Source organism: Cenococcum geophilum (assembly GCF_001692895.1).
Source record: "Cenococcum geophilum 1.58 unplaced genomic scaffold K441scaffold_15, whole genome shotgun sequence".
In the NCBI taxonomy this organism is placed as follows: Eukaryota; Fungi; Ascomycota; class Dothideomycetes; order Gloniales; family Gloniaceae; genus Cenococcum; species Cenococcum geophilum.
In genome coordinates this window covers 1580119-1724297 of record NW_027137573.1, presented here as the reverse complement: position 1 = coordinate 1724297, position 144179 = coordinate 1580119, and the positions used below count along the sequence as shown (strand labels likewise).

At 38.6% G+C, this 144179-nt stretch overlaps 16 protein-coding genes across 16 annotated transcripts; 8 read left to right on the top strand and 8 right to left on the bottom strand.

Moving 5' to 3' along the window:
* Window positions 1-53182: 53182 nt before the first annotated feature.
* Window positions 53183-53401, top strand: K441DRAFT_554262 (uncharacterized protein; the record flags this gene model as incomplete). The annotated part of the gene is made up of 1 exon (XM_067643220.1): window positions 53183-53401. A coding segment is annotated over one exon (219 nt), but the record flags the coding sequence as incomplete, so codon positions are not given.
* A 19528-nt stretch (window positions 53402-72929) lies between these two features.
* K441DRAFT_686330 (fumarylacetoacetate hydrolase) lies at window positions 72930-74277 on the top strand (the record flags this gene model as incomplete). Its single annotated transcript, XM_067651982.1, has 3 exons — window positions 72930-73071; window positions 73169-73368; window positions 73432-74277. 3 exons carry the CDS (start codon window positions 72930-72932, stop codon window positions 74275-74277), a joined length of 1188 nt encoding a protein of 395 aa, XP_067505481.1.
* Window positions 74278-74981: 704 nt separating this feature from the next.
* Window positions 74982-77206, top strand: K441DRAFT_608593 (uncharacterized protein; the record flags this gene model as incomplete). Its single annotated transcript, XM_067645477.1, has 5 exons — window positions 74982-75008; window positions 75089-75335; window positions 75390-75769; window positions 75848-76448; window positions 76548-77206. The coding sequence occupies exons 2-5, from the start codon at window positions 75092-75094 to the stop codon at window positions 77204-77206; spliced, it is 1884 nt and encodes a 627-aa protein (XP_067505480.1). The 5' UTR covers window positions 74982-75008; window positions 75089-75091.
* A 1683-nt stretch (window positions 77207-78889) lies between these two features.
* On the bottom strand, window positions 78890-81213 carry K441DRAFT_63988 (kinase-like protein). Its single transcript, XM_067646595.1, has 2 exons — window positions 80606-81213; window positions 78890-80554 (listed from the first exon to the last, which is right to left on the bottom strand). The coding sequence occupies exons 1-2, from the start codon at window positions 80760-80762 to the stop codon at window positions 79008-79010; spliced, it is 1704 nt and encodes a 567-aa protein (XP_067505479.1). The 5' UTR covers window positions 80763-81213; the 3' UTR covers window positions 78890-79007.
* Window positions 81214-82027: 814 nt separating this feature from the next.
* Window positions 82028-85928, bottom strand: K441DRAFT_658024 (uncharacterized protein). Its single transcript, XM_067648274.1, has one exon. The coding sequence runs from the start codon at window positions 85566-85568 to the stop codon at window positions 82260-82262; it is 3309 nt and encodes a 1102-aa protein (XP_067505478.1). The 5' UTR covers window positions 85569-85928; the 3' UTR covers window positions 82028-82259.
* A 1146-nt stretch (window positions 85929-87074) lies between these two features.
* Window positions 87075-88046, bottom strand: K441DRAFT_695398 (uncharacterized protein). The gene is made up of 2 exons (XM_067652809.1): window positions 87401-88046; window positions 87075-87351 (listed from the first exon to the last, which is right to left on the bottom strand). The coding sequence occupies exon 1, from the start codon at window positions 87879-87881 to the stop codon at window positions 87447-87449; it is 435 nt and encodes a 144-aa protein (XP_067505477.1). The 5' UTR covers window positions 87882-88046; the 3' UTR covers window positions 87075-87351; window positions 87401-87446.
* Window positions 88047-89353: 1307 nt separating this feature from the next.
* On the top strand, window positions 89354-90941 carry K441DRAFT_658021 (uncharacterized protein). The gene is made up of 5 exons (XM_067648273.1): window positions 89354-89983; window positions 90039-90170; window positions 90235-90365; window positions 90436-90535; window positions 90625-90941. The coding sequence occupies exons 1-5, from the start codon at window positions 89731-89733 to the stop codon at window positions 90882-90884; spliced, it is 876 nt and encodes a 291-aa protein (XP_067505476.1). The 5' UTR covers window positions 89354-89730; the 3' UTR covers window positions 90885-90941.
* Window positions 90942-91560: 619 nt separating this feature from the next.
* Window positions 91561-92166, bottom strand: K441DRAFT_554796 (uncharacterized protein; the record flags this gene model as incomplete). Its single annotated transcript, XM_067643247.1, has 1 exon — window positions 91561-92166. One exon carries the CDS (start codon window positions 92164-92166, stop codon window positions 91561-91563), a length of 606 nt encoding a protein of 201 aa, XP_067505475.1.
* Window positions 92167-101125: 8959 nt separating this feature from the next.
* Window positions 101126-103091, top strand: K441DRAFT_633828 (uncharacterized protein). Its single transcript, XM_067646385.1, has 2 exons — window positions 101126-102043; window positions 102139-103091. Exons 1-2 carry the CDS (start codon window positions 101324-101326, stop codon window positions 102997-102999), a joined length of 1581 nt encoding a protein of 526 aa, XP_067505474.1. The 5' UTR covers window positions 101126-101323; the 3' UTR covers window positions 103000-103091.
* Window positions 103065-104066, bottom strand: K441DRAFT_695394 (uncharacterized protein; the record flags this gene model as incomplete). The annotated part of the gene is made up of 1 exon (XM_067652808.1): window positions 103065-104066. The coding sequence occupies one exon, from the start codon at window positions 104064-104066 to the stop codon at window positions 103428-103430; it is 639 nt and encodes a 212-aa protein (XP_067505473.1). The 3' UTR covers window positions 103065-103427.
* Window positions 104067-104227: 161 nt separating this feature from the next.
* On the bottom strand, window positions 104228-105372 carry K441DRAFT_704782 (class I glutamine amidotransferase-like protein; the record flags this gene model as incomplete). The annotated part of the gene is made up of 5 exons (XM_067653552.1): window positions 104228-104546; window positions 104665-104865; window positions 104898-104970; window positions 105040-105182; window positions 105297-105372. 5 exons carry the CDS (start codon window positions 105370-105372, stop codon window positions 104422-104424), a joined length of 618 nt encoding a protein of 205 aa, XP_067505472.1. The 3' UTR covers window positions 104228-104421.
* Window positions 105373-105831: 459 nt separating this feature from the next.
* Window positions 105832-107648, bottom strand: K441DRAFT_704781 (MFS monocarboxylate transporter; the record flags this gene model as incomplete). The annotated part of the gene is made up of 5 exons (XM_067653551.1): window positions 107190-107648; window positions 107034-107131; window positions 106722-106982; window positions 105910-106665; window positions 105832-105852 (listed from the first exon to the last, which is right to left on the bottom strand). Exons 1-5 carry the CDS (start codon window positions 107392-107394, stop codon window positions 105832-105834), a joined length of 1341 nt encoding a protein of 446 aa, XP_067505471.1. The 5' UTR covers window positions 107395-107648.
* A 3748-nt stretch (window positions 107649-111396) lies between these two features.
* K441DRAFT_658014 (uncharacterized protein) lies at window positions 111397-112782 on the bottom strand. The gene has a single exon (XM_067648272.1). The coding sequence runs from the start codon at window positions 112711-112713 to the stop codon at window positions 111709-111711; it is 1005 nt and encodes a 334-aa protein (XP_067505470.1). The 5' UTR covers window positions 112714-112782; the 3' UTR covers window positions 111397-111708.
* A 1473-nt stretch (window positions 112783-114255) lies between these two features.
* Window positions 114256-116848, top strand: K441DRAFT_63818 (uncharacterized protein). Its single transcript, XM_067646529.1, has 3 exons — window positions 114256-114511; window positions 114586-115001; window positions 115052-116848. The coding sequence occupies exons 1-3, from the start codon at window positions 114347-114349 to the stop codon at window positions 116721-116723; spliced, it is 2253 nt and encodes a 750-aa protein (XP_067505469.1). The 5' UTR covers window positions 114256-114346; the 3' UTR covers window positions 116724-116848.
* Window positions 116823-118398, top strand: K441DRAFT_554472 (WD40 repeat-like protein; the record flags this gene model as incomplete). Its single annotated transcript, XM_067643229.1, has 2 exons — window positions 116823-117145; window positions 117264-118398. Coding segments are annotated over 2 exons (1458 nt in total), but the record flags the coding sequence as incomplete, so codon positions are not given.
* Window positions 118399-123251: 4853 nt separating this feature from the next.
* Window positions 123252-123666, top strand: K441DRAFT_715984 (uncharacterized protein; the record flags this gene model as incomplete). Its single annotated transcript, XM_067653972.1, has 1 exon — window positions 123252-123666. A coding segment is annotated over one exon (246 nt), but the record flags the coding sequence as incomplete, so codon positions are not given.
* Between the last annotated feature and the right edge of the window lie 20513 nt (window positions 123667-144179).

The window sequence follows — 144179 nt, the reverse complement described above, 5'->3', positions numbered from 1 at the left end:
GCTTTAAGGATATTAATATAAGGAAGAGTTTATAGTTGCTGCTTAGAAGAAGGATATAAATCTTTAAAATTAAGGAACGTTTTAAGCCGTTAATAAGATAATCCACATTAAAACTGTACCTATTATCTGGGTATTTACCTATAAAACTAATATTAATAGATATTTAATAAGGTTTAAAGCTCGTCTTTATATATAAGGTAATCTATAAAAGTTAATTTATAAGGATACCTATACCGCAACTTTAGCAGCAAGATTGTTTAAAGCCTTAATAGCTATCGTTGCAATATTTAACCTAAACTGCTAGTAAGGCAACGCTATTAATATATTTATAAATAGCGTAATTAATAAGGTTGTGTATATTAAGTATTTAAATCGATTTTTAATTAAAGGCAAGTGTCTATTACTTTAAAGAGCGCTCTATAGATTAAGGCGATTACCTTTACTCTAGTATAGTAACTTAATAATAATACTAAAAAAGAAAGGCTTAAAGCTAGTAGTGGAGGAGCCTTGCCTATATTAAAACGATTAGATAATAGTTTTTTTCTACATTAATGATATTACAGCTACCTATAGAAAGAAAGACCTACTTAAGCTCTAAACCTTTAAAGAGCACCTTATAAGAAAGTATAAGATAAAGAACCTAAGTAACCTTACCTAGTTCTTAAAGTTTTAAATTATCCGTAATAGAAAGAATAGGAAGCTCTAGCTTAGCTAAGACTCCTATATTAATAAAATTGCGATAAGCCTTAAAGTTAAAGATTATCGCAAGATATATATACTAATGGGTATTAAGGAACTTAAGCCTAATTTAGAGTAAGCCTCTAAGTAGGATACCTATGCCTATTAAAGGAAAGTCGGATCTATGCTCTATATAGCTAATATTACTTATCTAGATATAGCGAAAATAGTAAGTAAGCGGTTAGAATTTTTATAAAATCCGTTGCTAATTTACAACGCAGCTGTTATAAAGGTAATTACCTACCTTAATTAAACTAAGACTCTTACAATTAAGTGCTTAAAGGAGAATATAATAAACTATATCTTTATAAGGGCAAGTAAAGTATTATTTAGAGATATTCTAGTTAGTAGAAAGAGTATAGAAGGCTATCTATTTACCTTATTTAGAGGGCTAATTAACTAGCAATTAACTAAGCAAATATTAGTAATAAAATTAAGCACTAAAGTAGAGCTCCTAGCCCTATTGCATACGGCTACTAAATTAATTTAGTGGTAGCAATTCTTTAAAAAAAGTCGTATTTAATACTAATAAGAAGTAAGTAATCTATTGCAACAATATATAGACAATTTAACGACTTACTAAAAGCAACGCTAAGCTTAACACTAAGCTCTAATACGTTAACATCTATTACCACTAGCTCCGCTAGGAAGTTTATAAAGAAAGGATTAATATTAAATGGGTCTCTACTGCGGATATAACAGTATACGGCTTAATAAAGGCTCTGCCTCGTTAAAAGTATAAGACATTTATTTAGTAATTAAACCTTATTAATATTAAGGATCTAATTAATTTAATTTAAATAATATTTAGGCAGGGTAAGTAAATAGAGGATTTCCCTTAACTTAATACCAAATTAGTATTATAACTTTTTAGTATTTCAATAGCAGCCTAAAAGGCTCTATGCAGCTAGGGAGGTATATTAACCTAAATTGGAGTTTCTTATTATTATTATATTACTGTCTAATGACCTAAATTATCTATATAAACTATATCTTAGTTATCTCTTAACTTATAACTAAATATTTTATTAAATATCTTATTACCTATTTTAACTTAGTTGTCTAGACCTACCTAATGTATATAAAGAGCTTCTAGAGCCCTCTTTAATAGATAAAGTTCTTATTCCTAATCGTTCGTTTAATAATAATATTATATTAACTAATAGATCCCTTAATAAAGACTAAAGAGGGGTATTAGAGTACTTCTAGCTCTTATAAAGAGGAAGAAAAGAAAAGAGGAAGGTATAAAGGAGGGAGTATTTATAGATGGGAGGAGGTCCTGCGAGTACGTAATTTGGTAAGTACTAATAGTATAAGATTTTTATATAAGATAGGCTTAATTACTTACTAAAATATAGGGTGTCTCTGTTATTATAGTGGCTGCTATAGTAGTAGAGACGTCTTAAATATTTAATGATTTAGACTTTATATTACCAAAATCCAAAATTTTATTATAGGGAGCGCAATTAATAACTCCTACTAATAGCTCTAACTACGTCTAATTTTTAATTTATAAATTGGTAAATTTATAGGTAATAGTTATTATAAGTAGCTCTAGGTACGGTATATATAAAATCCTAACTATAGTATAGAGAAGTTGTAGTTGCTAATATATAGTCCTAAGTAGTATTACGTAATAGAATTAGTTAGTGTAGTTACGCGGAAGAAAAATTGGTAATTAATTAGAGAAAAAGACAAAAAAAATTAGCCACCCCTTACCGATTTTATTAATATTAGAGATATAACTAAGCCTACTTATAGAGGGCTTTACTAAATGTATATAAAACGCCTTATATAGCTACTAAGGTGACTAAGTAAAGCTATAAGGCTAAAAAGAGGGTTCTTAGTTAGAAATTATTGCAATTATCTATATATTCTTAGAGGTTACGTAACTCCTTATATAAGTAACATTTCTACCCTTTAAAAAAATTTAAATTTTCTAAAAATTAATTAACGCTATAGATAGTAGCAATATTAATCTAGCAATACTGCTAATTCTCCCTATATACTATTATATATATATTTAATAGCTTTAGAAGTGGTAAGAAGGTGGGCCGAATAGGGGGGTTAAAATTTAGAAAATTAAATTTCGCGATAAAGCTGTTTAAAAATTAGGAAACTAAGATAAATACTATATTCTCTGCTTACCTCCGAGCTAGTATATAATTTCCTATTTAAAAAAAAGTCGTTTATAAGTAGTTGCTACTACCTTCGTATAAAATCTTCTTATTATTCCTCTTTAGTCTTACTTATAGATAACTAAAATCGTTTTATATTAAACCTATATTTAAATATAAGCCCTAAAAGCCTCTTAACTCGTAAGATTGCTATATAGGTTAGCCCAGTTATCTTATTCTTTTCCTTAATATCTAGAACTACCTAATTAAGTATTAGGCCCAAGCTTTTATATACAGTAAGAGTAAAAGCTAGAGTAATTAGAAATTAATGCCATAAGTAAAAGCCTTTTATACCCTCCTATTTATAAAGTACGGGAAATATAGGGATAACTTTCTTACTATCCTGCCAAGTAAATAGAGTGGGTCTATTATACCTATTTACTATAATTAGTAGTAACTAAGGCTAATCCTTTTTAATATCCGTATGTCCCTTCTATATAATATCTTTAACTATACTAGTAGTACCGTTTACTAAGCCTAGTTCAACCTAGATATTCTATATTAGTATTACTTTACGCTAATATATAGGGCTAGATTCTCTATAGTATCGCACTAATTAGGAGTAACTTTCCGCGTACCTATACTAGTATTAACTAACTTAATAGCTACTACTGGCTATAAAAGGTCGCGAAGCCGAATAGTATTATACTTACCTATAGCAGCGCGTATGCTATATAGCCAAATTACGTTATTAAAGCCCGTAACCTTATTAGTAGATAGGCCCTACTTACACTTAGTTAAAAGAAGCTTCTAGGTTAAATTACTTATAAAATTACTATGTAACTTTATAAGGGCGGTCCTAAATATAGAGCTCTTAGTATTATTATTGCCCTACTATATAACTTAATCTAAAACAGCTATTTAGTTAATCACTTTATAAGCTCCCTTTTTATAGCTAGCAAGCTCTAATAGCCTAACGAGTAGATTACTATAGGGCCGCCTAACCTATAGGGGGAAGCTAATAGAAATCGCCTACTAGTAAGATATTTAAGCCTTTAAAATGGTTGTTATTATATATAAGGTAGATTTAGCGAAGGCGGTAATTAATTTAAGCTAGATATACTTGCCTAATTATAGATTTCTTATTAAGGATAAAATAGTAAATATCCTTAAAAGCTTATTGTAAAGGTGTAAGACTAGTAGTAGGTAATTTATTAAACGGACGGTTTACTAGTAACCTTAATAGATTATATATAGTCCTGCCGTTAATATTAAAGGCAGCTATCCTAATAGGGGCGGCTTAAGCTAATGGCAACGGCTTATTATTAGCCCTTGCTATATTATAGAGTGTAGTAGAGAGGATAGTAATAAGATGCAATTTACCGGTTCCTGCCTCTCTATTAACGTTAATCCGTAGTAGGGGGGGCTTAAGGCCCACTTAGATCTGCCTGTAGTAATTATCTATAATATTATAGATATAATGCTAACCTAGTTATAAGGAGGACGGAGTTGCTATTTAGGATAGACAACTTTACGGTAAAGGCTATAGTTATACTTCCTACTAATAAGTCCTCTTATTAAGCTATAGGTATATACCCTAATACGTACTCTAGTTATAGTTATAATTAAGCTCCCTATTACTAAGCCTGTTAAAATCCTTAATTTCAACTTTATTAGTATTTTAAACGTAGGTATATAGGGCCTTAAAGGACTAGATTAGCTCTAAGTTGTCTACGAAATCGCCCTTAAACTTATTAATATTATTAGTAGTTTTATAACCTTTCTCTAGTTTCTAATTATAGAAGTAGTTAGTTAAGTATTAATAAGAGTAAATATAAGCCTAATAGGAAGCCATATAATTAGGGGCCCTAAATCTATTAATATAAGTAACTACTTCTTTATACTCCCTTTGCGGGTAATAAAGAATAAGCTTTATATAGTAAAACTTAAAATACTATGGATAGGAATGATTGCTATTATATTACGGAAAGCATAATATAACTTAAGCCCTTAATCTAAGCCAAAGTTTATAAGTAAAGTAATTAAAATAGAGTAGAAAATTAAGGAAAGTAATATCCTCTACCCTATCTAGGCGGCGCTTATATTTCTTATAATTAGATAGTCCGCACCCTCTTAGTTGCCTATTATTAAGCTTATATATAGCGCTTTAATTATCCTCCTAGTAGTAGTTTAAAGTTACTATATTTCTAGAGCCTATGTAAAGGGGAATGTTAAGAAGTAAATAGTATACCTCCTACGCTAACTAATCGCGTTTAGTAATAAGCTTATTTATAAACCTAGCTATAACCAAACTAAAGGTATAAAGGCTATTAGCATATAGCTATACTAATTAGAGTAACTCCTAGTAGGAAGTTAACTTCTTCTCTTCCTTACTGCAATATTTCCCTATATAGTTAACTATTACTAATATAATTACAGCAGGTAACGTATTAATATTCGCCATCTACGCTAATATTATAGCTATATTATAACTATTAAGAAGCTTATTATTACGCTATAGATAGAACGTCTAGTGGTATAGATTTTAATCCTTTAATATAGCGGCCTTATTATAAAGAGAGCGTGGAAAGTAAAAGCGATACTCCTTTACTCTAGCGGAGCCTTTCTTTAATCTTAAGCAGTAAGATTTAGTATAATTATAGTGCCGTTAAAATCGATTAAGGTAGGTAGTAAAAGGCTTACTAGTATTAAGCTATTCTTTATAGATAAGAGTAGAAGGATATTAAAGATTAGGAGGTATTACGGACGCTTTAAGTACGATGTTACGACTACTTAGAGAAGAGTCGGAAGAAGCTAGTTGGTTAATTTAGGTACGGTCTAGGATAGAGCCGATAGAACTATATGACGAGGAATGGTAACTAAGGTTATATAACGTTATACGCAGTATACGTAGTGTATAAAGGGAATGTACGTATAACACGTATAACACGTACATTATATATAAGAAGGATTTTATAGGAGTACGGTTGTGTATTTAAGGACCCTTAGTCCCTACCTAGATAGTTCCTTTCTTATAGTAATTCTTAGAATATAATTAGAGTTAATCTATTAGGCAACTACTCTACCAGTTATTATTACGTTATTAACTTTAATTTACATCACCTATACACCTAGCCTATTAATGAGCCTATTATAGTACTTGCTACAAGGTTCCGTTATATAATTACTACCTAGTTATAGTATTAAATACAGAAAGTTGAATAACATGCCACCAAAAGCAGCCACTATAACGCCATTGACGGCAGTAACTACTTTAAGGTCAGGTAACACCAGTATAGCAGATACTAACTTATAGCAACCTATAACGGTTAGACAGTTATAAGAGATAGTTAACCAGTTAATAATAAACAATGCAGTATTAGAAGAGAGGATTAATAGAGTTAGTGCGGCAAGGATCAAGTTACTATCTATTAAGAGATTCTTAGGAAAGAGGTTAAAGCTTAAAGAATTCCTTACGTAAATGCACTTTAAAGTTACACAAGAAGGGGTAAAACTGCTAACACTTATGGATTAAATAGCCTATGCGGGACTATTCCTATTAGGAAGAGTACTTAAGTAGTTTAAACCTTATCTTATAGAAATATAGGTAAACGGAATAACAACCACTAATTAGGAGGTGCGATTTATATTCTTAAGCTAAAAAGGGTTTACGGAGCGACTTACGCAAATATTTAGAGACCTAGAGGCAGTAACTACAGCGAAAAGAAAACTCTAAAACATTACGTAACAAACCTTAGTAATTAAGTATATAACGCAGTTCCAGACGTTAGCAATATAAGTTAAGTAAAATAATAAGGCGCTTATAGCATAGTATAAGTAAGGACTTAAGGCTAAAGTCTAGGACGTAATTATTCTAATAGAAGATACGGAAACCCTATGGGATCTAATAGATTAAGCAATTAAGATTAACAATTGGACCTACTAAAGGGAATAGGCTAAGAGAAGTTAGAATAGAGTTTTATAGTTATATAAGACGCAAAGTATATAGCAACTAAAGCTAAGTTAAAAACTATAGTATAGCGCAGAGCTAATAGACCTAAGTAGTACTAAAGAATCTAGGAAATAGAATAAGAAATTATAGAAACCTAAAGGACAAAGATTAAGTAATTAAAGGTCTAAGGAGTAAAGGCCGAACTAAGGATCTTAGCAGTAAAAGACATTCAGGCGGACTCTATAGTAAAAAAAATAGTTTAAAAAGGGAGCTTATATAAATTGCGGGAAATAAGGTTATTACATTAAAGACTATAAAAGTAGTTAGAGTTACTACGCAGTAAAAGGAATAAGACTAGTAGACGATATATATATATAGAGGGACAATAATATACTGCGAGGGATAAAAGAATGTTTAATTAAAAGTTTCGCGTTTTGTTATAATAACGTATACTAAATTTATAAAGACGCTAAGTATAGCGCAAGCTATTAGCTATAAGAGCCATATTTAGCGGAATATAAAGGAACTAATGAACTAGTTTGTAGATCGGATATTAAGGACAATAAATTTAATATAGGCGAAATATTTTATAACGATAAGGTAATAAAGGCGGTTTACTAAAAACATATAGACCTTAGAGATATTATATAAGAGGTAGAGGATAATTCTACTACCAAATAGGGAATATTAATAGGGATTGAAACCCTACTCGACATAATATCTATCGCTTCATAAGATGTAAGAGAAGTAGGATAGCGAACTACTTTAGTACTTAATAAAGGCAAAAGGCCAAAGGCTTAAGATTCTTAAGACGAGATAAGGTAAGCTTAAGGACCTATAATAAACGATAACCGATGAAGCAGAGCAATAGCTTAGTTTAGTAATATATAAATGAGCTTAGGACGAAGTTTCCTAAGGGCATAAAATTCTTAAGACGAGATAAGTAAGATTTAAGACTTTTAAAACGAGATAAGAACACTAATAAAGCCTAGTTGGACTAAGGCTGGGGCTAAGCTTAAGATAAAAGCAAGCTTAGGATTAAGAATCTTATAGGACCAAGATTTTAGCAATAGGATAAAAACTATTAAAGAAATTGTAAGCAAAGCGCAGTAATAGGATTAAAATGTTAATACCAAGATTAAGAAGTAAGAGGACTTTAAGGATCTATCTATAAGACGCAAACCAAAAGAAACTATAGAGGAGTTTAGGTAAAGAATTATCGCATAGTAAGAACAGAAACTAGATAAGAGATCTAGTATATTAGGTTATATAAGGGATAGAGCACTAGTATAAAGAATTACTAAGAGGTTTAGGGCAGGTATACTAAGAGCTAAGTAGCTTACTAAACTGGAATAAGAAGAGGATCTAGGGATCCTAACTAGGTTTAAGGAACAACATATAAAGGGCTGTTACAATATAGTAATAAGAAGATACTTCCTTACGGATAAGCCGTATATACTTTAATAGCTGTACTAAAAGTGATATAGATAGCGACATAATAATAAGTAGGAAGATTTCTATATATGGATAAATAAATAAGTTATCCAGGACCACCTAATTATAGAGAAGGCCATAACTTATATTAAAGGAGCCTTAATTATAACATTAAAGGATCTAAAGGAACGATTAGAGGACTAAAGGAGCAAAAAGCGTATCTTAGTACCTATAAATAAAGTTATAATATTTAGATTAATATGATAGAGGTTTAAACTTAAAGATAAAGATAAGTTAAGAGTTAACCTAAAGCACCTAGCATACTATACGCTATCGTGGATTGTATATATAGATAATATATATAAAATGCACAAGAATCCAAAGGAAAAGAATTGGAAATATTTTATAAGGATATATTAGGCGCCAGATAAGTAATAGTATAGGAATGCTAAGTATATGCACGGCTAGTATTTAATAGAAGTTTAAGAGTTAGGGGACTTAATACTTTAACTAGGAAGATTCTTTACGGAAGAATGCTTAGACGGATAATAGTAGTAGGAATACCTAAAGAATACGTGTCTATGGTATATAGAGGACAAAAAGTAAACTAGGCACTAGCTAAAAAATAAGCCGAGTATAACAGAATTAAGCAGCTAATAGTTAGGAAAAGTGGAGGCCTATAGGACTAAAGGGAGCCAGTAGTAGAGCCTTAGACCCTTAAAGGAATTTAAGGATAACACCTAAATTTATAAGTTAAATGGTAAGATTAGTAGTTTAAAGCGCTAATAAATAATAAAGTAATATAAAACTATATCTTACTAGCAGTAGTTAAGAGAATGGGATTACCTTATAGATAGAAGGAGTAACCCTATCTATTAGTTATAATTTTAGAAGATCTAATAGCCTACGGAGGAGGTATTATTAATCTTAAAACAGGACCTATTTAGATAACTATTAAAGGAAGGCAAATTAAGATGTCTTTTAATATCCTACCATTAGGACGGGATAAGGCAGTATTAAGTATACCTTAGTTATAGGAATACAATCTAAGGATTAATTAGATTATAGGTTAGGTTAATATTAGAGAAACTTAACGCCGTAAAATATAATAACAAACTAAGTTAATATAGTACTAAGTTAGAGTAATATATAATGCCCGCGAAGCCCTATTGCACGCGTCTATGTCGCCGTGGGTGGAAACATTATCAGGAATCAATTCCTTTTGATGGCTAAGTGTAGAGGCGATGGTAGAGAGCCGCCGTAGCGCGTGCAGCGCGCTGTCGTCGCGGTTCTGTGGTATTGAGCTCGCGACGCGTACGATGTATTATATAAAGCTTCGCATAAAGCATCGCCCTTAATAACACTAGGAGCCTTACTACCTCCGCTTAAGGCTCCTGCTCTACTACCTAGGGAGGCCTATTAAGGGAAACTGGGATATAAAAACTACCCAATATATAACTACTTAGCTTATAGCTAGGCCCGAAACTGGCCTTATTAGCCAGTTAACGTAAACGCGTCCTAGGCATACAACAGGACACCCTTGGGCTTATACTAGCTCTAAGACCGTAGGGATATAGCGAGGGCGTAGGGAACCTCTTTTTATAAGAACTTATTAAGGTTAACGCGTCGCAGATACCTTATATAAAACTTATTAAGGCCCTAAGGCTACCGTAAAGAACTTGTTAAGGCCCCTGCCTAGAGAACTTGTTAAGGCCCCTCTACGAGGGCCTATCTGGTATCTGGTACTCCTAGGTAACTTAAAAGAGGGTCTTAATAGGCGTAGTGCGCGCGACCTAGACGCGACAGCGACGTAATAGTGACGCGACGGCGACTAGACGGTTTAACGAGGTAGAAACACGGGTAAAGCTCTAGGTAGCGGAAATACAGGCCAGCTTTAATGGCCCTATGGCGACTAGGTGACTTATAGGAGGGTCTTAATAGGTGTGGTGTATGTAACCTGCGTATATATATATGGGGGAGGCTCTAAGGAAACACAGGCCAGTTGTATAAGGTCTTGATAGTTAGAGATATAGGCCAGCTTATAAAAAGGGGGGATATAAGCTTAGTTAGTAGGAGAGGGCAGAGTAGGTTACCTGGCGCGGGACTGAGTATCTACGACCCCTCCTGTAAGACACGGTCGGCCTATTATAAAGAGACTCTTATAGGTAACGCGAAACGGAGACTAGTAGTATATAGGGTGTTGCGCCCCTATACTACTACTAGCCCCTATAGGGCGTAGTGCGTAGTAGCCACTGCTAGCTCTAGAGACTTTACCCTTTAGCTAGGCTCTAACCCCTAGTATACCTAGTAGGCAGGTAGGATTACGTCCTAGCTGAAGAGACTACTACGTGGCTCGAGAGAACGGATGCGCGTGTTGGTATACTAATAGATAGGACTGCTCGCTAGGGCAGTATGCTAGTGAGGTACGCTTAAGGAGTAAATAGGAGTTACTTAGGTGGGAGAGGTTTAGTAGGCCTTAACTGTAAAAGGTGCACCTACTCCATACTGCAGGATGCAGCTATAACGCCCTTATAGGATTACGCTAGTAGGCGCGTAAGACGGGAGTTATAACCCCTGTAAATGGCAGCTTATGCCTATGCCGGCGGAAATAATAAAGAGAGGCGTGAAACTAGAGGCTATAGAAGGCTCCTAAGCCGTGCAAAAGCGTACTAACTTTAAGAGGAAACTCTTATACAGACTGCTAGGGGGCAGACTGGTACTTAGGCTAACCCTATTATAAGATATCCGTAAGAACTGGTGAGAATCCCTATGTAATTGGTGGTGGTAGCTAACTGCTTATAGCTGGGATAAAGCACTAGAAAACTGAGGTAGAGGCCTAGATAAGCAGGCATAGTAAACTCTACTATATTATTAGTACTACTAGTATATATAACTACCTGCCCTTAGCTATATAGACGATTTTGCAATTATAGTTACGTTAAACTCTGCTAAATCTAACTGTAAAAAGCTAGAGAGGATTACGCGAGAGCTAATGTCTAAAGCTAAGGAAGCCGCTATTAGCTTTAATATTGGCAAAATAGAGCTTATACACTTCTATAATAAGCGTACTACTATAGAGGAAGGGCTAAAGCTAGGAGACGTGGAAATATCCCCTAAGCCCCTAGTTAGGTGGTTAGGAGTATTCCTAGACTCTAAGCTTACTTTTAAACAATATATGGAAATAAAAATCTCTAAAGCAAAAGCAGCCTTNTATTTAATTAGAAGACTAGGCAATATATAAAGAGGTCTATCCCTATAAGCCCTTCGACAGCTCTATATAGCCTGCGTTACTACTATAGCAGACTACGGAGTACAATGCTGGTGGAAAAGCAAATCTAGAGACTACCTACTAGCTAGGTACCAGTCTCTANAAAATNAGGCCCTAAAACTAGTTCTAGGAGCGTTTAGAGGATCTCCAAGCCAAGCTATAGAGATCNAAGCTTCTACTCCTCCCCCTAGAATTAGATTTNAAAAGCTTTGCAATAACTACGCATTAAGAATCCTAAAATTTAAGGAAAATCACGCAATCAAAAAGGCCTATATAGAAGAGGTTAATAAAGATAGGGACGAACTAGCAGCTAGTTCTAGCTCTAATTCTAGCCCTAAAAACTCTACTATAAAGCACCTCTTACAGCTAAAAACATAGCTACTATCTCTAACTACTAGAGTTCAGAAGCTAATCCAAAATTGGAATATAGAGAGAGTCTCTCTAAACTGGCAAAAACCGTGGTCTCCTCCTATTCCCGCTTTCTTTTCTATCTCTAAGGGTAGTAAAGAAGAAGCTGCACAAGAACATNTAAGACTAGTAGAAAATCTANAAGAATCCCTAAAGTGGGACCTAGTAGATATATACTATACAGATGGCTCTAAAGACAATAAATTAAATGTAGCAGCCGTATGCAAAATAGGAGAGAGAAATAGGATTAAATATGCAATAAACTGGAATCTAGGGCCCTATATAGAAATTATGGACGCAGAGCTTTATGNAGTCTATAGGGCCCTAGAACACCTAAAACAATAAAGACTAGAAGAGAAACAGGTTTATATCTTTATAGATAGCTAAGCGGCTATTAAGAGATTACAGCTTAATTCTCTTATAGGAGGGCAAGAACTAGTCTTTAAAATTACGCAAAGCTGTTCCTATCTAGCTAGTAGGAGTATCTCTATTAACTTCTATTAGGTTCCCTGCCCACCTAGGAATCTACGGAAATGAAATAGCAGATAAACTAGCTAAAAGGGCCTCTCTAGGAAAAAAATAAATCTTTTTATTCTTTTTAAGCCTACCTAGGGAAACGAGCAAGAGAAAAGATACTAGAACAGTGGAAAAACAATTGGCAACACAGAACAAAAGCAAAGGAAAACACTATACTAGAATCTATAAAGGAAACTACCCTTTCTCTTTAAAGCTACTAAGGATAAATATCCTAAAAAGCTACAATCAGCTTTCTTTCAACTAAAACTAGGAAAAGGCTTCTTTAAATCCTTCTCTAAAACAATAGGGAAGGATAAAGAAGGTAGATGCTTTAAGGACTATACCGCGGTACAAACCCCTACGCACCTCTTACTAGAATGCAGACTACATTGGGAAGATAGAAAGGAAATGCAAAGACAAATAGGCTCTTCTCTCTCCTTAGAGAAGCTTTTTTGTACAAAGAAAGGAAGAAGGGCGCTTTTTCTATTCTTAAGTAGGACAAAAATAGCTACTGGGAAGTGGCTAAGAGCAAAAAGGATCTCTAGAAGGAGGCAACTCCTACTAAAAGTCCTAGTAGATAGACTATAGAAAGCAAAAGGACAGAAATAAACTATAAAAAGGACAGGGACAGGCGTTAGGATTATTTAGGATTTTATTCCAATTTTTTCTATTATTTTCCTATTGTTTTCTTACTACCTAATAGTTATTAGCAACCTAGTATCTTACGAGGAAGCGGTAAATCCCTAGTTTAGGGATTTATAAACTACTAGGACATAGCTACTAGTACATGTTAAGCTGCCTAGAAAGGATTCATGTATATAGAACTATAGCGCCATAGCCTAAAGGCTGCATGCGCAGTATTGTACGTAGTATAATACAACGGATATAAAAAAAAAAAAAAAAAAGTAATATATAAAGAGATTAAGTAAGGCTTAAGTTACGTACTAAAAAGATACTATAAGTATAGTAAGAAACTATAGAGCCTAGAAAGTAAAAAGCTATTAGATTATATAGTATAGGACTATAAGATAGAGTTAGAACTAGAAATAAGTTTAAGGTTCTTCCCAACCTATAAACTTACTAAAGAAGAGTCTAGAGCACTTAAAGAGTTTGTCTAAGAAAATTTATAAAAGGGATATATTAGACTATCGCAATTATTAGCGGGTTATCCAGTACTATTTATACTAAAGAAAAATAGCAAACTAAGGCTATGCATTAACTATAGGTAGTTAAATAGCATTACTTAGAAGAATAGGTATCCTCTACCCTTAATTAGCGAAATTTAAGACTGGATAGGTAACGCGCAAATCTTTATGAAGATAGATCTGAGATAGGCGTACCATTAGATTAGAATTAAGGAAGGTAATAAATAGAAGGCAGCCTTTAGGTCAAAGGAAGGACTATATAAGCTATTAGTTATACAATTCGGGCTTATAAACGCACTAGCAACGTTCTAAAAGCGTATTAACAATATATTAGAAGAACACTTAGATGAATTTATTATAGTATACCTTAATAATATTATTATCTACTTAATATCTAAGGAAGAATACGGAGAATATATTAAATGGGTTTTAAAGAGACTATAAGAGGAACAGATACTAGTAGTAATTAAGAAATGCAAGTTCTTTATAAGGAAGATAGATTTTGTTAGATTTATTATTAAACTAGGCTAACTTAGTATAGATCTAAAGAAGATCGAGGCTATAGTAAATTAGTAAGAACTAGAGAACATTATATAGTTAAGATTGTTCCTAAGATTTTGCAATTACTATAAAAGGTTTATAGCGCAATAGTTAAAGGATATTAAACCATTTACGTAATTAACAAAGAAAGAAGAACTATAGGCATAGGGAAAGAAACAGCGAGAATTATTTAAAAAGGTTAAAGAGTTGTTTACCTAGGAGCCAGTTCTTAAGATCTACTAACTAGGTCTAGAAACAGTTATAGAAACGGATATATTAGACTTTGTATTAAGGGTATACTTTATATAAAAACATTAAAATAGATAGCACCTAGTAGCGTATTATAGTTAGAAAATAACACCACTAGAGTTAAACTATAATATCTATAACAAGGAGTTATTAGGTATAGTTACAGTATTAAAGGAATAAAGAGTATTCTTATAAGGTATAGAGAAACTATTTATAGTTAAAACGGATTATAAGAACCTAACGGGATTCCTAATAATAAAGGAACTTAACTAAAGATAGGTTAGATAGGCAGAGATACTTACAGAATACTATTTTAAGATTTAATATACTAAGGGCACAGACAATATATAAGCAGACGCTCTAAGTTAGAAAGCTAAACTATAAAATAACGAAAAGCTATTAGAAGCTTTACTACAAAAAGACACAGACGGATTAATTAGGTACAATTATCTAAAAATTATAGTAACTTAAGAGAATAACGAACCAGAAAGAGTCTATAAGACACTAGAAAGCTTTTAGGTATAAAGAATCTTTAAAGTATAGCTAGAGGAACAGTTAGAACATTTAGAAGAAGAAATACTATATAAGCACAGAGAGGTAAAGTATATCCTAAGAAGTATAGCAGAGCACTTTATAGAAGACTTCTATAAGGGAATGACTTAAGGATATAACGGAGCTATAGGCTTAGTGTTAAGACTCTAAGAGGAGTATATTATTAATAGAATCTAGGGCTTAGCACGGAAAATTATAAAAGAGTATTTAGATTGCTAAAGGAATAAACTAATAAGGTATAAGCTGTATGGAGGGCTATAACCTATTAAAATACTAGAAAGACCGTAGGAGGTTATATTATAGGACTTTATTATAAAGCTACTAAAGTTAAGAGATCCTATTATAAGATAAGATTATAACATAATCTTAGTAATAGTAGACAAGCTTACGAAGTAGGGATACTTTATAGCATATATAAAAGAAATATCAGTAGAAGATGTCGCTAGAATCTATATTAAAGAAGTATTTATAAGATACGGAGTACTAAGTAAGATTATATCGGATAGAAATCTAAGATTTATAGCAATATTCTAGGAAGTATTCTTAGCGGAGTAAGGAGTTAGAGTAGTAACTTTTACCCCATATTATCCGTAGACAGACGGTTAAATAAAAAGACTAAATTAGATACTAGAACAGTATCTAAGATATTATATTAATTATATACAGAATAATTAGGTACTTTTATTACTAGTTATATAGTTCGTATATAATGCAACACTATAAAAAGAAATAGGCATATTACTATTTAAGGCAAATTAGGGATATAAGCTAAAAATATCGTTATCACTATAATAAGTAAAGAAAATAAGTAGTATAGCTAAAGAAAGAATAAAGACGTTAATAAATCTTTATATAGACCTTATAGAATTAGTAAAGAGAGTATAAGAGAGAATAAAAAAGTACTATAATGCTAAAAGATCTAAAGGACCAGATCTTAAGGAGGGAGATAAAGTATGGCTACTATATAAAAATTTTAAGAGTTGACGACTAAGTAAGAAGTTAGACTATGTTAGACTAGGACCTTTTAAAATTATATAGAGGATTTCACCGGTTATGTTTAAGTTAAACCTACTAGCTAAGATAAAGATTTACCCTATATAGTATATTATAATGCTAGAGCTAGCATACGGGAATATTAAGCTACTAATTTACGAAGTAGATACGTATAAAGGATAAGAGGAAGATAAATAGCAAGTTTTAAAGATCGTTAGTTATAAGGACGTTAATAATAAAACCTAGTACGAGGTTAAGTAAATAGGCTATACTAAGACTACCTAGGAGCTACTATAGAATTTAAAGAATGCTATAAGAAAGGTATAGGAGTATCGGAAGAAATTAGGTTAGGTAGTATTAATAAAGAAGGATTACTAAAAAATGAATTACCTAAGGGGGACCTAAGAAGAGTAGTTGCTAAACTACTTAGACCTATTTCCTTCCCTATTAGAAGAGAATCCGTTCTTTTATTGCTAAGTTCCTATAAACCTTATTCTATAAGTTTCTACTCCTTAAAACAAACCTTTTTATAAACCTTTTTAAGACGGAGTAACTAAGCGGACGCCGCGATATAGGCCTTAAGAGCCTTCTACTCCATATTATAAGAACGTTTTAGTTTAGCAAGGGCTTAAGACAGTTTACTATCTAGCTATATAGTAATAGATTAAATATAAAACCCTAAGATAAATCAGTTAAGGAACTAAACGACTATTAAGAGTAATAGGTCGCGTATATTTAGCATTAAAAACGGAGCGAACGTTATAGGACGAACAAATATTTACTTTAGTGCACTTTAAATAAGAGGCCAGTTATTATAAAGACGGGCTTACTAACGTAATATAGACTAACCCCTCTTTTAAATAGCGAGAATACGGAAACGGTATAATCTCACTAAGAGATAATATTGCAGTAATAGTATAAGCACGACGTTGCGCTTGCGAAGAAGAAGAAGCTTTAGGTATAATAAGTAANGATATTAACCAAATTAATTAGACGGATATTACACCTCTAGAGAATAACTTAGAGATATTTAGAATCTTTAAGGACAAAGATAAAAAGGAGGGAGATGGTATTACAGACGCTTTAAGTACAATGTTATAACTACTTAGAGAAAAGTCAGAAGAAGTTAGTTAGTTAATTTAGGCACGGTTTAGGATAGAGCCGATAGAACTATATAATAAGGAATAGTAACCGAGGTTATATAACGTTGTACGCAGTATACGCAGTATATAAAGGGAATATACGTATAATATGTATAACACGTATATTACGTATAAAAAGGATTTTATAGGAGTACGGTTATATATTTAGGGACCCTTAATCCCTACCTAGATAGTTCCTTCCTTATAGTAATTCTTAGAATATAATTAGAGTTAATCTATTGGGCAACCACTTTACCAGTTGTTATTACGTTGTTAACTTTAATTTGCATCACCTATACATCTAGCCTATTAACGAGCCTATTGTAGTACTTGCTACAAGGTTCCGTTATAGGAGGTCTAGATTAATTAGAATTTATTACGGATATAAAAGTGGCCTAGTACTTAGCAAAAGCCGCCCTTGATTTACTAGTTAACAGATCTAGCCTTAGGGCTATTAAACTCTATAAGAAGCTATATATATAGCCACTACCTCGCACCTACTACTTATATCAAGACTAAAAGTTAGTGCTATTAAATAGACCTATAAGCACGTGCTTCCTAAACAATTTAAAGCGGCGATATAGCTAATAAGTAGTAATATGCGGATTATCGTTAAGATTTTAAGAAGTAATCTAGTAGCGCTAAGCCTTATTAGTAGCCTTATATTCGTTAAATAGAGGTATATAAGAATGTAGATTATACTAATATAGATTAATAGCGCTAAGTGTAAAGAATAGAGACCCGCTCTTAATATTTTTAGTATAAGCCGTAAGCTTATTTCTCTTCTGCTTCTAGTAATGCCTAATACCTTTAAGCTTCCGTGTATACTATATAATTTTACTTAGAATCTAGTTACCCCTACTACTATTTATAAGATTACTAAGCTTATCTAAAGATAGACTATTTTTATTTAATCGGCTGTAAAAGAAGCGGGTGGCGTTAAGGGCTTGCTCTTTTATAATCTAATTAAATACGTAGTAGTAAAATAAGGGGTAGCGGCTAAACTGGCCGTTCTAATACTTAAGCATATGCTTAACGTACGTAGCTAGGGTAACTATACGGCTTTATAGCATGTTAAAACCGGCTTTACTATAAGGAAATAGAGTAGGAAAGGCGCCGCGTATAATAAAGCTAGCTAATCGCTTAGAGAGAGGTGTCTGTTACACAGTAGGAACTTTTAGGCCCATTTATAGGTCTTATTAGTGTTAAACCTTACAACTTAAAAGCTCTAATTTATTAAGGTTAGGTACTAGATTAGGAACTAAAATATCTAGTATATTGTTATTAAATTTGCTATTTAGTACATTACTACCAAGCTTAGTAGATAGAGGATTAATAGTAGAAAGACGTTATATAGGAGTAGTAAGGTAAGCTATTGGGCCACTAGAATCTAACTCCAACTTATTAATATAAGGTAGCTAATTTAACCTTCAGAAAGTAAAGCTATAGTACTATAGTAAAGCGCCTTACGGTATACCGTTTGGCGAACCGCCAACTTAGGTATTTACCACCCCCTATTACTATAGGCCTTATAATTAGTATATTAAGTTTAGTAAGTAGTTATAGTAGCTACCTTTAGGTCTTTAGTATATTCTGGCCAAAGCAGTAAACGTAGCCAGTATAGCAATATTACTGGCTACGTATACGCACGACTTGCAGATAAATATATACGCGCGTAATTAAAAGCTCCTCTATTGCGGTAAGTATAGGTAAAAAGCTAGGAATAGGCCCCGGGTTAAGCCTACTGCTTTTACTAAATAGGGGAGGAAGGGTTAGATTTTTAAGGCTATTGGCGTCCTTAATATAGGCTTTATATATATCTATATTGTTACCCTCCATAGCTAGGCCTATTTAGAACTACCGCTCCTTATAATAACTGCACGTCTCTATATATTTAGCCTATAGTATACTCCTAAACTTCTTAATTTGCTTCTAATTAATAGCTAAAACAGGTAGTAATATAGCCGTAGTTAGAGCTTGCCACGAGGAAGGTGGTATTAGTAGTAGAGTAGGTATTAGCGGTAGAGTAGGTATAGGAGCTAGTTCTAGTAAGGACGTATTTAGGCTATCTAGGGTATATCTTCTACTATATAGAGCTTTATCTATAGTATATAGCGGAGGAGTAGGCGAGTAAGCTTTACCCCACCAATTAAGAATGTGGTACTCCCATTATATTGCCCTAATTATCTTCCGCCGTTAAGCTATTTTAGGGGTATCTTAGCTATTCTAGCCGCGAGGCAGGAAGGCATTCTTGGTATTATTCTTAGGCAGAGTAGTCCGCTAGCGCCTTATAGGGTAAGTCTTAGTAGTAGAACCTAACTCTATGAGAGCTCTCTGTTTATTTAAATTATATTTAGAGATCTAAAAAAGTAATATATAGGGAAGACGCGCCTTTAACCAATACAACTAGTATAGCCTTTAAAGCCTATTTAAAGGGCCGTCTTTAATAAAGCTAAGGCGGGGCTTATGGATATAGCACTTGCTATACTAAATTATAGTAGTATTAATAAAGGTGTTAACAAAAAGGAAGGTGTAATACTAAGATATTTTCAAGTTTGTTACGTAGAGTGTGCCACAACTTACTACGCGGGCTTTTTTATCTAACCAATTAGAAGTTGGCTTGGCGGGAGTTTAAATCCTAGGACCCAAAAGTATAGACCATTTATACCTCGGGTTAATAAAATTAATAACGAGCTTATATATATTTCAAATAGGCCAAATTAAAGCCTTTATATTTCTATTTCGATCGCGATATTACTTGAATTAATTTAACTATATTATGGTAGTGATATAGACCTACGCGCCGACCAATTGCATAGGCGACTACTATATTCCTACAATGTCCCCCTCTATATTAACGACTTGTTAATCCACCCATCTATAGGCTATAGGTTGTATCTAAATATATAAGAGAGGTAAGCCTGATCTTAATTATACCTACTAGGGCTTAGAATAGCTCTACTTAATATTAGTAACGCTAAGCTCCAGTAAAGTAGTTTCTTCCTTATACTCCCTCTAAGTTAACTATATTTAATTCCTTTATATTCTAGCCTTTAGAAAGCTCTATATAGGTAAGAGTCTTTAAGATAGCAGTAAGATTATAATGTAGAAGGCCTATAGCTTTCTAGGCGCTGCAGATCGTATTAGGGGTAAATGCCTATATGCGCGCCTTGGGTAGAGCTTTAGAAGGAATCTTATTAATGCCTAAGTGGCTATATTAATAGAAGCCACCCACTTACTTCCTATAGTAGTAAGAGAGTAGCCTAAAACAACCTATATCTAGTGGTTAAAGCTTATAAGTTAAATAAGGTGGTAGAGCTACTAGGACGATCTTACGCATAAGCGCATACTTAACAAATTGCCAGGCAGGGTGGCTTAAGTAATTATCCATTAAAAGCATGCGATATTACTATATTCTACCATTAGAATCTTTTATAAGGTGTCTTATATGCTTATTATAATATTTAATGTAATATAGGCCTAGGGAGTTGTCTATCTACCTACTAGGGGAAGTAGTATGCATATATCTGCAAAGGCTCTTATTTTGCTTACTAATATAATACTATCCTTTTTAGTAGTATTACGCCTTCTAAATTAAGAAGGTGGGGAGTAGAGAACCGATACTGCTAATTGTTTTAATTATAGATACTAACTTATAAGTGCCTAGCTGTATAACTATAAGGGATATTATTGCAGTTACCTTAGGTTGCCCTTAGTATAACTCCCAGACGCCCCTTAGATGGTCACTAGTTACGTACTAAAGGCATATATCCGTAGTATATAGAGTCTCTACAATCCCAGATGCCTTACTTCCTTAAGAATTCGTCTCTTCTATAATCTATCTATAAAGTTCCCTTATATTTAAATCCTTCCTACTCTATGTTTTCCTAATATAGGTTAACATAAGAATTTTTATACTCTATTTCTAAGTTTTTATACTAGTCTATAATTAATTGCAAATATTATAAGCAATTTAATGTTCCAGTATAATTCTATAAAAGCTTTTAGTATAGGATTTAACGTATAGAGCCTTATCTTACCGTTGTCTTTAACTATTAAAATATAGTCTATAATCCTTTCTTATAATCCTTTTCTTATAATCCCCTACGTTGCTAATATATTACTCCTATATTTGCCCTTAGGCTATTAAATACGGTTAAGGTGTTAATTAATTAGTTAAAGAGACTTGCCTCTTAAGATTTAGTGTATATACTTTTAAATCTGGTAGTTCTATACTATATAGTTAGTATAGCTCTACTACCTAGCAAACAGGAACACTTTGTAACAGCATCTATAGCTATTATACAATTGTTAAGAACCTCTATAACGTTGTTCTTTAATATTATAGTATTATTTAGGTATAATTTAACTTATATACGTCTTTAATTAACGTCTTATTTACCTACCCTGGCTGCGTAATTAGTTTTTATAAGTAATAGCTAGATAGCTTATACGCGTATTTCCTTTTTTTTTAAATTGCGCTATTTTAACGGAGTTATATTAGTAAGGTTATAGCTATTTACTAGAAGGGTATTAAAAGGTAAAGTATAAAGATACCCTACTTATTAAGCTTAATCCTTTTCCTTAACACCTTACATCCTATTATTAACCTTTATTTAATCTTGGGCGTATTTTTAATATATTATTAAGATTTTCTTTTTTTCCATTATTATTTTAATATACCTCTTTAATCTCCTACTAACTGCTCTTCTAAGTAAATTCCATAGCGTATTTTAGCCCTACCTTTATATATAGAACCCTAACCTCCACTAACCCGTAACTAGTATTAGTCCTACTTAAATAATTTTACCTCTATATATTTAAAAGACTAGAAATCTAATAATAAAATTCTAGAGGCTTATAATAAGACGTACTGCGTTAGATTTAATACCTTTAGTCCTTATAATTAATGTATAACGTATTTCATAAGCGAGCTGCCACCCCAAGCGAGCCGCCACCTTTAAAACCTCACCAAAAAGTGGAAAATCCACACCTTAATATCTTAACAACCACTTAATAATAAATTTTAAAAATTTGGATTTAGACATTTATATATACTTTATAGCTTTTATTAAAGTTATATAGTATATAGTTNAGTAGTTTTTAAGATATAGCAATTTAGCCNTATTTNGNNNNCNAAATANGGCTAAATTGCTATATCTTAAAAANTACTAAACTATATACTATATAACTTTAATAAAAGCTATAAAGTATATATAAATGTCTAAATCCAAATTTTTAAAATTTATTATTAAGTGGTTGTTAAGATATTAAGGTGTGGATTTTCCACTTTTTGGTGAGGTTTTGAAGGTGGCGGCTCGCTTGGGGTGGCAGCTCGCTTGTGAAATACGTTATATATTAAGAGCGGCGGTTACGTTAAGGTAAGCTTTTCTATTTTTAATAGATTTCCTTTACTAACTTTAAGCTTTAATAGCCTGGGCCTAAGTAGCAACGTTTCTTTAATATCCTTAACTACTATATCGCCTAGGCTCTCTCTTACTTTAGCGCAAATGCTAAATAACTTAGTTAAATTAAGACTATGCCACGGCTATCTATACTGCCTATAATTCTTAGTAAGCTAGCTAGTAACGCCTAATATAAGAGTAAGGCTGGTATACTAAGGATAGGGTAAAAGATGGAGGTAATAAGAAGAAGGTCGCCGCTTATTATAAGAAGGAGTTTGTATATACGCGTTAAGTTTTAAAAGAGTATAATATAATACGTTATTAGGTAGGTTACCCTTTGGGTACCTAGTAAATAGGTAACTAATAGTTGCTATAGTAAGGTCTTAGTGGTTCTAGACTTAAGCGTATTTTTATTAACTATAAGCTTATACCATAAGAGCTTTATTAATATTAGTTTGGACTTAATATTAATATTAAGCATTTAAGAATCTCTACCTTAGCTATACCTCATTATCCTACTCCTGCTTTTATGCCCACTTATACCCCTACTAAAGGGTTTAGATCTTATTCTCGTTAGCTATCACTTAGTAGCCTAATAGATACTAATCCTACTCCTAAGGATAAGGCATAGTAGCTTTTTAGATTAGGTATTTAAGATTTATTTTTATATATAGTAGTAATTAAGGACCTTAATTAGGTGCTTAGGAAGGCCTTAAAAGGCTTTTTAAAAGGGCTTAGGAGCTCTAAAAACAATATTTTTGGTATAGATTAATTAATAGGAATGCGATTCTAGTAAAATGTCCTATTAATTCTATACTATATATATAAAAAGGCTAAGGACCTATTCTACCTTAGGCCGTAGCCCTAATCCTTATAGTTTCCGGAGCCTATTTATTCTATATCCGATTTAACCTATTTACTCTTTAGGGCCTCTTATAGTCTACTATAAGCTTTCTTTATAGATTGCAATAACACCATAATATTAGAGCGGTTTTTATAATTTATAGATTACGAATCTTAGTCCTAATATTCTTTTAAAATATCTTTATAATAATTAAAGTAATCCTCTAGTTCCTATATAAAGTCCTTAGCGGGCTAGCCTAACTATTTAACTTTATATTAAAGCTTGTTTTTAATAAACTTATAGCATAATATAGCTTTAACCTTATACCGCTTACCTACTACCTTAAGGTATTTAATTAGGCCTAGACGGAAGTTATTTTTTAGCGGTAGTCTATACTATAGCTCTAGTAAGTTTATATTAAATATTAAATATATATAGGCTATAAATGGGAGTAGCTAGAAATAGTAGGCTAGCTTACTAATTTGTTTCTTAACTTAAAAGGGACGTAGATATCTTATATTAAGCTTCTTTAATAGTTAATAGGTTTTAATATTTGCTAAATATAATAGAACCTTATCGCCTACTCTAAAATACTTATTCTAGTATTTGCGGTTATACTAGAGTCTTTACTGCTCTTAGGTATTTTATAGGCTCTACTTTATATATTTTTATTACTCTTTTCATTCCTAGAGGTATTCTTATACTCTTTAGTAGATATCCTTAAACTTTTTAGTAAGATCCTATAATTAATTATACGGCCTTAGCTAGTAATTACTAAGTATATTATTAAACCTAAATAGTTGGACGCTATAGGCAATCTAAATTAGTATATACTTCTGCGATATATATTACTTTAAATTATAAGCATACTCCGCGTATAGAAGTAGCTTATACTAGTTATCATACTCGTAGTTTAAATATATTTATAGGTAAGACTCTAGTTCCTAGTTCTAGCATTTTATTTACCCGTCCGTTTATAAATAGAAAGCCATACTATAATAGTAGTCTATCTTTAAATAAAAGTATAGATCTAACTAGCACTGGCTTATAAAGACTCTGCCCTTATTAGTAATAATAAAGTATAGCTAGTCTACTTTATAAAAGTATTTTCCCTTAATTAGGCTGGTAAGCGCTTATATATTAATCGTCTTATTAATAAAAAGGTATTAGACGTACTTTAAAAACGTATTAATAAGTATAAGAACTAAATTATATGTTTATCCTCAGCTATCTTTAGATAGTGGGGGATCTGTAATAAAGTCTATGGCGTAATATTACTATAGCTTACTAGTAGGGGGAACTAATTTAAGTAAACCCTATAGCTTATGCCTTTAGATTTTATATACTTAATACTTCTTATAGCAGCTAATACTCCTTTGCTTCCTAATTAAGCTTTAGCTAATAATATTTATGCTAAAGTAATTCTACTATCTTAGCTTAACTATAGTGGCCGCCTAAAGGATTATTATAATTCTTTATAAGAATCTTCTATTATAGATTTACTTTTTATAGTACCTAAACCTTACTAGATCTATATAGTAGGCCTATTAGGTCTAGTTCCTAATAGTAGCGCCTAGCAGCTTCCTTTCCGTTATATTTCTAGTTTACTTCCGCATTAAAGATAGTATAGAAAGCATCCCTTTATTATATAAGATTCAATTTACCGTCCGACCTGGTCCCCCTAATGGGTCCACACAGACTAATTCCTATGGGAAAAACCTCTTTACTGAGAAAACCCCATTTTTAAGTGTACAAAAAACCCCCAGGGGAGACGTGAGAGGTAATATTCCAGATAACATCCATACTACATTAACGGGAGGAAAAACACTGTTAGGTTGCTGCTTTGAGACTCCCTTTACACAGGAGTGTCTAAATACCTATCTTGCCCCATCTGCCATTTGAACCATCTTTGCTATATTTATATCTTGCTTGTCTAAGTCGTGTGCCTATCCCTAGCTCCTTTTCCAAGTCTCCTATAAATATCTCCTGATGAATAACACTTGCGTTCCGCCCGGGCCTGCATGCTAAGGTCTCTTATCCACTCCTCCATTAAAGGGTTTCTACAACAGGGTGTATATAACTTGGTATCGCTTTTGCCCTAGGGCCTAAACCTAGGCCCTTACACCTATTTGTGAGGTGTAGGAGGATAATCTAGTATTTAATAGGGGGCCTAATCCCTATAACTAGATACCTAGGTTGCCGGATAATATTAAAATAGGGGGCCTCTGCTACGCTTAGGGCGCGGATTGCTTGTGTATGTATATAGATGCTATGCGGTATATGTAGTATTCGTAGGAGGGAGGGGGTACGCCGAAGGGATAATACTTGTCGATTTAATGTCCAAATATATATATTAGAGACGTAGTAGCGGTGTTTAACCTTTTTACTGAGGCTCACCCCTCAGTAAAAAAACCTTTGCACCACCACTACGTCGCTGCGCAGGCGCTGCGCAGCCGTATACACGTCTCTGCGTTCGCTCTGGTAGTCTATTAACACGATCCAAATGGAACATTAATAGTAGCTGCTAGGTTCCCGGGCTCCACCGCATGGGGGTGCAGAAGTCGCTTTTCTGGAGTCGTCTTTTTAACTGGTCTGGCGCCAAGGCCTATGAAAACTCTGCTGTTCTGACGGCGTTAAGGGTTGAGTATTCGAAGGCCCCCTCTAGCCACAACGTAACGCTGCTGCATCAGTAACAGACGAGATCCTCACTCTCAGCTTGGCCATGCGGACAAGATGAGACGGAAAGGAACCCCCATAGGACCGTATGGGTCGGATCTCGATTTTGGTGTTCCTAACAGCATCCCTTTATTATACCTTATAGATAAAAATCCGTTAACCTTTTAGATAGTTTTTAAGTAAAAGCTATTTTATTCTATACTACTTTAAGTATAAGACTAAATAGTACTATAGATCTTGTAACTTTTTAATATATATATATATATATATATATATATTAGGAAGGCCGCTATAAGATTAAAGTCCTTTAATTATTATAGGGCTCTAAGTTCTAAATACTCTATAGCTTTACTATTAGTTTAAGGGGATAGCTTAGTAATTAGGGGTAATATATTACTAGGTTCCAAGAATGTATTAAAGGCGTCCTATTTAGGTATATTTAAACCCTTATTAGCTCTAAACTAGGTACTAGCTAAAATGTTAATAAAAGTTTATAGGGTTTATACTGCCTAAGACTTAGTATATAGAGCTATAAGTACTTAAGTATTCTATATCCGGAGCTTGTTCTATAATATAGGGAGTAAGATATCTATTATCTATTTTTCTTCTTCTGTTTTAAAGCCTTTAGTATAATCTAGCCGTTGTAACAGTCTATTAGTAGGGTTATTCTCCTATAGCTTATATTTAATCTTAAAATTAAATCGCGTAAGCTTCTTTACCTATTTAGCCTATTAAAGTATAAGCTCCTTTGTAGTTATAAAGTAGTATAAATTATAATAATCTAAAAGTATACAGGTGGTATAGCTTATGTGCTTATGGTAATATCGCTACTATTTAAAGCAGTTAACTATAACTAGTAGTTTCTTATTATGGGTATATTACCTAACTTTAGGCCCCTAGAATTTTCTATTATAGAATACTACTAGTTTTTAATAGAGCTGGGTAGTATCTAGATACCTATTAGGTTATAATAGAATACTAATAAAAGCAAATTTTAATATATTAGTAATTATTATTAATAGCTAATTTAGGTTAAAATGCTGTAGTAATAAAGCTTCTATAAACTTTATATATAGTTTTTAAAAGGCCTCCTAAACCTTTCTAGGCTATAACTATAGTTTATACTATTTAGTTAGTCCCTTTTTAGTTTTCTTCTTTTTTACTTTTAAACTCTTTACTTCTTAAACTAGGTTTTAAAAAGCTTCCATAATATAGTTAGATAGATATTAGGTAATGTCTAAGTAGTTATAGATAAAGCGCCTATAGAAATTAGTAAAGCCTAAAAATACTTAAATATCCTAGTAGCTCTCTAGCTCCGGCCACTTTTAGATTATTTATACCTATGCTAGGTTTATAATTACGCTTATAGGCTTTATAATATAACCTAGGAACATAACCTACTTAGTATTAAAGATATACTCTAACGCCTTAGCGTAGAGGCCCTAATTATCTAAACATTCTAGTACTTCGCGGATGTATTACTTATGCTAATCCTTATCTTCTAAATAGATTAGGATATTATTTAGATAGATAATATATATATAGTTAACTTGTCCCCCTAAGGCCCTATAAATATATAATTAGAATATTATAGGCGTATTAGCTAGCCTAAAAGACATTACTAGATACTTAAAGTGGCCGTATTAGGTTTTAAAAGCTGTCTTTTACTTATCTCCTTTTTTAACATAGAGCTTATAATAAGCGTCTTATAAATCTAGCTTTATAAAAACCTTCGCCCTAAATAGTTAATTTAGTATTTTACTAACTAGTAGTAATAGGTAACGGTTCTTAATTATAATCTTATTAAGGCCGTAATAGTTTATATATAGCCTTATAGTTCTATTTAGTTTTAAGATAAAAAGAATTAGTACGCCTACCAGTAACTTACTAGGCTAAATTTATCCCTTTTCTAATAAGCTATTAAGGTATTTTTATAGAATCTTAAGCTCTTTATAAAAGAGGTTATAGATAAAAAGGTTTAGCGACTACTTACCTTCTTTTAAATTAATTATATAATTATATCCTAAGTTCTGCGTAAGGAGTTTAGCCTACTTACCTAAAAATACCCTTAGTAAGTCCCTTAGGCCTAACGGAATATTTAATAGATTAGGGTTATGTTTATCCTTTATATTATAGTTAGGTAGGTTCTAGGGCTCCCTCAAAATACTTCTAGCTAGTATCGCGCGCTATAGTAGTTAGTAAAGGGTAGGGAATTCTTTAACACAACGTTTAAGGTATTATAGCATACTCTCTACGTATTGCTTAAGCTAGAGTAGCCTATAACGGTTAAAGTATCTTATAAGATCCTTAAGATCGCCACCTTTTTATAATATCTCCGTAACCTATCTAGTAGTTCCCTATAGAGTATCTATTTTAGAAGGGCTATTACCTATACTAGGCTCTATACCTATCTTATTATAAAATAGGGGTTAAATCTATTTATTTATTTATTTTTGTCCATTATATTATACTACGTATAATACTACACATGCAGCCTTAGGCTATGGCGCTATAGTTCTATATATATAAATCCTTTCTAGGCAGCTTAATATATACTAGTGGCTATGTCCTAGTAGTTTATAAACCCCTAAACTAGGAGTTTATAGTTTCCTAGTAAAATACTAAGATACTATAACTACTAGGGAATGAGAAAATAGTAGGAAAAACTATAAGAAATCCTAACCCCTGTCCCTGTCCCTGTCCCTGTCCTTTTGCAATTTATTTCTATCCTTTTACTTTCTAATATCTTTTACCTAGAAGCCTAGTAGGAGGTACCTCCTTCTAGAATTTTATTAATTTTTATTCTTCTATAGAATCTTCTACACTAGTACTATGTACTAGTTTAGCTGCTTTAAGAACTTCGCAGTCTTTACTATTAGTAAAGTGTTTTTCTTTACAATTGATGTAAAGAGGGGTAGTATGCTTGCAAGGCCTGCCCCCTACTATATAGGTAGGACAGACGTGGTCTTTAGATAGATGTGCAGCCGTACAATATCTATCACATATTGGGGGGGCTGATTTGGCGCGGTTACGACCCGGGTTAATACGAGGTTAGGGCCACCCCTGCTGATAACGCGCCCGAACCCCGCACGAGGTCGCGCAGCGACCGCCCCCGAGTACTTTCGCACGCGATTTTGGGCGAAAAGGTACATAATTTGTGTTAGATCGGTACTTCTGGACGGTCGCGTAATATTGCTCTGAATTTACAACACCTAAACGGGCTCTATTCCTATATTAAGGCGTCTTAGTTGCTATAATGCAGTCCTATATTAAGACGTCTCGGTTACTATAGTATAGTCCTACATTAAGGCGTCTCAGTTAATGCAGTGCAGTCGTATATTAAGGCGTTTTGGTTACTGTAGTGTAGTTCTGCATTAAGGCGTCTTGGTTACTGCAGTGCAGTTATATATTAAGGCGTCTCAGTTACTACAGTGCAGTCCTATATTAAGACGTCTCGGTTACTAGTATAGTCCTATATTAAGGCGTCTTGGTTACTGTAGTAAAATAGGTATTATCTACTACTTAAGAGGGAGCCTTTCTTACCCTAGATATTCTTATAAAGCCAATCTAAAGAATGCCGGCCTCGTAGCTGTTCTAGCTAGTCAATAGCCTATCTCTTGTCTTTTGCCGTACCGTCTTCTACGCGCCGTCTTATATCCTTAATAATCCTACGGCGACGGCTATAGAATATAGCCTCGCCGTTAACCCGCCAGCGTACCCCCTAGCAGCAATTAAGAGCTTTAATTAACGGCCTACCCGCTAGCCCTAAAGTCCACTCAGTCCAGAGCTAGAAAACCAAATTACCGCCTTAAAGCATTTTATATTTCCTTAGCAGCGCCTACAGGTCAAGAATAAATGGGAGAGATAGTTAAGTATTAGCTTATACCTGCGCCAGTAGGGGCAATGCGGATATAGTAGATGGCTAAGCGGGCGGTGCGGATATTGTAGACAGCTAAGCGGACAGTGCGGATATTATAGACGGCTGAGCAAACAGTGCGGATATTATAGACGGCGGCTAAGCGGGTAGTACGGATATTATAGACGGCTAAGCAGGCGGCGCGGATATAGTAGACGTTATAGTAGACGGCGCGGGCTCGCCTAAAGGTAGACGTACGGACTCCGTAGGCCCTATCTAGATACCTGTCTTCCCTTGCTAGATCTATATAGGTGCGAATAATACTAATAACCTTTCCATTTCGCTAAGGCGTTCTAAGATCGTCTATATATATAATTAAACCCCCTTTACCTTAGAGATCGCGGCCTTATATCTTAGCTTAGCTACGGCCTTATAGGCGGGCCAGTATTTCCGCATTATTAGCTTATCTAGCGTAACTACGTCAGCCAGTGAACTTTCTACCCGCGCGGCAAACCTCCGGTATTCCTCGCAGCCGAAAAGGGGGTCCTTCTATAGGGGGTAGAGCGGGAACTGCTTATATAGGATTACTAAGTCCTATAATAGGATTACCCTAAGCGCGCGGAGGAGGCGTAGAAATCCTAAGCCCGTAAGGTTAAGCCGTACAACCTCATTATCGGCCCTACCTAGGTAGTAGGCCTTTATGCGTTTTAGCTAGACGTTAGTCTCGGGCCATATCTTTAAATAGAGGGCCTCCTCCGGCACCTCCCGTGCGCGGGGGAGAAAGTAGCCCTTTCCTTCCTTTAGGAAGCCGGCGATCGACCATATAAACGCATAGGGTAGGTAGCTAAGGTAGGCTCCTATTATCATATCCGTATTCCAGCATCCGGCCTATTTAATTTAGGTCTCCTTAACACTGCTAAGCTTGGTATGTTAGACGCTCTACTTATAGGCGCTATAGGTCTTCTCCTTTAAGTAAATTCCTACCCCCTAGAATATCTTTTTATTCCATTCAAACTGCGTATAATAGCTTAGTAGCCGTTACGGTACTTTAATACTACCAGGGAAGACGTATAGGTTATAGTAGTCCTCCAACTACCAAAAGAATAGGAAGCTCTTAGCGCCGTCTTTACCCTAGCGGTTAAAGAAGTAGAAGGCTACTATAGAGAGGGGGTAGAGGATAGGGTCAGCGTTCCGCATATAGCCCATATACTTAACCTTACCGTGCTAATTCTACTTCCCTTATATTATTAACATAATTATATACGGCGCTAACTTGTCCAGTTTAGGCCCTTCGTTCTTTAGTTTAATAAGGATAAGGTTAGCAAGCTAAACGTCTCATCTACTTTTACTATAGGTAACAGTAGTATGGCCTAAGGAACGGGTTAGAAAACGATAGCTATATAGACTAAATAGGGTATATATAAACCTAATAAATGCTCAGCTATAGTTTAAAGGTAAGACTCAACTAAACCTAGCATCTTAGAGCCCGTCTCCCAGTACCAAGTAATCGCCTTTTTAAGCCCTTTAACGTTATAGCCGCTAGTAATTATAAATAGGCCTCAATTAATAAAGTTAACGCGTCGAATCCGGTCCTCGTCGCGGCGGACGCTATTTAGTACTGCCGAGAGCTTTGCCCCCCGTAGCGGCTGCGAGGTCTTACCTTCTAACTGCTATGCATAAAGCTCGGTAATAGCGGAGATATAGCTATTCACAACTAAGTATCGGACTGTCTCGTTAAATAGGGCGTCTAAGGCCTCCTCGTCCCATATCTCCCCTTCCTCCTTTACAGCTTCCTCCCCTATGCTTACGGCTGCCCCTATAGCTGCCCCTGCGGCTGCCTTCCCCCCTAGCTACCCTACCCGCTTAACTGTCTTCTACCTCTTCTTTACCCGCTCGCCATCTTTCCACATCTCTTTCCGTTTTAACTTCCGTTTTTAATAGCCAGCAGCCTATAATTCTTAGTTAACAACTTACTGCTCTAAAAATAGGCAAAGCTTATCTTCTATTACCTAGGCGCCGTCCGTATTGCCTTCTAGTCTCGCGCACCAGTCTTCCCACTCTTTCTACTTTGGCTTATACGCCCTTATAGTATTCTTTAAGCGCTAGGCCTTATAAATATTGTATAGCCGTGCTGTCTAGGCCTTAAATTCGCTCTAGAGGCTATAGGGGGAGGAGGCTAGGGGGGCTTCCGTCGACCGTAAAGTGGACCGTAGGGTAAGGAGATTCTTAAAAGACTCCATATCCGCAAGAGGTAAGGGGGAGACGCGTAAGCGCGGCGCGGGTAAATAAAGCCACCAAACGCGTAAATATTAAAGGAGAAGAAGGAGAAGAGGGCTTTATATTATACAATTATAATTACGGTAGGCCTTTCTATATAAAATCAGAAGCCCCACGCGAGCCAGCGCGGGCACAAGGACAGGAGAGGGTTGGAAAATAGATCGTCGAGGCGACGGTGAGGTCGAAGGCGCGCTGAGGCCCTCCATACTAACCCAGTACTAACCTAGGCCTCAAAAACGCGTCCGAAAAGTAGGGGCCACCACCAAAGGGGGGGGGTGATATTTAGACGATATGTCGCGGACCTTAGGGGGTCGTGCGTAACCCGAGGTTATGCCAAGCCTAACCCGGACCTCCGATACCTCTTTTTATTTAAGGATTTCTTGTCTTTTTTCTTCGTTCTCTATAGTAAAAACTATAGAGCTAAATCTGGTCTGTGGATTGTGTTTTTTTATACTAGATAAGATCTATTTAGGTAGTCCTTATATTCTTATAGGATTAAAAGTCTTAATTTCTTCTTTTAGAAGCTTAGAGCCTTCTTCTCCTAGGAAAGGTAAGGTAGGAACCCTATAGGCTATAATTTAAACCTATAGTTCTAGTTTTTGTTCTCTTTAAAAGGTAAAGCAGTTATGCCAGATTTCCTTTTATTTAACTAGGAAATCCACATTATACTCTTCCATAGTCGTAAGGAGAATATTTTGTTTTCCTTTAGTTCTAGCTATGGATGCTAAAATAGGTTTTTCTACTTGCAGTTTTGATGCAAATAGTTAATTGACTTTGTTTTGTATAGAGAAGGTATCTAAAGGTTAGTCCTTTTGGTTTGTAATTAGGACTAGCTTTTTTTCTTATAGCTGCTTTTTCTTACTTCTAGTAGAAGTAGAAGGAGTAGGAGGTGGTAGTAACAAGGAGGGTAGAGAGGACGAAGTAGGGAGGTCCTTCTTTAGCCTCTTTGCGTAGGTTTCTTTAGTAGGGGCTACCTCCTTATAGAGAGCTCTTACTTCTTTAACTAGTCCTTTTAGGACATCTTTTGTCTTTTTTTTTCCTTTTATAAAGGGATTTTCTCCTGCTAGGATACTACGTATATAGTCCTCTAGCTGTTTAACTTATTCTTTTTTATCTTCTTCTTTTTCTCCTTCTAGCCCTTTATAGGCCTGGGTTAGTATAATGGGACTAGCCTAGTTATAGTAGGAATGTCTTGGTAAAACACTTAATAGATAAATTCTAACGCTTTGATTAAAATCTGCCAGATCAATTAAATTACTAAAGTCCGTCGAAGACCGCGTGCGTATGTGCGCATATATCGACCACTAAGCCCCTAACTATTTAATTATATAATTCTCTTGTTATTTTTTTTCTCTTCTTTATATAACGTCTTGTTCTTAGCGAGAGCTATATACCCTTAGATTTAGATAGAATTTATATTATTCCTTTAAATCTTCCCCAAAGTCTCTTCGCGCCCTTATATTATGTTGCGTTAATACTAATACCTTTAAAATAGTAAACGAACTTAAATCCGCTATATTAACTATTATAGCCCTAGTTAGGGAATAAATGACTATAATATAATAGTCCTTTATAGATGCCTTAGCCTAGTAATAAACTATACTAGAAGCTTAGTATTAGTAATTAATTAAAGCAATATATAAAGAACTCTACAACGCTAAAGTACTCGCGTTGGAAACCCTAACAATAACACCTATAAATAAAATTAAAATAACTATATATAAACCCGACCTATTAAATATAAACCCTAAACTAGTAATGGTAGTTTAACCCATACCTATAATAAACCCAGTACCTACTATAAAATTTAAAAAGCTTCCTAACCCTCTAATGTTTAATAGAAATTAAAATAACTTATGTCCCTTTATAACTAAGCTCCGTCTTAAACTTTTAATAAACTATAACTAATACCCTACTAAAGCTAGTAAGATTAGCTATAGAATATCTTATTTAAATAAAAACGCTATATAAACTATGGACCTATTCTTCCGTAATAGCACCTTTATTAATTTTAAAATCTTTATCTCTCTATTAGAACGAATATATAATAACGCTAGCCGCGAAGATACAGCTATTACTAAATTTAAAACCCTATAATAACGGAACTAAGACTTTACCAGCTTTTTTTCGGAATTTTTAGGTTTTATTAATAAACTAGATTAAAATAAAGCCGCTAGAGTTACTGCTCTCCGTTAAGCTATTTTAGATAAAATTAAAGTATAGTTAGTAGGTAGAGAACTACTAAAAAAACTTACCTAAATTTGCTATAATATATTAACGAATTAATAAAAACCTCTAATATAATAAGCAAACTTATTCCCTAAAGCTAACTATATCTTATGCCTAAAACTTTATAAAACTAATATATACCCTAAAGCGCGACCCGTCTCTAAGACTTAAAAGCCCTATATATAACCCTATAAACTTTAACGCTACTTAATCCTATATACCCTTAAGAACTAATAAATAAAGAATATAAGCCGTAAATAGAGAATGTTTTAGATGTGGAAAGAAGGGATATATTTAAAGGGATTGCCAAACCTACCCTTTTAAAAAGGTCCGCCGTAGCTCCTCTTAGTCCTTAAGTCGCACTTATTTCACGAATTATACTTAGTTGCCACGAAGTATCTTGCCTTTAGTTAACTTAGAAAACGAATCATCCTAGGGCCAAGTTGCGCCTTAGGATAAGAAGTGGAAGAGTATAAGTGTCTAGGCTCTTCTAGCGCTAATATATAATACAACTCCCTTAATGTCACGGAACGAGGTCAGGAGGCTCTGTGAACGTCGTAGCATTGACTATAGTACACGACAGGATATTGCACGAAGGTGCAAAGAGGTGCGAAGGGACCAGCTTTATATACTGTGGGGTGCCAAGGCTCGCTAAGGGCCGCCAGGCCGGAATCCGTGACACTTAATGTACTTAGCGAAATTTAAATATTTAGAAAATAGAAAGAAGTATAAATCCTTATAGATAGCGGAGCTACTAGTATAGGCTTTATTAATATAAACTACGCGAAAACTTAACGCTTAAATTTAAAGAAACTTAATAAGCCCTAAGGCCTATAAGGCTTTAATAGTAAGCCTTTAATATACGGTAAACTAACGTACTACGCTCTTATAAAGATGCGGATAGGTAAATACCTTAAATATATTTCCCTATTTATAACACCCTTAAAGTATTATAAGGTAATACTTAGATATAGATGGCTAAAACAATACAACCCTTTAATTAGCTAGGTTAAAGAAATACTAAAATTCCGTATAACCTACTACCGAAGTTATTACTTAAAATACTACCTGCCCTATAAATATATATATAACTATTTAAATTTAATATAATATAAATTGCCCTTACTATAAACCTTAAACTAATATAATAAAGTTATAACTGCTAATTGCGGTAAAGAATGTAAAGATAATATATTAAAACCCCTTAAAATTTATATAGTATAAGCCGCACCCTTTTATTTATAGTAAGAAAACAAGATTATAAGATCTTTACTATAATACTAGAAAATATTAAGAAGGTATTAAAACCGAAGTAATATATTAACCCCTAACCTCTTATACCTAAAGAATATTATAATTTAATTAATACGTTTAAGAAACGATTTGTAAACTAACTACCCCCGTATTAAGATAAGTATAATTTTAAGATAGAACTTAAACCTAGTATAACGCTAAAGTTTAGCCTATTATACGGTATATTATAAAAAGAGCTATTTATAATGCGATAATACCTTAAAGAGCATCTAAAGAAAGGATTTATTCGCCTTAGTTAATTATTATTTACTTTATTTATACTATTTATTAAGAAACCTAGAGGAGGCTTAAGGTTCTATATTAATTATTAAGCCCTAAATGCAATTACAATTTAAAACCAATATCTAATTCCTCTGCTTTAAGAAATGCTTAACCGCTTAGTAAAAGTATAATACTTTATAAAGCTTAACGTAGTCGCTACCTTTAATTAAATCCGTATTTGCGAAGGAGATAAAAAGTATATAGCTTTTTGTATATAATAGGGACTTTTTAAATACTTAGTAATGCCGTTTAGTGTAAAGAACGGTCCCGGTATATTTTAATAATATATTAATAATACGCTTTGCGAATTCCTTAATATATTTATTACTGCGTATATTAATAATATTTTTATTTATTTATCTTTACTTTTTAAGTATCGGAAGCACGGTAGGGGTGTGAGCTTACACTTACACATGTACATACACTCGTGTATATACATGGTGTACACATATATTCTAGAGGCTTACACCATATATTATACGGGCCACATACTTAGTAAACAGTGTAATAAAGAGTCTTTCGTTTAGATAGCTCGCCCATAGTAAATTTCTATAAGCAGAACATCTATTTGCAACGCCGTTCATCGCAGTATTTCTTTAAGCGGTATACTCGCCTCTATCACGAGCCTTAGTATAGTATTTCAGTCAAATCATTCACTAAATAGCAGGCTCTACAGCTGATCTATGCTGGAAGGAGGTTGCTGCCCACAAACTCCTTAGTAAAACCCACCTAAAGGTCATCTGCATCTACTGCCAGAAGACATAGCACTTAAATAGTCGTCAGAAGGTCGTCGCCCACCTAAAAAAGTACAAGGAACTGCCTTAACGCCTATATGCCGAATATCAACCTCACTTATTAGAGGCTCCAAAAAGCGCTTCAAAGCCCAATTGCAAGCGACCACGTAAGGGAACTTGGCATAATATTGTTAAGACAGCAGAGGCAGCTATACTTAATAAGCTTCTTACTAAGTTCTTCTTTAGTGCTAGAATTGCTCTAAGCTTGGTAAGTAGCTTCTTAATTAATATTTTAATTGCTTACTAATTAATCTAGGTTAAAAATAAGCTGTTCCTTAAGTTCCTCCATTAAATTCAACCTGCCTATAAACCTCCCTCACGCTACCAGCTAGCTAATCCTCTTCTCAACTAAATATATAAGAAGCTTAAGGCTAGAATAAAGGATCTAATTACTTAATATCCGGGTGAGCTTACACTGGTATCTAATAGCTGGTCAAATTCTCGGGGTAAGAGTATTATTAATTACTTATTAATTACTTAATCAGAGGCTATATTCCTAAAGTTAATTATAACAGGAAAGGATCGCTATACTAGTTAATATATTGCAGACGGCTTAAACAAGATAGTTAAGGATATTGGTCCTCAGAATATTGTTGCTATAACTACCGATAACGCCAGTAATATAAAGAAGTCTTAGAAGGGGGTACAAGAGGAGTACCCAGAGATTCTCTGCCTTAGCTGCGGCTCTCATATAACGAACCTTTTGGTTAAGGATATTATAAAGGTGCTAAAGCTTTATCAACACTTTAAAGCCGTCAAAGACGTTAATTAATATTAGAAGAATTCAGCCGTATTAAACGGCTTGCTTAAAGCTACCGCTAAGGAAATCAATTAGAAGTTCATCGCTCTACAACTACCAGGTAAAACAAGATGGCAAGGCAAATTATATACCGTTCAATCAAATATCAACAATATCAAAGCAATGCAACGAGCTATTCTTAATTAACAAGCTTGCCTAGGTAACAAGCCAGATACAAATGCAAGGGGCAAGTACAACAGGATAAGGACTATAATCCTTAATAAGCAGTATTAGGCCAAAACGAAGGAATTAGAGGCTCTATTAACACCTTTTCTTTAGGTAACAATATCGCTTAAAACCAATAAACCAAAGCTCTCACGCTTATACGCGTACTACACCTTCCTACTTAATAAGACGGCTACCTTATCTAATACTCTACTTACCCACTCAGCGGCGCTCCAACTCATCAGCTAGCGCTTTAAGAAACTCTATCACCCCCTCATAACAATTACTTACCTCTACAATCCTATTACCCGTAATAAAAGGCCCGTTAACGTCACCGATAGGCAAATAAGAGGTATTAGAGGTTAGCTATTAGAGCACTACAAAAACGATAAAAAGAAGACCGCTACGGTATATGCTAAGCTTCTTAAACTACGAGCCAAATCAGGTCCTTTTAGTAGGCCTCTTAATTGGGCAGCTGCAAAGAAGATAGACCTAGTTCTATGGTAGAAGAGTCTCTTTTCATCCCATACTGAGCTCATTCAATTGGCGAAGATGGCGCTTTCAGTCTCACCTACTACGGGCGCTACAGAAAGGAACTGGTTAGCCTTTGGCTTTATTTATAGTAGGAATAGGAATTCTCTATTAAACGATTAAGTAAACAAGCTAGTATATATATACTGGAATCTGCGAATACGAGAGAGAATTAGAGATGAAAGAAATACCTGGTTTAATAATAAAGAAGATAAGGATAAAGAAAAGGATGAGAATCTTATAGAGGCTCTTTTTGAGCCGGATATATATAGATTCGGTGACGATAAGGACGACGACCAGGAGGACGTTAAGGATTACGATATATAATATATTATATAAGCTTACACTTACACGGTGTATTACACTATATAATACACCGTGTACACATATAATATTCTGACTTACACGGTATATTCACACCCCTAGAAGCACGTCTAAATGGTTCTTAAACGCCTATAAGATGCGGGCTTATAATGCAATATTAAGAAATATAAGTTTTATGCGTCTAAAGTTACGTACTTAGGCCTAATTATATCCCGCGATAGAATTAAAATAGACCCTAAGAAAATTGCTGTAATTATAAACTAGGAAAGTCCTAGTAGTGTATAAGATATTTAAGGATTCCTAAGATATATAAATTTCTACTATTAATTTATTAATTAACGTATTCCACTACCGAGCCGGCAGAACCACCGAGCCGGCAAGTCCATTTCCCCACCAAAAATCGTAAAAATTACAATATAATATCTTAACAACCACTTAATAATAAATTTTAAAAATTTATATTTAGACTTTTATATACGCTTTGCAGCTTCTATTAAAGTTATATAGTAATTAGTTTAGTAGTTTTTAAGATATAGTAATTTGGCTATATTTTGGCCCCCAAATTATAATATTTTAAAAACCACTTAACTAATTACTATGCAACTTTAATAGAAGCTGTAAAGCGTATATAAAAGTCTAAATATAAATTTTTAAAATTTATTATTAAGTGGTTATTAAGATATTGTATTGTGATTTTTACAATTTTTGGTAGGGAAATGGACTTGCCAGCTCGGTGGTTCTGCCGGCTCGGTAGTGGAATACGTTACTTCTTAAAAATTATTTAGCTATTAGTAAACTTAATAAGGAAGAATATAAGATTTAAATGGACTACTAAATGTAAATAAGCTTTTAATAACCTAAAATATCGTTTTATAACTACTCTAATTTTTACCTACTTTAATCTGGACCTTAAATGCATTATTAAAATAGACTTATCTGATTATATACTAAGAGAAGTGTTATTACAATATAATAAGAACGGCGAGCTACGCCTAGTAGCCTTTCTCTCCCGGAAACTTACCTCTGCTAAATTAAACTATAAGATATATAATAAGGAACTGCTTATAATTATTAGATGCTTTAAATAATAGCATCTAAAACTTAAAGAATTATTGTTCCTAATACGCGTATTAACGGACTATAAAAACCTATAGTACTTTATAATTATAAAGCAATTAATATAGCGCTAAATTTGTTGGGCCGAATACCTCTTATAATTTAACTTTAAGATTATATACTGACCTAGTAAACTTAATTAGAAGCCTAACTTATTAATATAATAATTATAGGACTTACCTATAAACGCCTCTAATAAACGGATTATAAATTAATTATAAATTCTACTGCCCCCTAAACGCTTTAAGAAACTACACCCTATATTTCTAAACGCGGAGCTTAATAGGAATAAATTAGAAATTAATAAGTGGGATATAGAAATTAATAAATTAATAGAGTATAAATATAAGAATAACCCCTAGATAGCAGATATAATAAAAGCGATTTAAATAGGGAAATGGTAATATAAGGATATTACACTCGCTGAATGCGAAATCCGTAATAATCGGTTGTACTATTAATAGAAGATAGTAGTTCTGAATTCCAAACCCTTATAATTTAAGATACTTAAATTTATATACGATTCCCCTATAGTAGGGTATTCTAGCTATATAAAGACCTATAAGATTATCTAATAAGTATATTACTGGCTAATAATGTATAACTATGTATAAAAATACGTTTAAGTATACAGAATATACGTGTGTGGAAAGACCTCTTATGTAAAAAAGTAAGGAATACTTTAACTATTACTAATTCAAATATAAAGATGGCGAGATATTTTAATTAACTTTATAGTTAACCTGCCTAATAGTAATGGGTTTACGAATGTTATAGTAGTTATTAACTATCTTATAAAAATGCAATATATGATTTCTATAGACTTAATTAATATAATATTGGTAGCTAAATGTTTTATTAAGTATGTCTTTAAGCTATACGGACTTCCTAATTTGATAATATCCAACTATAAAAGCTAGTTTGTTTTAGACTTTCAGTAAGCTCTATATAAACAATTAAGTATATAAATATAACTCTTAACTATATTTTATCTGGAGATAAATAGTTAAACTAAAATTGCGAACGTAATTATAGAATAATACCTATAAATATACTACTCCTACCTGCAAAATAACTAGGAAAAGTGGCTACCTTTAGCTAAGTTTACTATGAATAATACGAGAAATGAATTAATAGGCGTAACGCTATTTTATATAACCTACGGATAAGACCTTTAACTTAGATTTAAACTATAACCCAAAATTAATATAATAGGACCTATAATTAAAAAGATTTAACTAATTAACGCGTATAACTTTGCTAATTAAATAAAGTAGTTAACGGAACTATTATAAAGTAAATTAGTATACGCTTAAATGGTATAGAAATAGTATATAAATAAAGGACAAGCTCCCGCGTGGGACTTTAAGGAAGGTAATATAGTTTACCTAAATATATAAAACTTAAAGACTTAATAACCCTTAAAGAAACTAGACTAGAAGTTTACGGGCCTATACTAAATTAAGAAGAAACTAAGCCTATACGCTTATAAGCTTAAACTACTAACTAAGATAAAAATATATCTAATATTTTACGTAAACTTACTATAACCCTTAAAAGGCGAACCTATAACTTGTAAAGTGCTACTACTACCTCCTATAATTATTAATAACGGTAATAGTTCTTACTTTATTAACTTAATTAATAATATATAATAAAAGACATAGTTTAAATGATTTAAACTTCTTATTAAATAGAAAGGATATAAGATATTGTTCGTACTAACTTAATAGCACGAGTGAGTTGTATCCACGGGCACGAAATACATGTAGTATTGTATGCTTATTTGGATGGTGACTGTCGATTATATAAAGCAGACTACGTGGTCTATATACTAATACACCTCCCCCCTAATTAGTTAGTGCTTTATAAGTGCACCAGACGCGTAAGCGAGTGGTTGGTGCACTAAACGCGTAAACGCGTACCTGGTGTACCGAACGCGTAAGCACGCGTTTAATATAACAGGTGCTATAATTATACACTGGCAGTACTTAAAAAATGAAACCACCTATATATAGCCTCCGTAATTGCTTTAATAAAACTATAGAACACAAAGGAAAATACATAGGAAATCTCCTTAAGGTGCCGTCTAGGCTGCCTTCTAAACGGTGCCCTAAGCTGGCCGTAAGTTCTACTTACGGTCCGTAAAATGAACCGTACGGCCTTTTAACGGGTAGTAGACAAGCTATAAGTTAGATTTTGAGGGCTGCTAAGGCGCTAGTGCTAAGCGAACTAATGGCGATTTTCCATCCTGGGGATGGAAAATCGTAATTGGTTAATTTAACTACCCTATAAAATTTGGTAGGTCACGTAAGTCCACTAACTTCTACCGTAGCTTTCCACCGTTTTCTACCTGTACTATATAACGAGCCGTACGGCCTTCCAACGGGCCGTAGACATACCATAGGTGCTCCGTTAGTCCCGTTCTACCCATTCTATAACTTTTAGGTTGAGCTTATTTGTGTTAATTAGGGTTTTAAGGGCTTGACACGGCTTTACCTTAGTTATAGCGTCCACTAGGTTGTCTCCGCTGCTAATTTATTTAACCTCCGTAATCTTACGTTGTTTATAGGCCTAATGTAAGCATATTAGGTCGACTATGAGCCTCTTCTCTTATATTGTACCTAGTTTAACTAGGCAGTCGTAAAGGGACTTTAAATTAGTGTATAAAACCAGGGGTAACTACTCTAGTTATAGAATCTTCTAGACCGTTAATTTAATTGCGGCTGCTATATTAAATCTATAAGCTAGTGTATATAGTTTAGAAGCTAGTACACTATGGGTTACTTATTTGCACTTAATTAAAGACTAGTACAGTATATTTGCGTCCTAATTGCGGTCTATAAGTATAATTATAAAGCCGATTTATAATAATAGGTCTTTGTTATTAGCAAAGGAGGCGTCCGTAAATGCCAGTAAGCTAAGGGAACTTAGGTCTAGTGGTATAAAAGTAAGTCCCCTTACTATATTGTCAATTTGCTACTGAATGCGCTTATTAAGCTGCTTAATATTTTCTTTTTGTGGATCTACTACCTAGGCCGCAAAGGATAAGTTGTAGGCAGATTCGGGTTAGCAGACTATGGCAATATAGGCGCCTCTTGCACGCTGTGCAGCGTATTAGTCCTTTATATTTACGGTCTTATAGGTCTCTCTATGGGAACTAGTGAGGTCCGTAGGCTTTGCTATAATAAGCTTTAGGTTTTAAGCTTGGCGTTCCTAGGTTAGCTAGATTAAGTTGCCCTTTTGTGTAATTAAGCCTCTATTAAACTTAATTGGAGTCTACTTAGTTAACTACTCTTACGGCTTTACTAGGAACTTAGCTTCTTATAGTTTAGTTTCTTTAGCGTCCGTAAATATCCGGTCTGCTAAGAAGAGGGTATTATCTGTTTGAAGTCTAATAATACTAAGGCCGTTTAATAGGCTGTATAGGAGGCAGGGGTTATAGGTTAACTGTTCCATTTTAAGCTTACTGATGTAGTGCTAGTAGTATGTCTTAAACCAATGGTTTCTGGCTTTTGGTACTCCGTAAAGAGGTTTTATAACCTATAAAATTGTTCCTGGTTATAGGTTAAGCTTATAGGGTAGTCGTATAAAGATATCCCTACTTAGGTAGGTATTAGACTACACGTAGGCTTGTGAGATATCCCGTAAGTAAAGGGCTACAGATTTAGTTTGCTGTAGTCTAGGCGTAAGTGCGAGTATAATCCGTTAGCTGACTTATTAAATTATAGGCGACTGCGTAAGGACTAAGTCCTTTCTCTTATTGTTATAAGCTTATATAATAAGCCTTAATTTCTTAAAGGCTTTGTTAGTATTAGGGTGCTTAATCTCGTTAATAAAGCGTAAGTTAAATATACGGACGCCTTATAGGACGTCTTTCTCTATTACAACCGTAAAGATACCCTTTTTAAGTAGTCCGTTAATCTCTTTACGTCATAAGTCTATAAATGGGGTTTCCTATACTAGAACTAATATATCTATAGGCGGAGATTGCCTTGTGGATATTCCTGCGGAGGTTAGGTAATTTTCTATTATAGTATTCTTAGTTATGGAGTGCTTTTAGGGGCGTCCTTAACTATACTTTATAGTAGGTTTAGTAGGTTTAGTGGGTTTCTAGGGGACTTCTAGGGTAGGTAAGGGTGCTTCTAGTTTGTCTAATTTGGCGGGTGCTTCCGGTTTATCTAGTTTAACGGGTGCTTCCAGTTTGTCTAGTTTGACGTTATAGGTGTTTTTGGGCCAAAAGTAGGGTTTTACGGACGTGCTTCTGAAGCTGGTTAGCCTATTAGGAAGCTATACACAGTATGTCTCGTTTTCTACGGCTAGTAGGCAATAAGGTCCATTCTAACTACCGCTTTTACGCTATATAAGGACTTTAGAGTTAAGCGGGAGGTCGTGTACTAGGGTTGTGTTAGGTCCGTTACGGTAGTATAGGGCGTTATTAATAGCTTGCTTAGCCTATAGCTTAACTATTTTAGTTATTGCCTTCTGTATTATAGCTGCTCGTTCCGTAATAGACGGGGCAGGAAGGCCTAGGTTGCTTATCCTTGGGTAGGCTTTATAAACTAAGAGGGTGGGTACTAGTCCGTTAGGGCTAGCGGTGTCGTTAATAGCTTTTACGGCCATCTATAAAGCTAGTTCCTTTTAAATGTCCTTATACTCGTCTGTAATGATCTAGTAAGCTCTTTATAAGGCTAGGTAAGCTTACTTAATAAGCCTAATAGACTAGTACGCCTTAACTAGAACAGCTTTTGTTAATATAGCTATGGCCATAATATATTACTAGAATTTCTTGCTAATAAAGTTCCTACCAGTGTTGTGGGTGATATACTGCGGAGGTCCAACGTATATGTTGATCTAGCAGGTCCGTAAAATATCCTAAGTATGTTTTATGGATATATTTTATAACTAACGGGCAACTTAATAGCGGGTTGCCTTGTTAATTATATATAATACTAGACTGCCGTTAATATATATAATGTTCATATATACTAAGTGGTTAAAGTTAAGGTCCTTATAAAGGGTGAACTTAAATCGGCCTGGGGAACGTCTATATTTCTGGCAGAAGGAGCAGTATTTGGTTAGGTAGTTAATTGCCTTCCTGTTAATATTGTTATATCTAGAGTGTTTAAGGACTCTATATAGCTTTTCGGCTAACGGGTGGCCGAAATAGTAGTATAGGCGGTGGATCTTAGTACTGGTAAGGTAGCACGGGTTATAGTCGAAAGATTCCTAAATGTAGATCTATAAAGTCTCTCCCTATATAAGGAACGGGTGTCCAAATCGTTGTATAATTGGCAGGGTAATATGCTTGCTTCCTAAGGCAGTTGCGGGGCCAATTAGGGTGTCTGTAATATTATTATAGTACACCTATAACCTATCCATGTCTGTAAGATAAAGTAGGAAGGGGGTGTCCGCTTTTACTACGTAGAAGTTAACTAGGCTAATTAGAGTCTTAACTTTAACTAATCTAATTAATGCGGTTGAGCCGATGCCAAATTAGACGTTTACGGCCCCAGTTTGCGTAATATTAATGTCCGTATTGTTATTTATAGTGGTCCTATATACAAGGTATTGTCTATAGCCTACGGTAGACTTCTTAAAGGTACCTATATTAATTATAATACCGTAGAATTCCTTAGGGGTATAGCGTTCTATAGTGATATATATAAATAGGTCCTACTTATAATCTATAATATCCGTAACGGGGGTACTTATGGAATGGTTTTTAGGCGTAATTAAGTGTATAAAGGAACGGTTAGCTAATACGGTCGTAATATTAAAGGCTTAGCTGTCTATAAAAGGTCTAAAAGTGGTTAGAAATGTCTCTAAGGTCTCTTATTCCTAAGCGTCTGAGTTAAAGTCAATTATAAGGGCTTCTATTAACTTATTAGGGGGCTCTTCTACTTCCTTTCCTTTATATTCCAAAATGAACTAATTAATACGGCTATTAAGTCTCTTCCTAGACTTATCACGTTCTCCCTAGGTATGCTTTATAGACTAATATCCTTCCTTACCGCACATGAAGCACTTCTGGCTAGTTTATCTATAGGGGTATATTTTTGTACGGGGGTTGCTATGGGGGTTACGGGTGGGACTTAGTTGGTACGGGTGCTGCTAGCAATAGCGGCGGTCTATAAAGTAGACGTCTAAGTCTGTTTATGGATATTAAATATCCGTAACGAAGGCTTAAGTGCTGCCTAGTGGGTTTAAGACTTCATACGTTATAATAAAGGAGTGTAGGTTATTAATAAGGCCAGCTAAGGTATCTGCAGGCTTGTAGTAGGCGTACTTATAGGGCTCTACTTCCTAGTAGGCTGTAATAAGTTTATTGTATAGGAAGTCGTCTATTTAAAGCTTAGTGTTAAGGCCATACTATAGGTGCCAAAGGTCTTTAATGAGAATTTGCAGGCACTCTATAGTCGATTTTTTAGTGTTCTTGTCGATTACGGTCCGTAGCTTGGTCGCATTCTATTAGGTAAGAATATCACGCTTATATTCCGGTCCTTTAAAGTAGTTACGCGTAGCTTCGTATAGCTTATTAAAGGGAACACCAAGGGGGTTGCTCTTAAGGTTAGTGTAGTAGTGGTTAAGTGCTAGGCCGCGCAGTATAGTGGAGTAGGCTTGGCTAAATTCCTGTTTGGGAATATTAGCCTTCCGACAGAGGTCCGTAAAGATAGTAAGTTTAAAGTTAAAGTTATTGTTTTTACCGCTATACTTGGATTTGTCGGTATAGAGCTTAGCTAGGTTAGCTAGCTCCTTACTATAGGTCTTTGCTTAGGTGGGTTGCGGATCTATAACTTACGGATCTATAGCTTACGGATATATGGCTTGCGGATCTATAACTTAAATAATGGGGGTAATTTAGTCCGTATTTTGGTTTATAGGGGTATTATAGTCCGTAATTTGGGTTACGGGGGTATTATAGTCCATAACTTGAGTATTAGGTATACTTTAGCCAGTAAGATTAATTCTAATGCCACTTAGGTTTGTGGAACGAATTTGGTTAAATGGGTTAGCTATAAGGCCAGAGATTCTGTTAAGTTTAAAGGAGGTAAAGAGGTTGCTGGTTTTAATGTGATCTAAGATCTACTCTTTAGTCTATTCCGTTTGGTCCTCCTTATGTAGTGTGTCGTATAGAGACCATGTAACAGTAACTTGTTTATCCCTTTTAACCTATACGCCTTAGTGACGTAAAAGGGTTCATAGGTTATAGATGGTAGTAGGGTTGCAAGCCTTAAAAATAGCTTCCGTAAAGTCCGCAAAGTCTTCCTTATATTGCTCCTATAGGTCGTCATTTATAAGCTTAAAGTGTCTGTATTTAAGGATTTTAAAGCTAATATAGTCGTTAATGTTGTTTGTAGACGTAACGTCAACGCCTTATCTCCACTTCTTTTAACCTTCGCTAACTTGCTTGCTAATATCTGCCATACTATAGTGTAGTATAGTGCGTAGCGGGTGGTAGCAGCTTATAACGGGTGGGGGAGGTCTTATAACAGTCCGTAAAATCAATTAATGGGTCTGTAATGGTTTATAGGAGGGTAGGGGTTTTCCATAAAAGGTCTAAAGAGGTTTAAGGTTTAAGGGGGTTAAGGATAGGGGTTCCGTATAGGTCTGTATTTGCATCTATAACTTCTAGTAAACCGTACTAAAACTTAAATAAGTATACAGAGTTGGAGATAAGTCCGTAATCCCCAACTTCTGACCTTCTAGTAGGTCGTACTAGGAGTCTAAACGGGTGGTTGCTATCGTGTATATCGCTCGGGGGGAGGTATTAAGTAATTGCTGATCTGTGCGCGCTTACTAATCAGTGTTTGTACTAACTTAATAGCACAAGTAAGTTATATCCACGGGCACGAAATACATGTAGTATCGTATACTTGTTTAGATGGTAACTGTTAATTATATAAAGCAGACTATGTGGTCTATATACTAATGCACCTCCCCCCTAATTAGTTAGTGCTTTATAAGTACACCAGACGCGTAAGCGAGTGGTTGGTGCACTGAACGCGTAAACGCGTACCTAGTGTACCGAACGCGTAAGCACGCGTTTAGTATAACAGGTGCTGTAATTATACAGATATAAACCTAGGAACCTTATAAGTAAATTAAGACTAATACGCCTTCCCTGGTAAAAGAATTTTATAAGGACTATCCTTCGCGGCCTACTCTAGCTGGATAGATATAATATAAAAGTAAATAATTACTACCTAATATAAATACATAAAACATAATAGCAGGAAGCTTAAAATTAAAAAAGACTTAAAATATATTATGACGTTTATGATATAATTACGTAATATATAAAATATTAAGGAACTTTAACCGCTAGTTAAAGTTATTTAATTGGTTAGATCTACCTTACTAAGACCTACTATAAAGATATTAGTTCTACTTACCGCCTTAACTAAGCTAATAGCAATTTTTTATCCCGGGGATGGAAAATCCTAATTAGTCCATTTAACGATAGAATTGGTAAAACCTTATACCGCCACCTGACGCGAAAACACGACACGCAATAAGTTATAAGTCTTAACTAAAATTGAATTATTTGGACCTTTAGTTAAAAGGGGGGTACTATAACGGGTCTAGCCTAGTTATAGTAGGAATATCTCGGTAAAACACTTAATAGATAAATTCCGACGCTTTAACCAAAATCTGCTAGATTAATTAAATTACTAAAGTCCGTTAAAGACCGCGTGCGTATATGCGCATGCATTGACCACTAAGCCCCTAACTATTTAATTATATAATTCTCTTATTATTCCTTTCTCTTTTTTACGTAATGTCTTGTTCTTAGCGAGAGCTATATACCCTTAGATTTAGATAAAATTTATATCGTTCCTTTAAATCTTCCCTAAAGTCTCTTTATACCCTTACAGTTAGGCTATCTAGAGCCTTTTATAGGTGTTGTTTTAGAGAAAGGGGAGAGAAAGATATACTAGGTATACCAGCCGTAAAAGTTATTAGTTTAGTTGTCTTTTTTGTAGGTTTTTGGTTTTCTTTTTTAGTAGAAGACTAAGGATGTCCTCTTTTTTCTCCTATCCTAAATAGGCTAGGAGAAGGAGAAGGGCTAGAAAAAGTGAATGTAGATATAGACTTATTATCACTTATTTCTATAGGAGGTTTCTTTTTAGGCCTACCAGGCCTTAGCATTTTGTGTCTTATAGGGGGGTTTTCCTAGTTTTTACTATCCTTATACCTTTTCTCCTTACTAATCCTATTAGAAGATTTCTGGTGAGATTAGGCTAAGAGGTAGTAGAAAATCTAGCCTCTATATTTCGTGGTTTTGGTATTTAGTTTTGGTATTCCTGTCCGTGCCTCGCTTATAAGCTAGGACCACCCCTAAGAAGAATTTTCTGTTAGGGGAAAGGGGGTAAAACGACAAATAAATCTACCTCTAGCTCGCTAGGTAGTAGGAATTAAGTCTTTAAAGTTGGAAAATCGATTGTTTTTGATGGTAAGATGGGTATACGTAAGTTTAGAAGTGTGGCGCTACCTTTTAGTAAGGTTGTATGTGCGGTAAAGGTTTTAGTTAAATCTAATACTCCTTTAGGTATAGAGCGTATACTATTTACTTAGAGCTATATCCTCTAGGATATCTTTTAAGCTTATTAGTAATATACACCCTTCTAATTCTTTATTATTTTACTCTATTAAAAAAGAAAATGGAGATCTAACTGCTGGTTTTGGAGGGTTCTATTGCCGTTTTTAGAGGTCGCGTCGCTAAAACTCCCCGCTACCCTAAGCCTCTTACTTACCGGTCTAACGTTAAGCCTCTCGCTTACCGCTCTATACCCTTTACTTTTTAATAAGTAGACTATAATCCTTCTACGCGCCTAGCGCTAAAGCTATATATACTCTATAGCTCCTATCTCTAATCTATTTAATTTAGGCCCCATTTCTCTTATTCTCTATTCCCCTATTTCCTTAACCCTATATTACTCTTTAGATCCTTTCTACTATTATTACCCTCTAGGTTCCTCCCGCTATTACTACCCTAAGTTCTCTTTTAGCTCCCTAGAATACGGCGCGCTTAATTATTAAATTGTAACTTATTATCTAGTATTACTAATAATAAGTATATAGATATAAATAGTGACGGTAATAGCTACGGGATAGAACTAACCGTCTTTAATAGTAATACTAATAATAATGCCAATAGTAACGCCAACTGCGACGCCGATAGTGGCATTAACTATAACGCTAATAGCATTACTAAACCTAATAATGCTTGCGAAGCGCCCGCTTAAGTATAGCTTTATAAGGATTAAGACTATTTACTAAAATACTACCTTAAACAGTTAGAAGAGTTTAAGGAATCTAATTTTATAATATAGGACTACGCTAATAGTAATACAAATCTCCTTAACTGTATTAAAGATTAATGATATTAATAAGTAATAACCTATTCTACGGCTTTCTTTTAGGCTTAACCTAAAGCTAACTATTTCTAGATACTATACCTATATAAGGAAAGACCCTAAGAAAACGTACTAAGTCCTCTTGCTTTAGCTACTTTATAGCTTTTTTAACTAGCTCCTAAATTAGAAATAAGGAAAGGGGGGTAAAAAATAGTACGGGATAAAGCTTTCTAGCTTACTTAGTATATACTAAAAGTACTATCGCCTTATATATAAGAGAGCAACTAGTAAAAAAAATTACTAGTAAATTAACCCGCTAGATATATAAGGTAATTATATTCCTAGTTAACCCTTTAGCCTAGTAAAATAAGGTAGAGCTAAAATATCTTTTCTAGGTACTTTAGAAACTGGCGAAGGGATATAACTTAGGTAATAAAAAGTAAGAAAAGCCCGTTATAGACATAGAGGATCTTGCCTTAGTTTTTAAGACTAACTTAGTTATAATAAGAAAGATATATATAGTTAGGCGACATTGGATATAAGTCTATTTCTTACTATAGCTAGGCTTTTATACTGTAAGCTAACCTAAAGCTCTTCTTAATCTATACTACTAATATATAAAGGTTATACTTATTTATAACCTAGAAGGCGGGCCTTATAATATTATGCTTAAGTTTATATTTAAATTTACTAAGGAATATCTTAGCATAAAAGAAGCGTACGTTCTCTTTCTACCTTATTTCTCTTACCTTATACTTATAAAGAACTAGTAATACTTTCCTAATTCCTAAGATTATCTTTAACCCTTTACTTATTCTTAGCCCTTACGTCTTTCTTCTAGGCCTTCTCTTTACTAACTAAGCTTTTATACCCCCTAATATAACGTCTATAGAGCAGCTTAGTAAGCTATATATTAAGCCTAGGCGTAATAAGTTGCTGTTACCACTCTATTCAAACCTAGGTAATATCCCTATATTTTAGCGATTAATTAAAACCCCCTACGGCCATAAGGTCTTACTTAACGAGCCTTTACTATACTTAACTCTTTTGCCCTGGATTAAGGACCTTAGCGCAATTACGGGATTTTAGCAGGTTGCGCGCCTATATAGTCTCCGTTACGGTATAGGTAAAGTATTTAATAAGAATAGTAAGTTTTATTATATAGAGCTAGTTCTACTAAAACCTTTCTAACGCCTATACTACCTAGGTAATATAAGTAACGCCTTTTAGAACCTAATAATGTAGTATACCAACACTTAAATATTCCTAAAGCACTACCTTTTATAGCGTATTAGCGTAGATATATAGGCAATTATTTAAGGCTTAGAGCCTTAAGAAAAGTTAATAAAAGCAGTATACTAAATAAGCCAATTAATTAACCTGCGGCGGCTATAGTACCTAATAACAGAATAATCCTTATCGGTAAATAAGAACCTATATATTTGTTCCTTAATTAAAGTTTAAAATAAGCTAAAGCTTAGCCTTAAGCGCAAAACCGTAGGAAGTATAGAATACTAAAAGCTTAGCTAAGAAATCATAAATAAAAGGTAACGTTAGAGAAATACGCTATTGGAAAATATTAAGAAGGATTAGGATAATAAATAAGCTATAATTAATATTAAGCGGCAACTTTCTAGGGTTATATTTAGCGAGGATATTAAAGCAACCTTAAAATTAGTAATAATAGATTAGTTAAACACAAACACCTTATTAAAGTAATTATAACGCTATCTAGTATATTACTAGAAGATAAGATACGCAGACGCAATAATACTATTAATGCGGTTATAGATTACTATAATATTAAGGAGGGTAGAGTATACCGGCTAAGTTATTACTAAAGATAGTTTATAATAGATATTACCCTTAGCTAAGTTAAGATTAAAGAAGATGCTAAGATTTTAGAAGCGGCTAAAGCGCTAAAAAGTGCAAAGTTATCTTTATATAAGGAGAAAAAACTAAAAATATGCTTTATCTACCTTGGGAATAAAAAGCTTGTAATTAGTAAGCGTATATATAAGTTTTATACTCTAGCTACTCTTATAAAACATTTTTAAGGCAGTTATCTCTCTAAACTTCTATAGTAGGGTAAGATTAGATATAATGTTTACAAAGTAACCCTTAAGCATAAAATGCATCTTTAAAACTATGCGCTTAGTATATATAGGACCTTTTTCTAGTTATTACACGCTTATCTTATTATTCTTTACCACTTTTTATTTCACTTTAGTCTATTATTATTTAATCCTATTATAGTATTTAATAGAATAGATATAATAACTAGGATTTTATAATTTGTTTAAGAGGGGTAATAGGTAAAATAAGGGATAAGGGCTTCTTTTTAGCTTTACTATATAAGCCTTACACATTACGGAATAAACTAAAACTAATAATTATAGACTAGAAAATACTGCCTTCTTATATTATAGCTTAGTATTTTAACTAAGCCCTATAAAGCCTTAATCTAAGCTATATTAGGTTAGCTTAACTTTTTTATACCTAATCTTTAATCCTTGTATTTGCTTATATCTTACTTTTTTCCTTATACTTTTCTCCCTAGTTATTTCCTTATTATAAGATGCGCCTGACGTATTCTCAACTTTCTTATATTTATTTGCTATTATACCGTCCTTATATACTAGCCTCTTTAATCTTCCCTCCCTACCTATCTACCCGCCCTTCCGACATAGCTTTTAGCGCATTTACTTATAATAGTAAATCTCTCTAGATTAAAGATAATTAAAATAAACCCTATTAGGGAAAGACTAAATGGCGTTTATAATTTATTTAACTTAACTTATTAGGATCTAGGTACCTCCAGCTTTTTAAACTTATTACGCCAAATAGGCAATAAAGGTATTTGTTAATTTATCTATTATAGGTTCTCTCTAATATATATAGGGCTTAAAAATCTTACGGTTAACCTTATTTTAGCATTATAGAACCTTCTTACTGCTTAACTACTCCCGTCTAGCGCTAGCCGCGGTACTTTTTATAGTAACCTTCTCCGACTCCTCCCTTTAGTTAATTTTAATAACTTTAACATCAAACGGTTTACCCCTTTCCTAAAAACAGTTATTAATCGAGAACTAGATAAGGATGTTTAGAGTAATACTATTACTACTATAATAGAGTCTACGCCTCCCCCCTAACTGCTGCCACTCTATATTTAATAAACCCTATATTTGCGTAATATAAGTGGCTTTACTAACTCGTCTAAATATAGGGAATACGTGGATTATATTCTAAAGGAGGAGCTAGGCCCTTTTTATATAGGGATTCCTAGCTTTTATAAAGTATTCTTTAAGGAAGTAGAAGGTCTTAAAGAGGTAAGCGCCGCCGTTTTTAAGAAATGTAAGGAAGGGAATAATTTACTATACGCTGAGGGCGGCTAGCGTAATTAGCCTAAAAATATAGAGCAAGATAATGTCCTAGAGTGGTTTAGTAGCCTAATTAAATTAATTTTAGGCTTTATAAAGAAGCACGGGTCTACCTTAAAGATATAATAAACACTTATTATATATACTAAGCAGCCCTTATAAGGGTCTACAGTAAAGCAAAAACTAGATATTAATTTTATAAATAATCTAATAGCCAGCGAAAGCTCTTAATGCTATTAGTCGCATATACTTATACTAAAAGAGCTAAAGAGTAATTTAAACTCTAATATACCCTTATAGGTATAGTTTAATTTAGGGAAATATATAAGAGAAGTCTTTGCCGCTTAAGACACTTATCGCTTTATCTTAGGCTTTACCCTTTATAGATCTATTATATAGCTATAGGAGTATAACCAGGTAAGAGGCATCGCATTATTACTATTTAATATTAATAAAGACGGACTATAATTTATCTTAGCGATATTAGGATTTCTCTAAATAAATAAAAAGTAGCTTAGGTTTAACCCTACTATTCTAATATTAGACAGTAAACAATATATTAAGGTTATACGTAATAATCAGACTAAGCGTTTTATCCTTAGCAAATCTATAAAGCGGGTACGCTATATCGCCAATTAAGTAACTACTTACTAGAAAGTATACCGTAAGGGGGACGCCTCTAAGATACCCCTTATTATTAAAGACTTATAATAGTACCTACAGCGCGAGGAAGAAGGTAAACTACTGCGTAAGGTAATAGAGAAAGAAGTAGTTAATATAGCCAGGTACTATTACTACGAGACAGTTTATATAGGCGGTAAAGAAGATAATATTTATAATAATATCTATAAGGGGCTAAATATTATAAGAGCGATAAACTATAAGCTAGAAAACTTAATAATGTCTCTAAAACTAGCTAGAGTAAAAATTAGGAAAGGCTGAAGTTCTAATAGAAAGAGGTCGTTTAGCTACACTAACGCCCTATTACCGCTTAGTAAGTATATATATTTAGGCTCTCCGCCTAAAGGCGGAAGGCACCCTATAACCCTAAATTAAGTATATTAACGCGTTATTACTAGGGATTATAGAAAGCCTCTTTATAAGGCAAGCTCTTAGGCTACAATGCTTACTATACTAAAGGGTAGTATTAAAGGATATAAGTCTTTATATATATAGGCTAGTATTATCTAATATAACATCCCAATAGGCAACCTTGTAATAAATAAGGAAGATAATAATCCTTCTTAACCGGCATTCTTAATTAACTTTAATCTTGCGATTAAGGAGCAGCGAGAAGGGCCTTTAGGAGTGTAGGGTAAGACCGGCATAAGAGCGTTTATGGTAATTAGAGTGCTCCTAGGCGAGATATACTTAGCTTAGTATAATTTTAAGTCGTTTTTTTAGGTGCTATTCTAGATATATATTTACTATAATAGACCTAATAAAAAAGGCAATATTGTTAATAGGTTTAATAAGTAGAATTTTATAAATATAGAAGAGCTAGCTAAAATAAAGAAAGGAGAAGTAGATAATAAAGGGGGTTTTCTTAAGAGTACAGACAATAACTTTTTACCGTACTATTAGCCACTAATCCCTTAGGTTAATAGATTACAAAAGGTAGTATTTTTAAGTAGTAGGAGGCAAAAGGGAAAGGATAAAAAACTTCCTTCTTAAATAAAGGAGGTGCTTTAGGAAGTAAAGAAGGATTTAAAGGTGCTAGTAGAGTAGATAGAATAATATTTTATTATCTTATGCTCTTCTATACATAAGTAAAGTTTTATAGAGATTTAGGCGGTAAAGGCTAAGTAGTAGCCTTAGTTAAAACGTATATAAAATAGTATAGGGCAAGCAAACTGTTCTGTAGTTAATATATTATTTCTACTTATTTATACGCTATTAGATATGCGATTATACCTAGGTTTACTATAAGTGCACTAATCTCTAATATATGGTAAAAGCTTAGTATATAAAATACTATAAAACCTAAAAAAGATACCTAATAAATATAGTTATGGTGTAAGATAGACTTTTTAATAGTTAAATATATAGCTAACGCCTTATATAGAGAATATAGGCTTAATAAAAATTGCGGTACTTTAGGTAGTTTGGAGAATAAAAGACATAAGCTAATAGATAGTTTCTTTTAGGTAATTATAAAGAAATATAGTAAAGATACTAGCAAAAACTATAGTAAAAGCCCGGCTAGTTATTAAGATTACTATATAGTTTTGCGCAGCTTAAATTCAAATAGGTTAAGTATGGCGTAATATTTAAAAATATTAGGCAGAAAATGTAAAAGGGAGGCTCTTTAAAATGGCTTTTAGAATCTAGTTTTCTTATATAGGTATAGGCCTACTTTAGGAATACTTAGTACTTTTTATAAGCTTTATTTTTCCATAAGTAGATAAAATATGGCCCTATGTAAATCGGGGATATAATAATTTATTAAGCCCTTCTTAATAGAAATTGTATTATATTAGGACTACTAGTTATTAAAACCCTAAGTTAAAAAAAATTTTTTTAAATATTTGCCCCTAAGTAAAGAAGAACTATAGATTTATAGGCGAACACTGCCGCTTTTAAAGGCCTATATATTAACGTTGCCTATAAAAGCATAGTTCCTATCGCCGTTTTATTTCCAGCTTTAACTACTATTCCTCTCCTATAGCTTTATACTATTTATGCCACCTATACTACTAATCCTTTTCTATTCCTTCTATAGTTCTAGATATCCTTTAATAGTAAAACTATATATAAACTACACCCCTTTGTTTTAATTTAAATACTACTGCTAATAACACAAAAGATATTACTATGCCCCTAACTACAGTAAGCTTAAACATTCCTTCCTTATAGCGACGTGTAATGCTTAAAGGGCTTTACTTATACCCTTTTAGCTTAGTATATATTAGTAAGTTAATCCTTTATAACTAATAGGATTAGGCAATTGTATTTTAGGCCACCACAGCTAATTAAGCCGCCGTTTAATAATTTGTAAGGATTAACTTATAGAATTCTTATTACGGTAAGCAACTCCGGCGTTTAGCTTTACGCACTACCGTCACACCAGCGCTTTTCCTACTTAAGATAGTTATGCAGCAAAAAACCTAGGCTAGTAGCGCGATTTAACTCCTAGATTGGACAGCATTATCTTTTAATCGCTTTAGCGTCTTAAGTTATACGCTTATATTAGCGAGCAGAGCTACCCGATATATTATAAGCTATAAGGATAAAGCCTAAGTAAAGTCTCCCTATAGGTATAGCAATTATACAATCTAGACCTCTTAATAGTAGCACTACTATATAGTATAAAAAGTGTTAGGAAGTAAGTATAGATAACCCGTTTCTATTATAGACTATAAGATAAAATAGTAAAGTTTAAGCAACCCCTTAAAGCTATCCTATGCCTAAGGCCGTTGGCTAAATCGCTATAATAGTGCTATAAGGCGCTAAGATAAGAATTTTCTCCTAGGTTGTAGTAGATCTTATACCTTATTATATTAAGGCAAGCGGGGTTAATAGCTAGTGTATTAAGGCTAGAATCTAAACTAGTTTATAAGCTAACGAGCTATAAGATAGCTAAGTTTTAGTATAACAAAGTCTCTCTAATAGTAAAGTAAGTCCTTAAAGAATCCTAAGGCAGTAGGCTTAATTAGGCAATAATTAAGTGGGTAGCAGACGTGTTAATAATATAGCAATTATGCTAAAGAGCTCCGCTTAATACTACTAAACCTAACTATATAATAATAGAGTAGGCAGTAGGCGTATTAGTTGTATAGCAATCTCTAGAGAGCCCTACTTACTACTATTAAGTCTAATTATGCCCGTGAAGCCCTACTGCACGCGTCCACATTGCCGCGGGTGGAAACATCATTAGGAATTAATTCCTTTTGATGGCTAAGTGCAGAGGCGATGGTAGAGAGCCGCCGTAGCGCGTGTAGCGCGCTATTGTCGCGGTTCTGTGGTGTTAAGCTTGCGACGCGTATAATGTATTGTATAAAGCTTCGCATAAAGTATCGCCCTTAATAATACTAGGAGCCTTACTGCCTCCGCTTAAGGCTCCTGCTCTACTACCTAGGGAGGCCTATTAAGGGAAACTGGGATATAAAAACTACCTAATGTATAACTACCTGGCTTATAGCCAGGCCCGAAATTGGCCTTATTAGCTAGTTAATATAGACGCGTCCTAGGCGTATAATAGGACACCCTTAGGCTTATACTAGCTTTGAGACCGTAGGGATATAGCAAGGGTGTAGGGAACCTCTTTTTATAAGAACTTATTAAGGTTAATGCGTTATAGATACCTTATACGAAACTTATTAAGGCCCTAAGGCTACTACAAAGAACTTGTTAAGGCCCCTGCCTAGAGAACTTATTAAGGCCCCTCTATAAAGGCCTATCTGGTATCTAGTACTCCCAGGTAACTTAGAAGAGGGTCTTAATAGGCGTAGTGCGCGTGACCTAAACGCAATAGCGACGCGATAGCGACGCGACAGCAACTAGATAGCTTAACGAGGTGGAAACACAGGCAAAGCTCTAGGTAGCGGAAATATAGGCCAGCTTTAACGGCCCTATAGTAACTAGGTAACTTACAGGAGGGTTTTAATAGGCGTGGTGTATATAACCTGCGCATATATATATGGGGGAGGCTCTAAGGAAATATAGGCTAGTTATATAAGGTCTTAATAGTTAGAGATATAGGCTAGCTTATAAAAAGGGGGGATATAAGCTTAGTTAGTAGGAGAGGGTAGAGTAGGTTGCCTAGCGCGGGACTAAGTATCTATAACCCCTTTTACAAGATACGGTTGGCCTATTATAAGGAGACTCTTATAGGTAACGTAAAACGGAGACTAGTAGTATATAGGGTGTTGCGCCCCTATACTACTACTAGCCCCTATAGGGCGTAGTGCATAGTAGCTACTGCTGGCTTTAGGGACTTTACCCCTTAGCTAGGCTCTAACCCCTAGTGCACCTAGTAGGTAGGTAGGATTACGTTCTAGCTAGAGAGACTACTACGTAGCTTAAGAGAACGGATGCGCGTATTAGTATACCAATAGATAGAACTGCTCGCTAGGGCAGTATACTAGTAAGGTACGCTTAAGGAGCAAACAGGAGTTACTTAGGCGGGAGAGGTTTAGTAGGCCTTAACTATAAAAGATATACCTACTCTATATTATAGGATGCAGCTATAACGCCCTTGTAGAATTACGCTAGTAGGCGCGTAAGATAGGAGTTACGACCCCTATAAATGGTAGCTTATACCCGTGCTAGCGGAAATAATAAAGAGAGGCGTGAAACTAAAGGCTATAGAAGGCTCCTAAGCCATACGAAAGCGTACTAACTTTAGGAGGAAACTCTTATATAGACTACTAGGGGGCAGACTGGTATTTGGGCTAACCCTATTATAAGATATCCGTAAGAACTGGTAAGAATCCCTATATAATTAGTGGTGGTAGCTAACTACTTATAGCTGGGATAAAGCACTAGAAAACTGAGGTAGAGGCCTGGATAAGCAGGCATAGTAAACTCTACTATATTATTAGTACTACTAGTATATATAACTACCTGCCGTCGCCTCCCCTTTGCTCCTCCGTCCGTCGCCTCCCCTTTGCTTCTCTGTCCGTCGCCTCCCCTTTACTCCTCCGTCCGTCGTCGCAAGGGCGCCGCCGGTTGTATACCCCCTAAAGACACGTCACCACAACGCTAGCCACCACAACTAACAATTCCACTATAACCAGTCTACCACAGAGCAGACGACCTCTACTACAACCAGTCTGCCGCAGGGCAGATAACCTCTACTATAACCAGTCTGCCGCAGGGCAGACGACCTCCTCTACAACCCGTCTGCTGTAGGGCAGATGACCTCCTCTATAACCCGTCTGCCGCAGGGCAGATGACCTCCACTATAACCCGTCTGCTGCATGGCAGACGACCTCCACTATAACCCGTCTACTGCAGGGCAGATGACCTCCTCTATAACCCGTCTGCTATAGGGCAGACGACCTCCTTTATAACCCGTCTGCTGCAGGGCAGACGACCTCCTCTATAACCCGTCTACTGTAGGGCAGACAACCTCCTCTATAACCCATCTACCGCAGGGTAGACGACCTCCTCTACAACCAGTCTGCTGTAGGGTAGACGACCTCCTCTATAACTAGTCTGCTGCAGAGCAGACGACCTCTACTATAACCGGTCCACGGCTGTCGCGCTATAGGTGATTAAACTATAGAGGACCGCAGGCGTACCGTAGGCGCACCGCAGGCGTACCGCAGACGATGCACTGCTAGGGTAGCTATAGTAGGGGATAGGGGAAGGGGGCCGGCCTGTATTACTTTAGTACGTTAAATATAAGGTGTATAGGCGAATTGGTATTTATACCCTATACAAGATAACCTCGTGAAAATTTTCCTATGGGAGTGGGTTTACGTAACGAGGTTCGCCCTTATAAAATACCATTAGTAGGTTACTTTTAGGGAGAGTACCTACTAATTACTAATTCCCTACCTATTTCTTTAGCAAGGAGAAGGAATAGGGTACAGAATTAAACAGTCGTATAGGGGTAATTGGTAGCTACTTTTAAGCTAGTAAGCTATATGGTTTCTCTTATTCTTATATGCAAAACTACGTCAAAAATCTACCTTTTAGAGCGCTTTTTCTACTCTAGGAACGGCAGAATACGGCAGAAATAGATAAAAGAGCTAGGATTTTCGTGTGATTTTCTTGGTATAAACTGGACTATAGTAAGCAAAATATTAGGACAAAACACTAATAGGCTAGGACTCCCCTAGTATTTAAAAACGGGCTGGAGTGTCTACTTAGCTACTAGTACATATTAAGCTGCCTAGGAAGGATTTATGTATATAGAACTATAGCGCCATAGCCTAGAGGCTGCATGCGCAGTATTATACGTAGTATAATACAATGGATATAAAAAAAAAAAATAAAAAAAAAAGTCTAATTATACAATAATAAAGTAGGCGGTAGGCGAGTTAATTCTATAGTGGTTATACTAGAGAGCTCCGCTTGCCACCACGGACACGGCATCCTTTATTTATATATTACCAACTTTTAGGTATATAGGCGACCTAATATACAGAGCTAAAAGTATCTATAAGACTCTAGTTACTACCTATCCGCCACTAATATATACTATATAAATATCAACTTAGTAGTAGATCTGCGAGCTAGAGCACTAGGTCTAAGGGATACTTAAGCTATATAATAGACTGCAGTATATAAAATCGAATTTAAATACAGTGTATAGCGCCTTTACCTCTATAATATTTCACTTAAATAATAAACGTCGCCACTAATATAATTATCTCTAAAGTATAAGTGTTAGTAACTAGAGGCTATATATAGCATCTAGCAAATCTATCCGCATTAGTAAGCCCTAAAAAGGCGATTTTAAACTATTACCCTAAACTACAAGATATAAAGTTTCTACTTTCGCTAGCAGTTTTTAAGTATTACCCCCTTATAGTATATATCTTTTATTTACTAGAATATATTCTATACTAAAGTCTAGAACTATAAACCCTAATTATATATTTAATACTATAGGTTAGGCCTAAGGACCCTAACCCTTACCTTAACCTATAAACTGTATATTAATAACTTTATAAAGGCCCTTATGAATATATGGAGCGAAAGTCTTAATTATCCTACCTTTAATCCTAATAGTAAGACTAATAGTCTTAATTTACTAGAATATAGTAGCCTAGGAATTATAGTCAGATCTAATAATAATAATCCTCCTAAAACGAAGTAAGTACTATAGTTAAAGAAGTTCGCCGAGCTTAACCCTTTAATTTATTCTAAGGAGGTGGCTTTATAATACCCAATAAATGCTAAGCTTTATTTATCACCTAACGCTCTATCTCCTCGCTCTTTAGTAGAGCCAATAATTATATAAGGATGTTTAACTTAGGCCGGAACTAGTATCGTTAAAAATTAAATATATAACCAGTATCTCTTACCTATAGAAAACTATCTAACCTTATTATATAGAAGCCCTCCACTTATATTATCCCAAAACCCGATTTCCTATTTACGCGCATTATTAGGTTTTTATTTACCCGCATCTTCCTAATTATTAGGTTTACCCTAATAAATAAAATAAGCGTTTATAAAAAAGGATAATAATAAGCTAATTCTATTAAGGAGTAATAATATCTAGCAGAAGGATATTATAAAGGAATTTTTAGATTAAACCCAGGCAAGTTTATAGGTCTACTATTACGCTTAGTTAATAGAGAAAATAAAGAAAACTAAGGATATTAAGGGGCCTAGTATATTTAATATTAAAGAGGTAATATAGTAGCAACCGATTACAGTTATATCCTAGTATCCGCGAAATAAAATACACCTTTTTTAAACTAACTAATGCTATATTTTAATAACTTGGCTCTATTTAGTTATAGGCCTTTAGTAAAGTTATATTTTTTAGCGCTATCTAATTCCTAGCTAAAGTATTTAACTAAAGTACTCTACGAATAATAGAATACTTTGGCGGTAACTCTACCCGCATTAGTATATTATCCTTTTTTATATTACTATATATTTAACTATTTAATCCCTTATATACTATATCAACAGCATTATAAATTAGTTACTGGCTAATAAAGCACCTCTTTTTAAGTATAGGTGTGCAGTACTAATATTTACAGATATATTCTTTAAGTAGGTCTAGTATTAACGTCTCTAATATAGAGAGTTACTAATAATAAGACGTTATAGGCGAGGTAGGGAAGTGTACGGATCTTAGTAAAGTTATTTCTTATATAAAACTTTTAAAAGTTCCTAAGCTATATAGTAAAAAAAGAACTAGGGTATAGGCTATTATAAAGGCTACTAGGCGACTTAAGGTGTTTAGTATAAGCTAAGTAAGCGCCTAAGGTAAGCTAGATAAGCGCCTAGGGTAAGCTAAGTAAGCGTTTAGTATAAACAAGTAAGCTACTAGCTAAGTAAAAGGCAAGCTATAGCTTTATCTAGATTAAACCTAAGGCGTGTTTTTATAAGTTGCACTTTTAGCTATTTAACACATCTTTAATTAAGTTTATTATTTGCTTTAGAGATTATATTCCCGCTAACTATACTCTATTTTATTAAAGCACCTAATAACTAGTTAACCTATTTATCTATATTATTTAGTCTTTTCTTAATCTTAAGGACTGTTAGTGACTCAGTCAATCGAGGCACGAGCATAGCAAGAAGGATGCATACAAGCCTATATGATTAGATTGTCTATAAACGAGGATCTAAAGCTAGAGAAAGGAAAGGAGAAGAAGAGCAGCGCCGGTCGAAGTAGGGTTCTTTTTATACGGTCCTCTAGTCACGTGACCGCGAAGTTCTGCCAAGTTCTGTAACTAAGTTCTGCCAAGTTCTGCAACCAAGTTCTGCCAAGTTCTGCAACCAAGTTCTGCCAAGTTCTGCCAGTGCTGTAACATTACCCCCCCCCCTCCGAAAAGCCTGCCCTTAGGCTTTATATGTCCGTATTATGCCTATAGGGCGTTCTTATCTTTATGTTCTTCCGGTAGCTTATTGTCTTTGCTATACTAGCACTCTATCCACTTATTTAGGTACTTTAGGGGTCCTGGTTTATTAGGGTAACGGCTATAGAATTCTTAAAGCTTATAGGGACTGCTAATAAAGTTCCATGCAGGGTACTAGGTAGGGTCTAGGTTATAGCCTTTCCAACTAACGCGGTACTTTAGCGTTTTCCTTACTAGTTTACAGGCCAGTACTTCTTTAATTTCCTATTTATCGTCGCCATTGACTTAAATCAGTAGGGGAGGTTCGTTCTTTTGTCTAGGCAATGGGTCGTTTATAGCTTTCCGTAGCTTATCCGGCAAGAAAACGGGGTAAACCTTAATTGAATCCGGGAGCTTTACTTTATATAAGTTACCTATCTTCTTAAGGACCTTGTACGGTCCCGCTATCTAATAGTCTAGCTTACGGCTAAGCCGTTCCGTCTTCTAGTTCTTTATTATAACCCAAACTATATCACCTATAGTAAAGTCGGGCTCGCGCCTATACTTATTTGCCTGCTATTCTATTAATTTCTAGGCCTTTTCTAGATTTATACGGGCTACCGTCCAGGCTTCCTCTAAGCGCTTAGCGTACTGCTAGGCTTCCTTATAAGATAGTTTCTCGCGTATAGTCTGTAGTCCTTCTGGCCTATCCCAATTAAAGCTTATTTAGGGTAAATACCCTATTTCTAGTTAGATAGGTGCAAATCCCGTAGAGTTATGGGGTAGGGTTGCCTGGGCGTAGTTTATTAGGGGTAGTAGTTCGCCCTAGTTGTCCTAGAAGTAGTTAATAAAGGGCTAAAGTCTCTAGTCTAAGTATTAATTTATAATCTCCGTCTAACCGTCTATCTAGGGGTAGTATGCTATAGAAAGCCTTAACCTAATGCCTAAGATCTGGGTGAACTCGTTCTAGAAGGCTAATATAAACTACGGCCCTTAATTAGATACGATAGTGTCTGGTAGTCCGTAAATTTGGTAGACGTAGTGGATATACAGTTAGGCCGCCTCTTTAGCATTAATATTCTTATAACAGGGAATTAAGAACGGGCGCTTGCTAAAGCGGTTAACTAAAATTATAACTATATCATATCCGTTATGGTCTGGAGGTAGCTTATAGAAGTCTATTAAGATATGCTGCTAGGGGCGTTCTGGTATCGGGAGTGGTTTTAATAGTCCTAGGGTCTTGTCTCGTGGAATTATAGACCTACAGCAGTCGTTATAGTTCCGTACATAGCGGTTAATATCTATAACTATTCCGGGCTAGTAGTAGCGGCCGCCAATAATTTTACGGGTCTTATTTTTTCTAGGGTGGGCCGTAGAGACCTAGGTATGTGCTTTGGAAATAAGTTAAGTCTATAAGTTCTATTCCTTGGCTACCATTAGCCGTTCGCGGTGCTTAAGTAGTCCATTTTTAAGGGACTATGGGCTTATAGCGTCCTTTGTCTTTTCACGGTACTCCTATAAAGAAGAGGCCGTACAGTTTGCCTATAGTAGTTTATTAATAAGGTCGAGTTCCATAGAGTTAATAGGGCATATCTTGGCGTCTAAAGAGTCTATATTTAGTTCTGCCTATATTTAGGGGTTAAGGTGCTGTGGTCATAGTAGTGTCTAGGTCTATAATGAGATCTTCGCGGCTATTTGGTCATCTAGGTCCTGTCTACGCCTTATAAGGGCGTCCGCACGGTTTATGGCGCCTAGCCTATATATAATTAAGAAGTTGAACTAGGATAGGATGTCCGCCCATTACGCCTACTAGGCCGTAAGGGCCTTTATTATTATAAAATATTCTAAGGCCTAGTAATCTAAAACTACCTAGATAGGTTTAGGGGTCCCTTCTAGGTATATATGCTAGTACTAAAAGCTAAAGATAATAGCCAGCATTTCTTTATTGTGGATAGGGTAGTTTAGCTTAGCGTCTACTATAGTTTTTAAATAGTATGTAATAGGGTGCCATTCTCCGTCCAGTTACTTCTGGGAGAAAACACCAGCTATTACGCTATCTAAGGCATCAGTCTCTAGCATTAAGGGCCGTTCTAGGTTAAAGTGGGCGAGTAAGGGAGCAGAGACCAGTCGTTCCTTAAGCTTATTAAAGGCCTACCTATATATAGTGTTAAAGTAGAAGGGCTGGTCTTTTTGGGTAAGGCGGTTAAGAGGCCTAGTAATCTTGCTGTAGTTCTTAATAAAGCGTTAGTAGAAGTTACAGAAACCTAGGAATAATTATACTCTCTTTACGGTCCGTAGGGGTGCCCACTAGGTAATTATAGCCGTTTTCTTTAGGTCGGTCTTAATTCCATCTATACTAATAATAAACCCTAGGTACTTTATACGCTTAACACTAAACTCTAACTTCTTAATATTGGCTTGGAGGCCAGCCTCGCGGAGCCGTTGTAGGACTTTATAGACGTGCTCCTCGTGTTCCAGCTTATTCTTAGAGTAGATTATAATATCGTCTAGGTAGGCTGTATAGAAGTTATTAAGGTAGTTAAAGAGTACATCGTTTATATACCGCTGGTACGTAGCCAGTCCGTTAGTTAGTCTAAAAGGAAGTACCTTATATTTATACGTTCCGTAACGGGTTTAAAATATAGTAAGATCCTTAGATCTAGGGTTTATTCTAATTTGGTAGAAGGCCTAACGGATATTGAGCTTTATAAAGACCTTAGCTCTACTTATTTAGGCTAGAGTCTTATTAAGTAGGGGTAGTGGATAGTGGTCCTTGCGGGTTATATTATTTAGTTTACGGTAGTCGATACAGAAACGGAGTCTTCTATTTAGCTTCTTTATAAAGAGAATAGGCGAGTTAAAAGGGGCTTAGCTAGGCTTAATAAAGCCCTTATCTAGGTTATTAATAAGGTACTACTTTATAGCCTACAATTCGGCAATAGACTGCTGGTAAAGGGGGCTAAAGCTAAGCGTGTTTTCTTTGTCTGGCTCAATCTTAATCTTATAGTCGTATGGTTAGTGAGGCGGGAGTATATTGGATGCTGCCTTAGAGAATACGTCCTTGAATTTCTAGTGTTAATGGGGTAGTTTTTGTTTTACTAGCTCTTCGTCTATAAGCTCGTTTTCCTGTCCGCTAAGCTCGCTTTCCTTTTCCTTAATTATTTAATTAATTTTGTATAAGCTAGTCATAAAAGTAACGGTATTAGGTTGGACCAAGTTCTAGTAGAATCCTACAGCACCGATGCAGTAGATATTAACTGGTAAGAGGTCCGCAGGTTTCTTTACGGACTTTTATCGGGCCGTATTTTACGGTATAGGGTTCGTAATCTTCCTTAGCTTACGTTCTATTTTCCGTAAGTTATCCTTCCGGTCTATTAGTTTAGTATAGCGTCCGGTGTTCTTAGCCTTCCTTTATGGCTGCGTAGGGCTTAAGTTCTCTATAGGGAATTTAGGTAGATTACTATTGACTTCCTAGGTCTCTGGTGCGGGTGGCGTAACATTAGTAGTCTAGGGTTGGCGTAGTATACGGATCCGTTGCGGATTAAGCTATATATCTTTCTTAAAGGCCTAGTCCCTACGTATAGCATCGGCCTAGTAAATAGTATTGATCTAGGGCCGTATAAGGTTTTCTATTATAATACTGATTTCTTTTATAAAGGAAGGGGTCGGGGGTAGGGTTTTGGGCCAGAGTAGCTATCTACCCCGTATATCGAGCTGTAAGCCTAAATAGGCTAGCTATTTTCTCCCTAAGATCATATTGTGGCTTCCTAGGTCCGTAATAAGAAAGGGGACATTATACTGCCTTCGTCCGTTAACACGAAGGTGAATCCGCAAGATAGTTGTAATAGGTAGCCCTATCCGTCCGTTATACCCGCGAATAGGAATTGGTTTGGGTAGTTCTTTAAGGGGTGCGTTTAAAAAGTCAGCTAGCTTTACGGCACACTAGGTATCTATTAAGGCAAAGGTATTTACTCTAGAGTTAGCTAAAGTAGAGGTTAAAACTTAATATCTATTGCGAAATAAAGTATAAGGGATAGTGCAGCTTTTTCTACTAATTAGCCGACCTAGATTAACATGTGACATATCGATCCCTTTTAACCCTAGAGAGGAGTCTTTCTCTAGGGTTCCTCTTTTTCCGACTCTGTATTATCCTCCTAAATTAATAGAACCTCGTCTGCTCTTGCCTTTGTCGGGTAGTCTTTTGCAAAATAGTCTTTCTGGCCGCATAAGAAGTAAGCTCCTTGGTTGCTAAGGGCCTATCTACGGGGGTCGCTATAGGTAGGCCGAGTATATACTTGTCGATTGAGGGTCCGTGCGCAGGTCAAGAATGAGAAGTCTATCTATTGAATGTGGCTCTAGGGCCTCTATATATATACATGAAAAGGGTAATTGAGTCGGTAACCGAGTCAAGGGGTCGGTGACCGAGTCAAGGTGCAAGGTAGTGGCAAGGATGTCCGTTTCAGATTGACAATACTAGGCCCGTGGCAGGGCTAGCTGCACGACTAGCTGCTAGATTAACGGCGGGCTGTACGGCTGGTGCCGTAGGAGTTATAGATCGTGCCGGGGCACTACGGGCCGTTCTTGTAGTGCTTATAGTCTGGTTGGAAGAGTTTCTAGCTTTATACCGCTTAGCTCGTGCCTTAATTCAACGGAGGCCTTAGTTAATAGCTAGACAGTAGTCCGTAAGTACCTTTAGCGTCTATACAGTAGTATAAACTAGCAGTACGGCGCGCTGTAGGTCTAGGGTAAGCTTGTTAAAGAGGTCTAGCAGCAGGTCTTTATAGGGGATTCGGGCTTGGCTGGCTAGGTGCAGAAAGCGGGTCTAAAAGGCTAAAAAGGTCTCCGTTGTTTTTATGTTCAGGCTTTTATAATCAAGGCGGGCATTCTATATCTTAAAGGGGTCCTTATAAATAGAAGACAGGTAGTTAATCATTTCTTCTTCTAAGACGAAAGGGTCTGCTAAGTCTGCAGCGTATCGCGGACGTAGGTGCGTCTAGGCATCTCCGCCAGTGCGGCTAAAGACATAGGCCATCTTAGCTTAAGCAGTAGGGAAGTGGTCCTTATTAACTTTAAGCTTGGCTTGCAATTAAAGCTTCTAATTATTAAATATAGGGTTGGTCCCATCTGTAAGCAACAGGGGGTCCACAACCTTCGCGGACCGTGACGGTGTTAATGCTATACGTTGGGCTAGGGCCTTAAGGACTATAGCAAGTCTCTAGGTATCCAATAACTCATCGCTAGGTATAGGGGGTTCTCTGGCTTTAAGCAGCTCTCGAAGTTATTTAATTTCGGCATTAGCTGCTGCGAGCTCTACCTGGGAGTTCGAGTTAGTTGCTATTTTACCATCGGAGGTAGTTAAGGGTCCTACGGCGGCTTTGCCGGCTGCTGTATTTCTTGGCATAGTGGTAGGGGTATTAGGTAATTTCCGGTGTTTATTTATTTTTAGGGGTCCTAGTCCGTGCGTGTCCTGTTCTTAGGGTTCGTGTCGTACGTGTCCTTTTAGTTCTATCCTGTCCTTATAGTCCTAGTGATGTCCTTAGGGTTCTATCCTATCCTTGGGGTTCGTAGATATATTTAAGTTCCTTCTTAGGAAGAAAGAGTAGTATAAGCTTTAGATAATGTTAGTGACTTAGTTAATCAAGGCACGAGCACAGCAAGAAGGATGCATGCAAGCCTATACAATTGGATTGTCTATAAACGAGGATCTAAAGCTAGAGAAAGGAAAGGAGAAGAAGAGCAGCGCCGGTTGAAGTAGGGTTCTTTTTATACGGTCCTTTAGTCACGTGACCGCGAAGTTCTGCCAAGTTCTGCAACTAAGTTCTGCCAAGTTCTGCAACCAAGTTCTGCCAAGTTCTGCCAGTGCCGTAACAAGGACCTTCTTTATTACTACCTCTATCCTATAATTACATCGCCTAGCTATCTACTTAAATATTTTATAATTAAAATTAAGAATTAATATATTGTAATCCAAATCGCTAACACTAGTTTTAATATTCTATAGTTAATACACGAAATTTTCTAGCTCCTCCTATTCTTTATTAATTACCTTATAATAATTAGAATAGATATACCCACTTTACTATTACTTAGCTCTAAGTTGTTAAACCTATTTTCTAAGGTCTTTTAAGGTCTTTACTAATATCTTTTATTACTATATAAATGCTTCCAGCAGCGCCTTATATGTATTTTACTACTTTATAAAATAATTAGCTAAAGTAGCCCTAGTACCCCTTTTTAGGTACTATTATACGGCTTATATTGTATTATAAAGAGGTTTAGAGACTTTTTTTTACTTTTCTACCTTGCTTTATAGGATGTAGCTATAGCGGCTAGTTAGTTAAGTAGATTTATTAAGATTAGACGCTAGCTTTTATAGTAATATACAATATAACTAGCGGAAGGATTATAAAAGTTCTTAATTAATATATAGCTATTAATAATAGGGCTTAGTTATTAAAAAGTAGAAAGAGTAAAAACTTATATATTTTATGCATTAGCCGCTTTAATGCCCCCTATAACATTTTAGGCACGCTAAGTTATATTTTAATCTATTTTAGTATTTATACGCGTTATACTATAACTAACTAATTTAGCGCTGTATCTAAAGTTAGAATAAGGCTAAAAATATCTTCTATTTCCGCCTTATTGTCCTTTTAGCTACCTAAATATATAGGATTAGGCACAACGGGCCTGGTGATTTAAGTAAAAACTCGCCCTACTATACCGTTAAACCTATAATAAGAGATAAAACCTAGAAACTGTGCTTTACTAAAAAAAAAATAGCGGCTGCGAAGAGGTTTTATTAAGGAAGTCTTAAGCTATATCTAACTAGCGTTTTAGGTTTTATAGAGTAAGACTAGTTAGTTACTATAAAACTGTTCCAGGCTCTATTAATTATATTATAATACGGCTAACAGCCTTTATATTAGCATCCTCCGAATAAAAAGCCACTTAAAGTATACTTTTACCTATGTCCTACCTAATCTTCTTTAAGCAATTTACGGTAGTAGTTTTATAGACTTTTTAAGACTATAAGGGTCTCTAGTACCTTTAATAGTGGAGCGGTTTTTTTACTATTAGTGGTAAATAATAATAAAAAGAGCCCTAAATTTCTATTAACTTTAAGCGGAATATAGAACGGTATACGCTTACGCTTATAAATATACTTTTGTTTTATAAGTATATTCAGCCAATCCTAATCCTTATTTACGGTAGGTTTAATTATTTCGGCGTTTTTTTATATACTAGAAATTTAGTAACCCGTCTTTATAAAGACATTTTTCTCTTTATTAAAAAATTATGCTTTACTATAATATATATATATACTTCTTCTAAAAAAAGAATTCTTAAAATAAAATAAATATTAGAATATTATATAAATTTAAAATAGCTCTTTTAACACTATATATAAGACATCTAAAAATATATTTATTTATTTAGGGATCTAGTTAAAAGGCCATTAATGTAGTAAAGTATCTATATTATCTCCACTTTAAATAAAATAAGAGATTCGGCGTATCTTATAGGCTATTTTATTAGGAATTGGATTTAAGGACTAAGTATTTCCCTCTATCTATTAGTGTCGCCCGAGTTATTAAAGACTCTAAGGGCTCTAAACCGACCTATATAACTATAGAAGGCCTAGGCTCTCTAGAAGCTACGCGTAATCTAAATATTAAATCTAGGGGGCCAAATCACACCACTACAATACTCTATCCTTTACTTAAGCGTGGCTACTTTCGCAATAAGTGGCAAAACTAGCCTATATAGTAGAAGTACGCAGAAAAGGCTATAGAGGAAGTCTTTAATACCTATATTAATAAGCTTACTAATAAAGAAGATAAGGATTCTGCTAAGGAGCGCTAATGGAAGGTCCCTTATAAGCTAGGCGGTAATTTAGATAATAACGCCTATAAGTAATTACTAATAGTTAACAAGAATCTAGTTCTATTTATGCGCTAGTAAAAGAAGCAGAAGCTTACTACTAAGCTTAAATAATACTATAAAATAATACTATAAAGAAGGCCTTATGCTTTAAAGGATTAAGAAGGATAGTAGTAAGGCCACCGTCCCTTTACCTAATCCTCTTAACTAGTGGCTTAGCGTTAGAAGGATCCTCTATCTAATACTTACCAAAATCGCCTTAAATCTCTTCTCTATACTAGCTATAAGCTCTATATATAAGTGGGCCTTTAGCTAAGCTAAGAAGGTAGTAACTAATAAACGAAATCGCTTTAGTGTAGATATAATAGAAGCCAACTAGTGCTAGAAGTGGTGGCTAATTAAAGGCCTTATTCTAAGCAGCTTAATTAACTACATTAATACTAACGGTGGGTTAACTACTCCTTAGCTAACGAGCTTTAATATAGATCTTACTGGTTATAAGCCCCTTAGAACGGAAGAAATACTAAAGTTATAAGCTCTATATATATACGCTTAAGATTAAAGTAGAAACTAACTTTAAAATAGGGCCTCTGCCTCCTTAGCTAAAGTACCTTAATACTTTATTAAACCTCTAGATATAATATAAACTAGGTAACGTCAATTTGTACATACTAAAGTGCTATCAAAAATTTTAACTGCTACTCTAAAAATTCTATCTAAATTGCCTAATTAGGAAACGCTAACAGCGCGCTGCAGTCTCGACCTCGATTTAGGCAGCGTAGCGCAGCTAGCGGTCCTAATTAGCTAGCTCGCTCGCTGCCAAGCCCTAAAGCTCGCTAAACGCTCGCTGTTGGACACCTTAATTAATAGTGCGATTCTTTATATACTTATAGAATAGATTTAGCTAAGTTAGGCTAATCTTATTTATTATCTAACTATTATTACTAACACTAATTAACTAGTTGTATAGTATAATATTATCCTTATACTAGGCAGCCTAGTATATTACTACTTTAAAGATAATAAGTAGTGGAATTGTACCCCTAACGACATTAATAGCTTTAATAATTATAACCCATTCTTAATTACCTAGCTATACTAATCTAGGCCAGCTAGCCCTATTAGTTCTAGTAATAACTTTTATAGTTATAATAACACCTATTTAGAAACCAGTCTTATTAAAATTCTAGGTATCTTTATTAAGAATCCTATATTATATTTTTATATCTTAAACGCGTTTAAACTAGCCCCAAATAAGTATAGGATCTTTACATTTAGTACGCTAGTAGTTATACTTGCGATTCTATTTAGATTGTAGGTTATTATGGCGCTTAATAAATTTATATACCTATTACTCGCTTACTAGTTATATAATCCAGCGTGCTAGGCAGCTAAAAGGCTAGCCATCTGCCGTACGGCAGTAGCCCTAGGTGGCATACCGCGTTAATCCACTGATAGGATCCACTGCTTAAGGCTCTCTTCTTATGCTAGTATAAGACGCCGATTTAAGTCAATAGAACCGCGTTTTACTTTAATGCCTTTATCGTGTCACCGGGCTATAGTTCGGGGCACATCGCACGTGCTAGTGGCAGCTTGGAGGCTTTAAAATTGGCCTTACTTATGGGCGTCGATAGCTAGAATAAGTCTACCCTCTTGAGAAACGGGGTTTTGCTGTTATGGTGTAGCCATTGAGGTAGTAGTTCAGGTAACGCGTCGCGATTTTAATGGGGTGGGCCACATGCCCGCGTGGACCACATGCCCGCGTGGGCCGCAGACTACGTTATGGTCTGAGCTTGCTGAGGTAACCTTAGACGCGATTCCAAATGTAGTTAGTTAGCTTGCGGACCGATTGAAAATCCGCACCAATGGAATCATGTCTGAGCCTGCTGAGGTAAACTCTGATCCGATTTCGGAAGAGACTCGGGAATTTCGGAACCGACCCCCAAACACTTTCATCCAATCCGACGATGATCCATGCCGAGAGCAACCGCAGACGGCGTCCGCCGTGCGTTGTCAACCAACACAGATCCTTCTACTTTCGGATTGCTCCTATGACGCTTGTACTCGTCTGCATTCCGACTTCTCCAATGTTTCATGTTGAAAGACCCCGTGCTTCTCCCAGCGCGCTTTTAAGCGGTTTCAATGCCACTCTTCGCTGAGTTCATCTTACTACCACACACCTAAAGATGGGCTTCATACCAGATATTCCAGAGGATTCGCCATTTACGCCGAATAATATACCTTTTGGTGTCATTTCGACCGCTGACAAGCCCGAAACTCGTTGCGCAACAGCAATTGGGGATTATGCGGTTGATCTGCGTCTGCTAAGTGAGCAGGGCTTCTTTAAAGAGAAATGGACAGCCGAAGCCCTGGCTCAGGCGAGCACTACGAGCCTACTTGTGTTTTAAAGAAGGCCGCTAATAAGATGTGCAGTCGAATCTCAGCGCTTTTGCAGGACTTCCGCGGCTAGATCGGACTGATGCTCGACGGGCCATCATCAATGGATTAAAGAGTGGTAGTATTCTTGAATCCTGTTTGATACCACTAAAGGAAGTAACGATGCACCTGCCTCTTCCTATCCGAGGCTTCACCGACTTCTTCACATCACTTGAACACTGCCAAAATGTATGCTTTTATTCGGCCTTTCCCGCTCTTATGTCGTCTTATACTCATCCATGATTCCGTTAGTGTTCGCCAATGACCAATGGCAATATTGCAAAGAACTTTTTCTTGACTCCTTCAGCGTACAATGGTAGAGCTGCAAGTGTTCGACCGTCGCCACACCAAGTTCGGAGGCCCGAGGGTGTTTTCTGGAATGCTGAGAACGACCAAGCTATCTTTGATGCTTCTCACCTGCTTGATTTTGAACTTGAAATGGGCTACATTGTCGCCAAAGAAATACCTTATGGCGAGAAACTTGCCATTGACAACGCACCAGAACATATTTTTGGCTTCGTCTTGCTAAATGACTGGTCAAGCAGAGATATTCAACGTTTTGAAATGGCACCACTCGGCCCCTTCAATTCCAAAGCTTTTGCTACTACTATTTCTCCTTGGGTCATTACGCTAGATGCTCTAGATCCTTTTGCTTGTGGTTCGACGCACGAACACCATCCGTTCGATCACCTCCGTTTCAACGACCCTAATCATTCCACATTCGACATTAAGCTTGCGGCTCGTCTTATCCGAGAAGGCCGAACGTATCCGATTTGTACAAGCAATCTCAAATACCTGTATTGGACACCTTACCAGCAAATCACCCATCAAGCATCATCCAGGTCCGGTCTGCAAACGGGAGATCTGATCGGCACTGGAACGATTTCTGGCAGTGGAACGGACGAGACTGGGAAAAAGTTCGAGCTGGGCTGTCTTTTCGAAGCAGTTCAGCAACCTAACCGTCTTGAATTTGGAAGTGGGCAGGGCTTGTTCTTGAAGGATGGAGATGAGTTGGTCTTAACGGGGTGGTGTGAAGATAAGAATGGCAAGCAAGTCCTAGGTTTTGGGGAGTGTAAAGGCAAAATCCTTCCTTGCTAGATCTGGAAATTGCGTATGCATCATTTCCAGGTCAACAATCATGAACTAGAGAGTAAAATCTAGATTATGCATTTCAAGCCCATCCCAAAATGCATTGCAAAGACATGGCGAAGTATCTGATGATCTCCATAGATAATGGCAAAGAGAATATACCTTTCACCAGATTCACCACAGATCCAACCTCTGCAAACGATCATGCTGAATATTTATAGCTCCCTCAAATGCAGATCAAGCCGAATTTAAAATATTGTTTACATTTCTGGAGATACCTTTTGCCGAGGTTGATCCAAAGCCCACCCCTCAACCATGCACGGAAAATGCAAATGGCTACGCATATCCGACCAGCGTCCAACTCAGTCAGCTTACGTTTACTTATTCTTGGCCTGCAGCAGGAATAATCCGAGGGTCGGCCTAATCGAACTCTCACCTTAGAACTGCGTTTGAATTCAAAAATTTCGCTTTATGTTCAGTTTGTGCTATATCGACGCCAGAGGTCCTTTAGCAACGTTTGGAACGTCCGTGATTTATTCGAGCCGATTATAGGATTCATTGAGACCTCCGGGATGGCCAACATTAGTGCCCGCAGCAGGAAACAGTTCTCGAGTTGTGATTCTTGCAGATTATCACGTGTCTCGTGCGACGCTTCAAAGAAGAGCAATTTAGTGGGCACTCCAGCTTGGAAGGATTCATGCTCTAGATGCGCTAAGAAAGGAAGGCGCTGCACATTTGATGTGAGAGTCTCCAAGGCTATAGAGCGACTACTATTCTTGGTAGGCTTAGAAGTTAGAACTAACAACTCCGAATATCGTAGTGGATGAATACCCGGAAAAGAGGTCCGGTGAGAGATGAATGCTCAGCGATAGCCACCCCCACAGCGGGGTTTTCAGCAAATCCAAACCAGGCCGTAACGACAAATAGAGAAGTCGGCATTGTCCTTAGCCCTTTTTCAAATGCGATGTCAATCCACCAGGGTCTCTGGCAAATATATCAGCGGCACTTCGAAGCACTGTTTGGTATTTGGCTTGGGTTCAGTCCATGTCTGGATGGCTATGATCTAGGTTCATTTCGCTGCAGGCAATCGAGCTCCCCCTGCAATGACCCAACTAAGAGAGGAACGTATCCGAACACAATTTGCATCTCCCAATTATGCGTTGCCCTTGATAAATGGATATCCGAAGGACAGGGCGCACATCATTACGCCGCAAACCGCTCGTCTGGGAGTAGAGACACTGATCCAAAAGAAGAACAGCAAATCAATCTGTCTCTAGTGAAAGCCATCCACTGTTTTTCTGCCCGTTGGCTTTATTTACTGGACAGCACTGCCATACAGCGTACGCAACCTTTATGCTACGATACTTTGGCTCGGCAGTTTTGGCGTACTACACGCAGGGATATGCTCAAAGTTATAAACCAAACATCCTACCGTTCGGTACTCACATTATTACTCTTCGGAATGACGCCGCTTCCCGTCGGCCTGGATGAACAAGAGGAAGTTGATGGCCTATCTGGCCAACTTTGCATGTTACTCTTCGGAATGACGCCGCTTCCCGTCGGCCTGGATGAACAAGAGGAAGTTGATGGCCTATCTGGCCAACTTTGCATGCAAATAGCGTTAGGGAAATTGCATGAGCTCCGCGCCCGCCAGAAAACATGCCAGTTTTCCGGGTTTAAAGTGTTACCAAGTGTAGGTCCAGGACCCTTAAATACCATCGCCGATGGAAACACCGCCATGGAGTTTATTGGAGCGGAGAGTGCGGCCTATTATGCTGGCATGATTTTCGATACCTCAGCATCCCTCACACTTAATTCTAGATCTTTGTTATCTTCAGGACTCTTGGGTTTTGATACAGAGCCAGTGTTTCGCCTAGTGAAAACACAATCACGAATTTTTCACGAAAATACAGAAGAATGGCGACAAAGTGATTTTGAGGTCTCTAACGAGAATACCTCTAGGATTACTGTTGCTGCAGGAACATGGAAATTCTTCGTTTGGAAGATGATCGCTGTATTCAAGGAAGCATTAAGGGATGGATATGACGATGAGGTGGTTGGAAGAGTCTATACGGCCGTCCTTGACGCCATCAATCAATTTCGAATCACGTATCGTCCCCTAATGGCAGTCTGCGAGAGAGGCCTACAGTTTCTAGATTGGCGTCCAAAGTTTGAGTGGTGTAAGTAATCGTTCACTCCCAATATGACATAAACAACTCCTGCTCTGAATACTCGCCCTTTCAGCACCCGCCAGTAATCGATCACTGACCTGGTAGTAGATAACATTATGCTTCACTATCACATGGGTATTCTCATCCTCCTTGATGCAATTGAGGCAGCTGGCCGCACGGATCTGTTGCCAAAATTAGAAAAAACGAGAATGGAAAGCGAACAAGGTGTCATCAACACATTAAAATTCGGCTTGGAGGCGAGGTGTCCAGTTCAAGTGGGTCATAGAATGTCCAACGCTGTTACGCAAACTATTGTACCCTCAATCGCTAAAGGGACTGCATCTTTCATTGCCATTGATCCTTACCCCCACCACATAGTCGCCTCTACACAACTAGTTTCTAAGGCGATAATAAGAGAGTACAGAACAGGAAGGGTTGGAACAGACGCCTTTGTAAACCTGCAGGAAACCTTGGTTACTGCGCTACAACACCTTCCGGACTGCTCTAAATCTGTCCAAATAGCTAGGGAGCAGTTGCGCAGAACGATGTTTGAGGCGACACAACGGCTGAGTGATAATGGTTATCCGCAAACAAGTTTCAACATTCGTACGAGCCTGTGCGACGATTTTTTCACTGACACTAGCCATGACCAGGAGCATATTACTGAGCGAGGCACTCTATTACCCGACCGCGCTACTGATCTAAAGCGGTTGCAAGAATTAATCACAGAGATCAATACAGCAGGCTTGAATGAACTGAGCTATTGAGGACCTTTTCGATCGGCTCGTGTCATTAGTTCTAGAAAAATTGAACTGCTTTGCTAATTTGGGATCTCGAATTACTTCTGGAATGCAGCCGGATCCGACATTCACTACCCCGCACACGTACCGCTAAGCCAAAGGAGGCAGGCCACGAAGTACAAGCCTCGTCATGTGGCATAGCTGCAGCACACAGGTATGGCAGAACCGTTGGGACGGGCTATAAGGACATGTTTCTGCGTCGCGATTATCCTGTCTACTTGTGGGATGGGCCCCAGGTCAGGCGTGCCAACTGGAGCTGCAAGCCGATCAATTACGTGCCGGCCTACCGGGACCAGGGTAACTTTGTTGTATGGAACTTCGGGTCCATGAAAACCGGTGGCCAGACGTACAGTTCCTGATCAAAACGGACTATGCCTAGCAACTAGCAACCAGCGCTCGCCACGACGAGTTCGACACTGTTGAGAACATTCAGCTTAGTCGGATGCAGCAGCTGACTCTGGCAAACTTGGTAACGGTATCGTGTGCCTCACCAACTCTGCAGGCGGACTGCGCGCGATGATAAAGACAACTAAGAGCAAGTTGAACAATATCAAGGGCATCGTTACTTACGAGAGCATTGGATACGTCTTCCCCAACAACGCGGGTATTACACCTGGCACGGGCGGCCTCGGACCTTTCGTGGTCCCATTCAAGGACTTTTAGAAGCTATCGAATCTTACGATACAGTTCGTATGGGACGACCATATGTTCAGCAATCACGGCTCGCCGCGGAACTCATTAACAGGTACGGCGGGAATGTAGAAGTCCTCATGCTAAGGAACGACGCGGGTCTCAAAGGCAGCATGCATATGCCGTTTACGGATATGGGCAACGACAAGGTCGCGGCTCTTCTAGACAAGTTCCTGGAGAAGAACAAGCTAGACTGCTATGCGGGGGACGACCCTAGCAACTGACGTGATCACTAATTACGCGAAAAGGTTCTGGCATCTTTATCGATTGCACTCTTCATGCACTACTACCCATAGGATAACTGTGAAAGTATGTCTTATCTATGTTAGGGTAGCGGTTTATAGCCTCGAAATTTATCTCGTTCTCTAAATTAATTTAAGGCCTCTAGTAGTTAGAAGGCAGATTAGAAGATTATCCAGCAATATTACGAAGTGATCCACAAATTTACTACTTGAGTCTTCAGAGCTGTTTTACTTTGTAACTGAAAGTAAGAACTTGATAATAAAAGTTACATCTAGGATGGAGATTGCCATATCCTCAAGATTGAGATTCAGCACAGGTATTCTACTAAGCCCACCCATTTTAAGCACATCCTTTACTTTTCCCTTCGTCATGTCACATCTTGTCCGTAGGTTGTAGTGCACAGCCTGCAATAGGAAGCTTCGAGTTCTTACACTATGCAACTATCTGCTGAATGAGAATAGAGAGATAACCAGCTTGATTGGGAGGTACGACTGTGAGCCTGGATTGGACTATTGTGCCGTCCACAGCCCGATTTTCTGGCCCTCTACTACGGGGCTGCCTCAACCCTTTCTTCCTGTCGGCGGGAATCACTAGATTCATGGAGGCGTCCAGCTCAAAATATATCCGTTTTGATTATGTAGGTGTAAGTAGCTCTGGTAGTTATCTCAGAGATACATCAACTTCCCTGGAGAATCCCAAATTAATATTTAACTACCATGACACATTATATGGTTGTTGTACGAGGCCTCGTTTCGCTCTGACGCTGTCTTGTGCTCCTATGAAAAATATTGTTATTGGCTCCATTGGACCCTCTTTTAAAGACATGCAAAAACAACTAATGGCAAGAATGTTCTGATGTCTTCCAAGGTTGTCTTAGCTTGATACTCTCCAGGACTTCCCTCGCCGATGGTCGACTCTCGCGATCCTCTTTGAGCATCGACTTAACGCAAGCTTGATACATTGCCGATGGCATACCCATTGCGCCCTCAAACCATCGCTCCGTACGTCGAGTCACACGACTGTACAACAGCACTCCTCTCGCACTTTCTGTTGCAGATTGTGCATTTTCGATCGGGGTGCTGGGTTTCAGCAAGCAAAAGTCATGAAAATCCTGCACTTTCCGGCCGTCTAGAACGGTTAGCATCTCCATAAACACACAACCCAGAGAGAATATGTCCGTCCCCAACCCATGGCGCTTGTAGGACTCCTCATGCGGAGCCCTAACCGTTTCCGGCGCAGCGTACATTAGCGAAATCCTGGCTGGCGTCTCCGTAGACGTCGTCCGGCCAATCTTGAACGGACTCGACGAGCTGAAGTCCGTAAAGTATATATCCGCTCCCCGGTGCACGATGTTAGAAGGTTTGATATCCTGATGCCTTATGCCTTTGCAGTGCATATACGCCAAGGCGGACGCAAGACACTGGAACCACTTTTTCAGCCAGGTCAATTCCTTAAAGTTCTCCGAATTGGCCAAAAGACGGCTATGCCGCGGCTGTCTGGATTGCTTCTCGCCCACCATGTCCAGAAATGCGCTAAGGTCATTATCGCCAACAGGCGACATAAGGAGCGAATAGAAGTGTCGGCCAGTAGGAAGGCCTTCTTGGTAGGTGCCGAGGATTCTAACAATATGCGTATGCGTAAGAGACTTAAGGACTGCGGCCTCTTGCTGTACGATCTTGAGGCGTTGTGCGCGGGTGGAGTAGGGTATTTGGACCCGTTTGCGCACGAAAGACTCTTTTGATGGTGAGGTACGCACTTCTTCAACTATTCCCAAGGAGCCATGACCGAGACTACTGATAACTTTGAATGGAACTTTGCTAGAATCAGAGTAGGTCCGGTGATCCGCTTCTATCCCGTATAGCCCTTTAGAGCAGGGCAGGAGAGATTTCGTATGCGGAGATTGTTGCCCCCTTGAATTTATGCATGGGAGATCTTCATCGCCTATAGAGTTACCTCCAGCACGTCCATGGCATGCTTCATTCTGGGTGTGTGCTGCTTTCAGGGCCTTAGGGTCCGTTGTTCGTCGCTGCTGCGCAAAATCCGAACGCACCCTGATGGGCAGAATAGTGTCTCCAACACGCACCGCAGGCACGCTCCGCCGGGCTCTTGATCGCCACACAGTTGACTGTAAAGACTCCTGCATTTGAAGCTCTCGACGCCGAAGCATTTCTGCCTGAAATTCCGTAAAGGCGGGATATACTGGCGAAGGCTGGAGCGTAGTCTGAGTGCTGCTGCATCGGTGGAATTCATCAGTCCCGGCTTGGCCCCATTGACTATCTTTATCGTCGTACTCCGCCGTAGCGTATAAGTTCAGCTCGTCCATGTCCTCGTAATCGCAAACGAGCTGCTCCATGAAAGCAGAGAATGGAGTCCCTGGCACACCTATGGAACTGTTAGCGCATTCCCCGGCATGCTTGATAAAATCTCCATTACTGTTATATAGTTCGTTGTCCGCATAGTAGTTGGTTGCATCGCTGATGCTGAGGGGATGTAATCGTACTTTTTCCGGTTTTACTGTGAGACGATAGCGCGCCGTATACGCGTTTTCGCTAATATACTGAAGCGGACTGAGTACTGAGGAAACGGTCATCGCTGCTGCGCGGAATTGGATCCTTCGGAATCTATCAAGTGGAGTCTAAAGCATGCTGTGTCTCAATGGGGAGATTAGGGTAGTAACACGAGTGCGGTTGCTCTCTGGAAAGCCACAATGTTTCCAAGGAATACCGCAATACAGGCCTATCCGAATGCGACCAGCGTAATTCGGTGGGAAAGCGACGAGAACCTGAGGTGTCGTCTTGGTGGGATTGATGTTGTCTTAAACGTGTTGCACAGCCCCCGTCATCGATGCCCGGTCACTCAGCCCCGATGGGACTGAGCTAAGGAGAAATGGGTGAAACTGAAAAGCGGTCGGTCTGACTCTATGCAGCTTCTCTTTATTATTAGGACCTGAAAACATAATTTTAGTAATATTTAACGGTTAATGGCTGTCTAGAACTGCTTTATTCTTGCGAGAGTATAACGTGCCAGGAAAAAGATTTTGGTGTTGCTCGTTTTCGCAGCTTGCGAGACCCACCGTGCCACCAATTTAGGCCCAGTTCAGTAAGGATCCTATGGAAACCTACTGTACAGTACGCCGTCGCCATACCAGCCCCACTTTGTCCAAAAGACGCGTGCATACTCGTAGCTGTCCAGTTTGGTGAAGCCTCTACATGTGTAGGTCTCATAGACCCGCACAGACGCCTATAATCATTATAGGTAGCTTATTTCCGGTTTGTGCGTTTAACTTACCTTTTAGGATACGCTTAGATCTATGTGAGGGCTTGGAAAAACCCCAGATCTAGCCTAAAAGAGTAATAGCTTGGTATAGATATTAGCATAGCTCTCCTAGGGCTCTGCGGCCGTGGGTGTATAGATACGTAGGTGTAGAACTTATTATGGCCAGTCATTCTTACCCCGCAGCACTTTTAATGACATTTCGTAAGCCCAAAACTCTAAAATATCACGACCTTATCCCATGCAACGTTGATGTCCACTGCAGGGTCCGTGTGGAACACCAGAATTAGAGCTGCGCAGAAGCTTCGCAGATATTAGTATAGATTAATATAATCATCAATTAATCAACCATCATGTCGTTTAATCGTGCCTTTCTTGATCCTGATATCGTCCAACCTACCAAATACGTCGTTCCTCCAACTCGTGTAGCAAAAGAACTATCTGCGGAGCCTTGGCAGCTGCCCAAATTCGAGCCCTTTGTCAGAGCTTCATATTCCTCATCACGGCTCTAAGTAAATCGCTCTTCATATTCCATTCTTGTATAGTAAACCGAACGCGTAATCTAGAAGCAATTTAAATGAGTGAACGGCTAGATCATCTATATATATTTAACTTTTCTAATCCGAATTGTACAGCGTCACCTTGACATTCGCTTAAAAATTGGATCAATCATCCCACTTTCAACTCCAGGCTCAAATCAAATACCTAAATACATTGTATAAAGACACTACTCCAAGAAAACACACAGCCATCTAGAGCCTTGCCTCCCAAATCATTAAAAGTCATGTACCTTCATGTTATTTGCAACGGGGCCTCATTCCATTCCTGCCCCCCCGCTGACATTTCCATCCAAACTGCCTTCCATGGTCTGCCCCTGAGCACAAATCCTGCCTCTCGCACCGCTATCACCATCCAGCAGCCCAACACCATTTAAGCCTACTGGATCGTCCAGCCCTGCAGCAGTCCCGCCGCCACCTCCACCAATTCCACCGAGACCGAAGTTGTAACCGTCCCTGGCAAAGATTCCCCCGTCATCCCCTAGTGTTGGTGGCTCCATATTGAATGGCAAGAACCACGCCGTACTGGGGTCCGTAAAAAATCCGTTATTCAAGCCTCCAGTAGTTAAATCCAAGTTCCAGAACCCATTGTTCGGAGGGGGGGACATGTCCGGGAAGGCCGAAAAGTCAAACTGAGGCATGAGAGAGGACGGTGATGTGGAGAGGAGGGAAAGATCGGGTTGCGCTCCCGTATTAAAATCAGGCGGGAAGGGGGATCGGGGAGGCGGTTGAAGTTGCTGAGTGCTGCTGCTAAAATAGGCTGTATCGAATGGAGAGGTGTCCATAGATTCGTGAGAGATGGGGATGCGGTTTATTTGGGTTTTCTGTGAATGTTGCTGGAGACGCATTTGGACGGCCTGGGGTTGCTGGAAGGGATTTGTGTCGTTTGATATATTTGCAGGTAGGAGATCATGTTTTGAAGATGATTTAGCATGTTTATTCTTCTTCGTAATCTTATGTTGATGTTCTGCTCTTGAGGGTGGAGATAGGCTTGCGAAAAATTCTTCGACGCTTTGGAGATCAGACTTCTGACCCAGCACAGAATCGCTACCTTGTTCTTTCTTCATATCTGCAGCAGGGTCTTCGTAGTCGGTATTCGAAACGCCATGAGGATATCGATCAAACCAATCTCCATACTGAAAAATGTTTGCTTGTCCACCACTGGAATTAGTCGCTGAAGCTCCACGCAGCACAGCATCTGCATGCTGGCGGTAAAGTTCTTTGAGTTTCTCGGAAATGTAGTGAAACATTCCCCAGTATTTTTTCATCTTGCTGAGGTATTTGACATTGTAAGCAAGATATTTCTTGGATTGAGCCTCAAGTTTCGGGTTCTTTGAAAATACACCATGGACATGAACAGTACTGGAGAAAAAAGCACAGTATCCCGTGAAAGGAGCTACGACATTGTAGTCCATTGACTCGTTAACCAAAATGGATATCTGATTGGCGGCATCAAGCGCAGAGCGCGCTGCTTCAGTAAGAAACTCGTGGGGCATGTCTTTGGGTGGTCGGCTCCCGGCAGTAAAAGGTAGAGCAAAGCGGTTCATGAAGAGAATTGTTTGCTGGTATAATATATGCAGATATAGGAACTGGTTCGCTGTTTTCTCAATTACATGGCTTTGGAGGTTCTCGTCACTATAGTGTAATGATGGGGGCAACGATTCTTTAAATTGATGAGTCCGGCTCTTAATATCGTGAAAGGTTGTCTGGGGAGACCATATTGGGTGGAGCTCCTTCTCTTTCCCGCCAAGATTCATAAATTTGATTAGATGACCCCATATGGTCATAAGCCTAATGAGATACGCGGCCACGCCCATATTTTCTTTGGGATCAGACAACCGCCCAGTCTCGGGTGAAACAGGATTTGGCACGCCACCGTCAAGGTCTTCCGTCGGCCCAGGAATTTCGTTGATAAAAAAGTGCTCTTTTATAGGCAATTGTGCTTTGATGAATTGTTCGTTGACGAAAAGTGGCCGGTCTGTCCCAGATGAGTTGAATCGATCCATCAAAAAACATGACCACATGGTTCGCCGTCGTATTTCCCGATCGATAAAACTTAACTGCTTTCTTTCCTCCTTATCACCACCAGTCGGATCGTAGTCGAGATCTTTATGAAGTTGCAGGGCGTATGCCATTCTTTGGGCCATACCGCCAAACATCCAACTTCGTCCTCCTTGACATGTTCCGAATTCATGCAGACCAAGCAGGAGATACACAATAAGAATCGTTATGTTCGGCGTGTCGTACCGTTTAAGCGCAATCTCACGCGCTTTTTCAGCCCAGGTTTCCCCTCGAAGAAACGCCGGCTCTGTTCGAAGTTGGGGATGTGTAGAGAACCTTGCCGAGATAGCACAAATGGCTAATATTAATACCGGCGGAACATTTCCAACGGCTAATCTACGCATGAAGCTCGGTTTATGGAGGAGAGGGTAGCTCTGCCCGTAAACATAATCAAAATATACTTCGGCCAGATGCCCCTGCATCTCTCTGGTTGGTAGGCTTTTGGCGCCTTCTGTGAGGAGTTTGCTCTCTTCGGCGTCCAGTGTTTTTGATGCTGAAGAGCTGCCTTCGTTAGAGTTCGTAGATTTCGATTTCGACCAATCGTCCAGATCACCCCCAAAAGCTTCGTCCGCGGCTCTTTTCCTAGAGCTTGTGGATTTCGACGGGGCTCCCGGAAGGGCTGGCTTCACGACGGACCTCTCCAGAGTTGACACAGAACCGAGAGTTTCTTTAGAGATAAGCTTGATAACCCGGTCCTCCATTCGCTTCAGCCTCTTGTCGAGCATGGCCATATAGTCCGTCCTGGGTGCAGCCTTCCGCGTGGTGACTTTGTAGACACAGGGTATCCGTGATCGCAAGCAGTGTTTGCACGCCGGCTTCTCGCCGGAGCATCGAATCTTTTTCCTCCGGCATGCAATGCAGGCCAATGGCAATCGCTTCCGCTCTTTACCTGCCTTGGTTTTCATCTCGCTCCACGGCGGCGGGTCTCCTTTATCATCCCTCTTCGACGTTGTCGATTCGTCTACTTGATCTCCGCTCACACCATCATCCACTTTCATTGCTATTGTCGACCCATCACCCATTGTGTCGCCAGCCCCCAACAGGCCTAACCCTTGTCCGCTGTCAGGACTTGTGTTGGTGTCTAGTCCATCCCCGAGAGGGTTGAAATCTCCCGTGCTGCTGATGCTCAATCGGTGGGGTTGTGCAGAAGATGTGGAATTATGGCCCTCGGAGGGGTTCGATACGGGTCCGCCCTGTGGATTGTACGAGCCGTTCTGGATCGTTGGGGAGGTCAATTGGGTGCGATCGTAGGTCGTGTTAAATACTTGGAAGTCACGCGGACCGTTTGGAAAGTTCATTGGGAAATCTGAGAAGGTCGAAATCATCGACGAGCTGCCCCCAGTTCCGATTGAAGGCGACTGGGATGCTTGCAGCAGAGCTTCCATCCGTTGGTTTCGCAAATCCTGCATAGCATAGTCACTGAGGCTGGGGGGATCACTCGGCGATTGATCTGCCAGAGTGCTGTTATCGTATTTCGGTATAGTGTGTTGATAATTTGCCGCCATGGTGACCATTGATCGCCCAGGCTCTCCCATAACCAACCGCACTCACGGCGCTGTCTCCAGACCAATGGCAAAAGGTACAAGGGATTGTATTGTGTCTAGGAAGAGCAAAGGCGAGGCTCCGCATGTTATGGCAAAGATAGGCAGGCCATAGGCATTATCATGCGTGAGCAAGCTGGTGGATGCTCCGCTGCGGCAACAATTGTATTAAGCCCAAAGAATGCGGCTGCAACCGCAAGAAGCAGTAGTAATTTGGATATTAATAAAACTTGTAAAGGTTCCGGATTCTTAATGCGACAGAAGAATGAGCGAGTAGAAGCAGAATATACCAGGCGTCCCGTGCGGAGAAGAGTAGCGAGTTAGGGCGCACAAGTGCGGAGAGCGATAGGCAAGGGTAGCAAATCTGACGCAAGAGGAGGCGGTCTGCTGGTCAAAGTCGTCAGAAAACCGCCCGAGGTTTAAGGTTCACGGTTGCAGACCAGTCCCGCTAGGTCGGTCGCCCAGGTCCACCCCACAAAGCCCAAAATTGTGCCAGATTGAGCCAGAGATTGACGCCACATCAGCCAGAAAGGAGGCTTACTAGACATACAAACACTGCAAACATCGCTTGATCAAGGCCAGCACTAATCATACACCCCCTACCTCATTTGGTTTAGACACTTCCTCATTAAGTTAGAACATCACGTGCGTTTGACTTGTTTGCGCCTGCATCGCGAAAATCAAAGTGCGCCATGTAAGTTCCACGACCGCGACACCACGATTAAGTCTTAATTTTGGTTATAGTACAAGTAGTAGAGCCTAAATTAGATTTGAAACGCGCCAAAGGAGCCATTAATTGGATGCGTAGTGCTTTGTGAGGCGTCGCGCGAACTAATTTAGGTGTTGCCACGCCCGGTGGGAGTCTGGCCAGTATTTCGCTTAAATGCTGAGGGCTCTCTACAAGTAAATCTGTTAACGCAATTGGCAATTATAGAGCTAGGTATAGAGCCAATTGGCCGATCGCGGCGACGCTCTACAATTGCAGGCTCTTGGATGCAGAGTTAAGGCAAATGCAAGGTGCTAATTTGGATGGGCGCGTACTTTTATTTTCGCGATTCAGGCGCAAACAAGTCAAACGCATGCGATGTTCTAACTTAATGAGGAAGCATCCAAACCAAATGAGGTAGGGGTGTATGCGTATCAATTGGGGGTGTATGATTAGTGCTAGCCTAAATTTAAAATGCGCACGTATCGCTTAAAGGCCAGAGTCATTTACCGAGGCATTTACGCCCTTAATTTTTACTACCTTAACTCCAAAAATCGCCAATATTCAGTAACATTTTGTATTAAACATAGTGTACTGAGATTGAATATTGAATGCAAATATTCAATATTCAGTAAATGTTAAACAATATTGAATATGGATAAAAGCACTGGGGGATAGCATGGTATGGACTGCGAAGCCGGCGTCACGCAGACTTTTATTTCTTTGGAAAGATATTTTCATAAAAGCTTTCTCATAAAAGCTTTCTAACCGATAAAGATGGAACGGGTGAACAAGTGATCACTATCAGTAGAATATCTCCCGGTATGAATTGTGGTCAGAATCCTTGTATTCATCTGCATGGGTACATAAAGCGAAAAGGGCTATCGTCGATAATCGTTCAAAGCAATAAGGCTTTCTCCATTATTTCATTAAGACACCTGTGTAGAGCCTAAGTATTCCGCAACCCTGCAGGTGTTGTACCGATCTCTAAGCTCCGATATCTCTCCGAGGGGTTCAGGAAGCGTGGATGCGAAGAGTATACTAATACATTTAACATTACTTCTCAGTCTTCCAAAGCTGCTTTACTTACATGCAGGATTTCAAGCGACTATATTTGGTATCAATCTTTCAGTCGTCTAAGCTGCCTCCGCCTCCTCCACGCTTCGAACTGGCTTGGCTTCCGGCTCCGGCTCGGCCTCGCGTTTTTCAGCCGGCTCAGCTGCGACTTCAAGGTTGCGACTATATTTTCCGTATGACTGGTAGGTTCCATATTTACCATAGTTGCCGTAGTTGCCGTAGTTGCCATATCCTGGTTTCGCCTCTGGCTCTGGCTCGGCCTCGCGTTTCTCGACCGGCGCGGCCGCCTCTTCAATGTTACGGCTGTACTTTCCATAGCTCTGATAAGTTCCATATTTGCCATAATTTCCGTAGCTTCCGTAGCTTCCGTAGCCTGGTTTGGCCTCGGGCTCAGCCTCTCTTGCTACGATAGCATCATCCGCGATGGGAGCAGCTACCACAGCGGTCACTGAGCCAAGTGCCAAGAGAGCAAGGAAATTGCGAGCAAAAAACATAATGGCAAAGGTATAAAGAGATATTGTAGTAAATAAAGGGGGTATCCGAATGTGAACAAGATAACGAGGGGCTCCCAACAGGATTATTAGAGCTAGAAGGGATATTACTGTAGCCTTAAGAACGCACGGGAGGAGAGCTACTTAATCATGAGCAGCGCAAGCGGGGATCTCACGGGTAGTAGCAGGCAAATACAAGCAGAGGTACGAGAGTTTGAAATACCTTAGCTCAAACACTAATCAGATAAAGCTGCGTGATCCATGCCATCTTGGGCTCATGTTACCCAACGTAGACATGCGAGGCTTGTTAGTATCCCAAGTGCATTATTGGGAGTGACATTGACCAATCAAGGCAAAGTGATGGCATTTGCAATAGGCATGAAGGTCGTTTCTTGCAGGACAAGGTCTCGAAGACCTAGGGTGGCGTTGGTCATGAGCTCTCAATCAACCTTGTACCTCTCCTGGAAATCAGATATGCATAACGCTGAGTCGAGCCACAAAGGGTTGATCGGCGACGCATGTTCGCTTATGCTCGAGCGATGGCTGTCTAATTGTCATGGCGGTATTTACGGTCGGCTTGGAAGCATTCGGTGCAACAGCAATCCGACAAAAAGGATACACAAAACGGGAGACACGGCTGCCCCGGAAAAGTGCGTTAGTTTCGGGGCGACATTGAAGTTGTTACGTGGATCATAACGTATGAGAAGCCTCCACGTTCATATGTGAGTGGCGACACTGGGAAAGGTTCCAAATGGGGAAGGAAGAAGGAGCGAGGAGAGGGAGAAGTCAGTGTCGCTGCCCGCCTTGCAGGTCCGCAGGTGCTTCTTTTTTTTCGCAGCGAGATATCAGCTAAATTTAGGGGCCATTCGGTTGCAACTTCAGAACAGAATAACTTAGTCTCTCTTGGCATTCGCTAGTCCCATTTTCAACCAAGACCAGAGCCCATGCCACCTAGTGCCGCTAGGGCTGAAGCTTCGTGCTACTCTGGGGTAGGGCTGGCGAGCAACTGAGCGCCTCCATAATTGCTAGTTGGTTGCGGAGGTGGGGTAAGTCTTTCCGACCTGAGCGGGAAGCATCAACCTATCCCATGCAACGGTAGCGTCCTACCATTAAGTGATCCGTGCACTGGCAAAATAACCATTGGGCATCCCAACATAATCCGATTGGTTCTATCGGGTGGGACCTTATCGATAACCATAAGACGAATTGTACCGGGATACATGGCGTGCTCGGCTCGTCACATGTTTCTTCCCTTTAGGATGGGGTAAACGAAGTCTGAGATACATGTAATACTGTCTCATTCCTAATTGTCCTCCCGCCACACTCCAATAATCGCCCTGCTTGCCGAGGCCGCATCAGTAAGCTAACCTGCTGCATCAGTAGCGGCGGGCTGGACCAAGCATCCAAACATGTCGCCCGCCTGACACCATAGATGCTCCCGTTCCACCTACGCCCATGCCATGCTCTGCTCGAGTCACGACATGCATACAGTGCCAATATCACATCACCGCTTCCCAACTGGTTCAAGAGGAGTTTTAGGGCTTTGCCAAAGCTACTTCGAGAAATACGAGCTTAGGACACCATCTACCCTCTCAATCAGGGTCCAGCCTCTACCCGCCAAATCCTTTGTTCGCCATTTTCTTGTCTTGCTGTAACCTCTACCTAGTAGAAACTAGAACTGCTGTCTTTTCTCTAGAGTTTGTTCGCAACTACAATTCAAATTGGTTCTCCATCGTCTCCGCCAAGTTGCTGTTGTCCTTCGTTCCTCTTCTAACATTCTTCCCCCGCACTACTACATACCACTATTAACTTGCCCCTCGATCGAAGTGTATTACGTGTCTTATGGATCATTATGTTTGGCCGTCTAGTCAACAAGCCCATTAGATTTACGCCCCTTTCCCAAAAAGACGACAGCGAAGCCCCTCTCTCTAGCAGGTCCTCCCTTGACACTGTACCTCCTCTCCGAACCCGCGTCCCATCATGGTGTGCAATCTCCGCCCTCGTAATCACATCGTCTTGTCTGACGGGTCTTCTGGGCATGTGGGCTGGCACTCATTGGCTCCTAAACCCGGATAAGTTTTGTATTAAGTATACATCACAGTATTGTGAGTATCAGATCTTGCGAGCTTTGCTTCAACATCATACTAATCTCTTAACCAGCACCAATCTTGAAAGAGTCGGACCTGGGCTACGAAGTCATCCGCTTCAATGGGTCATTACTGAAGGCAAACGTCTTCCGGCAACCCGCTGGACCAGAAGTCGACGCTGCATGGGAATCTCTGGGTGTAGATTGTAAGAACTTCCATCTTCAGCATATTCCCTCCTTAACGACTGCTGACTTCTTATCTTACTAAAGATCGCAGTGTGGCAATTCCACCAGATCAAGCAGCCCAATCAGGCATCCTCCCCGACCAGGTCAAGGTCAGTCAGAAGTATGGGGGAGGCTTTGTTGCGAATGTGGAAGGATTGCACCAACTGCATTGCTTGGTAAGAAATTATCTGATCATCCAAATGTCTGTCGTTGAGTGAATATCCCACTGACGCGGGTCTGCTTTAGAATCTTCTGCGGAAGTCTTTATATTACAACTTTGACCATTACCACGCCCTTGGCAAAGGTCCATTCGCAAACTCAGACCACGTCCTCCAGTATCACGTCAGTAAGTAAAATATTTCTCAATTTCCAGCCTCATGCATTATCGGATTAGTTCTCTTCTCCTAGATATCTTCTAATCTCCTGATCTTCTAGCCCACTGCCTCGACATAATTCGACAACAACTCATGTGTAGCATCGATATTGGTGTTTTGGGACAGGTCTGGTTCCAACCACCCTCTTCCCCTTTTGCAGAGCCTTACGTCGACTTCAATACCCGACATAAATGTCGGAATTTTGACGCCGTAAGAGCATGGGCGGATGCTCACCAAATTCCGCCGCCGGAGGCGGTCAATATGGAGGAATTCTATGAGGAGCCCAAGGAAGGCGATACAATTTATAGTGTTATCCCATGAAGGAAATGGAGCTGTACATAGCAAATTTTAAGAAATTCCAGTGACACTATTACAGGGCATGAAACAGTGAGGTCTGGTCGAAGCATAGTTGTGACAGTCCTTAGGACGTGTGGTGGCTCATTACTATTTCACATTCTTCTCTTATTGTAAACTTTGATGAGATCTCCGATACTTTGAAGCGGCTATACCACTGCCAATCTTTATCCAAGGCGAACGAGACACGATGCGAATTGCTTTGGGTATAGTTGTGCGGGGGATGAACTTGAGGAAACAAGTGAGCTTGACGTCTGTGCGTGCTGAGAACTTTTCGCATGGAATTATATGCATATCCAACTAATATTATATGTCTCACTCTCTCTGCAGGCACGCTGCTAGGATGACACGCAGTCTCCTAAAGGGACCTTTCCCTTTCTTTTGCGGAAATTCCTGGGGGCGCTATGCATACGCCTGAGGGTTCAGATAAGATTTAGCAGCTAGCCAAATATGAAGCAGTGCCTGAGCGTTGCAGAAGTCATTGCTCACCTTGAGAAGTAACCGTGACCGAAGGCTGGGAGCCGCGACTCCAGATTCCACGCAGTTGCAAGGGCTGTTCTTCAGCGCCTGTCACGCATATATTGACGCCAGAAACAGTACCACTGCTTCAAGCACACATTCCTTGCCGTGTTTCACGGAACTATCAGTTCTGCCGAGGCTTCACAACTCCGTCATGTACGATGTAGTACACCACAGTACTGTCCTCATCAACCGTTGCCAACACGACCCTCTTTGTTTGTCTCCATTTGTTCTCCTTATCCACTTTGCCGCTTTCTTCCCCACTCACATCCCCGATATTGTTTTCATCGTTTGCCGGCACAATCTCTAGGCCATCAAAGACCTCTGCCAGGCGTCTCAAATTCCACTTCTCGTTCAACCTTGCCGGGAGTACCCATTCTCTTTCAGAAACAGCCACCACTGCTGCATCCTCATTGTCTGCATTTGCTCCCGAGTCCCTTGCAGCCTTCCTCCTCTTCTCTGCCTCTTTTAGCAGTTCAATCTGCTCATCCGGGTGAATGTAGAGTCGATGTGGCGGAAGCCCAGAGAGCAGCAGGCGCGGGAGAGGCGCATGGTTTAGAGCAGAGTGTGTGTGGATACGGAGTGCGGTCCAGCCATGTTGGTATTGGAGGTTGTGTTGGATCTGGAGAGCTAGATGATGGAGATGTGCGGGGTGGGAGTTTGGTGGGGCTTGAGAATTCAGAAGAGTTGTAAGGGCTGATGGAGCTGGTGCTCTTGATGGCGTTTCCATTGCCATCTAAGGCTTAAATCTTATATTCTAATATTAAGAAATGGCAAGTAATTCCGCATCAATCGCTACGTTTGTGTAAATAATTTCAAAGTCAGACCTTGAGTAGCCCTAGATGCTGACTAAGATAGCTTGGCAGCGTCCAAATCCACTTTAGGTAGTCGCGGTAGTATGTGCAGCCAGAACAGGGTAGAGACAGTTGCTGGTTTATGCAATAAAAAGATCAAACGGCCACAGTGAGGGTGTTTTTGCACGGAAAGCCTCCTGTAGATAAGCAACGGGATTCGACACCAGCAAAAGCACGCAGATCAGACAAATCTGTAGCGCTTCTCCATAATAGATGGATGTAAACATGCGGAACGTTGGTCCCCCAACGCAAATTTTGACCCGAGTGTAATAAGCCAATTAGTTAACCCAAAGCTTTAATTTAGAGCTTTATTATATAAACTTTAATTAATATATATAGAGATGAGGTTTTCCAGGGGGAGACCCCCTGGGACCCCCCTATATAGAGCTTTTGCTTAATTTAGAAGTAGTAGTAAGATTAAGGCGCCTTGGTTACTGCTAGGTAAGGATCTACTGCAGTGACTGAGGCGCCCTACTTGAGCCGGGCCTAAAGAATATATTGGTCACGAATATAGCACATATTTGGACTGTAGAGCTTTAATGCAGAGCCCTCTACGTAGGATATAATATAGTAGATTGTGATTCCAATTTGAAGCTTTATATACTAAATATTTTTAATGCCTAATAACTATTAACCACGTTATTGCCCACCCAGTTCGGACGTACGACGACATAATAGCTTAGCGACAACATAATAGCTTGGCGCCGAGTAATGGGAGGGAGGAGAGGAAGGGGAGGAGATTAGGGGTGGCTCGGCCACTGCAAGAAGGTCGTAATATTAGTGTGGTATTAAACTTTAAAAATTATGTCCTAGGAGCTTAATTGACAACCCCTATATAAAACGTTAACAACGTTTAATTATAGAGCTTTAAACTAGCAGATCTCTTAGGAATGCCTATTATAAGCAGCTCCGAGTATAAAATCTAGAATATTTAGTAGTAGTATAAGTATGGGATAGGGTATATATTTACGTTCCCAAATGTTATTACATAACGCAATTTTTAGGTAATAAAAACTAGCTGTTAATATTGCTCGACTAATACCTACCGGAGGTTCCTCTGTCCTTCCTATCTTCTCTCTTACCTGTCTCCTCGTCTAATGCTATTTATATTGCTACGTTAACTAATAGATCCCTTAGTAGGGACTAAGGAGTATTAGAGTACCTCTAGCTCTTATAAGGAAGAAGAAAAGAAGAGAGGAAGGTATAAAGGAGGGAGTATTTATAGATGGGAGGAGGCCTATAAGTATAGGAGATTAGGCAGCCATAATATAGCTATTAATGTTACTTAACTAACACCTACTAGAGGCTCCTCTATCCTTCCTATCTTCTCTCTCGCCCGTCTCCTTGTCCAATACTATCTATATCACTATATCAACTAATAGGTCCCTTAGTGGGGACTAAGGAGGAGTATTAGAGCACCTCCAGCTCTTATAAGAAAGAAGAAAAGAAAAAAGGAAGGTATAAAGGAGGGAGTATTTATAGACAAGAGGAGGCCTATAAGTATAGGAGGTTAGGCAGCTATAATATAGCCATTAACGTTGCTCGACTAACACCTACCGGAGGCTCCTCCGTCCTTCCTATCTTCTCTCTCGCCCGTCTCCTTATCTAATACTATCTATATCACTACATTAACTAATAGGTCCCTTAGTGGGGACTAAGGAGGAGTATTAGAGCACTGCCAGCTCTTATAAGGAAGAAGAAAGAAAGAAAGGAAAATATAAAAGGAGTATTTATAGATAGGAGGAGGCCCTATAAGTATGTAATTTGGTAAGTACTAATAGTATAAGATTCTCGTATAAGATGGGCTTAATTACTTACCAAAATATAGGGTGTCTCTGTTACTGCAGTAGCTACTATAGTAGTAGAGACGCCTTAAATATTTAATATAACTGACTACTAAGGCTATTAATAAGTGGAAGGTAGGCTACCGATATAGTGCGAATAATGTAGTTATTAATATCGTTTATGGCCTGTTTTTGCTTCTAGTGTACGCGTAGATTGTCCTTATATTCGGCGTAGAGCTAGTTATAGGTAGTGAGCTGATTTGGGTCTAGCTTTGCTATTAATATAGCTATAGGTAGTATGTCCTTTAGTATAGGCCGACTTAGTAGTTCTAGCTTTAGAAGATTTAGAAGATTATCTTTCTTCTTAGATGGGTTAATATACTACTATACCTTATTAGTTTTGGCTGTGTCTTAGATAATAAAGAACTATTAAATCTAATTAGATAGCTTATTAAGGATAAGGTTGATTTTTAATTTAGTAGGGGTTATTATTTTTAGAATTTAATAGGTTAGAAAGGGTCTAGGTTAGGGTCTAGCTAGCGTTTTAGCAGAACCTTATTTGGACGTTAATTTAATTTATTAGTTTAGATTACCAAAATCTAAAATTTTATTACGGGGAGCGCGATTAATAACCCCTACTAACAGCTCTAACTACGTCTAATTTTTAATTTATAAATTGGCAGATCTATAGGTAATAGTTATTATAAATAGCTCCAGGTGCGGTATATATAAAATCTTAACTATAAGGTAGAGAAGTTATAGCTGCTAATATACGGTCCTAAGTAGTATATATTCTCGGAGGTCACGTAACTCCTTATATAAGCAACATTTCCGCCCTTTAAAAAAAACTTAAAAAATTCCAAAAATTAATTAACGCTATAGATAGCAGTAATATTAATCCGGCAAGACTGCTAATTCTTCCTATATACTATTATATATATATCTAACAGCTCTAGAAGTGGTAAGAAAGTAGGACGGATAGGGGGGTTAAAATTTAGAAAATTAGATTTTACGGTTAAGCTATTTAAAAAGTATGAAACTAAGATAAATGCTACATTCTCCGCTTACCTCTAAGCTAGTATATAATTTCCTATTTAGGAAAAGTTATTTATAAGTAGTTGCTACTGCCTCCGTATAAAATCTTCTTATTATACCTCTTTGGTCTTACTTATAGATAACTAAAATTGTTTTATATTAAACCTACGTTTAAATATAAGCCCTAAAAGCTTCTTAACTTATAAGATTGCTATATAAGTTAGCCTAGCTGTCTTATTCTTTTCTTTAATATCTAGAACCACCTGGTTAAGTATTAGGCCCTAGCTTTTATATACGGTAAGAGTAAAAGCTAGAGTAATTAGAAATTAACGCCGTAAGTAAAAGCCTCTTATACCCTCCTACTTATAAAGTACGGAAAATATAGGGATGACTTTCTTACCATCCTGCCGAGTAAATAGGGTAGGTCCGTTGTACCCATCTACTATAATTAGTAGTAACTAAGGCTGATCCTTTTTAATATCCGCGTGTCCCTTCTATATAATATCTTTAACTATACTAGTAGTACCGTTTACTAAGCCTAGTTTAACCCAGATATTCTATATTAGTATTACTTTCGCGCTAATATATAGGGCTAGATTCTCTATAGTATCGCACTAATTAGGAGTAACTTTCCGCGCACCTACACCAGTGTTAACTAACTTAATAACCACTACTGGCTGTAAAAGGTCGCGAAGCCGAATAGTGTTATACTTACCTATAGCAGCGCGCGTGCTATATAGCCGAATTATATTATTAAAGCTCGCAACCTTATTGGTAGATAGGCCCTACTTATACCTAGTTAAAAGAAGCTTTTAGGTTAAATTACTTATAGAATTACTACGTAGCTCTATAAGGGCTGTCCTAAATACAAAGCTCTTAGCGTTATTACCGCCTTGCCGTATAACTTAATCTAGGATAGCTGTTTGGTTAATCGCCTTATAGGCTTCCTTTCTATAGCTAGCGAGCTCTAACGGCCTAGCGGGTAGATTGCTGTATAAGGCCGCCTGACCTATAGGGGGAAGCTAATAGAAATCGCCTACTAGTAAGATGTTTAAGCCTCTAAAGTAGTCGTTGTTACGTATAGGGTAGATTTAACGGAGGCGGCGATTAATCTAGGCTAGATGTACTTGCCTAATTATAGATTTCTCGTTAAGGATAAGATAGTAAATATCCTTAAAAGCTTGCTATAGAGGCGTAAGACTGGTAGTAGGTAATTCCTTAAACGGGCGATTTACTAGCAACCTTAATAGATTGTATATAGTTTTACCGTTAATATTAAAGGCAGCTACCCTAGTAGGGGCCGCTTGAGCCAATAGTATTGGCTTACTATTAGCCCTTACTATATTATAGAGCGTAATAGAGAGGACAGTAATAAGATGTGATTTACCGGTTCCTACCTCTTTATTAATATTAATCCGCAGTAGGGGGGGGCTAAGGCCTGCTTAGATCTGCCTATAGTGATTAACTATAATATTATAGATATAACGCTGACCTAGTTATAAGGAGGACAGAGTTGCTGTTTGGGATAGGCGGCTCTATAGTAGAGGCTATAGCCGTACTTCCTACTAATAAGTCTTTTTATTAAGCTGCGGGTACGTACCCTAATACGTACTCTAGTCGTAGTTATAATTAAGCTCCCTATTACTAAGCCTGTTAGGATCCTTAATTTTAACTCTATTAGTATTTTAAACGCGGGTATATAGGGCCTTAAAGAACTAGTATAGCTCTAAGTCGTCTGCAAAACCGCCATTAAACTTATTAATATTATTAGCAGTTTTATAGCCTTCCTCTAGTTTCCAATTATAGAAGTAGTTGGGTGGGTGCTAATAAGAGTTAATATAAGCCTAATAGGAAGCTATATAATTAGGGGCCCCAAATCCATTAGTATAAGTAGCTACTTCCTTATACTCCCTTTATAGGTAATAAAGAATAAGGTTTATACGGCAGAACTTAGGATACTATAGATAGAAACAATTGCCGTTATATTATGGAAAGTACGATATAACTTAAGGCCTTGCTCTTAGCCGACGCTTATAAGTAGAGTAATTAAAATAGAGTAGAAAATTAAGGAAAGTAACGTCCTCTACCCCATCTAGGCGGCGCTTATATTTCTTATAGTTAGACAGTCCGCACCCTCTTAGTTGCCTATTATTAAGCTTATACGTAGCGCTTTAATCGTCCTCCTAGTNGNAGTTTAAAGTTANTATATTCCTANAGCCTTNNNAAAGGGGAATNTTAAGAAGTANATAGNATACCTCCTACGCTAACNAATTNCNTTTAGCAATAAGCTTATTTATAAACCTGGCNANNACNNAACTAAAGGNATAAAGGCTATTNGCNTGCGGCTNTACTNATTAGAGTAACTCCTAGTAGGAAGTTNACTTNTTCTCTTCCTTGCTNNAATATTTGCCTATATAGTTAACTATTACTAATATACTCATAGCAGGTAACGTATTAATATTCGCCATCCACGCTAATATTATAGCTGCATTATAACTATTAAGAAGCTTATTATTACGCTACAGATAGAACGTCTAGTAATATGGATTTTAATCCTTTAATATAGCGGCCTTATTGCGAAGAGAGCGTGGAAAATAGAAGCGGCACTCCTTTACTTTAGTAGAGCCTTTCTTTAATTTTAAGTAGTAAGATTCGGTGTAATTATAGTGCTGTTAAAATCGATTAAGGTAGGTAGTAAGAAGCTCACTAGTATTAAGCTGTTCTTTATAGCTAAGAGTAGAAGGATATTAGAGATCGGGAGGCCTAGATTAATTAGGATTAATTATAAATATAAAAGTAGCCTAGTACTTAATAAAAGCTGCCCTTAAGTTACTAGCTAATAGATCTAGCCTTAGGGCTGTTGAACTCTATAAGAAGCTATATATATAGCCGCTACCTTATACCTACTACTTATATTAAGACTAAAAGTTAGTGCTATTAAATAGGCCTATAAGTACGTGCTTCCTAAATAGATTAAAGTGGCGATATAGCTAGTAAGCAGTAATATACGGATTATCGTTAAGATTTTAAAAAGTAATCCAGTAGCGCTAAGCCTTATTAGTAGCCTTATATTTATTAAATAGAGGTATATAAGAGTATAGATTATACTAATGTAGATTAGTAGCGCTAAGTGTAAAGAATAGAGACCCGCTTTTAATATTCTTAGTATAAGCTATAAGCTTATTTCTCTTCTGCCTTTAGTAAGGTCTAGTGCCCTTAAGGTTCCGTATATACTATATAATCTTATTTAGTAACTAGCCACCCCTATTACTATTTATAAGATTACTAAGCTTATTTAAAGATAGACTATTCTTATTTAATTAGCCGTAAAGGAAGCAGGTAGCGTTAAGGGCTTACTCTCTTATAATCTGATTAAACACGTAGTAGCGAAATAAGGGGTAGCGGCTAAACCGACCGTCCTAATACTTAAGTATATGCTTGGCGTACGCAGCTAGGGTAACCGTACGGCTTTATAGTATATTAAAATCGGCTTTACTATAAGGAAATAGAGTAGGAAAGGCGCTGCGTATAATAAAGCTAGCTAATTACTTAGAGAGAGGTATCTATTATATAGTAGGAACCTCTAGGCCCACTTATAGGTCTTATTAGTGTTAAACCTTACAACCTAAAAGCTCTAATTTATTAAGGTTAGGTACTAAATTAGGAACTAAAGTATCTAGTATATTATTATTAAATTTATTGTCTAGTATATTACTACCAAGCTCGGTAGGTAGAGGATTAATAATAGGAGGACGTTACACAGGAGCAGTAGGGTAAGCCGTTAGGCTACTAGAATTAGACTCTAACTTATTAATATAAGGTAGCTAATCTAATATAGAGCTATTTTTAGGTAAGCTAGTAAGCCAAGTGCTATATATTTCAACGTCGCGATAATTAGGATAATTGGCCTTTAGAAAGTAAAGCCACTGTATTATAGTAGAGCGCCTTATAGTATACCGCTTAGTAAACCGCCGACCTAGGTATTCGCCACCCTCTACTACTATAGGCCTTATAACTAGTATATTAAGTTTAGTAGGTAGCTATAGTAGCTGCTTTTAAGTCTTTGGTATGTTCTAGCCAAAGCAGCAGACGTGGCTAGTATAGCGATGTTACTGGCCGCGTACACGCACGACTTGCAGATGAATGTATACGCGCGCAATTAGAAGCTCCTCTACCGCGGTAAGTATAGGTAGGAAGCTAGGAACAGGCCCTAGATCAAGCCCGTTGCTTTCACTAAACAGGGGAGAAAGGGTTGGATATTTAAGGCTATCGGCGTCCTTAATGCAGGCTTTATATATACCTATATTGTTACCCTCCGTAGCTAGGCCTATTTAGAACCACCGCTCCTTATAATAACTGCACGTCTCTATATATTTAGCCTATAGTATACTCCTAAACTTCTTAATTCGCTCCTAATTAATAGCCGAAATGGGTAGTAATATAGCCGTAGTCGGAGCTTGCCGCGAGAAAGGTGGTATTGGTGGTAGGGTAGGTATTAGCGGTAGAGTAGGTATAGGAGCTAGTTCTGGTAAGGACGTATTTAGGCCATCTAGGGTGCTTTTTCTGCTATATGGAGCTTTATCTATAGTATATAGCGGAGGAGTAGGTAAGTGAGCTTTACCCCGCCGATTAAGAATACGGTGCTCCCGTTGTATTGCCCTAATTATCTTCCGCCGTTAAGCTATTTTAGGGGTATCTTAACTGTTCTAGCCGTGAGGTAAGAAGACGTCCTTAGTATTAGTTTTAGGTAAAGTATTTCGCTGGCGCTTTGTAGGACGAGTCTTAGTAGAACTAAGCTCTGCTTTCCGCCTATTTAAATTATATTTAGAGCCCTAGGAAAGTAAGTAAAAGTAGAAGAAATATATAGGGAAAACGCGCCTTTAACTGATATAATTAATATTACTTTAAAAGCTTAGTAGATAGGCCGTTTTTAATAAAATTAATACAGGGTTGTATTGAACAGCACTTGCTGCACTTAATTAGAGCAGGTTCTACTATAGTTAAGACGCGTATAGTAGTATTAATAGAGATGTTAATAAAAAGGTTGATTTGTTAATAGTGAGATCTTAAATATTTTGATGTTCGTCACGTGTATTCTGCAGGTAGATACCGCCCGCGGTTTTTTTTTGGACTAATTAAAAGCCGGCTTGGCAAGGGTTTGAAATCCAGGACCCGAAAATATAGACCACTCGTACCTCGGGTCAATAAAATCCATTAAATTAAGCTTTAAACCACAAAATATCAGCTCGCTTAAGATTTGGGCATAGTCAGAACGGTAATGACCGGAAAACAATCTAGAAGTCGGACCAGCGGCTTTCATCTTCCACAGCCTCCGCTTCGCTTCGTAGTTATAATTAGTCGGTAAATAAGCAGTTACGGATGATTGATAACCTGAGTAGCATAGGCTAGGGTATTAAGAGTACATTTTATATCACATATACCTTCGATAAAGCCGTACGCTTTAGGGGCTAATTTTTTAGTCTATACCATCACATGCAAGTTTTGAATGCGTCTGAAGTACTTTGGAACTAAATAAAGCCTATGTGGGTTTTTCGAGAAGATAAATATGATGGCGCAACTGGGAAACTAGATAAAGAGCAGGCCACAAAGACACAGGGAATGTTGATAGTGAAGAACTGCATATACAGAATAAATGAGACGGGAGTTCGTCTAGGCATGACAGTTGCGATAAAGCGCTCGGAATGTGCGGATAGTGCGGAGGCGAGACGATGACACTGCATACAAGACTGGATATCAAAACATTACAAATATGCGAGAAGTAGGTGAGGCTACTAGAGAGCCTGGGTGGACAGGCTGAGTGGAGAGAAGAGAGAAGGATGCGAATAGGGTTAGGTAGGGCTTTAAACAAAGTGTTGGTCATAGCGGAGTCGTCCTCTTACTAAGTGTTTAGCCTTACAGTCAGCGTCCAGACCATGCCCCTTTTGGCAGTCAGAGGATGCGTGCCCCAAGCCACCATGTGCTTCCGCCGATACAACAAGATTCAATTGCTCAAAGCCTCCATCTCAATCCCACCCTTCTTGCAAACCAACGCCATGTTGGCAACTTTCAGCAACGTTATCCAAATAACCTGAGCCCTGCCATACAACAAGGACTGCCTCCGTCCAACTTTCCAACATTACGTCGCCGTACAACGTCGCATACAATTACAATAACCCACTACCATCCTTTCAGTCTAAGCCGCATCACTTCCGCAATGGCATCTTCGAGCACCCCAACGCCAGTGCAGTTTCCACAACCGTCTTCTATTTCTCCGCCCTCACCTCAAAGTCCGAACTCACAACCACCCTCTTCTCCCGCGACTCCCAGAAGCCGCGCCCGCACCTCGACAAATGCATCGGTCGCCTCAACTACCAGCCGCCTTCGTGCTGTATCTATTAAGTTTATGGAAGCCAATCCACCGCCAGGCATGTGGGCAGCGACCGGCTCTCTTGCTTCAAAGGCCCCTACCCTACCCGAGATTCGACGCGGCTCATTCAGTCATTCAGGGTGGAATGAAGCCGCACAGCGGGAAGCAGATAGACAAAGAAAGGAGAGGAGAGCAAGCGAGAGTGAGGAGGGTGGCAGACGATGGAAATTGAGCAGAACCGCATCATCACAAAGCGGTATCAATGTTGAAGCCGGTAATGCTGCGGGCGCTACCGCTGCCACAAGGCCAGGAATTGGCAGAGGGAAGCGGAAGAGCTCAGCAGGCACACCCGGAACAGGTTCCGAGCCATTTCCCTCCGTGAGAGAGGAGGAGATGAACATGGGCTGTCAAGAAACCGTAACTGGAGATGGAATATGGCACACACCTGTATATGACGGTAGCGAGAAGATAGAGGAGAAGGCAGCTGAAGATTCGAAACCTAGTTCTGAAGCTTCCGAGAGGGTGCCGGTGGCCGTGGAAGCGCGAACAAAACGTATACAACGCCAGGTGTGTACTTTTTGCGGATTCTCAAGTGCCTTGATCCAACACATAACTTCAACGTACACCATACACAAACCCATATAGCTAACAAGACTCCCCAGTTTTCTAACGGCTATGTTCCACCACCTAAGCTCCCATGGTCAACTAGCACCATTATCGGACTACGTGCGTTCTGGAAATGGTTTCTAACCCCCTCCGGTTTCCTTATCACTCTATATGGACTTAATGTTGTCGCCTGGGGAGGGATGCTCTTCTTGCTCCTCTGCAACGCTGCGCCAGCCATGTGCGTCCCCACATGCAATGACATCAACTCGCCGCGCCGCAAATGGATCGAATGGGACTCTCAGATCCTCAATGCTCTCTTCTGCGTCACAGGCTTCGGGCTTGCACCCTGGCGTTTCCGTGATTTATACTGGTGGGCTTGGTGGCGGCTGGGGAGACATGAAGAACAAAGATTAACAGGTATAAGGCGCTTGGCTGGAATTCATAGCGGCTGGTTTCGGCTCTCCGGGAGCGATTGCCTCGACCAAGCAGACTCTTCATCCGCCTTTGACCCGAATAATCCCGCCGTTCCGATCCCGATATCTAAAATACCCGATCCACCGGCCACCGGCGTGCGTGCTCCACCAACAAACGGGTGGAAAATGGACTTTGTGGTTTGGATGAACGCCAACAACACATTCCTCCAGTGCGTACTCTGTGGATTCATGTGGCATTACAATCGATATACGCGTCCTTCCTGGGCTACAGGCTTGTTTGTTGCGTTGGGCTGTATTGCAGCCGGTGTTGGTGGTCTGATGATGTTTCACGAAGGAAAGAATGTTAAAAAGGTTGAGGGTGTGCCATCTAAAACTGCTGAGATCGTTGAGGACGTTGAGGCACAAGTTGTTAGCAAGGATGAGAAAAAGCGCCGTCTACACTTAGGTGAAAATAATAAGATGGCGTTAAATAGTGTTGAGTGATATAAGAAGTTGTTTGGACTAGGATGTAGATTAGTTAATGTCATTGGCTATTCCGTTCGTAGATAATTAGTACGGAAATTTTTAAAAGAGGCATCTCATTGAATACTACATGCATTGTTCTTACAGTTACCCACGAGAATTGGCTACCAGTTCCAACAGCAAATATACACGCTTTACTACTGAAGAGGCCCAAGGCTAGGCCTTGATTAGAGCCGGGAGTAGCATTCTTAGAACTACCAGGGAAGTGATAGAGTTACCAGAATCCTACCAAATAGTTATGACAGAAACGAAATACCGATACAGCCCATTTCCTGGGTAAGCCATGTGGTATTCCCACGCATACCATTATTTGACGAGTATCTCACCAGGCCGCTGGTGCTTTGTTGGATTGTGAGTATTGTTAAATAGCATCGATTCCGCCTTGAGCTCTATCTCACAGCCCAACCCTTCTTATATGTAGCTGTTTTCTCATCCCACCCGTCTTTGTGTCTCCTTCCAGTGTCCAGCTCACTCTTGCTTCTCTTCTCCGCGTGTTTCCGACCGCCATAACCACCAAGGAGCAATCCTGCTGCAGTACCGAGTCCTGGAAATATAGCATCACCGATTATTGCTCCACCCCCAGCACCTAGAAAGGTATCCCTATCCTTATGCCCTGAGCGGGAGCGTGAGCGTGATGAATACCTTTTTCCATCATGATGTCTATGGTGGTGGCCTCGGTCTCGGTCTCGGCCTCGATCCTGATCATTTAGGTATTCTCGCTGATCTTCTGGAGGCTCAGAGTGTGAACGTATGGGCTGGACAGGAGGAGCTAAGTACTGCTGTCCAGAAGGCCGTAGATATTGTTGAGGCTGAAGATATGGTGTCTGCTCTTGAGGATATGGTGGTGTTTGTTGTTGTGGTTGCGGTATGGGACTATATGCGGGCTGGAGTTGTCCAGATGACACTGGCGGTTGCTGTTGGTATGGATAAGAATATGCCTGCTGCTGCTGTTGCTGTTGTTGCTGCTGCTGTTGCTGTTGTTGCTGCTGCGCTGCGGCAGTGCCCAGGTAGTATTCCTGCGCTGCCATTTTGTACCTTCGGGTTGTTGATGGCAGATGATGCTGCAAGTGGGGGAATGATTGGTTATTGATGACTTATTACCCTCGCATACGTCATATCAACGAATGAATCAAATCAAACCCATGGAAAATTACACTCGGCACCTCTGCAGAACCAAGCTACAAAAGTAAGGAAGTACAGCCCACGCCGCAAGCCTTCATACGCATAAAGACATATATCAATTTAATCATGGAATAAATTCGAGTAACCTATACCTTTCATAATAATCAGCTGCTTCTTAAGTATCTTCAATACCACCAGGACACCGAAACTACTTTTTCCTCTCTTCATAGATCGTGTTTTGGATAAATCTAATTCCTTACCTTAGAGATTCTCAACAGCCTTTACAGCCCCCTTAGCCGTCTTATGTGCGCTCGTCGGGTTCGCACCTGCCATAATCCGTCCATCAGTGTACGCAAACGAGTCCCAAGGGCACGGCGGAGACATATCTGTCCGTCCATAGTCAGCTTTCTCATCCAATATAGAGCTGTATCTGAGTGCTTAAATCCGACGACTGAGACTAATCTGAAAGTAAAAGGTAGAAAAAGTAAAATTTTGCATTCTTACAGGTTGCCCAAGCATCTTTCGCTGCTGCCCCAATCTTAGGCCGCTTCCAACTTTTGGTTGTATCTAACACACCCTCTTCATCTCCTCTCGTTGTAAATCCAGTCACTTTCTTCCCCGAAATGATCGGCTCGTTCGTGAAGGGGTCCAATATCCCCGAGAAGATAGCCCTACCATGGCAAACCACACTCAAAATCCCACCGCCTCGCGTATGCATTTTAGACGCAATTTCCTACGGGCCCTTCGCACAGGACAATCAATCAAACTCGCATGTTCTGCCGATGCGAAGAAGAAGCCATAATTCTCCCACTTGATGTCCGAAGGTTTGAGGAGATTGTCCGGTTTTGAACGAAACTAGCTGGAGTGGTCCTCCTATACCTTACGGTCCGAGTCTGGGAGCCAGTCCTTCTGCTGTGAGAGACGGTCCGGTTGATATGTCCCCGTTTCAGATACGAGGTCGACTTCGAAACCTGCAGCACGGAAAACATTGAATGCGTGGAGAGCCTCCGTGATAAAGAACCCTTATATCCAGTAATTAGCTAGCAGTCAAGCCAAGATATTCAGATCATCCACCCTATCTCCAACATGCTAATCAGGCTATGCTCGTAGTGAATCTGGGGCATTGGCTGGCTTACCCGTCTCCTTGCCATTGGGATATGGAGGTACATGAGCCGAGGTTACGGCGATGAGGGCACGACGAGGCGGAGTCATTTTAATTAATATGAATCCAGAAATATTATTACAGAGACGTATGACATTTTAACGAGTCAAATACGTCTCGATTCGAGCCAGAGTAAGAGAGCTCGACGCGTGACGTCACACTGGGGAATCGAAAAGAAACACAAAAGGCTTCCCTCGATGCGGAGTCCTGCGTGGTCGGACGGCATAACCAGCCCTGGAAGCCTATCGCAAATTGTGTAGTAGACAGCTGAAAATTTTCAACGTTAGGGATTGGTTGCATGGGTGAAGATCGGTCTAGTCAGCACATCTCAGATATCCAAACGGAGCATGGACATGCATCGAGAATTGACACGCGCAGATACTTGAGGCTCCCACTAGAAGACATAACAACTCGAGAAAGCTAGGGAAATGATTGAGACATGCATGAGCATATGCAGTTCAGATATATCCCATAGGCCGTCGAGGTGTACACTAAATGCAGTCTCCCACTTACACGTCCACGAATCCTAACTATCATCAGTGTATAGATACTTACATCCACCCTACCCTCCTTCCTAGGATACTCACACCACCTAACATGGCTGTTAACCCGGTGAAAACAACCAAGCTGCCATATCCGCTTCCATAGGCACCCCCGGCTTCTCCCATCCATACCCTACTCCTCACCAAAGCCTCACTTAGCGGTCCACACGCTACATTCCCAATGCCTCTTCCAGCTGCTAAACACGCAAACACCATACACGGATCCACGCTAGCCTTCTCTCTTTGCACGGTGTGCATGACGCCCGGATATGTGCTCGTGAAGCAGCCAGCAAAGAGGCCGTAGACTATACAAAAAGCAAAGAGGACAGGAAGACTGGATGCCAGACCCCAGATTACAAACACGCCAATGGTTGAGCCGATTGTTGAGAGCAGGATGCATGTTGTGACATGGTACTTATCGATGATGGTGCCCATGAACACACAGCCAAAGACAGAGGCGACGTTGAAAATGATGACGGTGAGAGCTGAAAGTGCCGTGGATGCGCCGAGCGTGAGGGCGTAGGTTGGCAAGTAGATAGATGGGACAAAGTATCCTAGTCCCTCAATGACATTTCCGGTTTGTAGTAATAGAAAAGCTCGCGAGGTCAGAAACGAAAGATCAAAGCGGCGCGTGTGGGATGATTGGGAGAGGGGCAGTCGCGGCTTGAGGAAGTAGGTTAGAGGTGCAATGCAAATGAAAAGGACAATGACCCAAACGCGGAGAGTGGTGCGAAATCCGTGTTTCGAAAGGAGGAATTGCAAAAGTATCGGAATGATGACGCCACCGAGCCCTGTACCTGCCTTCGGGGATACTCTAGTTATTACAGCACGGCTTTCTCTGCATCAATTTTACTTACCCACATAATGCCAAAAGCAAATCCTTTCTTTTGGATAAACCATTCATTCATGAACAAGATAGTTGGAGAATAGACTAGGCTTCCTCCAATGGCATAAAACACCCCTTGGGTGATGATAAGATGTGTTGTAGTCTCGGATAATGAGCTAAGCCCAAGACCCAGGCACATTGTGACTAAACCAGCTCCGATAGCTGGTCTTTGGATTTTTGGAAACCGCTGGAGCAGGTCGAAAACGAGCGGCGCGCTGAGGTACATGACGCCCTAGTGCCAATGTTAATGATTTATTATTTTACGCACATGGAAACCGCCTACCATTGCACAGGTGCCAATAACAGCGATATTCCTGGATCCGGCAAATGGTGCATGGGTGCTGTAATGCTCCTGAAAGACACCATACGCGAAAGGGAAGCCTGGTGCCGTGGCAGTCAGCAATGGAATCCTCATTAGACCAGAGTGAAGGGTTCGCACCCCATACAAGAGTTTCCACCATGAAAGCAGCAGCTAAGAAAAGCCAAGCATCGCGCCCGCCGTCAACTGGAGAAAGTGAGAACTCTTGCCGTTGACTGAAGTTGTACGTATCAGAGTTTGGAGGCTCTGAATTCTCTAACGGCAGGATCTGAGCCCTATCTCCAGGAGTTGCTCTGATTCCAAGCTCTATCGTATCCGCATCCATCTGAACTCCAATGATCGCAAATGCAGGCGGGCCCACGGGAAAGTGTCAGCGGAAATATCAACTACGCTGGAAATACAGCTACCCGGGCTCAGATATATCCGATGCGGGTCCGAACGAAAGTTCATAAATATCTATGATTCCTTAGTATTATGTGTTAAAGTGCCTATTCGTATTCTTTGCATCTACAGTACCAAGACGAGGATTTCAAGCTCGGCTTTATGCTTCTGCAGTCGCACCCTTGATAGTCAATGGTGTTGGCCGCGGAGGTAGCTTTACTGCAGAGGTGCGACGACGGCTGTCAGACATCAGTATCAGCCTAATTTCGTCTTGTTACACCACCCTCTAGGGACCCCTGTAGGGGGTCAATTCTCTTATGTATATTAGGGCTCTTAGAGCCACCTTAAATAAAATAGATCAATCGTTTAATTCTGTGTCTCTACCTACCAGCCAGCTTAAGTCATTTGTTGTGATACCTGCCTGGCTGACAGTTATGAGCCCGGTAACCTTCTGAGCACTAGGGAGATCTCAGTGGCCAGACGACTACCACTAAGCCTCTTTGAGCATAGTTTGTTACGAAATATCGCGTACTTTACGCGTAAGCGCGTCTTTTTACGTAACCTTAAAATAAAAGCTAATATGGCAACTAAGGACTCTATAAACCCTCTTTTGCTGACCTAGAAGGACTGGCCTTTATGGTTTTAATTTATCTGCTGAGAAGCAAGTTTTGCGAAGATCTAGGACTATGTTAACCTAGATAAGACGGAGAACGAAATTAAAGAAAATAATGAGCCAGCCATACCTTCGATAGCAGCAGCTCCTATAGCACCTGCAGCAGCACCTGCAGCAGCACCTGCAGATCCTGCAGCACCAGCAGCAGCACCTGCAGATCCTACAGCACCAGCAGCGGCTCCTGCAGCTCCAGCAGCAACTCCATCATCTACTGGAACAGCTACATCTGGGTCATCGAGTTAAGGACAACAAACTCAGCAATCTCTAGAGACACAGAGAATGCTCTTTAAGCTTTATAAGCTCCAATGACAGGACTACCTAAAGCGGGAAGAGAAGCTCTACACGTTTGCAGCACTCTTGTATGCCACTGTGGGTACTAACTTCTCTAGGTATCTTAAAAACCTTACCATACTATATTCGGTTCTAAGATAGTTAAAGAAGGTAGTAAAGCTATCTTAAGCTACGTTGCAGTAAATGGTATTGGATGATCTTAAGAAACGGAAATAAGGGCCTAAACGCCAGACTCTGGAATCCTAGCTTTAGCTTTATATTACTATTATATAGAACGGCGAAGAGCTAGAGGAAGGGTTAATAGAGGTAATGGAAAGCAGTGTTATACGAGCCTTTGTCTAGGACTGTGAGGAGATCTGTCTAGCTCTGTATTATGCCTTTATTTAAAAGGTAGCGAGGAGGTTAGAGAAGCTTGAAATGGCGACGATGATTAAGGAATTTAATCTACTCTATAAACACCCGAATTCTGATTATAACGCCTATGCTATACTCTTGGGACAGCCATCTACGGGACAACTATCTATGGATTAGATGATGACGTTTATTATTCTAGCTTCTTCTTATCTATCTTAGATAAGGTATTCTGCTTATGGTTTTATTTATAAGTTAAGGAACTGTAAGCAACTGTTTTAGTCTCTTTAAGGTCTAAACTTTATACCAAATAACGAGTGTTTAAGGAAGTATTAAGAATGGCTTAAGGTCCTAAAAAATAAGTAGTATTATAACGAAAGGCTTAAGTAGATTAAGTAGGAAGGTCCTAGGTCAGGGACGTCTCTATTAGCTTCGTCTACTGCTGAAAAGATTAAGGATCTAGATAGGCCTTAAGTTATAGCGGCTGCTATAATAACATTCTTTTTATTATTAATATTATTAATATTATTATAGGATCATTAGGATCTGTCTTTAATTAAGGCTTAGGGGTATAACACTATAGCAGATACCTACTTCTGTAACGATATTAGATACTTCTATAACCTTAAGCCGTATAGGTCTATAGCAACAGCTAAAGACACTAGGGCAGAAATCTATGGATATGGTAATATTAACTTAGCAATTAAGGTGGGTAAATAATGCCTAACTTGGTATCTAACATTAAGGAACGTTATATACGTTCCCTACTTTTATACTAATTTAATATCCGTAGCAAAGCTCTATAGGATTGGAGTAATTATTAACTAATTTATAAACTATCTGCGCTATAAAGATGACGGAAGCCTATTTACTAACCTTATAGAATACGGAGGTCTCTACCTTATTAATGCCATTGCTATCTTACTACCTACTCCTAAAACACTAGAATATCTTATCTTGTAGACTAAGATAAATTATCTTTAACAAGTCTAGAATCTACTAGATAATCTTTAAAAAAGTAAAGACTGGATAGAGAACTTTAATAAAGAACTGGATATAGGACTGCCGTATTTAGTAAATATTAACATTACGCCTATATTAAAAAGCATTTAGATTTTAATAGAAGAACTTTGTTAGCTGCCTTCTACGGATCCGACTTTAGGACCATCTATACCTATATAGGCGTTAACGACTCTACTGACGTTGTTAATACTATCTATATCTTCGGCGCCTCAGCAAATGCCATCTATTATAGCATCTCCTGCGTTATAGACACTATTTACTACTTAGTTATCTTCTAAAGTTACCGAACCACCGTTTATAGATCCTATACCTTATTCCAAACCTTAAATAACAGCAGGCTTATTATTAGGGGGTAAGAGATATTCTGGCTGTGAAAAGCGGCCTATAGTAAAGAAGAAAGATATGCCTAATTAGGATCTATAACGACGACCCTTTACGGTTAAGGGTAATAAGGGTAATAATGACCTTATCGATCTAGATACGATACCATTGGCTTACGCATTTTATATAGCTGCTATAAGGACGTATAGACATTAAGACCACTTTCCACTACCAAAATTATGGAGGGAGATACTTAGCCATATTAAAGCTTACCACTAGCTTGTCTATCCCGACTGCCTAATCCGGTAATCTAGCTCTGACGCTCTGCGTCAGACCTAAGGGGGTATGTTGGCCGCGGAGGTAGCTTTACTGCAGAGGTGCGACGACGGCTGTTAGACATTAGTATCAGCCTAATTTCGTCTTGTTACACCACCCTCTAGGGACCCCTGTAGGGGGTCAATTCTCTTATGTATATTAGGGCTCTTAGAGCCACCTTCGTTTAATTCTGTGTCTCTACCTACCAGCCAGCTTAAGTCATTTGTCGTGATACCTGCCTGGCTGACAAATGGTATCTAGTCGTTGAGCCGTAGGCTGTTCATCCAAGATGAAGGTTGCATGCGCTTTAATATAAATACTGGAGTTGGAAAGGGCCCGATGGAGGTTGTCAAGTCAAAGGGCGTGCGATCTGCGCCATCAGCTCGCTTGGCTGACGGATCGAGGCGTGATTCGTTTAGTCGTTATCAACGTACTCATTTCGGACGTTCTGTCGAACGTTGAGGTCACTGTCAAGTACCACCTTATGACTCACACCCTGTTTCTTGCCATCGTATGTCTTACTATCTATTTTCTATTAACCTATTCATTACCTATCACCGACTGCGTGGCAATGTCGACCTGGTGGCGATTGAGTAATAGTTCCAAATCGTCGTCAGTGTCGTCGTCAGTGTCGTCGTCAGTCCTTTGCCCCGACCTCATGTATATAAGGAGCTTCTAGAGCCAGCTTCAATCGACAGAGTTCTTATGAGTGACTTGTCCGTCCGACACGTTCTTGAGGAATTCAAGAAAGTAATGTGTAGAAGCATTTTCACAGCTCGCTTAGGCAATCAAATGCTTCCTTAAGGCTTTGCTATCATTGTTTGCGGGCTTTGTAATAGTCAGAAGCCATTCATAAGAGTAGAACCAGGAAATCTGACTGGGCAACGATTAAACGGCTCAGGCCTCGGAACAGCATTTATATGAACAGCACATGAGAGAACCTTGCAGCGTATAGAGCACAGGTAATCGTGGCACCAAAGGAGAGTAAGGCACTGTTCATCCTAGCTCCGAAATACCAAGCGAATTGGGACTCGTGAGACTACCTAAGTATATATACTCATGCTCCAACCTCTCGGATATGTATCAGAAGAATACATCACGGTGTTGTGTAAGGGGATGGATAGTAGAGAAATGCAGCTGAGCATTCTTTAGAACGTATAGCGAGTGCCCACAACGTCGGCATATTCAGACAGGTGAATATCACCCTAGAAGTTATCGCCAACATCTTCTCATCGCGGTGTTGTGTAAGGGGATGGATAGTAGAGAAATGCAGCTGAGCATTCTTTAGAATGTACAGCGAGTGCCCACAACGTCGATATACTCAGACAGGTAAATGTCGCCCCAGAATTTATCGCCAACATCTTCTCCTCGCATTTCAAGTACAATTCGCGGGATGGGTGTCCATACCATACGATTCAGAAAACCGCTTTGACCTAAGATGACACCACTTCGGCCATTCGGGAGGGATGATGCTAGCCGTACATTGAATACGGTATTGAAGTTGACGGATGCGTTGGTGAGAGCAAGATAACCGTCAACCTGGACGTGAAGTCCACTGGCATCCCGATATGGGTCGTGTTCGGAACTCTGGAGATATGTCCGAAACTTGCTAGGGAGGATATCCACTGTGATAGTGCAACTATGAGCGCTGGTGTCCCAGAGCATATCATTAAGATCAAGTTTGCACTCGTCCGTCTCGTCGTCAGGGTCTCCATCCAGTCCTCGAAGTGTTAATGTTCCCGAAACAACAGGAAGAACTCGCTCAGTAATTCCCGCCGGAACCTGCAGATAATATGGCTCCCGATTGCTGAATGCCATGTTCTCTTTTGCTAGCTCCCGTAGACGTTCTCTTACTGCAGGCGATGATCGAGGTGGAAGCTGGTGCTTGGGAACGTCGGTTCTGATCGGTAGACCATCAGAGGTTCTAGAAGACGCATTCTCAGACGTAGTAGTTCGACCATCAGAGGTTCCAGAAGACGCGCTCTCGGACGTCGTGGTTCGACCATTGGAGGTTCTAGAAGGCACATTTTCAGACGTGGAACGCATTGAGAGAGCCATTTCTTTTAAGGCCTGCTGCCGCTCTTTCGTTTGCTTTGGGAAAATTACGAGCTGTTGGTCTTGTTGTTCAAGAGAGCGCTGTGCGGCTTGTAGAGCGGCCGTCCATGTCGTACGACAGGATATTTTTACAGTAGCCGCTGGCGCTCTTGACTTGACAGAGCTAGCGACTTGGGAAAGCAGGTATGAGGCAGGAAGAACTACCTCTTGTGGATATTGGGTTGAGGAGGCCATCGTAAAGTTGAAGTATGTTGAGTAGGACAACAAAATGGTGTAGGGCAGATACGTTATGTATGGAGCAGGAAGAGTCACCGACGCCAAAAAGGTATCCCATCGTCAAGGTACCACGTTATCGATAAGGATATGGCCCATGCATACAACATCAAGGAACCGTACTCAGAACTATCATATCCCTTCCAACGGTACAATTCGTCCTACGGTTATCGATAAGAGCTAGCCAATAGAATTGATAGGATCAAGGCTCTGTGACCATACGCGTACTTCTGATTCTGGTGTTCGCGCACGGTCCAATTCTCGTAGGACGCTACCGTTGGAAGGGATAGAACATATAGACTTTGAAGCTCCGTTTAATAACAGCTATGCCCTTATCTAATTAATATAAAGACATAGACATCGTCCAAAGCACTCAATATAAAGCTCCACCGACTTGGATTGCAAAAAAAACCCCTCCGGAGCCTTGGAAGTCGCCCAGCTTTAAACCCTTTGAGATTAATGATCACGGCCAAAAATCCATGCTTCCTGATTGGCCAAATTCTTATCGATAACGTAGGACGATAATTGACGGGTGATAGGATAAAGTGATAGTGTCAACAGGGTTGTCGGTAACTAGCAGTGGGTAATCCACTTACTGGTAGGGTGCGTTAACTGACTTGAGAGCGGGAGCAGGTACGCGGGGCAGCGGGGTTGGTCCGGCCAGGAGGCTGCTCGAGGTAGGGCTCTTCGTTATCTCGAGATGCGGTGATCTGCAGGGTAGCAGAGAACACAGGGTGATGATGCAAGCAGAATGGTTAAGGCGAGCGCCCTCACCCAGGCTGCACAATCGGCTTCCGCTTTTGCGCGCCGTTCAACTTTGTCCCTGCATACGACTTGCAGCGCTTGGCATGCACTTTACCCAATTGACCTTAGCTTTGCACAGGTATCCTTGCAACGCTAATCATAACAGAAACCCGGGTCCGGCTTTGCAGCTGTTTCGGCGCCGGTGACCAGACTTCGCGGGGTGAGCCAACGATCCCTCCTCAACAAGTTACGTAGTATCGACGTTCCTCGCTATGCGTCTCTCGTTCCATCTCCCCGACCTTAGTATTCGCTGACATCACTGGCGTTTTAGCCTTTGGTGCATAGAGTTTCACATGGTCCCTCTTCAACTGCAACCAGGCTCCCCGATGCGAAGGAAGATGTATATAACACTGCATCAGCTCTAGCTACTGATGATGCCTCTCCGATCAAGCCACCCGACGATACTGCCGCCCTGCTACAGCCGCAGCTCACAAGCACAGAGCTGCCTTCCACGGTGGCGGTCGCCGCGCAAGAAGATTCATCCAACCACGCTAGTGTCCCATTGCGACAGCAGGCCACGACCGCCGTATCATCCTCTATTGGCCAAGGAGATGCCGTGCCAGAAGAGACGAAACAGTCGGAGCACGTGTCGCATACCCAGTCTGTGAAGACATCTTCCAGTAATTGCGACCTGTGGGGCAAAGCTTTAAGGCATCTGCAAGAGTCTAAAGAAGACAAGGGTATCGTAGCAATTGTCGAGCGCTTTGCAAAAAGCCCAGCTGCTGACAATGCAACTCCTAAATGTGGACATAGCAGGGTCAAGGGTTTGGCCAAGGACATCAAGGAAAATATGGAGCAGGAAATCAACAGCAAACAACACGACAGCGAGACACGTTGCTTTGTCGAAAAGACTGTTTCAGTGCTGAACAAGTTTCTTTCTGTTGGCGACGTCGTCGTCAACTTTGATCCTATTCATGCTGCTCTGCCATGGGCTGCTGTCCGATTTGTTCTTTTGGTAAGCAGCTCTGCAGTCCGCGCAGCATGTTATGGAGCGCACCTTTTTCTAAAGAGTCGAGCTGACCTCTGTAGACTATCACCGCTGGCATCGAGTTGAGGAGTCAACAGCTCGCCGGCCTTGCCAAGGTCACTTCGCTGGTTCTGCAATGCGATATGTACCAGCAATTGTACACGGCCCCTGATCCGAGCCTTCGGCCGCCTGGGGACGTCTTGTACACCCTGGAGGCATCCATTGTTTGCGCTTATGCCAAATCATTATTGTTTCTTGGCTTTGTAATCCAACGCCAGCAAAGCGAGAGCAAATGGGTCGATGCTCCTTTTAAGCTTGGCTCTATGGAGGAATATGTCAAAAGTCTTTCAGATAGCGGAGACCGACTTGCCCAAGCTGCAGACAATTGCGAAAAACAATGTAATTATCTAAATCGGAGCACAGTCAAAGGACTCCATGACCTCGCAGAAGAGTCGCACAAGGCGGCTCGGGACCAGGCGTACGTCGCTGACACATCTTTTATGAGAGCGACACTGATGTTGTCTCTAGTAAATTAGTGCTCGACATCCACCAAAAAATGGTTCTCGCTGAGCTGTATACCGCCAAAGGCGCTGCCTTTGACAGTCTCGCCAACCAAAACGACGATAAATGCCACCCCGACACACGAGTCGCCCTTCTCAAGGAGATATATAAATGGGCAGACAACCCGGACGGCGATTGTATATTCTGGCTGCAGGGCATGGNGGGCACCGGCAAGTCCACGATTTCCCGAACCGTAGCTCGCAGACTCGCCGAGAGAGGTGAGCTCGGCGCCAGCTTCTTCAAGAGAGGCCAGAGCGACCGTGGCAGGGCGGCGCGGTTCTTCACAACGATCGCTGCACAACTTGTCCACCGGCTACCCTCATTAGCTCCGCACATCCAGGCCGCGATCAAGGCCGATTCCGACATTGGCGAAAAGGCCATAAAGGAACAATTTGATAAACTTGTTCTACAACCGCTGGAGAAAGCCAAATGCGATCCTCAGAATCCGTGGAGGACAATGGTAGTCGTGGTCGATGCCCTCGACGAGTGCGACCGGGAAGAAGACGCCACGACAATTATTGGACTCCTGCCGCGGGCGAAGGGGTTGCCATCGGCTCGCCTAAAGTTTTTTATAACAAGCAGGCCAGAATTCCCAATTCTCCTCCAGTTTGACAAAATCAGTGGCACTTACCAAGATCTGGCTCTGCATAAGGTTGATAAATATACCATCGAGCACGATATATCTACATTCTTCAATTCCGAGCTATCAAAAATCAGAGATGATTATAACAGGTTGGCTCAAAAGGACTGGAAGCTATCCTTGGATTGGCCCGGCCCAACAAACCTGCAGATTCTGGTTAAGAGGGCTGTTCCACTATTTATTTTCGCTAAAACCGTCTGCAGGTTTGTCGAAGACTGGGGGCTTGGCGACCCTGAGGAGCAGCTGAATAAGATACTTAAGTACCGATCAACGGGCAAGGGGTTTCAGCTTCACGCAACATATCTCCCAGTTCTAACCCAGATGCTTATGAAACGTACAGATTCGGGACTCATCAGTCGCTCTGATGAAGAGAAAGATGCGATAGTAAAGGAGTTCTGCGAGGTTGTTGGGACGATTGTGATCCTCGCTGAGCCTCTGCCAATTGGGTCACTTTCTCAACTGCTTCGAATCCCGGAACGAACCATTGGCCATAGGCTAAGCATGCTTCATTCGGTTCTGAACATCCCATCCAATTCAACCACCCCCGTCAAACTATTCCACCTGTCGTTCCGAGACTTCCTCGTCGACTCTAAGAACCGGGAGGCCAACCTATTTTGGGTTGACGAAGAAAAGACTAATGAGAGGCTTGTGACAAAATGTCTTAACTTGCTGTCGGAAGGAAATTATCTTAAAAAAGACATCTGCGGCCTACGGATGCCAGGGAAGCGCCGGGAGGAGATCAAACCAAAAGCCATCCTCGAGTGCTTACCGTCAGAGGTACAATATGCGTGTCTTTATTGGATCCATCATTTAAAAGGGAGCAACCGCAAGGTCCGAGACGGAGACGAAGTACACCGATTTCTCGAGCGCTACCTACTCCAGTGGCTTGAAGCATTAAGTCTCATTGGGAGGATATCAGAGAGCATAGGATTGATAGACGGGTTGCAGAGCTTAACGGATGTAAGTTACTCAGCAATGCATACGCTAGCGTCTGCTTAGAAAACCCTTTAGCCAGCAACAGCGGTCAAAATCTCAAGCTTTCTTCATGATGCTAAGCGCTTCATCCTCAACTGTCGATTAGTAATAGACTTGGCACCCCTCCAACTTTATTCTTCGGCGCTTGTCTTTGCCCCAGAGGAGAGTGTTGTTCGAAATACGTTCCAACACTTCATGCCCAGTTGGATAGCGCTGAAATCGGTAATAAAAAGGAACTGGGGCCCTTGTATACAGACACTCGAGGGCCACCGCAATGGAGTCTGGTCGGTCGCATTCTCGGCTGGCTCGGAGCTTGTGGTGTCCGGGTCACGTGACAGCACGGTTGAGATCTGGGACGCGGCGACGGGGCGGGAGATGCAGACGCTCGAGGGCCATCGCGGTTTGGTTTCGTCGGTCGCATTCTCAGCCGACGCGAAGCTTGTGGTGTCGGGGTCATACGACAGCACGGCTAAGATCTGGGATGCGGCGACGGGGCGGGAGATGCAGACGCTCGTGGGCCACCGCAGTTGGGTCATGTCGGTCACATTCTCAGCCGACTCAAAGCCTTGTGGTGTCAGGGTCACGCGACGACACGGTTAAGATCTGGGATGCGGCGACGGGGCGGGAGATGCAGACGCTCGTGGGCCACCGCAGTTGGGTCTCGTCGGTCGCATTCTCAGCCGACTCGAAGCTTGTGGTGTCGGGGTCATACGACAGCGCGGTTAAGATCTGGGATGCGGCGACGGGGTTGGAGATGCAGACGCTCGAAGGCCACCGCGGTTGGGTCACGTCGATCGCATTCTTAGCCGACGCGAAACTAGTGGTGTCCGGGTCATACGACAGCACGGCTAAGATCTGGGATGCGGCGACGGGGCGGGAGATGCAGACGCTCGTGGGCCACCGCAGTTGGGTCAGGTCGGTTGCATTCTCAGCCGACGCGAAGCTTGTGGTGTCCGGGTCGCAAGACGACACGGTTAAGATCTGGGATGCGGCGACGGGGTTGGAGATACAGACGCTCATGGGCCACCGCAGTTGGGTCATGTCGGTCGCATTCTCAGCCGACTCGAAGCTTGTGGTGTCCGGGTCGCTCGATGACACGGTTAAGATCTGGGATGCGGCGATGGGGCGGGAGATGCAGACACTCGAGGTCCACCGCGGTTCGGTCTCTGTCGCATTCTCAGCTGACGCGAAACTTGTGGTGTCCGGGTCACAAGACGACACGGTTAAGATCTGGGATGCGGCGACGGGGCGGGAGATGCAGACGCTCGAGGGCCACCGCGGTTCGGTCTCGTCGGTCGCATTCTCAGCCGACTCGAAGCTTGTGGTGTCCGGGTCAGTCGACCGCACGATTAAGATCTGGGATGTGGCGACGGGGCGGGAGATGCGGACACTTGCAATTGGCACAACACTTTACAATATATCATTTGATATTACCGGCGCACATCTCGACACTGACATTGGTGTGGTAGTTCTGGATACATTGTTAGCTTTAGATACAGCGTTGAGTGCACCTGCTCAAGGCTATAGTCTAAGCTCCGACGGCATATGGACCACGTGGGACTCAAAGAATTTGCTGTGGCTGCCCACGGAGTACCGGCCAGGGCGATCGGCAGTGTCTGCCTCCACAGTTGCTATCGGCTGTGCATCGGGACGGGTGTTAATATTCAAGTTTCCAGTTGAAGAAGCACCTGTTGTTTAGCTAGGAGTTCCTAAGACCACAAATATAGAATTTATTATTATTATTTCAAAATCTCTATCTCATAGAGGGGTCAGGGGGAGCGGATGTATATATAGTTGTAAGGTGGCAAGCTCTACGCCACTCGGCCAACCGAACAAACCAAAAAGGTAAGCGAGCATTTAGCACACTTGCTGGATACGCTGTGTAGAACAATATATAAGAGGCTGGTGAAGGTCGGGGGCTTTGGTCGCGGACCTGTCACCTGACAATAGTGCTCAAGTTAATTTGCCACTATTGCCGAAATCCAGCTCTCGGTTTCGGTGAAAACAAACGGAAGGAAATGGAACTGAGTGGAGCCAGTTAGAATGGCAAAGAGGTAGCTAATTGCCTTCCATTCTCCAAATCTTCCGCTCAGAAGGCATGGTGCTGTTGTTAACGTGGGTTATGAAGGTGTCGCTGGTTATGAAGGTTTGCAGGTTCTGCAAACAAATTTTGTCTATGCGCTTATTTTAATGTTTAATAAGGGAATGTTCGGTTGCAAATCGCCTCCATATCATAATCTGTTCAATCCGTGCGCCTTTTAGTGTCGCCCGTTTTGTAATTAGTGGCGGCTACTACCGTGGCTTATTTAAATCTGTAATTAAGTCGATTATTTAGCAGGGCTCCATAATAAGGTCACAGTAGGCGAAGCTTGTGATTGTCCCTCAGGCATCAAGGCACCAATACTCCGTGCACCACCTAGATAGACCAAAATCATCATAATTTCATCAATTTACTACTAAAACAATGCCTATAACGCCTCCTAATCGCAAGACAGACCGTAGAGAGTTCTCTACCCACACTCGCACGCGTTTTTATACCGCATATAACCTTAGAGCGCCAGAAGAGGGCATTAAAGATATTATAAAGACGATTAACTTTAGAGGCCACTACAATACGTGCAAAAACATGCTTCGGCTGCATAGGATAAAGGGCAAAGAGGCCGACTATAGGCCTGGCAAGCACCGTAGTGGCTAGGGCCATCGTGCAATTTTAGAGGGCCAGCTAGCTGCCATCTATCTATCGCAGTCACGTGAGGGGATATTTGATTTGTGTATAATTGGGAGGCGCAGGGCTATAAGGTCGCTCTAGGGCTAGTTCTTAGCAGTTTTGCTAGTACCTAGCACTCAAATCTGCTAAGGATTTGCCCTAAAGCGGCCAGATATCCCCAACCGCAAGCCTATAGCTACAAGACTATCTAACTGTAGTAGTCGCACTAAGGCTAGTTCTTAGCGGTTTTGCTAGTTCCTAGCACCTGCTAAAGAATTGCCTTAAAGCGCTATATATAATGCATACTAAGTATAAGGGATGGCGGGTGGGAAAAGCGAATTAGCCACGTAGTAACTGCGTTCGATATTCGCGAATATTGCAGGAGGTCTTAGCATTATGCGTTACTAAAATGGATACTGCCAAGCAATATATAGACGCTAGTATCTATCTATCGCAGTCACGTAAGGGGATATTTAATTTTTGTATAATTGGGAGGCGTAGGGCTATAAGGTCGCTCTAGGGCTAGTTCTTAGCAGTTTTGCTAGTACCTAGCACTTAAATCTACTAAGGATTTGCCCTAAAGCGGCCAGATATCCCTAAGCGAAGCTCCTGCGCCAAATAAGACATTACCGCATTCTGCTATATTCTGCCATACTGTCGTATTCTGCTAAATTCTGCCGCATTATCGCATTCTGCTAAATTCTGCCACATTATCGCATTCTGCCAAATTCTGCTATATTATCGCATTCTACCAAATTCTGCTATATTATTGTATTCTGCTATATTCTATAGACCCTAAGTTATAAGCTAACCAATTAGAAATTTCTATACCTAGTATAGAAAATTACTATTAGCTCACTTACTACTAGCGCCTTAGCAGCCCTTTTAATATCTTAACCTACTACCTAGTAATCCTTACGCTAAGAGCGGTATACTATACTAGAAGTAAGAGTTAAGGTAATGGAGGTTAGTAGTCTTAGTCCTAATATATAGGTAAAAGGCTTCTAATAACCACTAACCTAGCTGCTAAATTTACTGGTATAAATACCCTAAATCTTTAGCGAACTAGGCAGCGCCCTAGTGGAAGAAGTAGTTTAAGTAGCTACTTAGGTTAATTCTAGCAGCTACTAGGTAGGAGGAAAGGATCTTACAAACCCCTAAAGAGGTAAAGGGTTTACTATTAAGACTAAATAAGGGAGAGTTAAGGGGTTAAGGGTTCCTATTAAATAGCTTTATTATAGCAGCGACTAGGTATAATAGGCCGCCTACCGCCGCAATAGCGATATTAATGCCCTAGTGTTACTTGCCGGCTTTACTCTATTTAAGGCGGAATGTTATTCTACTAAGCGTAAAGGTAATATTGTATTAGGTGGCCTTTTTTACTAAAAAGGTTATTTAGTTCTTAAGCTCTACCATAGTATACGTAATCTCGCCTATTTATAAAAATCTAGCAAATGCGAGGGTAAACACGGCATTAGTGTTAATATCTAGTAGTAATAGGCCGTATATTACTACCTAGGCTAAAATATCCCTAGTAATAGGTTACTTATTCTTTTTTACTAAAAAAGAAATAGTAGCTGCTTTAGTAAGTAATCGGTATACTATAGGATCCTTAAATACTATAATCTACGTAGCGCGAGCAGATTGTAAAAATATAGGCTTATAAGGTTTTGGCCTTAAGCCTACCTATTTATAGCTAGGAGGTACCAAATATATAGTAGGTAATCCATTCGCCTACTTTACGCGGCTTAGCTAGGTAGGGGGAGACTCCTTTAAGTACGCGGTATAACTCCCGGCTATTAACTACTAAGGAATAGTTCCTATAGGTTACTAGCGTAAGGCCGTACTAGAGAAGGAGCGCGTAAAGGTTAAATAGCGCGTTAATATTATCTTTAAAGTTTATAGGCGGTTATAAATAGTCTATTAGGTTTACGGCACCTATTAAAAACTTATTAGCTTTAGTAGTAATAAATTAAGGGCCTAGTATAGGCAGAACTAATAAAAAGCCGCGGCCTAGAATTAAGATAGTGTATTAGCTAAGCTATTTAAATTACCTAGAATCTACTTTATGGATATTATAATATTATAAGCTATAGCAGCTAGCATAATCTTGCGGAGCGATTTATTTACTATACCACGGACAACAGTTTTCTTAATACCCTAGTAAACCACTATACTATTAGTGTAAATGGATAGAGCGCTATACTTCTAGTTAGTAGACTATAGATTAAATACGTAAGTAATAGTATGCATCTCTTTTAGATTAATATAGTCTACTTATTAACTAGGCTTAGGCAGTGTACTAAACGCCTAAAATTAAGGGAGATTAGCTATATACTACTACTAGTTATCCTTATATTTAAGTTCCTTAAAGAAGTAAAAGCCACTAAACCCGAACTAGGTAAAGATATTAGTAAAGAGATAAATATAGGTATGCTTAACGTCGTTAAAGAACAATATCCTATTACTTATAGTAAGTAAGTTAAGCTAGATATATAAGTCACTTCGCAACTTAGTACTAAATCGCCTAGGTTTATACTTATTTACTAAAGTTTTTAGCTAAGTAGTAATAAAGATCTAGAGAGATCTAGAGTAAGATTAACTAAGTTTAATTACGTAAAGTACTATATAAGGTAGCCTATAAGCTACTAGGCTTAAAGAAACAATAATAAGCCGTATTAGAGTGTGGTAGTAACTTTCTTAATAGTATATAATTGTTTTTGTAGTAATAATCGCGTTTATATTTATACGGTATTAATAGTATATCCTAAAACCTTAATAATAGTTCCTACTATATCCTTAAAGCTATTTTAAGGGATACCTAGGGAGTTAGTAATAGAGATATAAGTCTAGGTAATAGCCGCTAAGTCGTTTAGGTTAGTAAGGATAAAGATAAAGTTATCTAGGTAGTGTTTTACCTTATAAGGCAGTTATAAATAGAGTATCTAGTATAGGCCTTCCGCGAAGAGGTTAAATATAAGCGGCACAGTTTGAAGACTAAAAGATAGGCAGTATTTTTAGTAGGTAATACCTTCCTAGAAGAAGCCTATTAATATTCTCGCCCTATAAAATAGGGGGACTATACGGAACGTATCTTTAATATCTCTTTTAAGCAGTAGACATCTATAACCTGCAGAAATAACATAGGCTTAAATAGCGGTAACTATAGTATATACTAGTGCTTCATATTCTTCTAGGATTGCGTTATTAACTAAAAATACTAGTAGAAAGGAGAGATCGTGAATTCGGCAGTATCCTCTATCTAATTTTAGCACTAGGCTAAGGGGTAAGACTATAATAGGCCCTATTGCAATTCTAATATATCCTTTTTTAAGGTCTAATCTTATCTTCTTAGAGATAAGGTCGGCGTTATCCTAAGAGGAGTTATAGTTCCTATAAGATCTTAAGGGGTAGATTCGGCTCCTATCTTATAGCTATAGGTTAGGATACCTATTAAAATGGCTAGTAGATTGCCCGGGTAGTTAGATAAAAGGGAGTACTACACTAAAATCCTTAGGGGTAATAAAGAGTAGTAGAAAGCCTTTACCTTTATAAAGGTAGGGAATACGGAGGATTGCGCGAAAATAGATTTCTCCTTCCTTTTTGGGAAAAGCGCGGTTTTGGTGCCAAGACCCTACTAAAAATACCAAATTTTTGACTTCGAGCTTATAAACAGCAACTCTACACCGACTTTTTGATATAATCTACTCACTCAATCGCTTGCAATATCCTCTATACGTCTTCTACGCTTTCTTAAGCCCAAAATGCCTTACTACGGCCTTGCAACGAGAGCGCAGGCCGTAGTAATAAGGGCTTTAGGTACTCCTCTAAAAGCGATCGCTTAAGTTACCGGAATTAGCACTAAATATATCGGCAACCTACTAAAAAGGGCAGTAGAGAATGGCTGGCATACAGATTGGGTCCTCCTTAATAACTACCTTAAGGATAAGCCCGGCCGAGGGCGTAAGAAAAAGATTACTCCTAATCTTAAGCAAAAAGTTATTAATGCTGTCACGTGCGATTGTTACGGACGTGAAAAAAGTACTAGAAGGATTGCTCGCGAAATAGGCCTATCTCCATCGTCTATTTAAGTTATACTTAAAAAGTACGGCTACCGTAAAATAAAGCCAATAAGGAAGCCTGGATTAACTACAGCTATAAAGAGCGAACGATACAAATTTGTATTGGCCCACCGTCATTAGACCTTAGAAGATTGGAAGGCTGTAATTTAGTTAGATAAGACGAGTATTATTTTAGGCCACCATTAAGGGGGCTATTGGGTATAGCGATGTCCTTATAAGGCTTGTGTACGCAGCTGTGTACGAGAATAATAGAAGGGGTACTCCAAGTTTATATTTTGGGGTTGCTTTATATACAACTTTAAAGGTCCTTATTATATTTGGAAGCCTTAAATAAAGAAGGAATTGGATAAATTAAAATTAATTATTAAGATCTGGAATTAAGCTCTAGAGCCAAAGGTATATAAGGCTTAGAAGAAACAATAAGACGCTAAAAGAAGAGCATATAAACTATATTATAATAGGTGCATAAGCGGAGCACGTGCTAAGTGGAAGTTTATAATATCGTACGGAGCTTTTACTTAATTAGATGGAGGTAGAATTAACTAGTGGCGATATTTAACGAATATCCTAATACTAAAACTTCTTCCGTTTGCCTAAAGCCTTATATACTTAAATCCTAATACGATTATACAGGAAGATAAGGCTACTTCTTATATTACAAAGATTTACTAAACCTACTTTAACGCCTGCGAGATTTAACGTCTTCTTTAGCTAGGTAATTCGCCTAATCTAAATATAATTAAGCCCTGTTAGGGTTACCTAAAACGGGTTACTACAAAAAGGGGCCCACCTACTTCTCATACAGCTGCAAAGAAGGCTTAGCTTAGAGCTTGGCAAGATCTTAAGTAGTAGCGAATTCAATAGTAGATTAAGAGGATCCCTTGCCATATTTAAAAGATTATAGAACTTAAAGGAGGCAACGATTATAGAGAGGGAGCAGAGGAGAGGCAGCGAAGTCGGAAGCAGCTCCGTGAGGCAGCCAATCGTAAGCTTCCTATAATCGTTGAGGTGCTTTAAACGGGCTACGAGACGTTGCGCAATTACTGTGGTTTACCTAACGCCTATCTACAATTCTTCCCTCCTACGTAAAGCCGTGAGGAAATTAAGGAAATTATAGAGGAAGAGTAGCAAAAATTAGTTAATATAATCGTTCCAAATCCACGTCAAAATAGTTAAGGCCCTGGCTTAATTGCAGATCGATAGCTTTACAATTAAAGACGCCAAAGGAACAATCGCAATTAGGTAGTTGAACGGGTAGAGAGCTAGGTAGAGAGCCAGGTAGAAAGCTAGGTAGAAAGTCAAGAGTAGCGGAGGCAGTTAAGGCCTTGAAAACCTCAAAAGCCTGTAGAATATAAGGTGCGATGGAACGAGGTAAATTACGTGAATGTCTAGCGGTAAAACACTATAATTTAGAAGCTATATAGGTGATATATTAGTATCAAAAGCCTCAATTAAGTTGACTGAGCTGATTTTTGGTGGGGTCTTGGCACCAAAACCGCGTTTTTCCCAAAAAGGAAGGAGAAATCTATTTTCGCGCAATCCTCCGTAATAGTAATATATTCGGCCTAGGTCCTAGGCATATAATTAAAGTTAATATTATTATTAGGCTAGACCCTACTTTATAAGGTTCGCCTTACTATTTCTAGGCGCAAGCTTTAGATAATATAGTATAATCTTTACTATACTTTAAATACTTATATAGGTATTTACAAGCTATATTATCGCAGCCTCTATTATTAAACTTATAGTAGATATTAGAGGTATAAAAGGTATCTAACCTAGGTCTCTTTAAGGCGGCAAAGCTAATAGTACTAAATATTATAAGGTATAGCGCTATATACTAGGCTAGCATTTGCTAATTAGCGGGCTTTAGTTAGCTATTAGTTATTATAAAGGTATAATAGTTAAGTACTAAATTAAGCATATAACTTACCTAGATATACTAGGTTAATAGGGTATAAATTATATTTATCTAGTGAAGTATACTAGTAATAAGGTCTAGCGGGTATATATAAAGGGTGCTAGTAATAACTACATAGTTAGTAAAACCTTTAAACTAAATACCTTTATCTGTAAATAGCTTCCTATTTACCTTTACCTTCCTTATAACTAAAGTACTATTCTTAATTTATATCTTATTAGTAATCTTAATTTAAGCAATATAAACTTAAAGGCGGGCGAGGTTTACTAGATTAAAGGTACCCTTAAAAATATCTAGGTAATCCCTTTTTATAATACTAGGAAGGTAAAGTTTAAGCAACTTTATACTAGAAGAGAGAGGCTTACTAAGAACATTAGCTAAAGTAGCTATTACGGTAGCTTATAAGGCCGAAGCGGCTAAGCCTAACTATAACTAAGCCATTTAAGCCAGGTGGTATTTATACTGGTAAGCCTCCTCTACTAGGTGGGCTTTACGCTCTTCCTTATACTTCTAAATCTCCCTTTTATCTCGGGCTTATTCCCTTTACTCTCTAGCAATTTTACGCTCTTTTATAGCAGTAACGCGTATATTAGCTTTAAACGGCATTATAGAACTAATAAAGGAAGGTATAGCGGTTATAGACGATGGTATAGTTAAGGTAGATCGTCTAGGTGGGTTTACTTATTAGGATTATATACGCGTATAAATATCCCAGTTAGTTATAAGCGGTAATAGCGTTATAAATTAATTCTTAAACGAATAAATAATAAATATATAACGTATTTTTACAGGCGAGCTGGTCAAATAGGCGAGCTGGTCAGTTTGTTAAGACCACGCATTAAAATATTTGACACTATAATGTCTCCACCCACTAATTTACAATCGACTTCTAAAGAAGCTCGAATACAGCTTGCTATCCAGGCTCTCGATATAAAGCAGATTTACGGCATTTAACGCGCTATACGCACTTTTAACGTCCCCCTCTCGAGCCTACAGACGCGACGCGCCGGAACTACCCCATGACGCAATACTAAGCCAAATTTAATGAAGCTTACAGTAACCGAAGAGGAGGCGATAAAACGGTATATACTTAAGCTAGATTTAAGAGGATTTGCCCCTCCGCTTAATGCTGTTTAAGAGATAGCCAATAAACTATTAGCTGAGCGGTGGATGGACCTAGTGGGTATAAACTGGCCATATAGCTTTATTAAGCGTACCCTAGGGCTTAAAATAAGATATAGTTAGAAGCTAGACTACCAGCGTTATAAATAGGAAGAGCTAATAATTATATAAGCCTAGTTCGACCTTATACGTAATATAAAAGCTAAGTATAGTATCTAGGATAAAGACTTATACAACTTTAACGAATCTGGCTTCTAGATAGGTATAATAACCCAGCAAAAAGTCGTTATAGGCTTTAAGAGACGGCATTAACCAAAAGCTATATAACCAGGCAATCATAAGTAGGTTATGGTAATCCAGGGTATCAGCGCGTTGGGCTACGTGCTTCCACCCTTTATTATCTATAAAGGTAAAAACCACCTCTCTGCGTGGTACTAGGAAGCTAATATACCATCTTAATAGGCATTTAGGGTCTCTAATAACGGCTAGACAACTAATGAGCTTGGTTTTAAGTGGTTAAAGTACTTTAATAGGCATATAAAGGAGCGTACTGTTAGCGTATATCGTTTACTAATTATTAATAGCTACAAGAGCTATAACTCGCTGCAATTTACCAAATATTGCGAGGAGAATAAGATAATTACTTTATATATGCCAGTATATTTGTTATATATCCTGCAGCTACTAGATATAGGTTGTTTCTCGCCTTTAAAGACGGCGTATGGGCGCTAAGTTAAGAAGCTAATACGCAACTAGATTAACTATATTACTAAAATAGAGTTCTTACCAGCCTTTTAGGACGCGTTTAACGCCTTTATTACTAAAAGTAATATTTAAGGAAGCTTTTAAGGCGCTGGCCTAGTTCCTTTTAACCCGGATAAGGTAATATTAAAGCTTAACGTTTAATTACGCACGCCTACACCACCTACTACTAAAGACACCCCATGGCAGTTAAAAACCCCTAGTAATTACCTTAAATTTGGGTTGTAAATAAAGCTAATTAGTAATAAGTTGGGTAGCTTACCATCTTTGTTAAAGGAAGGGTTTAATTAGCTTATTAAGGGCACCCTTTTAATAGCTCATCAGATGGTGTTATAGCGTAATTAAATTACCAAGCTTAAAGTAGCTAATGAGGCCGCAATCTAACGGAAACAGCGTAAAAGAAAGCGTATCCAGTAAGGAGGAGTCCTTACCTATAAGGCTGGATCGCAGCTAGTTGCTAAGGACTCTCCTACCGCTGCCTCTAGTAGTAAGAAGAGTTGGGGTAAGGCTAGGGCAGATGGAGTCAAGCCAACTTAAAGGCGCTGTAGGAACTACGGTGGGACTAGGCATAATATTCGAACGTGCTAAAATATTAAAGAATCTACTGTAGAATCTAGTAGCAATAAGGAATCAGAGGTAGATTATAGTGAGGTGGAATAGTTTGTTACATAGTTCGTTACATTTAGTGTGGTCTTGGCAAACTGACCAGCTCGCCCGTTTGACCAGCTCGCCCGTGAAATACGTTAATGAATATTAATAAGTTTAGCAATATTAAAAGCGAATTAGCTACGTAGTAACTGCGTTTAATATTCGCGAATATTGCAGGAGGTCTCTGTTACAGCGACTCAGTCAATCAAGGCACGAGCGCCGTAAAGAACGTATGCAAGCCTGTATAATTGGTAGTCTATGGACCCGGATATCAAGATGAGGAGCAGAAGGTGGAAAAGGACACGTCTATATACATATGCCAAGGCTCAAGCAAGCCCCCTGACTAGATCCGTTACGGTGCCGTAACAGTCTCAGCATTGTACGCTACTAAGATGGATACTGCTAAGCAATATATAGATGCTAGTATATAAAGCAATAATAACCCAATACGCAGGGCACCATTCGACGCCTAGCTACGGCACTATAGCATATATACGACTATATAAACCCTCCAAATATACAACTAGAAGACGAATTAGAGTCGCTATAAGATAGCAGCAGTAACGCCTCTATATAGCTATAATAAGGAGAAGCGTATACAGTACGGATGGGAGTACAAGGACCATACTATAGCCAATTTTTAGCAATTTATACACTTTATGGATGAAGCCCATATTAACCCGCATTAGTAAAGTAGCTAGTATATCTATTAGAGGAAGGGAACACGCTATAATCCTAAGAATTTACAGGTAAATTCTGGGAAGGATAATACACGGTTTCAACTGCATATAGTAAGCGATATTAGCTGACATTATATTAGGCCTCTTATCTTCTATAACGACAAGAATAACTATTAGAGCCTCTAAAGCGTATACTAAAGCTACGCCAACGTCCTAAGAGCGAGAGTAACGTATAGTACGAGTAGAGGCTTATATAGTGGCGTACTAAGGTACCTTACGGGGTTAATGTAAAGCTAAAGGGCAATTCTATAACGTAGAAATACTATACTAAACAGTTGCTTCCTAAGCTTATTACTACCCTCTATAAGCACTATAACAACCCAAAACACCTAGAGTATAAGAACTGCATGCTATAGGAGGATAATAATAGGTTGTATAGTACTAGGAGCAAGGTTAATATAGCCTAAAAGATAAAGAAAAAGGCATATATTAGGGTGCTCTACCACCCTCCACAATCTGTAGATTTAAACCCTATTAAGGGTATCTGGAATATCTTTAAACAGCGCATTAGAAAGTGTTATCATAAGTAGAAAACCTATAAGCAGCTTAAGGCTATAGCTATTAAGGTATAGGACGGAATTTAGTGGTTAGAATAGGGCCAAATTTAGGTTTAGCGACAGATCGCTAAGCTGCTATTACGGTGCAAGCAGCTGCAGTAAATAGGTAGACAGCGCATTCGAAGCTACTTGTGGTAATTTAATTGTAAATAGCTATTTATCTGCCTTCTGCTCGTGCTGTTAAAAATCGGTGAAATTGGTGCCTTAATGCCTGAGGGACAATTACAAGCTTCGCCTACTATGAGGCTCCATATTTGACTTTGTATAATATATAATTGACGTTAGTAAGCAATTTAAATAAGCCCCTTTCTGCCACTAGGCCTCTATTATAACTCCCTACTTTAGTATAGTAATAGAGCCTCCTCCTCGGCTAATGCCCTCTCTACGATTAACGTTTCCTATATCTTTACCTACCTCCCATATAAGCCGTAGTAGAGTTACTACAACGCCTATAGCGCCCGCGACGCCCACGGCGCCCGTGGGGCATAGGAATGCGCGTTTAAGATAGACAGACGAGATGGAGAAGGCGATGTTAGAAGGCCTTATTAAGGCCGTTCGGAAAGAATATTATATAGATAGCTCTTACAAAGCTAACAGTTAGAAGATTACCCTTAATTATACGCTTGCTATTACCTAGTAGCCTATTACTATTAAGTAAATTAAGAGCAAGTATAATAACTATAAGAAGGATTAGAAGCTATAGAAGGAGCTCTATAGCCTCTTTAGCTGGGGGTAAAACGAAGGTAAAGGCGTGCCTACTACCAGTAAGGAAGTTATAAAGGCCTATTTTAAAGCTAATCCTACTAGTAAAAGGTTTTATAATACGCCGCCTACCTTTCTAAATCTACTATAGGAGCTATTTAACGGAATTTTAGTAATAGGCAATTATATAAAGTTAATTAATAAGGCAATTAAGAGCTATATAAACCCTAAACTTCTCTTAGTGGTAGCTTTATAGGCGCTAGGTTTAGTAGATAAGGATAAGAATAAGAAGGAAGTAGATAAGGCCTTTAAGTTAAAGTTAGCTCTTAGCTCTATTAAACGCAGTTAATTAAGCTTATCTTTAGCTAAGTGCCCTAGTCCTTCTAGATATTCCTTAATACTAAGTTAACTTTCTTTACTAGCTATATAGAAGTAGGCTATTAAGTAAGCTGCTAAAGCTATTAAATCTAATATAAAGCGCTAGTAAGGAAGATAGTAAGTTATAGAGGCACTAAAGAAAATAGTAGAGAAGGTAATTATAATGGTGCTAGGACACGTCGCCTGCTAAATTCTGCTAAATTCTACTATATTCTGCTACGCTACTATTGGCTTGCTTACTACTAGCGCCTTAGCGGCCCTCTTAAGATATTTATTTACACTATCCCTTTCTTCTTCTTCTTCTCCTTAGCTTAATATCTTTATATAGTAGCAATCTATAAGCTTTGGTTTAGAGGCATTTATACAAGCCTATTATATTATACTAAGCTCTCTCTATATTGCCTAGGAAGGCCTTAATAATATCCCACCCTAAAAGAAGATCTTTGTCTGTAATAACGCGTTAGCACATTATACTTAGACACTAAAGTTACTCTATATTACCTGGGAAGGCCTTAATAATACCCCACTCTATAGGCTAGACTATACTTAACCTATACCTATAAAAAGAACCCAAGAATTAAAACTAAATTATATAATTTTAATAAAGCTTAGGAAGCTAACAATAGCACCTAAAGTAAGCTTATTTAAGAGAGCTGTTTCTACCTAAGAGGAACCTAAGATCTAATTAGGATTAGAAATTAAAAACAATAATAACGCTATAGATATACGCGAGTAGATTTACGCCCTTACGGCTAATTAGGTAGCTAATTATCTTAAAGCCTAAACTATATAAAAGACCCTATAAGAGATTTTAGATAGCCTTATGGCCTTATAAAGCAGCTTAGGTCCCCCTTTTAAAAGTCCTAGTTAACCTATCTATTTAACCAAATATAATATACTAAGGAGTACGGATACAATAATAAAGCAATTAAAGTCCGTTAAGCTCCTTAACCCCTAACTACTATCTAATAGGATAGACCCTATTTTTAAGAATTAGAGAATTTAAGTATAAGGAAAACTCCGCATTAATAATAACTATTTCCCCTCTAAAGAAGCTATAATGCTTTACCTCTTTAGTTAAACTATAGAGAATACCTAGTGTTACCTTTACGCTAAGTTTAAGGACAACTTGCCTACCCGGTTTATATCTATTAGTAAGGCCGTCGAAAACGGATTCTGCACCTATACGTGGTGACGGCTACGAACCTAGGTCTTCGAAGTTTAGACCCAGAGCCAACGCAAAGACGTTGTATAGCGCGTGCAAGTAGGACCTAGTGGTTGTGTGCGTCGTAGGGTATAGTAAAAGGTTTTTATATGGGATGGTGAGATCTCGAAAACCACTACTAACGGTACCCCTTTATAATACAGCCACTAGTTCTCCTACTAGGCACCTGTGTAATCCAACATAGATAAACAGCTTTTAAAAGCATCCCCTAGCCCCCAATGGAAAGCATTGACGACCTTACATTAATGGATAAATAAGCGTACGAGCGAACGAACGAACGAGCAAATATACGGCCCCTTTTAACCCCTAGGGCAGTCGCCCGCGGAGCATGCGGTTACTCGCCGTTTTTAACTACTAAATACTACCTAGCAGCTTGGATTGCGACCTACGGTTTTCCCTGTCTCCTTTTAACAGAGTAGTAACCCTTAGAGAGGGCCTAGCTGGGGCCTAGGCACAAAAGATACCCAAATAATATAATATCCCGCTCGCTTATTAGTATTACGGTGGTTAGAACGGATAAATCCCCCTTACGCCTTCGATGGCTTTAGGGGGGGAGAGGTAAGGCGTATATGGCAGTAGTCTATATAAGAGATAGCGTATAGGGGATGGGTAAGATATAGGATATAAAGAGACAATAAGACACAGCAATCGATTAGCAAGGCCTAGCTGGGATGTAGTAAACCCTAGCTTTAATAAGCTAGAGAAGGAAGTAGTGGTTCCTAAGGAGTTTAAAACATCTAAGGAGGAGGACGTGCAGTAGGCCTGTAGGGCCGCTGCTATGTGCAAACATGGCAAATTGGGGTTTTTCATCCTACTAAGGCTGCTTATAGGGTTTTTCCTCCCCTAACTATAGGGTTTTCTTTATGTAAATTACAAGTTTTCCCCCCTGTGACGGAGTAGTCTGCGTGGGCTAAGATAGGATCCGTATTAGACGTTAATTAAAGAACTACTACTATATCTATTAGTAAAATACTATAGCACCTAGCTATTATCTATATTAACTAAAATAAAGTTTAAAATACCTAGTATAACTTTAATTGCCTAATAATAAACTAAACTAATCCTTTACTAAATTTTAGACTTAATTCCTATATTTTATAGGATGTTACGGATTCCGACCATAGCACCGCCAAGGGCTCGCCTAGTAAGCCTTGGCACACACAGTATATAGAGCCTCGGTGCCTACGGCACCTCTTACACCTTTGTGCAACATCCTGCCGTCTACATAGCTAATACTACGACGATTTACTAAGCCTCCTGCCCCGTTCCGTGACATAGGAGAAGGATAAGTCCCCTTAAAAACTACTAATTAGACCTATACAATAAACTAATAATTAGGCTATAAGAGAAGATTGCTATAACCTTAAATAACCTACTAACCTATAAAAGACTTATAGCTTGTTACCTGTTATTAGATTTAGAATTAATGCGAATTAATGCCCGCCTTAATTAGTAGAAGCAACTCTATAGCAATTAAAACTTATTAGCTATACCTATAGGAGCTAAAGTAGGAAGATAAGCTATAATTGCTCTTATACTAAAAGTAGTTATAACTATAAACCTACAAGCTTCGCCTAAACCACTATATACTACGCCCTTAACTAGCACTCGCCGTAATACCCCAATTAGCCCTATTATGGTTACGTACTATAACTACAAAAAGAATAGTTACTTTACTTTATTTTGCCTAAAGCTAAAAAATATAGGTAATATTAAGGAAATAGAGGAAGGAGAGATATTTAATAAGTTGGGAAAAGACAAACCCTAGGGGAAGACTCCCTTTTAGGATACCCTATTAATCTAAAAAAGATTAACCTAAGTTAGCTAATAGGTAGTAAAAATTTTATAACCCTATATATAGTATCTCTAAATAGACATAGAGTTAATATTACTGCCCTTATTAATACTATATATACTATTAATATTGCTAAGTTTCTAAATATAAAAGCTATATAACTAAAGAAGCCTATTCTAGTAAAAGGCTATAGTGGCTAAACTAGGAAGCTAATTACCTATATTCTAAAGCTATATATCTCTATTAACGGATAACACTAATATGGTATCCCCTTTTATATTCTAGACCTAGGGTTCTATAATATAATCTTTAACCAAAAGTAGATATTCTATTTTAATATTTAGTTAAATATATAATAAAGACGGTTTATCTAGCTAGAGGATAAATCTAAATTAACTATAAGATACTAGCTGTAAAGGCCAACCCTACCTACTAGTAGGATATTAGGGACTGTGACCTAGCCTTTACCTAAAAAGATGCCTATCGTAAAGCCAGAAAGAACTCGTTTATATTAGTAAAGATACTTTTCTAAAGCGCTATAGTTAATAAGGACTCTACTTACGAAAGTAAGATGGATAGTAATATAAAAGACCCCTAAATTACAAAGATCTAACTAAATCCCTTCACCACACATGCAACCTTACTAAAAGGTAGCGCCACACTCCAAAACTTACGCATACCCATCTTACCATCAAAAACAATCGATTTTCTAACTTTTAAGACCTAATTCCTACTGCCTAGCAAGCTAGAGGTGGATTTATTTGTCGTTTTACCCCCTTTCTCCCAACAGAAAAATTTCTCTAAGGTAGCCCTAGCTTATAAGCGAGGCACGGACAGGAACACTAAAACTATTACTACTACTACAATACCACCAATACCAAAACTAAAAAAGGGGGCTAGTTTCCCTACTTCCTCTTAGCCTAATCTCCCCAGAAATCTTCTATGATAGGATTAGTAAGGAGAAAGGGTATAAGGATAGTTAAAACTATGGGAAACCCCCTATTAGAGACATAATGCTAAGGCCCGGTAGGCCTAAAAAGAAACCTCCTATAGAAATAAAGTGATAATAAGTCTAATATCTATATTCACCTTTTCTAGCCCTTCTCCTTTTCCTGGCCTATTTGGGACAGGAGAAAAAAGAGGACATCCTTAGTGTTTCTACTAAAAAAGAAAACTAAAAACCTGTTAAAAAGATAACCAAACTAATAACTTTCACGGCTGGTATATACCTAGTATATCTTTCTCTCCCCTTTCTCCAGAATAACACCTATAAAAGGCTCTTAGATAGCCTAATCCAGGCCTATAAAGGGGCTTAGAAGAAGAAGAAGAAGAAGAGATAAAAAGGAATAAGTTAAACAGCTAGAGGACTATTACACGTAGTATCCTAGTAGGAGGAAAATCCCTTTATAAAAGGAAAAGAAAAGATAAAAGATGTCCTAAAAGGAACTAGTTAAAGAAGTAAGAGCTCTCCGTAAGGAGGTAGCCCCTACTAAAAAAACCTACGCAGAGAGGCTAAAAAAGGACCTCCCTACTTCGTCCTCTCTTACCCTCCTTGTTACTACTATTTCCTACTTCTTCTCCTTCTACTAGAAATAAGAAAAAGCAGCTATAAGAAAGAAAGCTAGTCCTAATTACAGACCAAAAGGACTAACCTCTAGATACCTTCTCTATACGAAATAAAGTTAATTAACTATTTGTATTAAAACTACAAGTAGAAAAACCGGTTTTAGCATCTTTAGCTAGAATTAAAGGAAAATAAAATATTTCCTTATGACTACGGAAGAGTAATAATGCAGATTTCCTAGTTATATATTAGGAAATCTGGCATAACTGCTTTACCTTTTAAAGAGAATAAAAAACTAGAACTATAGGTTCAAATTATAGCCCATAGGGTTCCTACCCTACCTTTCTTAGAAGAAGGAGGCTTTAAGCTTCTAAAAGAAGAAATAGAGACTTTTAATCCCTATTAAGGATACAAGGACTACCTAGATGGATCTTATCTAGTGTAAAAAGACACGAATCTATAGGACCAGATTTAGCTTTATAGTTTTTACTATAGAGAACGAAGAAAAAAGACAAGAAATCCTTAAGTAAAAAGAGATATTAATTGCAGGTACAGCTACTAAGGTAAGTAAAATACCTTAAAGTCTCTCCTACTACGCAGTGTAATAGCTTGCCAAAATTTGGCTATATAGGAGATAGATGCTTTACTAGGGCCTGTAGATTATATACAGCTGCACATCTATCTAAAGACCACTGCTGTCCTACCTATTTAATAAGCGGCAGGCCTTGCAAGCATACCACCCTCTTTGCATTAATTGTAAAGAAAAACACTTTGCTAATAGCAGAGACTGCGAGAATCTTAAAGCAGCTAAACTAGTATATAGTACTGGGTGTAGAAGATTCTATAGAAGAATAAAATTAATAGGAGTCTAGAAGGAGGTAACTCCTACTAGGCTTTTAGGTTAAAAGACAGTAGAGAGCAAAAGGATAGAAATAAATTGCAAAAGGACAGGGACAGGGGTTTAGGATTTCTTACAGTTTTTCTTACCATTTTCTTATTCCCTAGTAGTTGTAGTATCTTAGTAATTTTACTAGGAAACTATAAACTCCTAATTTAGGGGTTTATAAACTACTAGGACATAGCTACTAGTACATATTAAGCTGCCTAAAAAGGATTTATGTATATAGAACTATAGCGCCATAGCCTAGAGGCTGCATGCGCAGTATTGTACGTAGTATAATACAACGGATATAAAAAAAAAAAAAAAAAAAAAAAAGATCTAACTAATATAGAAGAGAACCTACTAATAGAATATAAGAGATAGCCTTAGGAAGATATAATAGAAGTTAAAAGGAGGGACGATATAATTAATACCCTAGAAACCCCTAAGGTTATATAGCCTATTAGGACCACACAATCCCTCTATAGTAGATATTACTATAATTAGCACTATAGAGTTCCATTTTAATATATACTAGAAAGATAATAAGGCTTTTACAACTAGCTTATATAAAATTAATTAGATTCTTAATAAAAGGAAGGAAGGGGTATCTAAGGAAACTAATAAGGAGCTAGTTAAGCGCCTCCGCTCTACTATCTATTTGGGATATAAGGACGTATACATAAAGGCAGCCTTTAATTAGCTACTTCTCTACTAAACCTATAACTATAAGATCTAATTAGAAGCGAATAACTCCCTAGGCTATAGCCCCCTTTACTAATAAAGTAATACCTAATTAATAACCTTAATAAAGGATTTATCGAGCCGAGCTAAGCCCCTTTTGCTTTTCCTATTCTATTTATAAAAAAGCCTAATAGTGGCTTTTGTTTTTATATTAACTATTAAAAGCTAAACGCTATTACTTAAAAGAACTAGTATTATATTATATTAATTAATAAACCCTTATACGCCTAAGTCGGGTAAAGATCTCTATAAAGCTTAATATTTATTAAGCTTTCTATTAGATCTGGATGGACTCTATAGCTAAAGACTTAATAATTTTTTATACCTATTACGGGTCCTATAGATATAAAGTCCTTCTTTTTAGATTAACGAATAGGCTAGCTATATACTATTAGTATAAAAGAGGTAGATATTTTCTAATATAATTATAGTTGCTAAATACGTAGGTTATATATAGGTTGCGCATAGGCTGCGTATAGGCTGCGCGTAGGCTATATGTTAAAATAACATAATATAGGCTAGTTGATCAAGTTACTAAATGCCTTTAAGTTATAATTATAAGCTATATATTTAAGCGCCTATATATATAGCCTTTATAATAACTCTCTAAAGTTGTTAACTAAGTTTTTTAATTAAGTATATACTTATTATAAAGGCCTTAAGCTATATAATATATATTATAAGGTTTCTTTAGGGTCGTTATGTTGTTAGGTTGGTTACTATTAGCTTTTTAAAGCTTAACCCTTTATTAAAGCCCCATTTTTTACTAAAAAATATTTAAAGCCTTTATATAGATTTTATAAATAAATACTAAAGATATACTGCCTAAAATTAGTTATTTTTGTTATAAGGCCATCTTTTAGGTCTTATAGTAATACTTAATAAAATTGTACGTCTTAATTAGAGCTATATTACTAAGATATATATACTTTAAATTTTACTTAAAATATTTTAACTTAATAGAGGAGAATTAAAATATATTTAAGGGTTATTATATTAAATAAAGTATCAAAAAATGAGCTAAATATTGTATATTTTATATTTTATTAAAACTTAACTATATAATGGCTTATATAGCTATTAAGGAAATATAATTAAGCTTTATTGCCAAAAAAAATTGTTTTTAGATATAAAATTTTAAATAAATTGCCTAAATATAATACAATTAGCTATTTAGCCATTCTTTTAAGCTATATATATTTAATAAAATACTTTACCTTAGTATACTTATATTAATTAGAGGTATTTTCCTATAAAATAAATTAACTAGCTAAGGGTAAAGATTATCTTTATAATAAATACCTATTTATAATTATTAAACAACTTTATAAAAAACGTATTTTAAAAGATATATCTTATAGTAATTAAATATATATATGTGCTTAATATAACTCTAAATATGTCTACATTTTGGGTATTTTTTTTTACCTATATATTAACCTTTTTTTACACCCTTTTATAAAGGCTATAAAACTTTTAAATTTACTTTAGTTATACCCTATTAATTTATATACCTTCTATTATTAGGTATATATAATTTTTATATAAAGATTTTATTTAGAGTAGCTAATTACCTATATTTTACTAAGGGGCTTAATATTGCTACTTTAATTAGAGACTTAAGCTATAAAAAAAATTATAATTACATATATAATAGGGAAATTTTTTATAAATCCTATTTAAGTACCTAATTGCCAAGGAAGGCCGACTATATAGGAGTTAATTGCTATTTGCATTGGTATATAAATTATTTTAGTAGTCTACCATTTAATTATCGCTTAAAATTGCCAAAGGAACACTATATGCAAGCACTATTAGCGACTTAGTCAATTAAGGTATAAGCATAGTAAGATGGACGCATATAAGCCTATATAATTGGATTATCTATAAACAAGGATCTAAAGCTAGAGAAAGGAAAGGAGACGGAGGGCGGCGCCGCTTAACGTTATATACAATCCTCTAGTTATATAACGGCAGTTATCTAAAACTATATAAAACTATCTGCGACTATCCGCTATAATCCACTAATATCTACTAATATCTATTAGCTATAATCCACTAGTTTCTACCAGCGCTATAATATTCCCCCCCCCTCTAAAAAAGCTTGCCCTTAGGCTTTATACATCCATATTATATTTATAGGGTATTCTTATCTTTATACTTAATAGGCAGCTTATTATCTTCGCTATTCTAGCACTTAATTTACTTATTAAATAGAAAGAGCCGCAGCAGCAGCGAAACCAGCCTAAAAACTACTTAATAAAGCAATCCGATATCGGAATCCTATTCCCCGCACCGAGAAACCCTATAAAACCACGTCGCCCCCCACCTGTAAAGCATGGGGGACGACGGAGGGGCGTAGGCTTCCCGCCGGAGTCGCGAGAGTTGTGATATAAGGGAGCTGAACCACGAACTAGGTGGGCAATAACGCGAAAAGGACAGCTACTAGCTTAACCAGTAATAGCAAAAACTAAAGGAAATACTTAGATAAATTAAAGACAATTTTATAAAAGAGGAGGAAGAAACTCTATGGCACTAAATACTTACCTCTGTTTAAGAGGTAATATGATATATTAAAGCGCTTTTAACGTGTCTAGTCCCCTAAATAACCTAAGAAAAGGAAACTAAAGCCTAGTTTAACCGGATTAAAGCTAGCGTTAAGAAAATTTAAAGAGAAATAAGTAAAAGAGGACCCCTAGGCCTAGGAGTTTCCCTAGTATAGGTCTAGACCTAGGCAGCCGTCGCTGCGCAGGCGGCCCGCACGGTAAACGTAGTTGCGGCACTATAGAGAGCGACCGTACGCGTCCGGCTTAAGGAGCCCCAGGGCCATAAACTAGGGGAGCTTCTTAAGAATATTTAGAGAATAATACTAAGCGCATACGCCGTACGTACCCTTAATAGTAGGGACGTAGATGTCTATATCCCCTCCTAAATGGACTAGACGCGCTAGGACTTAAAATACTAAAGAAAGATTACCTCCTAGAAGTACCTAGAGTCCCACTTAAGACCCTAATTAATAGCGGAAGGAACGTAGATAATTTAGAATTAGCTTAATCTATCTGCGAAGCTATAAAGCGCCTTATGCTTAGGGTAGCTATTAGCCGGATCCGATAGCTATATAACCCTAAAGCGTAGGTAAAATACTAGGCAAACCCTAGTAGCGCTTAGAGAGAACCTAAGAAGACTAGAGGAACTTTTATAATTAGCGTCCTAACCTAAGTAATCTAGTAAAAGATTATAAAAAGTAGGATAGTTATTAAATCCTAGCTTTTTAAGACTAGGCTATTTGAGAATAGCCTAATTATAAAGTAATATTATTGCTATAATTAATAGGGATATACGTAAAGCGTATATAGAAAGTAAATAAAATATAGGTAATATATAGGACCATATAGCACTATAGATTACCCTAAGAAGAGGGTATCTTGCGTTAATTATAGTAAAGCCTATAAAGTATAGCAAAGAAAGGAGTGTAAGACCTTTTAAAGCTACCTTAAGGGTATCTAAATAAAAAGGATAGCCCTCTTAATGTAGTTGCTTCGTATATAAAAAGCCGCAGAAATAATATACCAACCCCTAATACTAGGAAACTTTTTAATTATTACTAATAAAAAAAGAGGACGGGAAATGTTTTACCTAAGGACCTAAGAATAACCACTTAAACGGGGACTAGGTAAACTATCCTTTATTAAAAAAGTAAGCAGAAATAGATTATAATTAAGGCTCTAGCTTCGCGCTAGTAGAATAATAATAATTACTAGCGAAACTAAAGAGGAATAGGATATAGATATAAATAAGCCTATACCCACTTAAAATAAGTAGGTGTATAATTATTTAGTATAACTACGGAAATGTAAACTAAGGGGTGTGTTACCCCTTCTTTAACAGCGTTACGCTGGCGGACTATTAGGTCCTTATAGTTTAGGAGCTAGCATATAATAAATATACTAAATTAATATACTATTTTAGGGGATTTACACTTATATATAACGCTCTTCCTATAATAAAAGTCTGCTTTATAATTAGCCGGAATATTAAAGCCGTATATTAGAAATGTAGATAGTACGGCCCCTTTACTACAGCCCTCTAGGTGCGCCTAAAGGGGCTAGAGATTATAATTATTAATATTTATAACCCGCGCGAAAATGGCCCTTAGATTAGGATATAGCCTAAGGTTAAAACAGCTATTAAGGAGGCTAAGGGAGAAGTTATATTCCTAGGCGACTTTAATACCTACCACCTAATATAGGGCGGAAAGTATATAGCTAGCGAAGAGCAGGCCAAACGCCTCCTAGCCGAAACTAATGCTAGAGGATTTATACTCGCTATACTAAAAGGAGAGCCTATATGGAAAAGAGGGTAATAGGAGAGTATAATTAACCTTACGTTTATATCTCCAGATCTATATAGAAAAGTTAACTTTTATAGTATAGTTAAGGAATAGGCCCTTATAAGAGACTATATACCCATCCGTATCCAAATTAATAACACTAGCTGTCTGCTAGCGGAACACTAGCGCCTCGCCCTTAAAAAGCTAGATTTATAGGGCTTCCTCTAAAGCACCTAAGAGCTTAACTGGACTATATCTAAAGACCCCTTTTAAGCCCTTTAGGAAGGGATTAAAGAAGCACTTAAAGAGTACTGCCTATAAGCATAGCCTAGCTAGTAGGCCCGCTAAGAATGGTCGCTATAGGCTATATAGCTCTACGCCGGCGCCTGCTAGGCGTAATAATAGTACTAGGACTATAATAACCCCTAGGACTTTTAAAGATATTAAGCACTAAGTAACCAACTCTAGAAAGAAACTAGGAGAGTTAGTCGTAATAACTGGAGACGCTTTATTTAGGAACTTACTAAGGACTAATTAAAGCCCTATAATAAAGGACTGTAGATCTTATTAAAATAGAGCAGAAAAGTAAGTATAGCGAAGGTGGACCCCCATCTACTAGACCTTAGGAGGTCTATTAAGGACCCCTTAATAAATAATAATACTATAAAAGCAGATATCCTTGTAGCTAAATTCTTTTTTAAGACTGGAATAGTAAATCTAAGCGATATTAAGGTAGAGGCAATAATAGAACAAAAAGCACTTAATATTAGCCCTACTATCTTAATAGAAGAAATTAGCAAGCTAATTAAGAGCCTTTTAAATAGTAAAGCCTTAGGGCTAGACGGTATACCAAATAAGGTCCTTAAAATGGTTGCCCTAGTTATTATAAAAGACCTAGTAGAAGCAGCTAGTTACTATTTTACTAATAGAATAATACCGGAAAGCCTTAAAGAATCTATAACAGTGGTCTTATATAAAGAAGGAAAGAAAGACTATTCTCTCCTAGGCAGCTATAGACTAATTACCCTTAAAAATACGCTAGTAAAAGTCCTAGAGAAGTATATAACTAATATTATATTAGAGGCAACGGAAGAGTATGGGTTACTCCCCTAAAACTAGATAGGAGTAAGATGTAAGCAATTAACGCTATTAGTAGTAAGACTGCTTAGCTCTTGCGTATAAATAGCGTGGCGAATACGCCGTAGGTATATAGTATTAATGCTAAGCTTAGACTTAGTAGGGGCGTTTAATAATATTTCCTATAAAAGGCTCCTCTATATCCTAAAAAGAAAAGGCTTTTTAAAGTGGCTTATAGACTTTATATGAAGCTTCCTAATAGCACGTAAGATCTGTATTAAGTTTATAGGATATAAGAGTAACTGGATCTAGATATAAATAGGCATTCCCTAGGGGTCTCCTTTATTGCTAATTTTATTTCTCTTCTTTATATTAGAGCTACTAGAGAAATTTTAAAGCCCTAATAGCGGCACGCTGGGGTTTGGCTTTATAAATAATATAAACCTTATTACCTAGGGAGACTCCATAGTAGAGAACTGTAGACAATTAGAGGCTGCTTATAACTACTATACTAAATAGGCTAACCGATATGGCGCGACGTTCGCCCCTAAAAAATACTAACTTATGCACTTTATAAGGCGACGGTGCTACGCCACTATAGACCTTGCGTCTACCGTGCGCATTACTAGCCGTAAGACAGCTCCCTAGAAAACCAGTATGCAAATTCTAAGGATTTAGGTGGACCCTAAGCTCTAGTAAAAAGAATAGATTAAGAAGGCGGTAAGTAAGGGCTTAGTAGCCTTTAAAGCAATGTTAAGGATTATGATATTTATATAGGGCCTATTAATGCGCCGCTCGCGCCTCCTATACACAGTCACCGTCTAACTAGCGATGCTGTATGGCGCCTAAGTGTGGGAAGTACGAGATGACGGCGGAACGCCAGTAAAAAGCCTACTTAAACCGCTATAGAAGGTCTAGAATAAATGTCTCCGTAGGGTTATAGGGGCATACTAGCGAACACTAATAGCTATAATAGAGAAGGAAGCGGCTATTCCCCTAATTTAGCTCTATATTAAAATAATAGCCCTTTAAAGAGCCGCTAAGACGGCTCCTAATAGGGTAGAAAAGGAAATAATAGAGGCACTTAACGGTATCTAAAAAACATTAGTAAAGTATAGGCAAAAAAAACGGCTATTAGTACCTTTAGAAGCGCTTAAAGACCGCGTAAGGGATTATAAGAATAAGATATAGGGCTTCCTTATATACTAAAAGGACTGCGTAGAGCGGAGAGTAATAAACCCCTATAGGTATAGCCGGTGGAACGCTAGTAAAGTATAAATGGAGCGCCGCTACCGTATAGGAGGTTACTAGTACCGCTAGTAAGTAACTACCCTTATCGCGAAATGGGTAGACCTAGAATAGCGCTAACGGTGGTAAGTAAAGGCTAAAGATTATATAGAAACTACGTAGAGGACCCCGTAGGGGAAACCTATAATCCCGCTATATAAAGGCTTAATAAAAGTAAAGGCTATAGCACTATTTCTTCTTTGTATAGAAGTAATAGGGTTTAATATATAGCTTATATCCGTTAAAGTACTAAAGATTCTCCTATAGTGTAAATATGGCTAGATAAGGCAGATAGTATACTATATATTATTTTAGTATCCATAACACTAAAGGGCAGACTTTATAGTATAATGCACTTTAGAACGTCTTTAAGACGTTTTAAGCGATAAAAGAAGTGCCTAAGCGGCTGTAAAATGGCTAGTGCAGTTAGGTGCCCTAACTTAGTTCTAGGCTATAAAGGAAATAGATATAGAGGATATAAGTAGATACCAGCCCTTTTAAAGCCTAGAGGATTGGTAAAAGGACTAGTAAAAGAACTAGTAAAAGGACTAGTAAAAGGACTAGTAAAAGGATAAGGGCAAAAGGATAAGGGAAGAAGGGGTAGTGTAAGATTGTCCGCGAAGCGCGGTTAGTTGGCTTAATATGCAGACTTTAAGCTAGGTAGAAGGCGAGTCGCCGGCGCCCCAATATTGGAACGCTGTTGTCTTTCCAGCGCGGCCCGCGACTAGGTTTTCTCTAAGATAGAGTTTTTCCTATAGAAGGTATTAGCCTGCGTGGACCCACTAGGGGGACCGGGACGGGCGGTAAATTGAATTTATTATTATTTACTTATTAAGGTACTTTAGGGGTCTAGGTTTATTAGGGTAACGGCTATAAAACTTCTAAAGCTTATAGGGACTACCTATAAAGTTCTATATAGGGTACTAAGTAAGGTCTAGGTTATACCCTTTCTAACTAAT

What these genes read in the sequence shown, in the direction of transcription:
- K441DRAFT_63988 (XM_067646595.1), bottom strand. Translation starts at nt 80,762, where the DNA reads ATGACCGTTTCCTCAGTACTCAGTCCGCTTCAGTATATTAGCGAAAAC. An exon ending in GGACAACGAACTATATAACA is followed by an intron (nt 80,555 to 80,605) that starts GTAATGGAGATT and finishes ACAGTTCCATAG; the next exon opens with GTGTGCCAGGGACTCCATTC.
- K441DRAFT_658024 (XM_067648274.1), bottom strand. Translation starts at nt 85,568, where the DNA reads ATGGCGGCAAATTATCAACACACTATACCGAAATACGATAACAGCACT.
- K441DRAFT_695398 (XM_067652809.1), bottom strand. Translation starts at nt 87,881, where the DNA reads ATGTTTTTTGCTCGCAATTTCCTTGCTCTCTTGGCACTTGGCTCAGTG.
- K441DRAFT_658021 (XM_067648273.1), top strand. Translation starts at nt 89,731, where the DNA reads ATGTTTGGCCGTCTAGTCAACAAGCCCATTAGATTTACGCCCCTTTCC. An exon ending in TGCACCAACTGCATTGCTTG is followed by an intron (nt 90,366 to 90,435) that starts GTAAGAAATTAT and finishes GGTCTGCTTTAG; the next exon opens with AATCTTCTGCGGAAGTCTTT. An exon ending in CGTCCTCCAGTATCACGTCA is followed by an intron (nt 90,536 to 90,624) that starts GTAAGTAAAATA and finishes CTGATCTTCTAG; the next exon opens with CCCACTGCCTCGACATAATT.
- K441DRAFT_633828 (XM_067646385.1), top strand. Translation starts at nt 101,324, where the DNA reads ATGGCATCTTCGAGCACCCCAACGCCAGTGCAGTTTCCACAACCGTCT. An exon ending in CAAAACGTATACAACGCCAG is followed by an intron (nt 102,044 to 102,138) that starts GTGTGTACTTTT and finishes AAGACTCCCCAG; the next exon opens with TTTTCTAACGGCTATGTTCC.
- K441DRAFT_658014 (XM_067648272.1), bottom strand. Translation starts at nt 112,713, where the DNA reads ATGGCCTCCTCAACCCAATATCCACAAGAGGTAGTTCTTCCTGCCTCA.